This window comes from Diadema antillarum, unplaced genomic scaffold (assembly GCF_040938485.1).
Source record: "Diadema antillarum isolate AM-2024a unplaced genomic scaffold, OU_Dant_1.0 seq00000973_RagTag, whole genome shotgun sequence".
NCBI lineage: Eukaryota > Metazoa > Echinodermata > Echinoidea > Diadematoida > Diadematidae > Diadema > Diadema antillarum.
The window spans coordinates 605,001-710,684 of NW_027271815.1; the positions used below are offsets into that span (position 1 = coordinate 605,001).

Below are 105,684 nucleotides of genomic sequence, written 5' to 3' on the forward strand. Positions count from 1 at the left end.
TTTTGAGAGTATCGAGTTTTGGTGTTGTATTCATTACAAACGTTTCACTGAAACTGCAAAATAATAATAATGAAAATCCTATGTGATACTTTTCCTTCCACAAACTCATGTCTGTTATTGTATAATTACAGAGTGTCCAAGGAGTAAACCTGGACAAACCTTTAAATTACAACTGACAGCTATGTAGAGAGGCTGTTATTTCTTTGTAAGCACTGAAGCAATAAATTCATCTCCTTTCTATATTTTTTGTTCACATAAATTCAAGATACAACACCTCAGGTAAGGCAATATTCCATATCTTTTGACATATTCCATGAAACTAATGAAACAGTATAACAACAACAACTGTTTAACAACAAGAGACAGATTTATATACAAGACTTATCCCTGTGACTAACAATAGTGACGGGAAAAAAAAAACCAACAACAACAACAAAAATAAATAAATTTAAAAAAAAAAAAATATATATATATATATATATTTTTTTTTTTTTCTCTCTCTAGCAAATAGGCACCACTGGCTTTGAGTAAAAATAGTCCAATAAGATACTGGTAGAAGTTTACATCTTGACTGTATGTCAAAAAAAAAAGTATATATATATATATATATATATATACATAGAAAGGAGATGAATTCATCACTCCAGTGGTTAAAAAGAAATGACACTTTCTTCTCATCATGATAATACTGCAAATTTCTGCATAGTGGAAAGTTGTTACACTTCAGCACATTCACACATAGAAAATAACTATGGTCTAAAAACAAACCTGTTACACTGCTTCTGACACCTTTCCAGAATTTCAGTCAAAACGGCCTGTTGATGACAGAGAATAGCCGATTTAAAAAAGAAAATGAGGGCGGGGAGAATGATGGAAACCTTATCTTTCATGACACGCAGCATTGTTCTCTTGAATGATAATGAGCTATATGCTTTTGTTCCAGAAAACTTCATTCAGAAATGATTTTACAAGACTTTTTTCCCATTTCATTTTCTCAAGTGACCAGTTCTTCTACATATCTGACAAGTCGTGAACATCAAATGCAAGGGACAATAGATGGGAGAGGCAGTACAAAGCCAAATCAATATCAAAGGAAAAGACTGTCATATTTCATCAGAATATTCAGGCCATAGCCATTGCAAGTGAAAAAGTATATATAGCATGCTGCAATAGTTCACTCGTTAATTAAGCCGTGGTTAAGCCACCAACTAGAAGCTGGAGGAGTGCCAGTGCACAAATGTTTACCTATCTGATTTTGAACTTTGAGTCGGACAAGTAATCAACAGGTAGTACAACCACTTAATCAAACAAGCCAATTCAGCCGGGTCCATCGAACAGCACAACAGATAATTTTATGCTTCTCTCAGAAGGGCATGAAATTAGGCCTTCAGTGCAATGACAAGTATGCCAAGTTGTTTAGCTATTACAGTGAGGAGTGCACATACAATGTATATTTGCACAATCATTTCACCATTTAAATGTCCTACAGATTACAGGCTGTCTTGTATGTTTTGTGCACACAAGTAATCCACAGTGTAGAGTAGTGTGAGTGCACACAGTACATAGATGCACTCTTCATACTGCATTTTTGCCATGAAAGGGTGCATGTGACATTTGTCTACAAAAGGGGAAGCAAACAATTTGGCAACTATGTACTTTTAAGTGGTAATTACAATGTGAGTGTAGCCATACACCAAAAACAACACATGGGACTACTACCTTTGTCCAGTTCTGATGAAAGGGAAAACAAATCATGTGCTAATCATTCACTTTTTAAAAGTCATTTCAAAATGGATGTAGCCATAAATACACCACAGTGCCCAAATGAGACTAAACATTATGGCCCGAATTCATGAACATGGTCTAAATTTAGACCATGGTTTATGCAAATTTCTTCTGTGTAAATACATGTGACAGATTGCGTACCCCACCCTATAGACGTCCAGTAGCAAATGCACATTGATGCCTGCATGTCAAATGTACACCACTTAATGCTTATTCTAGTCCATGGACTTAATTTAACGATGGTCTAAATTTAAACCATCTTCGCGAATGCGGGCCAAAGTCTTTGTTCAGATTTCCAAAAGTTTTCACCTCAGAGGCATTATGTGCGATGCACTGTAGGATCCAGTCCAGGGCTGGGGAGTAGAGGGAGAGGTAACTAGCCATGTCCAGCCGCTGCACTGCCAGGATGTTTTGTACTGTGTCCCCTTGCAGCTGCAGTGTGAAAAGAGAAAACAGTGAGCTCTGAAGTCTTGCACAGCCAGCATTCTCATTGACTTTCTGTACATGCCGCATCAACCTGTGCAACGTCAAAAACTTTCTCTGATTACCACCAGTCCACACATATATCACACACAAAAGCCCAAAACATAACATACAATATGAAAACACCAATTTACAAATTGATATTGTGACTAAAATGTGAGTTTGAGAGAATAACTCTCAGTTACCAAATTACAAGACATGGGTCAATTTCATGCTTTACAATACCTGTGAGTATGTGTTCAGGAAGTCATAGAAATTGCTGATGAGATGTTCTTTCACATTGGGAGCCACAGCCATGCCGACCTGTGAGAGAAAATAACCACAGACAAACAGTAGATAAACATATATATGAATACCCTACTATATGAATCAAGTTCACACTGCAGGAGCTACGGGCACACAATGGTCAAGCCTCTTTGGACAAAACTGCAAATAAACGAATATGATGGAGTGCAAGCATTAACCAAGATAAAACTAAATGGTGAATGTGTGGATGTATGAGTCTCAATGCATGTCCCAATAGATTGAACAAAAGAATAATCAGCTTTTGAACACACAGTGAACCATTAAGTCACATCCATCAATTTGTAAATGTGCCACTCTTCTTGGCAGGACTTTTGTTTTGAAGATGAATATCACAATCAACCATCTAGAAAGCAGAAGTACAAATTTTCCATTTTCCTGCAAAGTGAGATAGAACTCTGTTCATTTACAAAGAATTGTATTCATGCATCAATTAAATGATCTATGGACATGGTGTAAGGGATTGAGGGCGATTTCACGGTTATCACTCTTATATATGAATGTGTGCTTGCAGCAGAAGTTAGACAATTATGAACATTGCAGCTCATTTGATATACGTATACGAGGAAGTGGATTGCTTTCCAAAACATTATCCCAACAACATGACCAAAGTGGCAGGAAAACGGATGTACACAGTCAAAAACACACTCTGCTGAGATATATTATCAGACAGGAGATTTACAAATTTGAAAGGCTAAACTATAACAAATGTTGATACATTTTTGACAAACAGAACACATCAAACAAGGTAAAGTAGAAATTACGCGGTGCGTAATATATGTCCCCGCCGGAAGTAGCATTTAGTAGCAAAATGTACAATATAGGTAAAAAGATCAAGGTCAAAGGTCAAAGAAGTCAAAGGTCAAAATTCTGTGTAGAAGTTTTGAAGCCCTCACCTAGTGCCATCACATAAAGCAAATGGAATCGAAATCGGGTTAGAAATGGCGAAGGAGTAGCATTTTGTAGCCAATGTACAATATAGGTAAAAAATCAAGGCCAAAGGTCAAAGAAGTCAAAGGTCAAAATTCTGTGTAGAAGTTTTGAAGCCCTCACCTAGTGCCATCACATAAAGCAAACGGAATCGAAATCGGGTTAGAAATGGCGAAGGAGTAGCATTTTGTAGCAAAATGTACAATACAGGTCAAAAATCAAGGTCAAAGGTCAAAGAAGTCAAAGGTCAAAATTCTGTGTAGCAGTTTTGAAGCCCTCACCTAGTGCCATCACATAAAGCAAACGGAATCAAAATCGGGTTAGAAATGGCGAAGGAGTAGCATTTTGTAGGCAATGTACAATATAGGTCAAAAATCAAGGTCAAAGGTCAAAGAAGTCACAGGTCAAAATTCTGTGTAGAAGTTTTGAAGCCCTCACCTAGTGCCATCACATAAAGCAAACGGAATCAAAATCGGGTTAGAAATGGCGAAGGAGTAGCATTTTGAAGCAAAATGTACAATATAGGTCAAAGGTCAAGGTCAAAGGTCAAAACTGAAATTCTGTATAGAAGTTTCAAAGCTCCCATGTAGTGCTATCATATAAAGCAAACAGAATCAAAATCAGGTTAGAAATGGCGAAGGAGTAGCATTTTGAACATTTTGATCACACACGGATGCACAGACGGACGGACAGACGGACAGACGGACAGACGGACACACGGACACACACACGTACGGAGCCCGTTTCATAGTCCCCTGCTCGAACTCGTTCGGCGGGGACAAAAAAATATATATTTCATTATCTCCCATCGTCAAAGCTGCAGTGACAGAAGGCACATACCCGACACAGATATGACCTGGCATAGATGGCCACCAGAGGATCTCCAATTCCTCTGATCTGATTGGTCAGTCGCAGCAGAGCCTGAGAGTACTCTCTGGATGGAAAGATGTACATCACATAGATGAAAATGATGATAAAACTCTAACTTTAGACTTAAAAATTGTGCAATTTGGAACACAGTACTGTTAGAGTACAATTCTACTTGCATGATTCTCATCTATTCATTATGGAAGATGGTCCTGCAAGACATTATTTTCTTGCGTTTTTTAGAAAATTTTGGTCAAGTTTGAGTATAGAATGTACGACTGACATGACTTAGTAGATGACAGAATTTCAGAGATCTCTTTGGATTATTTATGTAGAAAGGAAAATAGCTCTAAGATTTGATAGCTGTACCAGCCATGTAGGTACAAAGTATCCTCTAGCCAACAAAAAGAGTAAAAGAAAAAGTTTACCTTTCTCACTTCGGCATGTAAAGCGGGCCTGTCATACAATGTTTACCATTAATCTACCTGCCCTGTTTTTGTTTTCTTCTTTTCTTTTTCTTTCTCGGAAGGGTGAGAACAAGATTGCTCGACGGGTGAGCATCAGCTGGGTTGCTGGGGAGTGAGACTTGATAGATCTGGCAAGTACAATGTACCTACCACATGCTGCCTTTATTCTACAATCACAACCTACTTTTATGGAAGAGAACAGTGAAGTCAAATTGTGTGAGTGAAAGTGAAAGCCCAAGTTCTGAAGGAGCATTTTATGGCATCAAAGATGAAAATGGTACAAAAAATGCAAACATACTAATCTTAGTTATATTGTTATTTTACGGCAATGTAAGCAAATGAGCAAATAATCAAAGGTTAAACTTTAAACAGGCGATTCTAAATATGTCATGGAAGCGTTTAATCACATGATCCCAAATTTGATGTACTGTGCTATGTATTCACCCTGACATCTTTGGATATTAATCTCAAGAACTGCTGAATTTGGTCTTGGGTTTTTAATGAGGGATGGTAGTTGCCTGTCATGACAAATATTTCTGGAGAATACGGATGACCCTAAAAGTTGAATCTAAGACACCTTTCTTTCTCATCTCTTCATTTGACTTTCTAACTCTGATTTGTTTTTGACGTGGCTGCGCAGGAAGCAAGTAACCATGAGATCGAAATCTCGAAGTTCCCACTGAAGGACCAGGCATTGGGGCTAACGTGCAGTACCCAGGGGGCACAACATGCTATTGCAAGTGGGGTTTGAACCAGTGATTTCACGATTGACAGTCCCTGTTCGTATCTACTGAGCCACAACAGCTCCATGATAATGATATGAAAGCCTCTTACCCTTCTGTCAGAAAGCTGTAGCACTTGAGAATAGCTGTCTCAACATATCTGAGTGTCAGTTATTATTAAGGAAAGGTCACAGGTAAGCATGACCCTTACATTTTGCTCATCTTTTAGAAAGCAAGGGAAGGTTCACAAATGTGCTAGGAATGAGTTACACGTATTGTGTAAAATTCCTGAAAATGTTGTGCTCTATAGAGGGTCTCACCTGGGAGATTTTGGTGAAAGAAAGTACAAATATATATATGGTGGTCTTTCTCATCATTTGAAATACACTACATCATGTCATGTTGCATAACATTAGCAAGATATCACGATGCTGCTCTGTTTTTTTTCTCCTCTGTGCCAATAGATTTATCAACTCTGAAAGTGATGATCGCAGGAGATTTGTGTAACACCATTCAATGTGTACTGTAAAACATGATATTTTCGCAGCATGAAATTTTCGCAAATTGGAGCCGACGACCTTTTTCGCGGCACGAAATTTTCGCAAGTTGCCTTTATTATTCAATGCGTATGGTGTAAACAAGAACTTTAACATGCATTTTAATTTCGCGAATCTTGGCTCTCGCGAAATTTGCAAACTTAAAATGCACATGAACATTCCTCATTTTACAGTACTAGCTTCCACAACATTCCACAAGCTTAAGGACTGATAGCATCAAGGAAGGATACAGTCGGGGGATGAGCTCCCTGATGGACGCTATCTTGAAGAACCAGTTCCGGCAGGTCTCCTTGGCGGACTCGGGCACCTGGGACGGTGAGAACTTGGTGGGGAGGACCTGGGGAGTGCTGGACCCGGGTGGTAGGTAGGTGGACTTCTTGTGGATCCTGTCGTACACCAGACGTCCTGCAACGAGAACCAGAGTCAACCACATGAGAATAGAACCTTGACCTCTCATTGTTCATGATTTCCTCTTCCACGTTTTGTTGTTGTTGTGATTTTGTTTGTTTTTTCAATCATACGAAACATTCTTAACATGTTTGTGAACCTTTTTCATCTTTTTGATCTTGCTTTCTATCTTCAGTCTCCTGAGGGCAGCGAGGTGGATCAGACAGTAAGGCTATCTGCCATCATCAAAATCAAGTAGCTCGAGTTCGGGCGTGGGTTCAAATCCCAGTGAGTCTTACTGATTAATGTTGTGTGTTAACATGTTGTCCCCTCTAGGAGAGGCAAAAACACTCTAAAAAGCCCACTGTGACTACAGAGATACGTTCCCTACCATCAATATTACCCAAATATTGTGAGGTACCCAATTCTAATCCTACACCAGGGTTGAGAGGGACAGCATGAACTAGACACCGTATCAAAATATCTTCACATTGGGCAGGACTGAGATTCAATATTATCCGACTTGGGAGTCCCGAGTCTCATCCACTTTACCACAGTGCCCTCATATATCACATCTCTGTGCTAATCTACATTGCTGACTCACCAAAAGTGTCCAGAATGTCTGTGATCAGGACATACTTGCTGGGGTAGAACTGGATGACTGAGACGTCTGCCAGCAGCTTGGAGCACTACAACATTATAAAAAAAGATCAGAAACCATGGAACATGAAAGTGCGCACGCATCGGAGGCATAAATGATACTACATTCATTTTCATGATCAATTGCCTACAGAAACCCCATGTGCTGTGCACTAAATTTATGGCGAATAACTATACACCAAAGACATGCACTGACAGCATTGCCTGTTACAAACAGGTACACTAGTGGTCTGAGTGACATGCTATCAAGAGACCATGCTAGCCTGGTTAAATTATGAAACATATTAGGACACTCCATATAGAGAGCAGACTGCAATATAAAACACCTTCTTGATTCTTAACAGGGTATTCCAATTTTCAATCAGTAACTTTTCACAAGACAAAAACAGCTCTATCCACCATACAAATTGGCCGAACAATTCGTAAGACTTGAGTTTACACTGCTCTCAATCTAATTTTCAATTTGTGCAGACATAATAAGAATGTATGCAAGTTCTATCCAATCTTCCTCCAGTGTAAGATATGAAGTGAAATTCAGGGGTGCCAATTTGATGAGAATAAGATGATTTTGGCAACATATGATCCCCAGGACTTGATGGGTTAACCAAATGAAGATATGCTTGCAGAGTCTGCAGCATGTCTGACTGAGACATGGGAAAACCCCTCATTCAGATCCCAGACACAGCACTACTTCGAATGAGATCTGCTGCATCAAGGGGGCTTTCCCTCCAGTGAAGAGAAAAATGATTCCCCTCTTTCATGGTAGAAAATATAGTGCAAAGCAGGAGGGAGCGGCATTCAAGTCAATGCAAGTCGAACATTACACATCACAACATATAATCATTTGAACATCCACTCCAGCAACTAGCAGAGATACATAACCAGGGCCCTGTTGCATAAAAAGATGCATTCAAAGAGAAGTCAGAAAATCAAATGTAAGTCAGGTATAAGCCAATCGGAATTGAGTATTTAGTGGATTAGGTTTGACATTTCGACTTGAGTTCAATCTTAACTTTTCTCAACAGGGCCAAGGAAATGTGTGTGGTACAAGCTCTTGACTTTCACAGAATTTGACCTCTCTTATATTGTGATGGACCACCGACAGGGCATGGCATTTGTTACCTGGATGGCAATCTTGAGGGCCTTGACCTTCTGGTCCTGGTCCCAGGCGTTGATGAGGGCCTGATTGAGCTCCTCGATGCGGAAGACGTACTCCTGCTGGCTGAGGTTCAGCATCTCCTTCACTGAGCCCTGGTGTTGGGGAAACATGATCTGACTTTTGTTATACACCGTCCCCTCAGAGTTATAATGTCTATCACTGGGTCCTACGAGGGCAATTCGGTTTGGGAGTTAGCTCATCACACACGCCCTACAGGCGTAGCATCTCTGTTACAGGGTCTAGGGCAATTCCCCCTGGGCAATTACCCTGGACCCTTCCCCTTCCCCTAACCCTAATCCTAATCCTGAACATAATCCTATCCCCTACTCAAACCCAAACTCTAACCCTAAAACCTAACCCTTACCCTAATCTTTACTCCAACCTTATCACTAACCAGTATTTGGCCGGGGATAATCGCCCTGATACGCTGTTACTGAATACTGTGATGGTAACTTTGTCTGGTGTTAAACTCGACCATCATTGTGCAGTGTGATAGCATCCCTTACACTGAGTCCTATGATGGTATTACTTTGTCTGGTATTGGCTCATTACTCAGCCTAATCAAGCACAGCATCTCTTTCACACAGCCTCTGGACGGGAAAGTTATGTGGTGTTAAACTTTTGCAAACTCCCTAGAGCAGGTTTAGTATCCCCTTTCACTGGTGACGATGATCACATGGCGTTCACCTTCCACACTTTTTGATCTAAAACAGAAAGCTTGGTGTTAACCAATAACTGGGTCATATTAGGGTGAAAATGTACTTTTGTTGTTGGGGAAGGGATTTGGAAGGGATTGAAAAAGAGAGTTAATTCTCAGGAGATAAAGAATACCAGGTATCATTTCACTTCATAGTAAGTTCAGAAATTAACAAGAAGGAACCAAGATAATGCTGCATATCTATTATTGTGCTTAAGATTTCATTTATGTTTACAAAAGAGGGGGAAAAAAGAGGCTGTATCAAGCAGGGAATGTACCTGTTAACATACCTGTTAAGTTGACCCTTCCTTATCATAGACTTTAATATTACAGTGATTAAACCCTCAAGCCATGAGCATGAGTAGCAATGTGAATTCATATCACACTGAACAACCTTACTGTTCACTCACAGGCCCGAATTCACGAAGATGGTAAAATTGAAACCATGGTTTAAAACCACGGACAATTTGTATGGAGTACCAAGTGTCACATGGCCTATTTCGTTGACGAAATGTTCATTTCGTTAATGAAATGATCATTTTGTCGATGAAATGTTGTCATTTCGTCTGATAAAATGACTGATTTCGCAACAAAATAGGCCATGCAACACTTGGCGCTCCATACAAATTTTCCATGATTTCAATTGTACCACATTCGTGAATTCGGGCCATAAAGTCTGACGCAGCATATTTAATGAAAATGTAAACTGACCTCCTCAAAGTCATCTAGTTGTTCCAATCTGTTTTTCATCTTGTCTGAAACACTTCCCTGGGCTACTTGGGTCTTCACAGCCACTGGGGGAAAAAATGAACAAAGAAACATATACATATAAATACCTACAAATCTTTTGGTCCTGCAAGTAAAATATTGTACTTCAAGCAAAATGTTAACATACTTGGAAGGATGGGCAGCTGTTGTTGCAACACACTGTATACTTCATCACAACATAAGAGCATAAAAATCAATAAATTTTATAGTATATACAGATACAATGAGCAGGAATTGTACATACTGCACTACAGAAGAAAATATACATTGTACTTGCCTTTTTCTCTATCTGCTGGTGACAAAAAGCTCTGTAAAGAAATGAATAAAGGAAGAAACAAAAAGAATATATTCAAGCAAGTAAATGCCAAATTTTGTGTAACTGTGAAACATGGTGTCATTTAAATGCATTCCAATAAAATTTTGTAATTTGTATAAGAGATATATTTTCCCAGAAATTCAAGACTTCTGTCAAACAGCTACATTCCTGTGACTGAAGAATATTATGCCCCTGGAAAGAAAATTTGTCCTGCTTAGTGTCTTTCTTTTTCTTCTGAAATATATATTTCAAAGAAAGACTGCTTTCTCTCTGTCAACACCCTGATTTTGATAAACTGACAACATAATCAGAATTTCCACCTGTAAGACCCTCTTAAAACCCAAGTACTTTCTTTCATTTTAACCAGTTGAGAACAAGTCCCAAGTGCGTGTTATAGCAAAATCAGCCTATCCGCAAGGAGTCAACATACTGGTCAATATAGAGTTTGAAGACATAAGAATGCTACATGTATCAAGATATTGTGTAACAGTATACGTGTGAGATAAAAGAAAGATATGGTACACTTCTTCTTCTGCTTCAACTTGCAATAAGACCATCATTGCTACCAATCCAAGATACTTTTCAACTATTATCAGGGACGGATCCAGAAATTCAGTAAAGGGGAGGCGCCTTAATACAAAATTAAAGGGGGGAGGCGCATGCTCCCCTCCCCCATTTTTTCTTTTTATTTCTTTGGTTTGAACAAGAATTAAAGGGGGGCCCGCGCCTGGTGCACCCCCACCTAGATCTGCCACTGATTATTCACAAGCAGTAAGGACAGAGATAAGAAGTGCAGCACTCACCGTTGTGATAGAGAGCTTTTCTGAAGTGGTGTATTTTCCGAGGATTCCCGCCTTCTTGCTGGACCATGGTTCAAAGGAGTCATCAAGATCCTGTGGTACTGTCTTGGAAGTTGATTGTGCCTGAAGTGAAAAGCCATTACAGAGTATCAGTATTACATTGTCACTGCCCCAACTGCCTGAACAAAATGGAGACTCTATTAACAGAAATGACAGAGATCAGTCTACTTTGCCAGACATTAACTCCCTGCATCATAGTACATGGAATTTGGTGGAAAAACCAATGCTTCAATGTGGATTCCAGTGACCAATACGATATGGTATACAGATGTACATGTATGTATGTACTCTTAGTCTCAGTCAGCATGAGGGTTATAGCATATCATACCACATCTATATAGATCCTTGTCATTTGATTGGTTGTTTGATATTGATCATTTGTCCCATTTTACTATTATGTTATCATTCGTGCAATTGTGGAATCTGTCACTCATTATTTCTCAAATGTAAGAATATCTTCACAATTGTTTACACTGTTTAAAATTTGATGCTGCTAATATATTCCCTGTGTACACTATGCTTGACTGCTTTCCAATAATTTTGGAGGAAATTGAACGAAGTAGAACGGAGAGAACGTAATTTCGGAGGGAAAAGTACCAATTCAAGAATCAAGATTTCTAAATTCAAATGATTTTAATGCATGAATATAAAAAATTTAGGCCGAGTAAGTGTGTGAAAAAAAAAAGAGTGGACTGCCACTCACTGAATCCTTGGAAGAAGAGCCGAGTGAGGATGACAGTGGGTCCGACAAAGGGTCCGCCTTGGGCTTGGCCGCTGCGGCAGCAGCAAACATGGAGAGGGGGTCGGAGCCTTCCAGGGCGCTGCTCAGGGGGTCAGTGAGGGACGACGGCTTCTTGGCAGGCTCTTGCTGCTTTGGTCCTCCGCTGGTGCTGCCGCGGCCAGACTTGCGGAGCTTTGCGTCAGCCACATGCACCTGGGATTCAGGAGAGTGGCAATATAGTTGACTCTCAGCAAATGAATACTCCTTGACAGTATTTCAAGAGTGTAGTCAAACTGATGATCTATTAGGTCTGCATGATATATTGATGTTGCTACAGAGTTGCATTCATGGCCCTCAAAGCAAATTTTTACCATAATGACATCCAAGAGCATGGGGAAGACACTAAGGGAAAAGGGTGGAATCAAAAGGACCATGTAGAATGAAAAGGCCATGACTGACTCTAAATCAAAGTTTAACATCATGATATCTTGCTGTGTAGCATCACTGAAGGACAATCCACCAAAGGGAGATGATGGCAGTAAGAACCAGCAATTTATGCATACACATCAAAACAGTGTTTCATTAAAATCTGATTTTAGAGATAAGCTGTAAGAAAATATCAAATGCCAATCTGAATGTGAGTAAGTCATGCCATACAGTTTCTCATTGCCTACTCAAAAGGATAGCATACCTTAGAAAGCCCTTGCGCATCACCCATGATATATTTAGTTCACAAAAAACACAAAAGTACCACTGCATGCATTTTCCAGAAGGCAATTACTTTAACAATTTCAGGAAGTTTATCACATTGATGTCACAATAACAGTAATCTACTATTTTGTCTAGCTGGACTGATCAGGCAGCAATTTATATATGGGGTTATCTGGAATTAGCAAGATCTTGCTGGAAGTTTTCAGGTTGAATTGTGTATTTGTTAAGCTGCACTGCTATTTTTAAATGTCTTCTCTTTCGGGTACGCTATTCTCCTTGAATGATTTCAGCTGCTGGATCAGCAGTCGTGGGCATTCCTACCGTGATTGGTTTCAGGGGGTGATCTGTGGTGATCTCTCCCTTCAGGAGACGACCTCTCTTCTCCGCCTCATAGTCCCTCGGACGAGCTAGCCTGTGGAACGATGTAAGGGAAAAGAACTTTGTGAAAGCATGTTGCTCTCAATATGGCCTCATAGCTAGCTTGAGTCATCGTGCTACGCCTCATTAGGATGCTCTGATTTTCGGGCAAAAAGTACACCTCTATGATCTACTATTGTAGATCTACTACTAGGCACCTTCGAAAAAATATAATAAATCCATGATGATTTGAATCATGTTCTAGAATCTAAGTCATAAATTGTTAGACGTTCAGGCAAACATTTGACAGTAGATACGACATTGCTTCTCATTTTGAAAACCGACGCATTTTCATATATACACTAGATGAAAAAGTGATCTCAGTTTAATACATGTAGCTCAAAAAGTATACATCACCAAGGAAACGCGACATGCAGATGAAGATCTCCTTCAAGGTGACCTCCAGTGCCTTACCAACTGGGAAGACAGCTGGGACATGAAGTTCTATCCAGCTTAAAGCTCCTCCCTGCCAGTCACCAGGAGTAGACACCCATTACTGCCAGCATACCACCTACATTTGTACGGTACATGGCCACACTCTGGATAAGGTCACATGTGCATATCAAGGGGTGACCGTCCAGCAGAACATAAGCTGGGACAACCATATCAATGAAATCTACAATAAAGCAAGCAGAACACTGGGCTTCCTCAGAAGAAATCTAAAAATAAGTTCCAGTAAGATCAAGGAAAGAGTTCACGAGTATAAACAGGCGAGCCGCCGTAGTATTTGTACGGATACGCAGTGGTGGGGCCTATTTCACGAGTATGCCACGTATGTCAAGCCTCACAAGGGTTAGCAAATAAGTAAAACCCATCATGAGGCGTTTGTTTGTTTGTTTGTTTTTTTAAAGAAAAAAAGGAGAGTTAACGTTGATTGTTTAATGTTACTTTGTATTCTGGGTTCTGAAAATGAAATGTTACATTAATTTACAATACAGAGACACCACAGTCAGATGCAGACTCATTCAGAGTAGGATCTAGACCCGTCTAGACTATGTCTAGAGTCTAGAAAGTCTAGTCGTAGTACTCGTAGTAGTGTCTAGACAACCCAGGTACTCAGGTTGTTAAATAGCAATTTAAAAGGTCAATGCAGGATAGTGCAAGCTTTGTCTGCATCCCTAGTAGCATGATAATCAACTTATTGATTGTGAGCATCTTCATCTTCGGCAAAATAAGACAAGAGAAACGTAGGACTAGGTCAGGAAAAAGCACACAGCAACAGCACAGGCTAGGAACAAATTCTTGGTCCAGCACAAAACACAATAGCTGGGACTACAATAGTACCGCCCATCGTATCTTGACACGTTACCCTCGCGACCTCGGCATCACTCTGCCCCTTATTTCCACGAAAATTTGGGGAAAGGGAATGAAACTAGCAATATAATTTCGAAAAACACCACATAATGGTTTCAACTGCAAAGGCCACGAAAAAAAAGGAAGTTTAAAATGAAGGCTGTATTACGTACCACTCGTAGGTCGCCATCTTCACCGGCCGACTTTGGCGTCTTCGATCAGGTGATCGCGAGGACGGACTGTTGTTGTTTTTTTTTTTTTAATGGGGTGGAGGTGGAGCTGTAGCTCGCTCGGTTCGGCTCGTAGTCGGTGGATAGATCGGCGCGGCGGCGCGCGGCGCGGCGGAGGCCTGGGGCAATAGGATTCCGAGGGCGTGAATTTATTCTGGGTCTCAGTGAGCTAAGAATTAGCGTTTGGCGTGCGTGGTCACGATTGTGCAGAAGAGTCATGTCACGATCATGTCAGTGTTGCAAGGGTTTTTTGGAATATTTTATATAGCACCAGACGTCATTGTGTACAATTTTTTTCACTTCTTTTCTTCTTCTTTTTTTTTTTTTCAAACGAAGGAACAAATGCTTCTTTGACAATCACCGTTGGCGGACGGGAGGGACGGGAGGGGGGGGGGGAGAGGTTGGTGCCCCCCCCCCCCCCCCCACACGCACACTTTACAGGGATCGGATGTCCAACTCTTTTGCATGAAATATAAAGTGGAAGGAAAGTGGCAGCAAAAATATGAAGACGTTTTGTTCTTGTTGTTGCTTTTTTTTTTGCTTGTCAGATGACTTGCGGCGGAAAATCAGACCTTAAAAGTATGAAGACATTTTTTTTTTTGTTTTTGAAATATCTGTGAGAGGGAGCGGAGCGAGGAAGATTTTGCATTTTCAGACCTGAAATTCAGCGATCTGGTGCACACTTTTGGTGAAATTTTTGTTTTTTTTTTATAGAAAAAAACAATAGAAAATGAAATATTCACAGTATATTATTGAATGACTAAATCGTAGTATTTCAGCTCTTGCTCCGCCTGTGCGACATCACTGCGAAGGCCTACTAAATAGTGGGGCCTATCACCGGCGTAGACAGGATTTGATCTTAGGGGGAGCGGTTATGAGATCGTGAAGGAGCGAAGCAAGCGAGGGGAGGGGGAGGATATGGTAGGGGGGTTTCCCCCTCCCACGGTGAAATCTTTTTACATTGAAAATTTTGACATTTTACAGTCCAAAAACTGCCGTTTGTAGCTATATTTTTCGCTTTGGAAATTAAGGGGGGGGGGGCACACCGGGTGCAACTGCTGTCAATCACTGGCAGCAACATCAGGAGAATAGCATAGCGATTAAATGCGAGCGAGCGGAGCGAGCGAGCTTGAAAATTTTGACATAATACTTTTACAGTCTAAAAACTGCCGTTTGTATAGCTATACTTCTTCGCTTTGGAAATTAAGGGGGGCCGCACCGGGCGCAACTGCTGTCAATCACTGGCAGCAACATCAGGAGATATAGCGATTAAATGCGAGCGAGCGGAGCGAGCGAGCTTAAAAATTTTGACATTTTACAGTCCCAAAACTGCCGTTTGTGGCTGTATTTTTTTGCTTTGGAAATTAAGGGGGGGGGGCACCGGGTGCAACTGCTGGCAAATACTGGCAGCAACATCAGGAGAATGGCATAACAATTAAATGCGAGCGAGTGAAGCGAGTGAGCTTGAAAATTTTAACTTTTTTCAGTCCCAAAACTGTCGTTTGTAGCTATATTTTTCGCTTTGGAAATTGAGGGGGGGGGGGAGGGGCGCACCGGACACAACTGCTGGCAATTACTGGCAGCATGCAACATCAGGAGAATGGCATATCGATTGAATGCGAGCGAACGAAGCGAGCGAGTTTGAAAATTTGACATTTTACAGTCCCAAAACTGCCGTTTGTGGCTGTATTTTTTTGCTTTGGAAATTAAGGGGGGGGGCACCGGGTGCAACTGCTGGCAAATACTGGCAGCAACATCAGGAGAATGGCATAACAATTAAATGCGAGCGAGTGAATCGAGTGAGCTTGAAAATTTTAACATTTTACAGTCCCAAAACTGTCGTTTGTAGCTATATTTTTCGCTTTGGAAATTGAGGGGGGGGGGGCGCACCGGACACAACTGCTGGCAATTACTGGCAGCATGCAACATCAGGAGAATGGCATAACGATTGAATGCGAGCGAACGAAGCGAGCGAGTTTGAAAATTTGACATTTTACAGTCCCCAAACTGCCGTTTGTGGCTGTATTTTTTCGCTTTGGAAATTAAAGGGACTGTACAGTACTGGTTGAGGTAGGGATTCATGTTTTGAACATTCCTAAGTGAGATAATGAAAAGCCTCTTATGAAATATGGAAGAGCATGTAATTCTAAAAAGGATTCAACGTTTATTTTGATGAAAATTGGTTTTCAAATGGCTGAGATATCCAAAAAAGTGCTCATAATAAAAGGCGACATGCCCCAACTTTATTAGTATCTCTTTGTTTCACCTTGTTTTTGGATATCTCAGCCATTTCAAAACCGATTTTCATCGAATAAACTTTTTATTCCCCTTAGAACTGCATACTCTTTGACATCTCATAGAGTGGTTTCTGAATATCTCACAAAACGTTAAAAGCTAAATCTTCACCTCGACCAGAACTGTACACACCCTTTAAGGGGGGAGGGGGCACACCGGGCGCAACTGCCGGCAATTACTGGCAGCAACATCAGGAGAATGGCATAACGATTAAATGCGAGCGAGCGAAGCGAGTGAGCTTGAAAATTTTGATATTTTACAGTCCCAAAAACTGTCCTTTGTGGCTGTATTTTTTCGCTTTGGAAATTAAGGAGGCGCACCGGGCGAAAACTACTGGCAATTACTAGCAGCAACACCAGGAGAATGGCATAATGATTAAATGCGAGCGAGCATTTAATATAATATATATTATAGCTACAAACTGCCGTTTGTAGCTATTTTTTTCGCTTTGGAAATTAAGGGGGGCGCATCGGGCGAAAACTGCTGGCAATTACTGGCTGCAACATCAGGAGAATGGCATGCCTGATAAATGCGAGCGAGCGAAGCGAGCGAGCTTCAAAATTTTGACATTTTACAGTCCAAAAACTGCCGTTTGTAGCTATATTTTTCGCTTTGGAAATTAAGGGGGGCGCATCGGGCGAAAACTGCTGGCAATTACTGGCTGCAACATCAGGAGAATGGCATAATGATTAAATGCGAGCGAGCGAAGCGAGCGAGCGCTTGAGAAAATTATGTATACATTTTCCTACAAGATAGAATACTGTTCAGCTCTGTTACCTGTCTGAAGGCCGGCGTACAAACGTCATGCAATATGCCAAAATTGATACAATCACATTTCCGCTTCCTCCATTTTTTTTTTCAAAATTCAGGGGGGGGGGGGATGATTGTACAGGCCACCCCCCCCCTCCTTCATTTCAGGGGGGGATATATCCCCCCCCCCCCCCCCATCCCCCCCCCGGGATTTACGCCCATGCTTAGTGATGAGGTTGGAGGAAAGTACTATTTTTTTTTTAATTAGGTTTCGGGTATAGAGTTTGGTTTATGGTTAAGATTAGGGTCAGGGGAAGGAAAGGGGTAATTGCCCTAGACCCCCCCCCCCCCCTCCACCTCGTTGAAGTGCGTAGCGTTGAGGGAACGTGATTGTCTCGAGGTGAAAGTACACTGACTGTCAACGGACTCTCAAGTGTTATATATTATAACGATCGACGGAGCAATATTTCAGAGTGATTCGTTATATTGCATGGTCTATGTAAACATACATATTACTTCATTCTTAGCCCCGTCGGCTGTCAGTCAGATTTTGGACTCATATTACCCGGTGTAGTGACGTACTATACACTGCATGCAAGAAATATAACGATTTCTTCACCAAAAGTGATATTCATTATATTTGGTGAGAGAGCTTTTGGAAAAATGACACCGGCATTATGAAACATTCTCTCAGTGCTCCTTAACCAACAGTAGACATATTTGTTCATATTACAGATTCAAATCTGTGCTAAACTTTACTGACATCTTTTGGATAACAATTATTTTTGATGACGTTACTGTTAAGGTCCATATTATATGAACACTGAATTTCATTTTTTTTCTTTTCATCATATGGTGTTATGATGAGTTTATTTTGGAACTGATTATGATGATGATGATGATCATCATCATCATTATTATTATTGTTATTTCAATCCTCGCTGCATCCGTCACGTGATTGCATATATTGACCAATCACCGCCCAGTATTTATGTTGGCCGTAAAATCATAATGATATTCCATCCCCGAAGTTATTGCTACTAAGTCTTAATGACAGATTCTGTGGCACCGAATTCATACCAGTCGAATGAAATCTCACACTAATAATAGCGGTGGGCGTATATTGAATGTCAATCAATTTGTGGGCATATAGCTCATTTCATCAAACTCAATTCTCCTTGAAGAGAATACAAAATGATGCTCGGGTTAAAAAGATGGAATAATCACAAACCCATGTGTCACCATGATGGATTAGCACTAAATTTCCAACATGCAAGTTTCCCTTGTATTGTCCAGTGCTAAGCTTTTGTGGTTTCTGTCCGTATCAATGACACACACACTCTCTCCTTCGTCTATTGTTTCTATTTCTTGTTGTTATTCTTCTGAGAAATAAAGGTTGTCTCTGAAACATTTTATGTCTTCAATATACGATGTTTTGCACTTCTCTAATGCCCGCATCGGGCCGCAAAGACTGGGTCTGTCCCAAGGTTTCTACAAAATCAGGACTGAAATTGTTATGATAAGATAAGAATGACTGCTCCGTATGATGTCGTAATTAATCACTGCTGAAATGACTATTGATTCATTTATGCTGATTCGCACCGCTGCGGATAAGAGCTGAACGAAAACGGCACAGGGAAAATGAAAACAGTATATCAAATATTGACATTGCCACAAGTTTATTACTGACAAGTATTACAGACATCAATTCCATCGACGAGGAATACATTGGTGTATGGTGTCGAACAAATAAGTGCCAAAATATACGACGATGACAAAACTGACGTAACAAACGCATTCGTACACGGGTGTCGTTGTAATAACGGAGTACGTCATTTTATACGATCATAGGAAGTCTATATGAATTGTAGAGACTATTCAATAAATTCATATCAAAAAGGACTAAGCCAGATGAAGGACTCAGGCCTAAACTATCTGTATAAGACTAGCGTCATATCAATTACATGAATTAGATTTATACTATTTTGTCTTCAGTTAAGAAGTCCCGTTTTTATTTAGGGCCCAAATAATGATATGATATCAAATTCAATTTGGCAAGAAAAATCTGAATGATTGTAAGACGAGTGTGTAAGACTATAATCATGTTATCTTAGAGATAACAGGTATGCATCGTTTCATTAGACATTGACATTCAAAGTCGTGTCATCATTATTATCTTTATTCCATATCAACTATTGCTGATGGACAATGAAAGGACCTGCCGTAGTTTTTCTCCAATGACTGTCAATGTAAATAAAAGAAATAAGCTTCATTATATATTTCATGAAAAAAAGGATTGGACATACAAACTAGCAAAATAGAAAAAAAAAAGGTAATATGAAGTGAATCTGTAGACAATTTTGACATAACGGTATATATTTATGCTAATATCACTGCACATTTCTAAGTGGAAAAAAGAAAGTTTGCATTTCTTTGTCCACAGGGCTTGAACTAGTTTAGAATAATTATAACAACAGCGATGATAACGAGTTTATACATTATGTAATACAATTATCAGTATAATGGTCTATATGCCATAGTGGGTATCTGGAAAAATGATTATTGTCGTGTTCCTCTCATAAGAGGTTTTGCAACTATCATAAACGGAGCATTATCACAAGTAACCACTTAATTTTGTACCTGGGTTAACATGGTTAAGAGTAGTGTTAACAGTTCCAGGAGTCTATGAATTTTTTGTTTATATAAGCATACCGATAACGATAAAAGTATACTTACGTGTCTTTAAACACACTGATGTCATTTACTACAAGCCAAACTGTAAATGTAATATCTTTTCATAAATGAAAAATAAGAAATGATTAATACAGGCGAAACCGTTATAATGAAGTCCTCGGGATCGGCAGTTTTCTTTATTTTAAAGAAATTTCGTTGTAGTCGAACAGTGAAGTATATAAAGATAATTATTTAAGTGATGCTTTTGGGACCTGAATTTTAACTTCGTGTGTTGAGAATGTCGTTATAACCGTGTCCATTATTACGGAAGTACAAGGTATAAAAGTACGGGAACATTGATAAAAGTGGACCTGGACCTACTAAAAAATGCAATGTCTTGAGTTGGTTGATTTGCTTTCTTAATCAGGAAGGATTTTATTTCTGCGCTTTCTGCGTGTAATACTCAATAATGATATGTTGCAATGCGAAATATTGACAAATATGGAATGTCCTGCGATGACATGCTCTCATCGTTCTCACAGAATTCTTCCCGATAACACTGCCATTTATTGTCCCCCATATAGGTCATCTGCAGAGATATTAGCCAGATTACTAAATGCGGATCAGTGTGCTACATTCCATGTTGGGTTGTATCTGCATACAGGCCTGAAAACTAGGGGTGACTGGTTAATCTAAACTGACGACGCTAAAAACAAGGTCATGTATAATGTGTTGAGTTGTCGAGTGTATGTCTTAGTAGACCGGTGAAAAAGGTTAATTGGGGGTTAAGTTGGGGCGCTGTGGCATAGTGGATAAGAATCTCGACTCCCGATCGGAGGACCCGAGTTCGATTCCCGTCCACCAGTGCTTACGTCCTTGGACGTTTTTTTTTTTTACCTACAATGTCCCTCTTGACCCAGGTGTAAAAATGGGTACCTGGCAACACTGGGGTAATAATAATGGCAGGGTCCTCTGGCACAGCAGTGGCAACACTGAAGAGGCTACCCTGGATAGATAAGACCTTATATTTATATATATATTGGACAAGCACTTTGATTGGATATGCCGATTTGGTTGTTGTTGTTGTTGTTAATCCTGGACCACTTTTTCTGAATTTTCAAAGTCGTTTGTCATGTGTTTGAAGTCCTCAACAATGCAACTGGACGAAATATCGGATACACTGTCGAGGTCGTCTGCAATGGGAAAATTTTCAATTCCAGATGCATTCTCTTCGTTTTCGTAGCTAATCTCCTGGTCGTAGTGATTCTTTATGGGAATGTTCGTGTCATCAGGTATGTGAGCGTTTCCTTCATGTGTGTCTTGAACGCTGTTGTAATAGACATTGTCAGTGGGATGTGCTACCTCCTCTTCTTTAACATCATCATCCGCTTTCTCGGGCACAATGGTGGTGTCTTGCGCGACATGCGAGTGAGCAATGTCCCCTTGAATGTTGTCTGCTATGCTGATGCCGTGTTGCCCAGATGCCCTGCGGGTATCGTGTTCAGTGTCGTCTGCTTCGCTAGTTTGAGGGGTGTCTCTTTTATCGGTTTGAACGTCTTCTGTGGTCCATACAATGCCGTTCTCTGCGTCACCTGTTCCATGCACATCACATATACACGCTTCATCGGTGTCGTTTAGGTCGTTGCCTGTGTTCGGGTCAATGTCAACTTTTGTGACATTACTGCTTTGGCTACTGCACGGGAGTATGAGTGAAGGGGTTGATTCACTGATTGTCGAGACGCTTTGTAATTCATGCACGTCGTTTATTTGTGAAGTAACTGTTGGTGCTTCTAGGAGAATTTCCCTGTCACGTGATCCTTTTCCCTTTCTGCGATCCAGAAGTGTACGAAATAGCGATTTCCTCCTCCCGACGTCTCGATCCGATGTTGCCTGGACAACGACCATTTGCTCTGCGCTAGTATTATTGTTTATACCGGTAGGTGCCGGCGTGACTTTTGAAAGATCATGGTTTTCTCCGCACAAGACGATTATGCGATAGATGATCAACATAAACACCAACAAATTCTTACCCGCGAAGAATATCATTGAACGATTGATTGTGTGAGAACTGGTCAGAAGATAAAGACGCATACCCAAAAATGGTCCGTCCTGCATGACCAGCACGGCCAGGAGGGACCATATTTCAGAGCCACAGACCGAGGGACGCTTCACCACAGCTTCTCCACCATCTGCTGCACTATGCTGCGTGGCTCCGAGAGACGCCGCAACTGCCTGGCGCTTCTTCCTCTTCTTCTTGCCGCGAAAATTCCTGATCTTTGGGCCGGCGACCGACGTGAGTACCAGCGCGAACTGACACAGACTTATTCCCCAGATGATTTTGACAATAATAATCTTGAACTGGCTACACCAGACGAGCGGTTGATTCAGACTCTCGTCGGAGAACTCCAGGATGTCGGCAGCCATTCCCAGGTATACGAGGAGAAGCTGTGAGAGCTGATCTCGAGTCAGCGTTCCTTTGGGCAGCATCCAGCGACCAAATATGACCAGAAACATTGTGGTTTGTTCAAAGACCTCTGCCCAGTCCCTCAGTGACATTAATCCGAAGTTGATATCCAGCTGAATAAATAAAACCAAAACCAAAAAGATAACAATGGATTAGTCAGGAATGAGATTATATGTTCACAAATGATTATTCATTTCATTTCCTTCTTTAATTTTTTTCTTCATCATCATCATCATCATCTTCATCTTCTTTTGATCGTCTTCTCTAGCTATGTGGGCGCTGTGGCACAGTGAATATAGGACTCCCGACTCCCAATAGGATCGAGAACCCGGGTTCGATTCCCGCCCAGTGCTGGTCCTCGGAGAAACTGTTTTATCCACCACGTACGTCCCTCTCGACCAAAGCGTATAAATATGTACCTGGCAACGCTGGGGCAATAATAATGGCAGGGCGCTCTGGTAGAGCAGTGGCAACACTGAAGAGGCAATCCTGGATAAAGAAGATCTGATTATTCAGTATTATTGTTTCATTATCTTATTCGTCTTCGTAGAGTCGAGAGGTCAGCACTTTCTTACCGTTGGGCCGATCTTCTCTGCGATGTGCTGATCCCTCTCAAAAAAGCACACTCATCAATATTCTACTCTTATCACACAACGCATCCGAAAATTATAGTTAAACTTCCAATCACACATTATGACTATAGAAATGGGGTTTCGATTCGATTCTAGAAATGGGTCTATGTTAAAGTGAGTTGTATATTGCACTGCATTTTTATTTGATATTCATTACCTGTCTTGAGATCTCATCTGGTCTGTCCTAATATCTTTCAGTCGCTTTTTATTTTATTTTGTCTTTTTCCCCTTTATTTTTTCAGTAATAATAGTATCCTATCGCCCTTTGTCCATCCTGCTTCTATTATCTTTTTATCAGCTTGGTTCTGCTTCCCCCTTTTCCTTGTATGATAGAAATGTATTCTACAGGCTCTTTTTCGTGTATTAATTTCTAATACTTGTGGACTAGTGACTAGTGTCCATACTTTACCAGTTGACAGCTATATACAAGTGTACAAATATCATACTAGAATGTTCACCCATTTTGTTTTTCCTTACCTCAATTAATTAGGAAATCATATGAAGTTTTGCTTTGAATTATCACAATAAAAAATGTTGTTGTTTTATATATTTTCTTTGATGATGCCAGTTTGATTTTAGATGATTAGAAACTAAAACACACACAAAAAGCTTTCAATCCAAAAACGCTTAGATCATTTGAATTCCTTATTGATTTGGTATTTTTTAGAACAAAAAAAGACTTTACACACACACACACAAACACACACACACATCCATACAAACGCACGCTGTACAATGTAATGGAACCATACTTTTTCTTTTTGTTGATGTTCAAATGACCGCTTGTCATTTGGACAGGATCACTGACAGGAAAAAAAAAATGTATTTCATGATAATGAATAATACAGTATCACTAAACATTTCTTGTTTTACTTTGCAAATGTCTAACTCCCTCTCTTAATTCCTTTTTCTCTTTCTCATTTCCCCTGTCTTGATTGTCCAAACAGTGACGTCATGGTGTTTATGGCACGAATTATATCGTCACCTGTCACGCCGTTTTTGATTGGTTTCTGGTTGCAATAGTATTATTACTGCATGGCATCACCGCGGAGACGGAAAAGCGAGGCGGGAAGATCGATGGTCATGATGTAAGAATTAAAGTAAGCGCACGCACTTCATAGAGAGAGCGACTTGACACTAAGTAGTGGTAATGGTTTAATTTTCACGGGAGCAGCGCGATGATATTGACGGTTTTGTTTACCCTTTGCTATTGCCTTGGAAACGTATCCGTGACACAAACATTAAATCCCATAACCAGTTCTCTCGACTGTATAATGCAGGCGTGTTTTGATGCACTATATAGTCTATACCTATGGGTAGCAGCTAGGAAATTGCTCCCTACGTGTGGCCGTCGATGGCTTGATTGATTCCGGCGTTGGAATTGGAAATTATTCCATTCATTCATTATGTATAGTGTAACAATAGTAAGGCCCCCTTTTTAATGCAATGTTTTGTTTGCAGGCGGTGTTTAAAGTCGGTTGACTCCACTACGCCAGCCCACCAACTCCAAATGGCGATGATAATTTGAATCAAAGCGGAATTTTGTAATTGTAACCGTACTACACTGTAACACAGGGGCTTGAATTGCTGTGCTACCTCAATCGTAAATCGTAACCATGCAGTCAAAAAAAGAAAAAGGCTCACACACCACCTTACCACCCAATACCATCGCCTACACGCTCCTGTGAAAATTAAACCATTAGAATCAAAACGGCAAGGAATATTCATAGTATTTATATAATTCAAGTGGGGGCGTAAAATATTGTTGGGACTCGATTTGCACTAATACCTAACCATCCACCGTTGAAATGCAATGTGTAATTTTCAAAAATTTTGAAAATCACACTGAGGCACTGTTTGATTTTTTTTAACATTATCACGGGCAGACACTGCTTATGGGTTTTTCGTCTCATCACAGTTATTGCTCTACAGCACCTCTGTTTAAAGTACTTGTGATTCGTAGACTAACTATTCGTTATCGCTATTTTATTTTCTTAAGATATGTTATTTACTTTATTTCTTTCTCCTTTTTTTGCCGGTTTCGTAAACGTTAGTAATGGAAAATGTGGATACGATAAGTGTTCACAAATCGACCAGAGAAGGCTTATGGGCCAGTCACAAATCAGTTGCGATGCGTCGGCGATGGGTAAAACCCGGGAAATTTTAACAAAATCTTGAGACAGATCTCACGATTTTGCGCCCGTCGGAGGCGCTCTCCGGACGCCTGCGGCTTGTCGCAGATTTTTTAGGCATCGCCACACCCGTCGCGGTCCCTAACTTTGAACTTAAAATTGCAAGATATTGCTCGCAAGATTTTTCACCCATTTTTGGCATCCCAGACACAATATCCGATGACCTACGATGCCCTCCAATTAATCGGAGGCGTCCTCCGAATAATCTGAGACTAGTCGCAAGATTCTGTGTGGGATTGGAAATTCAGGTTGAGATTCAATGTCTGCGAGTAGTCTCCGGCGCCCTCTGACTGAATCGGAGGCGCCCTGCGACGATTCGTACGCTTTCTGTGATCGTCTCCGACGATTCGTACGGTGGAATCGTAGTAAATCGCCGTGTATATAAGGGCGCCTCCGACCGGATCGCTAAAAGTTTGAGACGCTCTTGCTGCAGGAGGCTGTGACAGAAGATTTTGAAAATTTTGAAGATGCCAAGGGGAGCACCAAGGGGATCGCCTCCGATGCAATCGGAGGCGATCGGAGGCTAATCCCACGATTTTTCGACAAAACCGGGTCAAAATCCTTGAAAAAATCTCAGACAATGTGACTGCTCCACTTTTATTAGGATTATTGCTAGGATTGTTCAAGGATTCTTTATTTTCTACGACGACCCCCGGCCAAAACTAATCCCCGACAGATCGCCGACATTGTGACTGCGCGATGGGCCATTATCTATAGAAATGGTGATTACTGTAACCATTTTTAAATGGTCAATGATAAATGATAAACAGCAATGAAAGAAGAGCTGAAACAATATATTTCATTTTGCTCGACAAAGAATTCTTTTCCAGCTGAACGTCTTAAATATGGTGGTTCACACAGAATGTTCCTTAGAATGTGTTGAGATCCAAATTTCTTTCTTGATAAATGGACCAATCGCAAAGAAAGATTGCGACAGACCGGATATTAGCAATGCCAATGATTCAAGTATCAGCAAATCAACGGGAAGTATCGCGGACATGTCGGACAGTCAGCAATATACAAAAAGCACTGCCGTTATCAAAGAAAGCAGCGTTATATGCTTAATTGATATTTTGAACATAACTACAAGTAGCATAGGAAATCTTAAATCATAAGTGGAAGATTGTACAGGATATGGAGTTAATGAACGCTCTGCTCGACAAAACTGAAACATTCTCTTTTCCTTTCACCCCTTCTCTTCTCTCTCTATAAATATATGCATATATATATGTATATATATATATATATATATATACATATATCTATATACCAAAATATGAAAGTTCTGCGTCGGTGTGTAATGAATAGATATCAAGAGTAGAAACAGTCGTATAAACACCGCACGTATGGCAAGAGCCAAAAAATTGGACTGACGTTTCGGTCAAAGACCCTTATCAAAGTAAGTCTGAACATAAACAATATGATGCGAGAAACTAAGAAGACCATGCGTCCAGCCAGCCTTTTGTTATCATTATTTGTATCTTGGCAACTTATGCGTCTTCTTAGTTTCTTGCATCATATTGTTTATGTTCAGACATATTTTGATAAAGGTCTTTGACCGAAACGTCAGACAAATTTTTTGGCTCCCGCGTTGTTTATACGACAGTTTCTACTCTCTCTCTCTCTCTCTCTCTCTCTCTCTCTATATATATATATATACAGTATATATATATATATATATATATATACAGTATATATATTCATATATATATATATATATATATATATGTACATGTATACATGTGCATTAGATTTTTGCTAACATGCATGTGTACGCATAATCATTATAATAGGCATGGAATGCTATTATACATACACATAAACACTCTCATGTTATAGTCATGATTATGATTAGAAGTTTGCGTGTAAATTTATGATTGCACGCAAATAAAGTCCAGTATGGGCGTGTATATAGTATTTGCATTCAAGCGTTACTAAACTCACCATGGTAGAATTTGAAGCACAGGGCTCTTCGAAGACTTTCATGCATTCTGAAACCGATGGCATTTCAAGCCGTGCCATATCTCGCCAGTGGACTTGTAACTGCAAGAGACTAATTCCCGGTATCACACAGAGAAGGTATAGGAAAAGCGCGGGAGAAAACCTGCCGGAATATGCCAATAATCATAGAAAAAAAAGAGGTATTAGAAACTGTTTTTCATCTACTTTTTTTTTCAAAATTATAACTTTGTGTTATATATACACACACACACACACACATATATATATATATATATATATATATATATATACATATATGTATATAAATATATATACAATATGTGTGTATGTGTGTGTGTGTGTGTGTGTGTGTGTGTTACTACTGAAGATAAGTAAAGACATGCAGATGGGAGGAAATGGTTCAACGATAATCTCCAAAAGGACATTGAGGACAAGGTCATTGTTTAGTGTGGAAATTATGTAACATAATATATGCATTCAATATCATTTGTATTATATACACAAATATAAAACGTGTAAAATAGCCACACATTCAAACAAACAAGCACACGTGTACACACTCCGTCATCCACTTAGGCCTACATGATAGGCCGGCATAATAATCGCACTGTTACCTTCTCACTGTTGTTACGTTAGATTTATTACAATCTGTAAGAACACCTTGAATTGGTCATTCGCCTCGTCACACGACCCATTTGTATACTACCTTGTTGCTTTTCTCTGTAAAGGTTTGTAATGTCTGTATCTACAGCCTGTGTGTGTGTGTGTGTGTGTCTGCGTCGGTGACGTGACATTTCATTCCGTTAATTGCTTTATTTAAATCCGTGTTATATACATGCATATACACTCAGCAAAAAAAGAAAGTAAACACTTTTCGAGGTCATATTTCTCATAGAAGATTTTTATAAAAATCAAAGTATTATATACCATATTAAAGGTAATTTAATTGGCTATTAAGCTAATAGGTTAATTAAAAAGAAAAATTTACGCATGAGTGAACACATTCGTTTTTGTCCTCCAAGGTACAAAATAAAACATTGCAAAAATTGACATGTTCGCTTTCATTTGCAAATGCCCTTCACGATGACATTGACAACAAAAGACCAGTTTAACACAATGACAGACATTAATGAAATAGGAAAAATAAGTTTTTGTTCTCTTTATCTCTTTATAACCTCTAAGAAAAACAAAGTGGGAAACCAAAGGGGAAAAATAAGAATTTTCTGTCAAGTCAAACTTCAAATGACATGGGGAATAATAAGCATAAAGATGATTAAATGAGCAGAATTTCTTTATCCATTTCTTTTAATCTAGTGATTTAAGAATCCATGTGACAATTTCAAGAACCAAACATTATTTACAATTTCCTAATTTGAAAAAAAAAGCTCCAATTTCTACCATTTTTGTTAATTATTACTTCTTCCCTTATTTAATTTAATTCAGATTTGGCATAAGATGCTTTATTTTCCTCCATTATTTTTAGCCTTCATTGATCTTTTGGGCTTTAAAGATATCATAGAGATCAAAGGTTTATTTTTGGAACTTAATTCATGTTTCTTTTAGTGTGAAATTTGCTGTTTGTTCTTATTGTTCTATGGAAGACCACATACGCATAAATGACAACTTGTTCAGTTTTGCAATTTTTACTTTTGTGCCCTGGAAGAGAAAAATAATAGTGTTCATTCATACATAAGGTTTCCCTTATTATTGACCTGCCAGGTTGATAGCCAATTAAATTACCTTCAATATGGTATATAGTACATTACCTTTCAGCCAAATATTCTAAGAGAAATCTAAAATTGAAAAAGCGTTTTCTTTCTTTTTTTGCTGAGTGTATTATATGGCTTATTCGACGTTTGCTTACTGTTTCGTATATCCTTCGTTGTATAAACGTTGATATACCTTTTCAACTGTTTGTGCAAATAACTAATATTGTTGCTTTGTAATATTGATAATTTTGTATGATTTGGATGCGAAAAAACATAATTATATGCATATATGTATGTATCTGTTATGTGACACTTAGTTTCCCGTAAAGGAAAATATAGAAATGCCAATGAGGCGCAATCTTGAATCATTCAACATCTTCAATAGATTTCTGTCTTTCATCATTGTGTGCAGATTGCTGTTTGTTTGTTTGTTTTTCCTATGATTTCTTTAATGATCTTTAGAATCTATACACGAAAAGAAATTAAATCTCTCGTCATATGCATATCTTTCGAAAGATACAGGCCTGGTGCAATTTACTCACAAAGTACAGAAAGTATTTACATGCGATGTACTCACCATTTCCATTCGCCATTCCTGCTGCAACATAATGTGATAACCATCTCGAAAGGTAGGAGAGCGAGCGGCACTCCAATCGCCCAGTAATAGATGGACCATGATCGAAACCACATGACCACTAACCCTCCGACAAGACCGCCATGTATCACAAAGAGCAAACGGCTACATGCCGCTTTCCCACACCTTGAAAACTTCCCCATGATCACAGTGTATCAGAAGTAATTCTGGCGCTTACAGGTGCGCGAAATGGTGAATGTTGGCGTCGGTTTAAGGACAGGTGCATAATTGGTGCCAAGTGCAATGATGAGCGCCCTTGGTGACGGTAATAGTGGGGACCACGTGATGAGTCGCCACTTATTGGAATGGATCTCGGTGACTTGTGAGAGCTACTCCCAATCACCCCGTGTTATTGTTTACCGTTGGGAGCAGTGATTTAAAAAATGCTTGAGTTATCACATTTGATCCCTATGTGAAGGTCAGATGTTAAGGAGATATACTGCTTTACTCAATAAACTATAACTGCAGACGGTTTATTCTAGAAGCAATTGTATTAATACTATTGTTCACATTTAGTATATTTAACAATATATAGCACTGATTACTATACTGATTAATATTTACATTGGTTGTTTCTGGCCCTAACTCACATTTTAGAACTATTTTGAAGCACTAAAGCTGGGTTTTTATTTCATCCGCAAATAGTAAATACATGTAATATCTTTAAGTGTAATTGCTGCACGTTTGAATAAAAAAAAGTTCTACAAACCTGACTATAAATTATGTAAATACTATTGGTGCAGGCAATAACAGAATCATGAAGAACCCTTTAGGATAGGAACCTATACGCAGACTCGGTGGCTATCTCGGTGATGATGTTAATAATAATTTGTTGTGATCATCAGAGGTGTACAGCTTACTCCTTTATCACTTCTCATTCCTGTTTCTATGGATACGAAAACATTGCGATGATCATAATGATGAAGACGATGATGATGAAAGCACTTAGATCATGCGTCATCACTCAAGTAAATTGTTCTCTGGTGCAGAGGGTGCATATTTTGGAATAAATCACATACCATTTGCACCACTGGTATAATTTTGGATGTATAAAATGTACAAATTACCACACCAGGAAGGAATATCTGTCGCTATCATTTGAAACGGTACCATGGTTATCATAACAAACGTCATGTGTGTAAGGACATACATTGCATTCTTGCATTGACATATCTTTCATACAGAGTCTCCATATTCTTCAATGCTCTCCAGGTGCCATTCTCTATGTTCAAGTTAGATTACTTTATAGAAATATAGCAGAGTATGATATCTATTAGTTCATAACCAACAGAATTGGAGAAGTTGCATTGAAAACAGAAAAAACAAATGCGGACAGAAAAATGGATGATGTTATGATATTGAAAAGTTCGGTACGTGTTTTCACCGAGCAGTGATAACGGACACCGCTGCATCATTTTGTGTTAAAATTAGACGGGAATGTGCAAAAACAATGTGATCGCCTCACAACTCGCTGTGATTGATTTGTTAATTACTTTGCTGTTTTTTTTTTTTGTAAAGCTGTATTCACGGCCTCTCTGAAAAACAGCCTTGCCAGGCTGATCGAGGACACTTCATCCCTTGATTAAATAAAAACAAAACAAACAAACAACTCTGCCATTTCGTTTGTGCACAAAGCACTGCAAAAAGTCATGTCTCTTGAAGCTGCCGATTTTGCAAAGTGTACATCCCCTGCACCTCTAAAAGTTGCCTCTTACTCGATGAACGAACCTCTCCGTCTGGTTCTCCATTATCTCGGGCGACATAAAAACGACTCCCTCTACTAATAATGCTACAATCGCAATCAAGCTAATCGAGGAAACAAGGCAAAGGTACCTCAGTATCAGCCAGCTCAATTACGCAAATGGCGCTGCAGTGTTATAGCCAGGACTAATTCATGTTTGTCTTAATTCTCAATTAGCGAGGAAGGATAATAGGCGTATTTGTCAAAATGGCTTCATAATGTCGAAGTGCCGCGCACTACCAACTGACAGGCGGGATTTCATTATTACCGTCGCTCTACCCCCCCCCCCCCTTTTCTCTCTCTCTCTCTCTCTCTCTCTCTCTCTTTCTCTCTCTCACGATATCTCTTTGTCCTTGTCCCTCTGTTAATCAGTTCTCACCGTTTCCTCCTTTCGCTCATTTTTCGTATAATTGTCTTTCTTGTCATCTTGTTCCAAGTAGATGTACAGCGTGTCCCAGAAAAAAAAAAAACGAAACCGAGTTTCATTGCGATTCTTTGCGATCATAATCATATATTTACTTTATGAGATGTACATGGATTGAAAGATACACTTCTCTTCTTTCATTTGATGTACAACATATTGTTCAATTTCGTGCATGACTTAGTTAGTACAATAGACAGTAGTGCTACTAGATTTTCATTTGCACGAGCAAATGGCGACTTTGAATGAGTTTTTCAGACTTTTTTAAGCAATCTTTTGCACAAAAAAATAAAATCATAGCCTTAATATCCATTCGTTTTCCTTTCATATGTCCCATGCGTAACAAATGATCAACGCCTGCTCGAGAACACTTAATTTGAAAATATGCTTCCATTTTACCCAGATAGATAGATAGTAAATAACGAGCAAATTAGCTTTCCCGACACCTTCCCAACTTGGCAGATAACAATGGCCTTCATGCTTCGATGAATTTACACAAACATGAAGGGAGGGGTAAAATGGATTGTTACAGACGGTACGGTTGTGAATAGGGTCGTAAATTAGCACATGATCATGAGCTTGCCTGACCATGCAGCTAACTACAGAGCAAAGGGTGTTCATCAGCGGAATGTTTGGGAAGGTGGGGTGGGAGTAACGGTCCGAAAACACCTTCCGAGCCTCTCCCCCCCCCCCCCCCCAAAAAAAGACGACTTTCTGCCCTGCACTTGCACCTTTGAAATGTTAGAAGCGCAAGTTCAGTGATAAATGAAGTGATGTACCGTCTCTTTCTGCTTCACCTCCCCCTTCAAAAACTTCAAATTATGTCAGCGATGAAGTACTAACCACGCGTGAGGGAAATGTAGAAAGGAATGAAAACAGTGAAATAAGTTTGAAGTACAAAATCATCAAAATGTGTATCATTGTTGTAATGTTGATTTCCCATAGCCATTGGACTGCGTGCAGCCTGAGAATACACACGATATTAGTCTTCAATTATTGGTTATGTCTTATAGCTTATTCTAAATAAATGACAACAAAGGGCTTTCCGTCTCATACAGCATTCTTTGTAAATACCCCCCCCCCCCCCCCCCCCAACAACATTCGCTGTAGCACTGCGGTTGTTTTGTGTGAATTCAGGTGCAGATGAGCCCATTGTCTAATGCTAACTCGGGAGAGCTGAATGCTTGTTTTTCGACTATCCGTAGAATCGGTAGAAATGAAGCATGTTTACATGCAAATTTTCATATGCGCCATTCATATAATGACGCGTAAGATCTCATACGAAAGAAGAAAATATGGATATTTAGGTTATGAACTTTGTTTCTCGAAAACGCAAGGTTAAAAGTCTGAAAAACTCATTTAAAGTCACCATTTGCGCATGCAAATGAAAATTTGGTAACACCACTGTTCATTGTTCTAACTCGTCATGCATCAACGATTAACATTAAGTTGTACATCAAATGAAAGGAGAAAAGTTTATCTTTCCATTGACGTATATCACATAAAGAAAATGTATGATTTCGATAGTAAAAAGTTGCATGGAAACCCGGTTTCGTTTTTTCTGGGACACGCTGTATAGCGTCTTTATATCATACAATATATCATACAAGAGCAATAGAGTTATAGACAGAAAAGAAGGAAATCGATCCGAACATGATGTAATTTGACAAAATTATGACATATTCAATGTCATTAAAAAAAGTATAATGTTGGACAATGACGTCATGCAAAAGTGCTTTCACCTCTACTTGATTCTGACATCCCTCTGTTATATATTCCAATCCTCATACTTGGAACAACACTAAATTTCTTTTTATCCCCTCGAGAAAGAGCAATGTATATCAAAAGAGCAATATGTTCTTTCATGTTATCCAAAAGGAAAAAAGATATAGCAAATTGGTGAATTATATGACACTATCACCACTGATAACATACTTTGGGGCAGTTGTAACTTTGAAATGGAAGTGCATTGAAGCATTCAGTTGGAAATAACACGGTAGTGCCAGAGCGAGCGAAACCGTTCCTAGGGGGCTGTAATGGGTGTGTCTTTATCGAGGTTCAACTTGAAGGGGTGTCCACTCTCAATCTCCTTGAACGGTTAATTAGATTCAGTTTAAATGAAATTCTATTTCCAATATAACACACATGTTTGTTGTTGCACAAATGTAATGAAAACAAAACGTACAATGTATTACAACAAAAAATGCATTTATTATGAAACTAATTGTTCAAAACATGGACCTAATATACGAGGACATTCATCGTATCGTTAATTCATGCACCTGTACATCTCAAAAGTGCCACAAAGACATTTTTAACATGCTTCACTGCTTTGATCCCATCATCGTCACCGCCAGCAAGCCGGAAGAAGAACAAGACGGAGATTCGAGAAATCTAAAACTATATGCGCAGAAGAAAATAACTCGCAAATATCAAGTAACGTGAATGTGCAGTTGTGGTGTATGTTAGGAAATCATGCCTCAAACAATTTCGCTTGGGAGAAGCAGGCAGTTTATAAAAGAAAGCTAACTTTTGGCAGAATAATTGTCGTTTCTGATCTCAATATTTCCCTTTTCCGCCGCTTATTCCAGAGCAAAAAGGGATGTTAATGGTAGAGAACAGGTATATCTTGCCATTAGGCAAGGTCTTATGCGTGTGCAAAAATGTGCGAATCAGCAATTACCCATCTTTTGACTCAAAATTTGTCATGGTCTCAGGTTTTGCTGCTCATCATAATCTGTATTTATTCAAAGACATTTCCGTCTGAAAAAAAGGCACATCTGCGAAACAGGACTGAAATGAGGGAAACGATGCTTTTGTTAGTGACGATAATCATGATCACACAATTGTTATTGTCCGGACACCTGAATGTACTCATTAAGATGCACATAATCAGGTGGCGGTGGTGATGATGGGATCAAAGAAAGACCAAAAATGAATAAGAAGTTCTTAATTCCAGAAGTTCGTTAATCCCACAATGAAATAAGGTTCGTTATTGCGAAGGTACATTGATGAAAGAAAAAGGAAGAAAAAAAAACAGTTTTGCTTCTTTTGTTCTTTGTTTTGTTTTTGTTTGTTTTCTTATTCCGGACATTTGTTAGTCCCAAAGTGAAATAAGGTTCGTAATCCCGAAAGTATACGTTACAACGCACCTGCGTTTAATGTTATAAGGTTAACAAACCTTCGGAATTACTAACCGTACCGGTACTTCGCTTTGGGATCAACGAACAAAATAACGCCACAAATTGGGCGGATTAACGAAACCTATTTAATTTCTGGATCAGTAACGTGTGTTTTGTAAAGGGAATTTGTGTGTCTCGAAATGACAAACCCTCTGGAATACCGAACCTTATTTCATTTTCGGATTAAGGAACATGTATATTGTGGTATTCCATACTTATTATTCATTCTTTTGTTTGCTAGTGAGTATTCAACTGAATTTATTAACTGGACCGCACTCTCGCATACCAGCAAAAGAATTTGGGCTTCCTGAACGTTTTTCAATAGGGTGTTTTGTTTTTGTTTTCATCTGCAAAATAGTAAATAGTGGCTCCCTTCGTCCAATCAGCCTGGGCATTTGCTGTTCTTTTTCTGACACAGGTTTTGGCCATGTTGTATCATCTTCAACGTCCATTTTTGATGCTGCAACTGTAGAAAAGTAGAAAGAACACCCGCATCAGTGAGACCTGGTTAGTCTAGATCAGATGTCGCGGAGACTTGAGTCGCAACAAGGTCGCCACCACTACTCTCGAGATAGCCACTTTAAGAGCGTATGTCACTGAAGGAGACATTGCCGCGACTAATGGGAGTCGAAAGACCAAAATATATCTTGAGAAGACAACTGCACTGCAATTTCAGGGACGTCTCCTAATACGATAATAATCTATTCGTCCAGAAGTTGCGGAGACGTCGCCGCAACGTCTCCGAGACGTCTCGGCGATAGGTTGTCAATGGGTTCTCTGCAAAGTCGCGGAGACGTCTCAGAGACCTCGCAAATATTTTTAAAATAGCCTTCGCGACTTTGCCGCGACTAGATAAAGACGTCGCGGAGACGTCGCGGAGACGTCTCCGTGAGCGACCAGCTGGAGACTGGAAAGAGTCTCCGAAAAAGTCGAACATGTTCGATTTTCTCGCGACTCCCCGGAGACTCGGCTACTTTCCAGGTTACGTCTTGGAGACATGTCCGCAACTTTAGGGAGATTCGAGTCGCCACCAGGTCACCAACTTACCGTCTCTAGTCCAATGAGATATTCACATGAGAACAATCCGTTTTTGCAATGTATTAGATTTCATGGATGTTTCTTGTCCTACGCTGGTAACAGACTGTTTTATTCACCTGTTCCCTCTGACACGTGTCTAAGGAATTCACCTTGCATTCATCAGTTTTGTTTGTTTGTGTGTGTGTGTGTGTGTGTGTGTGTGTGTTGTGTTTGCTTCTTTTTATTAAACAAGCCTCCGGTAAACCATGAGGATGTTAAGCTACTATTTTGAAATTCAATGTATTAATAAAACATGCATGGAATATGAGCACATTATACAAAAAGGGGTTATTATTATTACATGACCCCATGACTTACAAAAGCTTGTAATGAGTGTGAAGAAGAGTGTCAAAAATGAGAATGAAATACCACGAATACATTGCGTTTTCAATGTGCCAGATCTTCGAGATCTGAGTCATGTGTACTAGTATAAAGAAAGGAATTACGCGATCAAATACGTGTTGACTTGTCTTGATTCATCGTACCCTCAACAGCACTTATGTGGATAAACGAATATCTAAATATGTGCCAAAGTTTTCATGAGAATTTCTCTACCTTCAGATTACTGGCATACGCCCACAAAAACCTCAAACCAAGATTGTGTCAGTGACGTCATCGGTCTGTCACTGTTATTAAAAGTACTTATATGATTAACAAAAGACATATGGTATGCACCTCTTCTCCTAGCTGCCTAGGCTGAGCATAATATGACATGTCCATGTTATAATATGATTAACAAAACGTGCAGAAGTCTTCTCATCCAGGGATGGCTGCACCGAAACTTTATGAATTCATGAGTTTTCCGCAGATTCTCCGTTTTTTGTAAAACTTCGCTGATGCATTCTCTAATCGATTAACATCTCGTTAATATTAACATTTGATATCGTTGACTTATTATCGTGATATGCCATGTCTTTTTTTTTTTTCTAACCGCGGCATTTACATCCACGTGACATCTGCCTGGGATTCCCCAACTACCGGCGTTGTTAGAGCCACAGGTGACCTAATATGTAATAATGAGTGTTGGCAAATCACCAAAGAATTATGTTGCTTAATGTGCAGCTCACGCGGAAATTGTATTTCCGTCTAGCAGTTGGTTAAATTTGTCTGAGTCGTGTGCATTTTAATCGTTCATGTCTCTTGCATGAAATAGAAACAATTAGTAATGCACTTGTCAATGTAATGACGCACCCCACTACCCCCGGAAATGGGTGCGTCATGGTCATTTTTTGACTGACCACACGGGGTTTTTGACGGACACCACAGTCACCTTTTTGACGGACATAACGCTGCAAGTGACGAACACCACAGTCACTTTTTTGACGGACAACACGTTGAAAGTGACGCACACCTCGGTCACTTTTGTGACGGACATCCTCGGTACATGTGACGCACCCCCGTAAATACTGAAACGATTTTTGCATACGTTTTATTCAAGCAATTTCATTTTCTTTTGGTTCGTACACATAATTTGTAAAAGTTTCGGCAAGTTTCCCTTACCATGTAAGCAGCGTATTGTCATTCACCGTACATCATGCTGCTGCTACGATAATAGTATTCCGTATAGTACTCAACTAGTAGTATGTATTCTGTGCATGCAATCCATACATGACAATCACATGTGTGCAGAATTTGCGCTGTGTGTGCGCGGCCATTGCTAGTGCGGTGGATGCATCTGCAGCGCAGGTAGGTACACACCACGCCACGGCATTCATATTCCCGCTCGAGTACTGCGTAACTACAGCCTACTAGTCGCTGTACGTAGAGATTCGCACATCTAACGTCGCGCGCGCGTCTGGCCAGCTGGTCGGGCTATCCCGCAAGCAGAAAATGGCATGCAGCAGGCAGTTCTTCTGCTGCCGTCTCGACAGGAAAGATTGAACTAAGTTGTTACATCGCTGAACAGTCCCTGGTTTGAGATTGAGTATGCATGATTTCATGGGTTTGTTGGAGGGAAAATGTAAGGAGAAAGGGTGGCTTTTAAATTCTTTGCTTGCCAGATTCTGGCAAGCATTTTTTCCTCTTATTCCAAAACGCTTCCCGACTTTGATTTTCACTTGCCGCGGGAAAGCGCTCACTGTAATTTCACTCGCGGTACGTGTATCCGGGACGCGTTTTTTTTTTTTAAGACGGCACAGATTGGGGCATGGCGCGTGTAAACGCGGGGCCGGTAGCGTGCAAAAATGCGTGCAGTTTTCCACAGCCAAGTAACGTACCACGACGCACCCCTCGGTTCAAAATAATGCGTGTTATTTTCCATAGCCAAGTGACGTACCATGACGCACCCCTCGGTCAAAATTTTGACCGACAATGATGGGATTTTGACGCACCCCTCGGTCAAAAATTTGACGGACAAAGCTGGTAAAATGACGAACACCTGGGTCACAAATTTGACGGACCAAACGAGGAAATGACGCACCCATGTCCGGGGGTAGTGGGGTGAGTCATTACATTGACAAGTGCATAACCACAGAAACATGGGTAACAAACTTCACATGGGCCTGCATTGACGAGTTATAAACTCGTCACCGCGTATGGGAATTTAGGCTCTGTGTGCCACCGTTATAAGCATGAGGTGAACCAACAAAAGCGTAAGACCGCAGGATACAGACTGCTCATTTGCCAGCATGGATCAAATATCTCTTTGGTTGACAAGTCGAGAGATTTTCGAACGCCGCTCGCGAGAGCGTTACTACTTCGAGAGACTGTACCTTACCCTGAAGACCGGGCGCTGGTTCCGTCTCAGCACAGGCAGCCGTCAACAATTCGCGGCCTTAGCTGTAGACTTTGTGGGTCAATATAACAACCCAATTTGTACGTATGGGGGACGCTTCGCAGTGTGTCGAGATCAAGGGCTGCTTTCAGCGGAAGGGTTTGTCGCCGCCACTTACCAGGAGCGGCCTGGGACATTTCGTCTGCACGCAGAGATTCGCGTCTTTGATTACTATTTCAGAAATCTTGATTCCTTCACTGGCTCATTTCTGGACGGCTTCGAACACACTTTGTTGATTTTCTCGTACTTTTCACCATGTTCCGAGTGCATAGCCTACGTCGAGCGTTACGTTGAAGACACCATTGAACGCTTCCCAAACGTTCGTCTGGTCTTCTGCTACATCGAAGAGTACGTCGAGTATCCAGAGAGGGACTCGGATGCTGGAAGAAGAGAGCTTAGTAATGCAAATCTTCGGAGGTTCCTGGCACTGGAAAGGGCCTGGCCTAACTTTGCCGTCATCCGTTTGCCTCAGATCGAGACGTATGCGTACAAACTTCTCATTCTGTAGGACCCCGAGGACACATTTTTCGCACATTCGACCGGGAGGTGCATCACCATAACTATTTTGTAATAAGTCACATCTACTGCCTCTTGCTTTGTAATTTGATACTGTGATAGTCATTATGATTCATTAGGCCTTTCAGTCACGTGACACTTTTTTTCAACCGCTCCGCTGCCCCACACTGAGTCTATGGGGCGTGAAGGTCACTCCTTAGGGTTTGCGTGTGCAGCGCTGCCGAGAAGAGTTTTGGGTCGACGGCACCGTCTTTTCAGAAACTCTCCGAAATTGCTCGGAATACCTCGCTAACTTCCGAGGGTCGTAGCATCAATGTGATTGGTCGATGAATTTCCGAAAGTATCCGAACAGACAGAGTAAACATTGACGATTCCGATGATATGTGACATGGATCACCTATCGTGAAGCTTCATGACGTCTGAGCTAAAAGAAAAGTTTGCTCGAAGATTTCATTATCCAGATGCGCCAAGATCCGTCCATTTCACACGTAAGTAGATAATATCATGTTTCAAAAAACTTTATGTGAAGTGTCATGGTGAAAAATGATTTCATTTTGATGCTAGAGTGATTTTTAGGCAGCACTGTCCGTTCAATTTCCAAGCGAGTTTTTACTGCAATCACGCAGCTGTTGACAGCTGAGAGCATGTCGAGCAGTGATTTGTTTACGTGAACGATCCATTACGGACAGTCAGGTATCGTAGTGTTGCGATGTTTGTGTGTGTGGTCTTTTTATAGCTTTGTAAAAGACGATGCTGGCCTGCTGATCATTTTTATTAATAGTGAAGAGTAATCTTAATGCCAATCGATTAAATATCCGGTCATCATTGTGGCAAAGTTTGCATTTTCAGTTACCTCATTCTGTTGATTTACCTGCATGGCGAATGGATCGTTCCGTTTGGTATGTGTTGTAAACAAGTACGGTAAACAACAAATGCGATGTGTGATAACCCTTGCTGTTGGTTGGTATGGTACGTACGAAGGAATCGACGATGTTTTAATCAAAATCCCTTGTGGCACGACCCCCCAAGAGTGACTTAATTTGTTTCCATATTTAGTTTATACTATCCTTCACGAAAATTTCGGGTTTGAATGTCAGATTTATGATCAGGTTTTTGTTACCGACCGTATGTTTTGATCAATGTAGTGGTTACGATCGTGCACACTGACTTGCCAATACTACAGTACACGTTATGTATGTGAGCTACTGTACTGTGTACACCTGACCTGCAGAGCAGAGCAGGCTTTGTTCCACTTCGTACTTCGATCGAAATTCGATCGGATTATTTTGACAGCAACTTTCAAAATCCCTAGTTGTTATGAAGTGTCTCTCTCAAATATCCCCTCTGGACGACCTAAAAACTATGAACATTTGACAGATTGAGTATACAAGTCAGATTGGAGGCCGGAGTAACACCGATGATTTTTTTTTAGCGTCTGGTCGGGCTAGAGTTACTTACAGACAGTAGCAACTTGAAAAGACTTCTTTGCAACTTGCAAGAATTTTTGGAAAATTTCTTCAGTTTCTACAATTCAAACTTCAGTACAATAGTTTACTTGTAACCTGGTATTCCAAGTATAGTTATATTTTGTGAAATTACAGGAGTAAAATTACTGTGAAGTATTTTACGTAATTACAGAATTCATTCTCTGATTCTTCGTACTGAACACCACTGAGCTGGGAGGAAGGGAAAATTACCGTAATTTTTTAAGTGTATGACAAATATCAGCACTTAGTGCTGCTCATGCTAATAAAGAGGGCACTAGGCCTAGCTATGTCACTAACGTCAACCTACGTAAATATAAAAAGCAGAAATTACACCATTTACATTTAATTTTCTGTGACTGATAAATTGATATTTAGTGTTTTGTTTCAACTCAAGTTTTGAGCAGCTAAACATTCATGAGTCTTGGCTCGATATTTAGACAGTGTGCTTGAAGAAGAACCAAGATTGATCAGACTAGTGATGATGATTATATGAGACACTAAGCGCTTGACTGTCAATTCATTAGTATTTCCTACAGAGTAGCCTGAAGCCTTCAATCTTCATATTCTTAGAGTAATTCATGTCAGTTTGATTACGACTTTATTTTCAGGTGACTGGGCGGGTATGTGTGCCTTCTTATTGTCATGGATGTTGAAGGTGACTGCAGTGGTGTAGCCAGCAAACAAAATCCAAGTTCAGGTTAGAAAAATTTAAGTTCATGCCTTATGTTATATTTATCCATCTTTAACCCCCAAAATTGTGACTCATTTATTTTATTTTATTTTTATTATTATTTTTAGATTTCTGGTTTTTCATGTGAACATGTACGTACATGCATGCACACACAATCTGAGGCCAGTGAGGGCGAGACAAATAAGCAAGGTCTTATCCTAAAATTGTGACACTTCAAACTTGAACTTTACAGACTGCAGTTCTATATATGTTGTTGTTGTTTTTTTGTTTAAGAAATTTGTTAAAATTTTGCCTCAAGATTTTCACAGGCTTTATAAATTCATAATCTGGATAATGTTTTGCAAAACAGATTGTTAATCTGTGATTACTGTACATGTAGCCAGGACTCTGAACTATTTTTTTAATCTAATAAAATCAATGTAAAATAATCAAATATTAATCATACTTCTTTATAACAGAACATGACTCTGTGTTTCCCTCTGGCCAAGCTGGAAGTGGATCCTCTCAACGACATGTAACAGGCCCAACAAACCTTTCTGCCGTCCAGCCAAGTCAGCTGCTAGAAGAATCCTCTGCAGGCTCATCGCTGCCCCACTCACATTCAGCTCCCTGATAGAGGCCGATCATTGGTGTTTGATGTCATATATAACATATAAGTCACACATGTTCTTCACACTTAATGTGTGCTTCCACATGTGTTATGTAAGTGGAACTGTTATAATGTTTGGATAGTGCTGATTATCCATGTGTTCCCAGTACTGCATCAGTATGCATTTTTCAAACCCAAAATTTAAAACCTGACTGAGACTTGATATAGGTTTTTGCTCTGTATTTCTTTGAAGGCAACTCCAGTAGAGTGAACATAAAGTGAATTTGAAATCACATGGCAGAATACATCTATACATTTCTCAACGATTTATTGAACTTGCGTTTTGTAGTGCTTTGTTTCTATACCTGCGAACTGCAAAAGATGTATGTGTGCCATAAATTGTGTGATTGTGTGTATAGTATTGATATTCATATTTGTCAAAAAATGAAAAATATGAATTTGATACTATTGCAGAGTTGTGGCAGAAAGTGATATGAAGATGAAAGGCAACTTCCACCCAGATATTGCGAACATTTATGGCCAGAAATATATGGACCAATATGAATATTAATATTCATATCTTCATCTGAATATCAGTATTCATATTTGTATGAATGATATTAATGTGGCCTTCTGACAGGATTCTGGCAAAACATGTCATTTAGCAAATCTGCATTTTTTTCCTGGTATTGTTAACCATAACCAATTAACATACATTATATTTTACTTTTTAATATTGATATTAATATTTTTAATGTAATGTTCATGAAAAAATTATTGTAGACTTGTGGGAAAATATTCTACAAAGCTATCCTGCAAATTTTGTTGAGTTATTGTGATTCATCACTCTGTTACAAATATTTATATGCATTTTTATGAATATTAATATTCATAATTTTCAAAATATGAATCATATTTCTTTAGAAACAGTGCAAAATTGTGACACAATCTATCATCATCATATCCTGCAAGTTTCATTGTCATACTTCAAACAGTAAAGGAATTATAGGCAATTTAGTTGTCTGTGTACATGCTCAGGCGGTGCCATTGTTAAAACAAAGTAAAACAAAAGATTGACCTTTGACCCCGGGTTGAAAAATGGGCATGTCTTGTGACATTAAAACGCCTATTGACCGATTCGGGTTCGTTGAGGGCAGCAGACATTTTACGGCACAGGGGGCAGCCATAGTGGGTGTATCGGTGTGTATCAGCCGACCCCCCCTGCTCTCCCCCACCCCCGGGCAAAATGTTTATCACGCACTTGTAACAAAGGTTCGCGCACTAGCAAGCATTCGCGCACTCAGTACGAGACGCCCATTGGCTAAAGCAGTTTTTCATTCTGCGCGCGTGCTAATGTAGGGAGAGGGGTGGGGGAGTGCGGAGGGGGGGTCTGCTGATACACCCAGTATGGCTGCGCCTATGCTAAAAATACACATAGCGCGTCACAGAATCGGTCAATATCTTTGCAACCGCTTGACCGATTTGAAAAATTCAAAAAGATTTGTGAATGGGAAGAGTAGGGCTTTCATTCTACACTAATTTTCCTGGCCTTATATCATTTTGAAAAATCACCTAAAATGCCTATTATGATGTCATATATAGGCCTAACACAGAGCTCGGAAACAAGGGGAGGCAGATTATGTATCAAACTGGCCAGAATCGTCTCATATGGTCTAGATCTACGTACATTATGTTTTACGCCCGGCTTCTGTCAAGTTTATGCTTAAATAATGTACGGGTTTACAGGTATGTTGTATTATGTGCCGAAATAACCGACACTATATAGAAGGAGACTTCGCATTGGGCTATGAGATTCCAGACAAGGTCATCCGTATAACAGATAACTCAGATAAATAGATGAATCCGGCTTCAAAAGCACTGTAACTTATGGCGGCCATAACTGGGGGGTTTCCAAAGAAGAACAAAGGCATTTTTAATGAGTTTTACAATGAGCCAGGTGCGTTGCTATGTCAGTGCATGAATTATCTTTTGTTATGCATACTTGAAGCCCCCAGATAGAAATTACCATAATAAACAGTACCCAAACCGAATTGGTCTATACAGCGCACAGCGGATTTACAGTGTTCTGCCTATACTGTATAATGGTATATGCATTTATCACTGTGAGAAGCCTGGTGTACACGCATTTTTTATTGCATTGAGATTATGCCACAAAGAATTAGCCTAATGTACTGCAGACTGTATAGATTGTTCATCTGTTTATGAATACCACATTGGTCAGTTTAAAAAAAAACGGGAAAAAAAGGCAATTTCCAGTCGAAGAGCCTTGTCGATGACTCCGGTTGCTGCACACGTCAACACCGTCCCTCTGTCTCAATTCAAAACCTTTATGCACACTAACTTGCCACTGTTTTACAGAGTATATAGGAACAAGACACCCTTCGCGATTTACTGATAACACAATATGACAATAGCAAGTGTATGTGTTGCATGTTTGTGTGATCATATATTATAAAAATAACTGCTAATATTTCAGTGATCTTTGGAATATTGATGATAAAAATATTATGATATACAATGTATAAACCACGGCCGACGGAGCGTTTTCAAAAGTGTGGGAGGGGGCACTTCCGGGTTTCATGAGGTAACAAGCAAAAAAAAATTAATGAAAAGGTCCTCAGCTCATATCTCCCCTTCTTCCACTTCAGGGTTTCTTCAGCTGACAATCAAAAATAAAGATATTTAAAAAAAAAACTCAGCTCTTTTAAGTGCCACTTCAATACTTCAGTACTTCCCTTCCGGGTTAAAAATATGGGGGGGGGGGGCCCAAAGTGATGACACCTTATGTATTTCTTTGTATGGTGCACAAAAAGTGTGGGGGGGGGGCGAGTCCCCCTGGCCATCCCCCCCCCCCCCCCCCTCCCCCGTTCCGCCGGCCATGTAAACATACTTGGCATGATGATCATGCATGCCTTTATGGATCTGTTAATATCTTGACAGTTATTTAGAGGGAGACGATAATGAATGGATCATAGGCCCCGGCTCTGCGGCTCCTGCTAAATAGAAGAATGTATAGAAGACAATATACCGTATATCGTTCAAGCACGTGAAAGTGTCGCGGAAGTCGAAGCGAGGTATAGGACCTATACGTGCCTTACAGGTCGACCAAACGGCTTAACTACGTCAGTTTCCAGCAAATAATTAGTTCAAGATCATAGTTAGATTTAAGTATACATGCCTATAAAATACAGCATACAAAGAAGTCTGTCTCGAAGATACAATGTATTTTTAGAATTGAATTATAGTATTGAAGAGGAAAGCTGTAGCTCACTGGAAACAAAGTGATGTGATCTGCACAATGGTTAATCAACTTCAGGAACGATGTCTTTTGAATGCTATTCATTTTACCCAAATTAATGGTGCTAAATATGATGCCTCGTGACTTATAAGAACTTGATATGCTGACATAAAGCTCAGGTTTTGTGGAATATATTGTGTCTATTAAAACAACGAGGATTGCCGCATTTCCAAGCATGTTGTATTTTACATATACTGGTGGCATATAATAGATCACATAGATATTTTCTCTTTGTTCCAGAGAAAAGAGACCAACACCGAACGTCAGTTTTTCAGCTTTCCCTGAAATACCTTTTCAAAATCATTAGCACGCTTATTTCCTCATGAACTTGCCACCAAAACACCACAGAAATTTTGCCACTGTATCCAGTTGCAAAATAATGAATCATGGCAAAAGTTAACATGCTTTATAGTTTGACTAGCCATATCATTAATCAAACGTGATCATAGAAATATACATCGCTTTAAATAATTCTATGGACGATTTGTAGGTTATACTCTTGTTTTAAACATAATTACGCTGTATAGAATGTGTACTCGTTCATATGTTTCTTTCATGTGAAAACAATGAAGACAATAAAAAAGTTCAAAACAGACAATGGCGAAAGTTTCCTTGAAAGAGAGGAAAGGATGAGGAAGTCTGGCGTGTGACACATTTCTGTCAACACACACACACACACACACACACACACACAGTGGCGTATCTAGGGAAAACGGCGCCCGGGGCAAGCGCGAAAATTGCGCCACTAATTTCTAAAGTGTTCAACCCCAACCCCATCCCGGTAGGGACTTAAAAAAGTCCACATGATATGCTTTTTCAAGCACTTAAGAGGGGTCTTTTTGAGGGTGATTTAAAAATTATATGTAATAAATTTTGGCGAGCGAGCGCAGCGAGCGAGCAGAAAATTTTTGTATTTCAGCTTACAAAAACATGGAATTCTTGTCATTTTTTGTTTATTAAATCTTACAATATTCTAATCAAGATATAGTGACGGCCTTGAAGATAACGATTTAAACCAACAAACTGAGGACTTGGAAAAAATACTCTAAATTAGTACGCGCGAGTGAGCTGAAATTTGAATATTTCTGCGTCATCATCACGTTTTGTTCTTATCTTTCTTTCTGTTTTTGATAAATTTTGGGGAGCGAGCGCAGCGAGCGAGCCGAAAATTTTTGCATTTCAGCTTACAAAACATGGAATTCTTGTTATTTTTTGGCTTATTAAATCTTACATTTCTATAGTGACGGCCTTATAGATAACGATTTATACCAACAAACTGAGGACTTGAAAAAATACTCTAAATTAGTACGCGCGAGTGGGCCGAAATTTGTATATTTCCGCGTCGTCATTACTTTTTGCTCTTATCTTGTTTGATTTGGGTTTGTTTTTTTTTTGCGCCCCCCCCCCCCCCATGTTCGAAACCATTGGCGCCCTCTTTTGATCCAATCGGCGATCGCTTCAGAACGAAAGAAATTGCAGCCGCTGCTCCGTGTAACATTTTGCCTTCTAACGATGGCCTGTGTGAACACAATATGCATTGTCATTTTGTCCACGTCATCATCACGTTTTTGTTCTTATCTTCTTTTTTATATACATAAATTTTGGCGAGCGAGCGCAGCGAGCGAGCCGAAAAATTTTGTATTTCAGCTTACAAAACATGGAATTCTTGTGTGACCACAATAAACATTGTCATTTTGTCCGCGTCATCATCATGTTTTGTTTTCATCTTGTTTGATTTGGTTTTCTGCCCCCCCCCCCCCCACCCCCCATTCTTTTTTTTTCTTCTTTTTTCTTTTTTCCCTTCTCCTTGTTTTTTTTTTTTTCGTTTTTTTTCGTTTTTGGCGCCCCCAAGGAGTGGCGCCCGGGGCACGTGCCCCCCCCCCCCCCTATATACGCCACTACACACACACACACACACACACACAAACGTTTTTGTTTCTGTCAATCTTTTCTTTTCTTTCTTTTTCATAAACAATGATATACGAATTAGTTGATTGCAAAATACAAATTTAATTGTGACAACATAATGACATTATACACATGACAACACACACACACATACACATAAGTATTGATTCTAGTCACAACACAAACTAAAGTGAGCAGCTGTCGTCATTCTCTCAAAAGTCTCTCAAGCCAGTTCACATTACCATTTGCTCATTTACACAAGGAGAAAAAGGTCGCTCGTACAATCGGGCATTTTGGGTTTTAGATTCACTGAGATAATCATCCGTGAGGTATCATTCATGTAATTCTTATAAACGGTGCTTGCTATAGCACATCCACATGACAGCAAATCCCTGGTTTGGGCAATATTGATAGAAAAGGTTAATTCATGCATTCAATACAAAACAATGAAATGAGTGCCTGCTGAACTTTACGGACCATTTTGGTCATCTGGTCTGTACGCAAGTTTGTTTGAATATTTACGTTGTGAATTCACAGTTATAAAGCAATTGTCTCATCTAATGATTTGTAATTCGGATGGATCCGTGTGTTGGTCCTGAGCTTTCGATCCTATAGCAGAATCTTCGTCAGAGGTAAAATGACAGACATATTTTATATGATAGGGAAAGCAATCACACATAACAAGCACAGTCTGGAAAGGGCTATAGAGATATCTACAGGAGAGAACAAAGAAAACAAAAGGGTGGGTTGAAAGTCAAAGGTATATAGGGAGTCAAACAGGTAAGAGAGAGTGCTAAAGCAAGGGGTGAACAGACAAAAGGCAGAGGTAGCCAGTGATGATCCCGAGGATCATAGGGGCAACCTGTGAAGGATAAAGATGAATAGGGAGGGAGCATCAAGCAACATAAAGGAACAACAAAAGGATAATCTACGATAGGAAAAGAGTGAAATAGCAACAATGTGCGTGAAGGGGAGGGCCGGAGGACGTACTGAACAAGCAGCGAGCCCTAACCTGGTGTATAAAATGCGGCAACAATGCAAAGTACAAGACTTTAACGCATATAGACCTATAGGCAATACATACCATTACATGTATTAGTGGATCGTATAGCAAGCGAAATCCAAACGGGAGGAATATATGCAAATACATATCAGGTGTACATTAGGAAATTATGTTAGTCAGTTCCCTCCTGGACGTTGAGGCCATGGGGTTTGATTGTGTGAAGTTGTCTCACTAATACTATTATGCACCATAGTATACAAGTACATGTATGTAGGGTTGTTCTTGTTGGAGTGTGCATCAGGAAAGTAAAAGCCCTGAATACATCAACGTTATAACCACTGCAGTGTCTTGCTGGAATATGGGGCATTCGTCATGTCTTTACGGTCGTTTACGCATGTTTTGTATGTTTATTTGTGTGCATGTGTGTGTGTGTGTGTGTGTGTGTGTGTGTGTGTGTGTGTGTGTGTGTGTGTTTGTGGGGGGGGGGGGGGGGTGGGGGAGCGAAGGGGATCTTCCGCCGAAGGGAGATTTATAGAATTGAAATTCAACGACCTGAAGGTCCCTTCGCATGGCATATACTTGGAAAATTTCAATAAAAAAAAACTAAGAAAAAATATGTGCGGAAAAGTCAACGGTTATACGGTTAAATCTGTCACGTCTTGTTGCACGCATTCGTCTCTCAAGTCTATTAAATGTCTATGAAGGTGCCCGGACCAAGGGGGGGGGGGGGGGGTATACCTCCCTCTTCTCCTCCTCAAGAAAGCTTTTCGAATGCTTCACAGCATCCCTCAGCCTATTCTTTTTTTATCATTATCAGGCATAAAGAATCGACTAAAAAAATAGGCATAAAGCCTGTACTCATTTATCCAATATTTTCCTTCCAGGTAAAAACAAAAGAGAAGTTTACGAAGTTAAAAACAATCAACCAAACAAAAGCTCTGTAAAATACAAGGTGAATAAATTACAATTCGTCTACAGCATCGATACTTATTCTCATTCACCATCCTTTGCTTACATTGTATTTCTTCTTTTTTTCAGTGTCTACGAACAAGTAATGATGAAAAGACAATTCAATTACTAGAACCTATACTTCCGGGGTAATACTAATAGGCCTACTTTAATAATAAATTGTACAAGGAAACGCATTGTCAACGCATTGCCCTTCAGTACACTCCACTGTAATCGCTAACCAATTGTAGAGAGCAGCAGCCCTACCTCAATATGCCATGCCTTCATGTTCAGTCAAAAAGGGACTCAGTGGTATAGTATTGGTGGAAATGAGGATTGAGCTTCTACATTTTTGCGAGATACTAGGAAACCATCTATGAAGTGATACAGAACATGTTATAGAGCTAAGAGGAATTCAGTGATTCAGTTCTTTTGTTTTTGTTTTATCATTTTTTTGTGAGAGAATGAGAAAACTCTCTCATGAAATAATGAAAGAGCATGTTATTCTACGAGGAATTCAACATTTCATGAAAATTGGTTTTGAAATGGCCGAGATATCCAAAAACAAAGTACAACAAAGTGCTCCTAATTAAGCTTTTGAAATCTCAGCCATTTCAAAACCAGTTTTCATGATGAAATGTTGAATTCCTCGTAGAATAACGTACATGCTCTTTCATTATTTCATGAGAGAGTTTTCTCATTATCTCACCAAAACAGCACGAGATGGCAATTCTAAACATTATTGTGAGTAGTTTGCTACACATAAATAAGGTATGCTGTTTTTCTTGGGGCTTTGTGATGTTTCTTGTTTTTAATTTTCTTGTTTTTTTCTCTTTTGCAACCAATGCATGACGAATAGACACGCGCACGCTAACACGTTACTATTTTTAGGAAATTACATCAACCCGGAAGTGTTTCCTCGTCCCCGTATCTGGCAGGGTCATGGTTGGACAGTGCTGGTAGTGGTCACAGAACTCTTACACATAGAAGAATCACACCCATTCACAACCCGCTGAGCTCGGTGTCGCCACCGCGCACCCCGGATGTGACGCCTCAGTGCACACGCCGCCATGTTGCTTAGCGGTACCTCCGCAGCTCCTCGCGAGTACGGTACGGTCAACTCACTGATCGGACAGTATGACAGCCGCTATAGCCCTTGATATTTACTTGAACTTGTAAACTGTCAAACTGGTACTTCTCAATCCAGCGTTGACCACAGATTCACGTACTCATTTATGTTATTTATTTCACACTCTTCCCTGAAAGTTGTCTGTATTGAAACAGGTGTTTTTTCCCCTTTCGGATAGATCTATTTGACTTCGGAGACGTGATCTGCTTTGGTATAAAATAATCTAAGACGCGCGCCTGTCCTTGTCTGTGTCCTGCCATTTTTCTGATACCCCTCTCAACCCTATGTCTTGTATTTTCCCCCCTCCAGTGATATTGTAAGAAGATGTGTGTTCGTGCTTTTGATTTTTCTCCCATTAAACAGGTCAAATTAAATTTCCAGTCAGTCCAGTTGTAAAAATCAATGATTTGTGGATATGATCATGTAATACATCTTCCCCATCTGACACTCGTTCAACATATTAGAAATTTGGAAGACAACACCACCTTAATTATCTATATTCCTGCTGTTATCATTATCATTAGTAGTGTGCAGTACAATGTAGTTACCACTATTGCACATATTGGTATAGGAAGCAATATGCCTATAGGCATGTATACACTGTATATCTGTATACATGAAATAAAACAGAAATCGAGTTCATGCTAATCACCGACAATTTATTTCACCACACCAATTTTTGAGCGATTTGCAACAACACTTGAGAAAGAGCGAATCGCTCAAATATTTGTGTGCTGTAAATAAATTGTTGGTGATCAACATGAAATTGGTTTCTGTTTTACTTTCGATATCATGATATTGCTGCACCAACATGTAGACTACCTGGTACTCAATCAATATTATATATATATATATATATATATATATATACATATACAATTATCTGTATAATATATATATGAGATTAAAACCTAAAATGGCATTAAAACGCTATATCCTGGCGAGGAAATTAAGCGCATGTTTATATATATATATATATATATATATAAAATTATCTATGTATATATATATATATATAATTTTCTATGTATATATATATATATATATATATATATGTATTCACACACTCACACACACACACATTACAAGCATGAACTCCTTTCAAGATTGTCTTCCCACAAAAAACAGAAAGTTAAGTTGGACAGAGTTAATTTTCCTGATTTTTTACAATTTATTTGACATTTATCAAGGTCAAAGTTGATTGCTGAGAATCAACCACAGTACAGTGATATACCATTTGCTTGAAGTACACGTACCATTATCAAACCTAATACGGCGGCTATAATCACAGGCAGTACATGCGTCAGGAACATATTATGCAAATGATAGGCAAGACCACCAGTGTCGCAAATTTGTGACAACTATTGTAATCACAAAATCAAATGCATATACATCTATAATGGACATGCAATAGGGCGACAACATAAAATTCATGAATAATGTACACTGTCTGGCAAGATTATCAAATGCATTCTTGGCATAACAATATCAACTAAAGGCAATACATGAACATCTGTATAATGCAAGATTTCACACGCACCCGTTTGCTTCAAACGAAATTCAAAGTGAAATCTAAAGAGTGTGAAAACATACTACACTGTATCTCAAAGTATGTACATGTAGGCAAAACAAGTGTCACAAATAAGACAACTACATGTATTGTATATCATGAAAGCAAATGCATGTACAATCACTTAGCATACAATATGGCAGCAAAATAAAACCATGAATAATGGACACTGGCAAGAATATTAAAAAAAATATCAAAGGCAATACTGTATACAGTAATCCAAGATTTCACTTGCACTTGTTCGCTTCAAGCACAATTCAAAATGAAATCCTTATGAGTGTGAAAACATACTATATGGTATAGTACGAAATGTTAACGTGGCAACAATATGTAGGCAAGACAAGTCTCGCAAATACATGTATGACAAATATTGCATATTGCGAAAGCAATGTCCCGGGGTTACTTTAATACAGAGTACACAGTCAGTCTAGACAATCTAGTATCTAAACGACTGTAGTGTTGTCACTGACACTGACACTGGCCCACCACTGCACTGTACTGTGACTCTAACTAGCTAGACAAGAATAAATCTACGTGTAAAGTTTACACCCATAAGCTCAAATTTACATAAATTTACACTTTTTTCATGTACAAAGCTGTTTGCCCCAACACACAACGTATAGAGTGTAATATAGCCCCAGGGCCTAAATTAGGCCTACTTGATCTTTTTTAATTTTGCATAGTAGTTGGTGGTAAACAGATATGTCGACGGCAAACACAAAATCCAGTGTCTGGGACTACCTTTGCTACTGCGCTCACAAGAAAGCCAACATACGACCGATCCGCCTAATTAAACGTTACTTGGGGAATTAATTTACTTCTTATTCTCATCATGGCTTGGTGTCAAACTTACCTGTTTCCAAATCCTTTTGTCAAGTGATTTGTGCAGTTTACAGCCGCACAATATGGCATTCTAATGCCTCGCTCAGGGTCTCGGAACGTCAGAAAAACACGGTACAACATACAGTCACTGTACGTGGATAGCGTCTGCTGGGATTTGCACGCAAAAAAGTTCCGCTAAGCAAAATGGCGGACGTCACGTGACAATGAGTCGAGCGACGGCGACAAAACGGGTGGCGAGTGATTCTTCTATGTGTAAGAGTTCTGTGGTAGTGGTACTGTGCGGGTACCGGGTGCACACACGAATAACACATAGGAAGTACCAATGTACCTGTACACCGTTCATCAACAACGTACGCTAGCTGTATCGTATTGAATATACGTACAGGTACACACGGCCGACCACGGTGGCTCAAATGTTGATTCCAGCTGAAAACTGAGAGACAAAGCAAGCATAAACAAGCGTGATTTTGCTACCAAGAAAGGGGAATTCCATCGAAGAAGTCACAATGTTTGGGTCATCAGCTAAGAGCACTTACGACCGCAATGTCGGTAAGCAAAAGAACAATCAATGTTGATCACTGTTGTCAAGTGTTCAAGTGTGTTATTGATGTAATTGTAAAGTAGAAGTCTAACGTTAGAACTCTTGTAAATTATGTGACTATAGTGTAGACTATTAAACGTTAGAGGTAGAATGTAGTGCCTGTGCCTCTCAAACACTTACACTAGCTAAGAAACATGTTAAACAGTTAATTTTACTTGACTCTACAAGAGTTAGTCAAGTAATTTATTCAGTAATCATTGGCCATGCAATGGGAGCGTATACCTCCTAATAATTACGTAATCAGGAGCTGTAGTGTTTCACAAAAAAATAAAGAATTTAAATTCAAGTCAGACTTGAAATTTAAGATTGACTAAATTGTGTGTAAATTTAATTTACTAGTTTCTAGTCTATCATTCTAGTCTAGATTATCATTATGGTTACTTTGTGTGTCTTCATTCAATGCCTATGATTAGTAATACTAGTATGAATGGATTAGCGCGCTTGCCACACGCGGGCAAAACTATATAGAATCTACATCGCACTATGAGAGCGCGGTACTCCATGTACTCCACGCTGTGCGAGAGATTCAACGCATACACGTACATACACGTTGCGATCGAACCATGGCAATTCATACTGCAAATTCTGGCACAGAAATATTAATAACGATTATGCAAAATATTAATATTGCATAAACACTTGAAAGTATCTCACTCTCAGAAACAGCTGCCATCGTGGCTGTAGTTGTACACGCTGTACAGATTCAATGCAGATAAACGGACTAGTTACTTCGAAACTTGGAATGAAGCAAGTCCATATGTGTTGCTATGCAACTTTACTTACCCGTTACTTACCCGTTGAACTGCTCATGCGAGCTGACACGGGAGGGTCGTGACAATGATTTCGGGGGTCCACGGACGTGGCCCACTGTTGTGCTCTTCGGAACACGTGCGGAGGTAGTTGCATAGTTTGAATTTCGCACTTGATTTGCGCCATTTTTTATTCATGAATTTCAGGGAATTTTTATTTGTAAGAGTGGTCTATTTATGGAAACGGTCGAATCAAGGGTAACTTGCTTTACACACACTATCGCCGTATTGGCCTCCTGGATGTCCCGGAGGACATACACGGATGTCCAGGGATGTCCAAGGATGTCCAAGGTGTCAACACGGATCTCTCCCCGGATCACCCCGGATCAGATCCAGGGTGGTCCGGGATGATCCGGGATATGTGACTGGGGCATTAGATCTGAATTTAACAATACTCAATGAATCTACATCAGAATATTCTGTAATTTGAACATTAACAATTTGGAGTGTGTGGTGATTAGGCTAATGAAACTGAGCAGGAAAACCAGTGGCATACCATAATTTTTAGTCAATCTTGAATTAAGTTTGACTTTGTGAAACACCCCCCAGCTTGTTATCCCCGTACTTGTCCGAAATGTTCAATCTAGAAGTGGAACCTACCCACCTTTCGGTGCTCGACCTGTCTCGCGAGCACATGTTAGTGTCTGACATAGTACCAAATTCGAACACGTTTGTACCTTAAGCTCTTCACGCCCACACAGAGATTTTTCACTTTGGCTGAAGGATGTATTTTTCACTTCTCTCTCTTGTTGTAAAAAAGAGTCATACACATATAAAGCATGAGAGAGACAAACAGTGACAGGTGCATGAACAAGTGGCGTCTTCCCATAGTAATGGCAGTTTCATGGTTTGTAGGTGACATTAGAGGGAACTGTAATTAGACATACAGAGCAGAGCAGACGGTGTACAGTGTAAGATAGGGCCTAGGGGGTTCTTACATGTGTACATGTACAACCTACAAACACACTCTGTATCAATGCCTACATCATATTGTATACTAGCCCCTCATTGTGGACATTGATCATGCCTGGCACATCATAACATTGGCCACTAGTGCCACTTATCCACTGGATCTGACTGAACTTGTGATCAGATAGTGGCGCCTGTACATACATCCAATATTCACTAATTTAACCCATTTAGGATGAGTCTCGAGTTTACATACCCGGGTAAGCGTCTATGGGAAATGCGTGTTGTAGCAAAATCAAACCATCCTCAATAGGTTAAACAGGTTATGGAACGGGTCACTAGAATCCCACTATGTACATGTAAGGTAACTTTAAAAAGAGACCAGAGCTACACAGCTACAAGTGATCAGGTGTAGGCTAGTAGAAATCTGCATACACTGTACCCCTTGTCCAGCTTGCCCCTGCATACATGTACATAGGGGTGCTGGACAGTACCCAAGAAGAAGCTAGGAAGAAGAAATTGTAAGGAAGTCATTGCCTGATCAGACTAAGATTTCATGTTCATAAAATTCACACACCACATGGCTTGTGAGCAAATATCAAACTTCAAATTATCATTGATAGGTGTTCATCAAAAGAGTCAAGGCAGGAATTACTTACGGGTTATACTGTAAGCTTAGTCTCTATCTGACAGAAAAAAAAAATTGGGTACAATTTGTAGGTACTGAGATTTGTCAAACAATGAAATTTGTTCACAAGATTGTGAATCTGTTGAAAGCTTTCATCATGAAAGCAACAAATCATTAAGCAGAGGGGTGAACTCATACCTCATCTTTAATCATGTTGTAAATCATTATGATGTTCATCTATGTCCTATCCGAGGGACAGAGTGTTTTGCCTCTTGCTAGAGGGAACGGTATGTTTACAGACAACATTGCTCAATCCAGACTCGGGTTCGAACCCAGGTCCTTAGGATCATGAGGCAGATTTATGCACTACCAACTGAGCCAACTCACCGCATGTGGAATATCACCTGGATGATGTTAGTGAAATAAAAATTATTTCTGCCAAATACAGCAATGCTAGAGTTCTTTGCTTGTGCAACAAGTCAGCTTGATGCAATGCACAATTTTTAAATACAGTAGACTCTGAATGTCTGTTTGACTGAATATGTTCATTAAAGGTCTGATTTGTAGCTTTATTTTACCATCTACTCTATACATATTGTGTCTGATTGCAGAGAAGGCAACAAGTCATCTGCTTCTTGAACCGGACTGGGAGGCCACGCTGCAGATTTGTGATGCCATCAGACAGAAGGATGTCACGTAAGAAAAGGCCACAGAAAGCTTTGACTTGTATACAGTCGAAAATACAAAATTGTAGTATGGGCCATTGGTGAATCAGATTTGGTTGTAAGGAGAGACTTGCATTTGAGTTTGATTATCTCTGCTGCAATATGCTGCAATTACATGTTTTGCAACTGTCAGGTGATCATGTGTAAAGTGGTAATGCAGCTTCTCAATGAAACAGTGCGGTGAAAAACAAAAACAATCACACCCCCTTCCTCCCAAAAAGACAAAACAACAACAAAACAATGGCTTTAAAATATTTGCAATTCTGGCATGACAAGCTTGCTTGCATGGAATAGTTCAAATTTGTATCGATATGGTCCCAAAACATCAGTAGACAGTGTAAAATGCAATATTTATCTTCAAGTGACTACTGTATACGCCAAATATTTTTTCATAAACCCTGTTAAAAGAGATTAACATGAATGATTTTCAATTTCATTTTTTTTTCAATTTTCAAGGGAAATTATGTTTTGTGTCATTAGATGTTGATATTCCTCATTGTAAGGAAACAACATTCAAATAATTTCCATGTCAGTGTCTTAGTTTAAGCATCGTGGACTAAGTTTCACTGGTAAATAAGGCACGAACAGAGAAGACAGAATTCTGTAGTTACTAGTAGATGTATGTCATTGGACAGATGATTGCATAGTCGCTGATTTGTTCTGTTGTACTTGTTTGAAGAATTAATATTTCCATTTAATTGCTTTTGATATTCAACTGCATTCTCTCCCATTGCTCCTGAAACAGACCCAAGTATGCATTGGCTAACATGAGGAAGAAAATGTTTGACAAGAATCCAAGAGTGACTCTGTATGCTCTGCAGGTAAAATAACATAATTTTATGCAATATTTTACTGTGTAAGCTGTTATTTTCGTGTACAGATATTTTTACGAATGAGGTCGTAGACATTTTCGTAAGATGTTGTTTTCACGTATTGACGCCAACGCTAACGTAAATGCATTATGACACTACGGCATGGCGACATTTCCATGTGTTAACTTTGCGATCCAACTGTGATTTGCAAAATTTGCGAAAATTAAACCTTCGCGAAGATAACAGCTAATACAGTAGCCTCCTCATAGACAAAGAAGCCCTTCTGTCCCTCGGATAGGACATGAAATGGCGGTCTTGTGTGTGAGTTATCCACGGCTCACGCACGTAAAAGATCCCTCTTCATCCATTCATTGCGAAGAACAGGGTGCTAACTTGGTGAAGTGGTCCCCTCACCAACCCATACAAGAAAAAGGGCGAATAATGCCAACCCCTCGTGGTTCGCCCCAGGCGACTAGAAATAGTTGGCAAACGGCATCAACCAGGCACAGTGTGCCATAAGCTTGAATAAATGAATGAAATCTTTAAGCCAGTTAATTATCAGTGATTGTCCTTGATATGAGCAGAATGCCACTACCACAAAAACAGAAAGAATCATGATACTCATTCTTAAGTCTTGAATGATAGCCTGACACAAATTAAAGTACTGCTCAAATGATTCCTCACTGAACATAATATAACAGGCAGAAGGTTGCAGCCATTTGGCATATTTTGCTTTAGTGTGACCTATTAATGAAAGAACAATAGCTTGAGATACCAAAATGCAAGATTGCTTTTGTTCTGTCCTTTTTGTTCAGAAACCCAATTCAATAGCAAATTTGCAAATCAAATCACAAACACACCTGTGTCAGAATGATGCTCTCCTGTGCCTTTGGACATCCATGTTTTGAAAGTGATGTGAGATCCAGTCACGCCAGCATGGAGTAAATTCTCACACTCTTTGGACCTTGTTTATATCTGTCATCAGGTGCTGGAGTCTTGTGTGAAGAATTGCGGTACCGGTATCCACGAGGAGGTCGCCACGCCCCAGTTTATGGACGACATGAAGGAGCTGGCAAGTGTGAGTGATAGATGTTCGATGGTCATTTATTTTCAACTTTTGCTGATCTCTATCCAGGATCATACACTGTGTTTTCTGTGATTACCCTGAGGTTTGAAGTACTGCTTGGGTGCATATATTGTTGTTGTTTGTTTGTTTTTATTTAATTGAGTAAATAGCCACAATGCTTTTCCCCACCAAACTGTGTAATTGGGTATTCATGAGGAAGTTGAATATTGCAGTAGAGCTAGATTTACATGTGTTCATCAAAGCTAGAATGTTTCCAAGAAATGGTTGTGAAACATTGAGAGCACTGCATAAAGATGTAAAGATGCCCTGGCAGATGTCTTATTCTTGTTGTTATATTTTCCTTAAAATAATGAGTGTGGTTACAGTACCAAATATGATTATGATTATTATTTCTTTTATTATCTTTATTATTATTGTTATGATTATTGTTTTGATACTTACAGATATGTTTCTATATTTTTCTTCTTCTTCCAGTCTTCCAATGAAGCTGTGAAATCCAAGACCTTGGAGCTACTCCAGGCCTGGGCCCATGCCTTCAGGAACGAACCCAGTCTGAAGATAGTCTGTGATACCTTTAGTCAGCTGAAGGCAGAAGGTAGATAGTTGTTGGACAGCTAATATTGAAAGAACAGTGGCATGAATAGCAATTCTGTGTTCAATTTCGTCAGAGAAATGGAAAAATGCGTGCTACCGGTACCTTCAGCCAGGTGAAGGCAGAAGTGAAATGTTCTCAGATGGTCTTGAATGGCAGTGCCACTATGATCAGTCAGAGAAAAAACAGAAAATTTGTGAATTTCTCTTGCCGTTTATATTTTGCTTGCCTGTCATATAAAAGACAACTTTGTTTTTGAAAAGAAATTAGATATCAGCAGAAATATTCCTTTGATTGTCTCTTCGTTGATACTGAAAAGTATGATATTTGTGTTACCTATGTAAACAATCGATGATATACATGCAATGGATGTGGGAATTAGCAAGTTAGATATCAAATATAATGTTGATATTAACTGTTACTAATCTTTCTTTTTTTTTTGCTTTCTCCACATGCACTGAAGAGGGTCAGAATTTATGATTTTGGTTTATTCATGTCACCTGGAAAAGCAAAGTTGTCCAAACAAGATGTTATGAATACAGACCACAGTTCACTCACAAGGATCAAATGGTGGGAACAAATATTTAACTTAAGTCATTCTCTTGTATGGCTAATGGTCTGTCTCCTCACCAAATCTATGCCTTCTTGTTTTGCATTACAGGCCACTCATTCCCTCAGCTGAAAGAGAGTGATGCCATGTTTGTGGCCGAGAAGGTGAGGGCAATTCAGAAAATCTGCTTAGTGATATGATGCTATTTTTCCTTTATATTCATGTCTTGATTTTGATATGATTTGATTTACTCGTAAAGTGCATAATACATTTATACACATATGAATTGTACGTGGAATAATCATTCTTATGTCATATACATTTATGAGTGAATCATTTTAAGCTACTCAAAGCTTGACTGGGATGTCCAGTAGATATAACTTATACATCTATGTACACAAGCAGAATATCTTTTTTTTTTCTTTCTTTTTTAACTTGCGAACAATGGTCAGTTGAGGTATTTGCGGAGTTCTTCTAGAATGCTAATCAAACTCGCCATTTCTTAGATCATCAAGGACACTTTGAAGAAAGCCGTGTCTCTCTCGTCTTTCTTTCTTTCAAGTTTTTTATTTTTTATTTTGTATAAAGATTTTCTCCTTGGAAGGTGATGGAGCATACGTTAATGGCTGTTCCTTCCTGATGAATCTAGATTTAGTCGGCACCTATCACAGGTGACCCGTACACATAACCACCAAATTTTGAAACATACTGAATCAACTCTTTGTCATCTCGAGTTCTCTCAGAGTTTAATATAGAAATTCTCCAGTAGCACTTGTACACACTGGTAGGTATGTAGCAGCTAGCATATATCATAATTATTGAAGTCCATTTCTGAAAAATCTGTAATCACACTCTGCTCATCTCTGTTACAAAAAAAGCAGGATCTTCTTTTGAATAAATGATTATGTATGTATACACACTGTTGCTGTGCTCACAAGCTCAATATAAGAATACCGTCCTGGTAAAATGAGGTTTCCTTCAAATGAATTTCTCCTATATGGTGTTTTCTTTGGCTCATGCATTTCTCTACACCTGGCGTGTAGACCACAGACAATATGATGTTCATTGTGCTGAAGCTTTTCACTACACGTGGTTTGTAGGCCCCAGACAATATGACGTTCACTTTTGTTCATGCTTTTAATTTCTCTATTTTCAGACAATATGGTGTTCACTATTGCTCTTGCTTTTGATTTCTCTATTATCAAATGATTTGTTGTCAACCTTTGCTTGAGATCTTCTCTACACCTGGCATATAGGCCCCAGACAATATGTTGTTCACTTTTGCTTGTGCTTTTCTTTACCCTCCGGTGTAGTCCCCAGACAATAAGGTGTTTACTTTTGCCTATGCCTTTCTCTGCATCTCACCTATAGGCCCCAGACTGGGTGGAGGGGGAGCGTTGCTACACCTGCCGGACAGAGTTTGGACTGATGCAGAGACAGGTGAGTGCATGGTTGGCTGCATTTTATCTGCTCATTAATGAGCAAGGCCCAATAACCATGGCTCGACACTAACTTTTTTGTTTGGTGGCCCGATGGGGCCACCAAAATCCTAAATTTCAAATTTTTGGTGGCCCGAGAGAAAAATTTGGTGTCCCGAAAAAAAAACAATAAAAAACATTAAAAGTCCTGTTTTTTTAAATGAGTCAAATATTTAAGTTTTATGATAGTAAGAATTAAAAGTTGGACATATCTACTCATAAATTAAACTTGCAACACTCACTCTCAGGCACTCATTCAGTCCTTTTCATCCATCCTTTAAAGAAATTTAACTGCTAATTTCCGGCGCAAAAAGTTACGATTTTATTGACATACTTTTCAAAAAATTGTGGTGGCCCGAGGTGGGCCACCAAATTTACCCTTTATCAAAATTTGGTGGCCCGACTTTCATTTTTGGTGGCCCCGGGCCACCAGGCCACCGTTAGTGTCGAGCCCTGCCATAACCCTAGTTTTCAGGCTCAAAGCCTTGTTGGTTGTATAAAAGGGGTCTACGCCAAGACTACTACATGCACCAGGTGGCACTGTCCCATAGGCCATGTACTGTAGCTTCTCCCAACAAGAGGCTGCAGTGCCAGTGGTGCATATAGTAGTCTTGGTGCAGGCTCCTTGATGACCAACAAGGGTTTGTGCCTGCAAACTACCATAACCACATTGAAACCCAGCTAGTGGAGCTTAATATGGGCTATCCAGCCATCTTTTCAGATCGAAAATGAAAACAAATGACTGAAAGAGTAAACGAATAAACAGTTGAACCAGAATGTGTACTTTTTGATTTCCACAGAGAGAAATAAAGAGTTGCAGTTTCTTACCCTCTCTCTTTGTGTGAAATGCATGTAGAAAAACTGAAATGAAGCGAATTTAGCATATTTATGGTATATAAATTTTACTAACATGCTATAACATGAGGACATCAAAACTTAATAGCTTGTGGGAAATTTACCGTACAGTACAAGCAAATGTTTTGCCCATGATCAGCCATAACCAATTTCTGCGGTCTATTATATCACTCTCTTTTTGCATTGCTCCTGTCAGCATCACTGCCGTCACTGTGGCCAGGTGTTTTGCCAGAAATGTTCCTCCAAATCCTGCACCATTCCCAAGTTTGGCATCGAGAAGCCGGTGCGGGTCTGTGACACCTGCCACGACAAGCTCCAGGGGTATGACACGTGTCCTTGATCAACACTGTATTCAGATTAGTGTGTGGTCTGTTTTCTGGTGTGCGATAAGGGTGCTCTGGTGTACATTGATGTGTAGTGTATGTGTATGGTGTTAACTGAGATATGTGTAATTTGTTTGATATTGTGTAGAATGGTGCACTGTGGTGTATTTTGTAAGTACATGTATTGTGTCTTAGGGGTTTTTTTTTGTTTGTTTTTTTTAAATTCCAGAGTTGTGGTGTAGTAGTGTTGTACTGGTACATAGTGAAATGTGTTGAGTTATGCCATAATATATTGATAATTTTATGCAGTACGGGGAACAGACATGCATGTTTTGTGATATGAGAAAGGGAACGAGAAAGAGGTCCTAGATTGAATGGCTTTTTGTGACATTTGGAACAGAAGATGGGAGGAGAATGAATGGAGAGAGATGAAGAGAAGGATTGAAAAACATGATGTCCTGCAAAGATTTGCTTGATTTAACTCATGAATCAATGAGACACTAGGTTCTCATTTGTTGTTAAAGGTGATATACACGCATGTTTCATAGTGTTAGATGAATATACTTCAGTGATATTAATTTGTACCAACACTATTGTTCGTAAATGACTCATACACGTATGAATGAAGATTTGAAGGTTTCATTTTAGATTTTTATTAGGTTTTTTCATTTCATCATGGAGATTTTCCATTTTATGGACAATAGATGAAATGAAAAGAAATGTGTTTCTGTTACTTTTTCCTACTCATTTTGTAATGATAATTGCCAATAAATCAACATGACATGAAGACAGAAATTAGGGAAGACAAGAATTTCTTGTCGTGTCAATATGAGTATGAATCTGAAATATTTCTCTCTGGTGATCTCTTTTCCTGGTTTCAGGAAAGCTGGGAGCGGAGGGAGCGGAGGGGGCGGAGGAAGCAGTGGCGCCAAGCCAGGTAACAAGGAGAGTGACCTCCCTGACGAATACCTGAACAGCCCCCTCTCTCAGCAATCTCAGGTGAACTGACAATTTTGTGCGGAAGTTTTGTTTGTAGTCGTGGTTTATTGCCACTTGGTTTGATATCAGGGGCCAGTTTCATAAATCTTGTCATCAGTGACAAGTTGTCATAGATGTGACAAGCTACTGAAATCCTTGCATCTGATTGGCTGAGAGCAAATTTGTCATAGAAATGTGGCAGTTGTCGCTGATGACAAGTTTTATGAAACGGACCCCAGATGGTCTGCTTTCCAGTTCATCTAACTCCACTACAGCTAAATTCATTTGGTCTACTATCAATTTCATGTAAAGCCCATTTGGTCCAATCCTCACTTGGTCTAATGTCCAGTTTAGCTAATTATCATTTTGTCTAATAACGAGATGGTCTAACTGCAATTTTGTCTCCTTGGATTATTTTCCTATTTTGTCTAATAAACTGTATATTAGACAAAATGGGCATAGCCCATCTGGAAGTAGACCACCTGGTAATGAGGCCGAGTGTCAATTGGACTAAATGGTCATTAGACGAACTGGTTGTAGACGAAATGGAATTAGACCATATGGGTTGAGACTAGATGGCTATTGGACGAAGTGGGAGTAGACCAAGTGATAGATCACCGTTATCGTTTCATTTTGTTTTGTGATGTGTTTTGTTGTTGTTTTTGTTGTTGCTGTTGTTGCTTTGGTCAATTTATGTGGAATTCATTCAGAGCAGTCCAAGTATGGTTTGAGTGAACCACTTGTGAAATTACTGCCTCCCTCTTACGTTCCATGCTATTCTAATAAAAACAAACAAACAAAAGCATCCTGTTCTGAGAATGAGGCATTGACTACAATTGAATACCTGAATATAAAAACGACCCAAGTCCAAATTTGGCTATTGTCTTTGGAGACCCTTTATGAAGTTATGAAACGATAGATAATCAGTCAAGTGACTGTTTTACATGCAAGTTTGTATACACGTATATAACATTCCAATAACTGAAAGAAAAAAAAAAGAAAAACATTAAGAAGTTATCTATTTATTTCTATTTTTTCGAAATTTTCTCTAATGGACCTAGGTCGTTCTTATTTTCAGATATTCAGTTGCTTGAAAAACAGATTTTTCATGAGTAACTAACAAAGAGAAGAACAATAGAAAAAAAAGAACTATGTCCTTACATTTTACTCCTAATTCCTTTCAAAACTTTTAAAGCATTTTGAGGCTGCATTAAAACAGATGGGGGGGAAAAGTGTCAATTTCTGCACCGATGTTACGTAGACCAGTCACTGAATTGCTATGACCTGCTGACATTGATTGTGTCTTGACTTGAAATTTCAACTCATCAACTCCTGATTGACAGCTACAATGATACTTTTGTGCAGTTCACAATTGAGCAATTGAGTGCTGTTGCCCCTTAACCCTATCTTACCTTGGCAACTTTTGAGACCAAATTTGTCGTGCCCGGGCATACCGTTTCGAAGCCACGCCCCTTCAAAAAAAATTTTGTCAACTCCAAAATTGCTCAAAAATGTGATTTTGTGTACAAAGTCAATACAAATTGTGTTTTTTCAAGTAATTCATGTAAAGATTCATATTTCTTATTTTGATGGCTGAAATCAATTTATTTTAGTATATAAAACAGTATGTTTCAAAAAATGTGTATGACAAATTCTGCTGAAAAAACAACAAAAACAAAAGTTCAAAAAAACAAAGAACTACATGAAAAATTGATAAAACGATAAAAAACATAAGAAATTAATTTTGATACTGATTTGTACTGATTTTTACTGATACTGATTTGCATCTGGCTTTATGTTCATGCAAAATTTTGCGGCGTTCGCGCGGTCAACGGCCGAGATCTGAAGGGGGGCCATAATGGCCCCTCCAGGAATTCAAGCTCGCTAAATAGCCCAGGTAAGTTAGGGTTAAGGGATGGGGGAAAAAGCATCACACCACAACCTTTGACCTATGTGCCTTTTTCTCTCTCTCTCTTTCACCACAGCTCCCTCCCCAGCGCAATGATTTGGACCTGCAAGAGGAGGAGGAGCTCCAGTTAGCCATGGCCCTCTCTCTGGACGAGGCCCAGAACAAGCATCTGGTAAGCTCACTCTCTCCCCCCCCCCCCCCCCCCCCTCTCTCTCTCTCTTTGGTATATGCCATATATTTAGCAAGTCTAATTCTTTGCAACTTTATGTTGTTGTTTTTGTGTGTGTGTATGTGTTAATTAGGACTTCCCTACAATTTTGTGAGTGCTTGAAATAGAGATCGGGGAGTACAGTAATGAACGGAAAAATGTATATGTGTATGTTGAATGCACACTGAGATCAGAGTCAATATTTTCTTTTGGTGTTAAATTTGCGAATACATGATCTTGGTTTCGTCTTGGTTTTCAAAAATTTGACAGGTACAGCTGTAGGATATCCCTGAATATTCATACTTTCCGTCGTAAGAACTTCCCGGACACACAAAAGATTGAAACAACAATCTCCCCCCCCCCCCCCCATAATTAAAAGAAGCATACCATGTATGCATATATTATGGGTATAGTGCAACACCAGTCTAAAGAAGAAATTATGAAAGTTGTGATGCATTATGATAATCATTTTATTCCTTCGTTATGATTAATGTGACAATCACATCTAGTTCCCAAAATGAGATTTGTTGAATCTGTGCTTAACCAAAGCAGACTTCGTACGTTGTAGTTTGTCCTTTTTTTTTTTTTTAGTTTTTAAACTCTTCCATTGCATGTTCAGAAAGTGTACTTTGCCCACAGTATTGTTTGCTTTTGAAATATTTACTTCTGGCCGCGGCCTCTTAATGCAAATCGAAAGTCATTTCAGCGAAAGAGGTTTGACGTTGCAGACATGATTAAGCTCTCTGCAGTGCATATTTGGACAAACTTGTTTGATGAGAGCAATACAGCTATGAGTACATGGCTTGCGACTTGGCAAGAGAGTCAGTATCACATGCCGTTGTGTATAGTGTAAGGTGCACTCTTGAGCCTTGGACTTTGGATAGATGATGGTTGGTGGTTCATTGAATGTACACAGTTGTCTGCAGCATGCAGCAAATTGGAAGCCCAGGGTCACTACTTGAGGTAGAGCGATCCACAGTGATATGATTGTAGAGGTACATTGTACCAGTTTACATGCTTGTATGTGGATGGTTGCTACTAAATGTTGGGGAGGAAGGAAACCTTGGACAGTGTTAGTTATTTTCTTTCCCCATGCCCTCCAAGCTTCCATAGTTCAAAATGTTGCATGCTGAAAGCCTTATGCAAAAATCTGAAAGCAGGGCCTTCAGGACAGAAGTCAGAATTGTATACCAGTACCTATTTATGAGCACTCCCAAGTTTCCATGAAGCTTTAAAAACTGATAAGATTGTTGTCTGAGTAACATTTGTCAAGTTACATACAGTACATGCCTGATTTGCTTGCATTTTGCATCAAAATTCCCTCAAAGATATTCTCCATTTCTTGCTGATGTCAGGAAGTTCTTTCTTTGTCAGACGTGTTCCAAGTGGTCTTACATCATGACTGTGAATAGCTTTTTGTAACAAGGTACTACTGTGTCGATAATCATTTAATCTTTCCTGAACCATGTTGTATTAGACCCCCACAGGACACTGCAAATAGTTATTTACTTTGTACATGTGCAGTATGTATATGATGCTGACATTCTCTTGTTTCCCTGATACACCAAGTACTAGCACATGTTAACTTCAAAAGATCAAATGCTGTGAAGTATGAGATTAACTTGAATGTGCTGCGCAGTTGAATCCCTTGCATGTGACGAGATGTGGGTTGACTGAATGATGGTCTCTGTGATATTTATTTTAACTTGATTGGTTTTCATACTGTTATTGTTATTTTCTTTCATATGCATTTTTGTTTTTTAATAGATTAAAGGGAAGTCTGGTTCCGTTGTATCTTCTGCGCCCATGTCGAGCCCTACTCCAGCCTACAACTCTGGGGTATGTATTGCATGTACTGACGACTCTGTCATACTGTACGTACAAGGGAACCTTGTCATAATGAGATTTTAATAACCCTCACAAAATACCTTGTTATATCAGGTTTTTCACTATATCACGGTGTGAAAAGAGAAAACTATAAAAAGTTTGGAGCAGAAAATCACCTTGTTATGAAAGGGTTTTGTTATAACCAACTTCTTCTCACGAGATTCAACTGTATAACAAATGGAAGAATCTTGGTGGATTGATACTGATCGCCAAATGATGTAAAGTGTGTTGCCAATATAGGCGAGCACTGTTTGTTGGGAATAGATGCTGGATGAAAACCACTTATGTCATTCTTGTGAGAGAAAATTGATGCTAAAGTGAAAGTTATTGTGCTGGAATAGTCCTACGTGAAGTTCGCTCAAGCAAAGCACCTGGTCAGGAAAATTTTGAGTGAAAAGGCACAAGTACAATATCAGTTCCGACAAGTGCATTGTCCGTAAATCAATTGATGTGACATTCTACAGAGACCTCAACTACTGTTTGGGTCACGTGACCTCGACAACGCTTTCTCAGTATTTTGCATTATATGTGCAATATTTTGTTGTTAATTTCGTCTAGTGATATAAGCTTTTTGTTCCTCTTGATAAGTGTCATTATATTCCTTAACCCTAACCAGGCTGGGCTTTTTTGGGTGTTCTGTGGCCGGGGAGGGGTTGATTCAGTTATGCTGATATATGCATAAAATCATGCATTTTGCTCTAAATCACAAATTAAAGCTCCTAGAATCCTAATTTTTGGTGAAAACATTCTTTGTAGCATTCCTAACAATGTACTTGAAAAAAAAATTTGGTATCAAAATCAATTTCTTATGTATTTTATTGTTTTATGAATTTCTTATGTATTTCTCTGTTTTTTCGACCTTTTGTTTCGTCGTTTTTTTTCCGCAAAATTTATGACAGAACCTATTTCAAGCATAATTATGCTAAAATTAATAAGTTTCAGTCTATGAAAGTGTAAATAATAATATCTTTATGAATAAGAAGAGAAAACTCCATTTGCATAGACTTTATACACAAAATCATGTTTTTGAGCCATTTTCGGTCTGACAGGCATGTATAAAACGTCATGCAGCGTTGTAACGGTATGCGCGATTTTCGCGAAAATGGTGTCAAAAGATGCACGAGACTTGAAAGTAAAAAGTCGGCGAACGGCGCGGTCAAAAAATTTCGTGCGGCAAAGTAGTCGTGAAAAATGTCGAGGGGGGGGGTTGATTCAACACCCCCCCCCCCCCCCCCCCCCCCCCCCCCCCGGCCTTTTTAGGGTTAAATTTCTTGAGCAGAGGCATGGAAAAGCTGTGTCATTATCATTCCATGGGTTGAGGTTGATCTGAAACGTCTTTTTAAAAAACATGTCTTTCTGTCTTTTCTGTCTTCTTTTTCAGGTGTCTTCTGCTCCAGCCCCTGAGCCAGAGTTGGATCCTGAGGTATCTTTTTTATTTCTGTGATTTTTCAATCTGATAACAAAATATTTTTTTTGGTCATTTTTGTTAGTATCAGAGGCCATTAGAAACATCTCTACCAAGAAGTTCAGACCTGGCTTCTAATTTTCTTTCACTGCATCCATTTGAAAGCATCACAGAATACACCATCATCTGTAGTTTAAGGTTCTAAAGATGTGAACTTTTTCTGCTGTTCCTCTGTATGCTTGTAAGGAAATATTGATTTTGCTATGCACTACTTTTTTACTAGAGTTTGTCAACTCCTTTAGTGTTAAATGGTTTATTGAAGTTCCAGAATCTGAAGATTTGTAATGTTTATGATCATTCACAATGTATTGTCAAGATTTCAACAAACACTACAAGTCCTGTATATCCATTTTGATAGTTTCTGTAGTATAGTTTTTGTGTTGCAAATTTAGTATACCTCTATTTGTGACATTTGACTGATGGAGATGTGACCTTCTGCCTCTGCGCTTCCACAGCTGGCCCGCTACCTGAACCGATCCTACTGGGAGCAGAAGCAGGAGGAGAACCGCGGCACCATGCCCTCCGCCCCAACGGGAGGGGCTGATGTTGTCCCAGCAACAGCCCCACCCCTTTCTCAATCCACCTCGTCCCAGCCCATGTACGCGCAGGTCAAGACTTTTGAGGTAACGTTAGCACAGTCATTGAAATTAATTTGTGAAAAGACAAAGAAGAAATGAGCCATTTGGAAAGCGTCATATCTTGATAGTTCTTTCAAATGAATGTGATTCATGTCACATATGTCACTACTAGAAAATAAGTGTGAGTCATTTTTATCGTCCTTTCTAAGTGCAGTGAATTTCATTCTTGAGATTACATTTTGTGATATGTCATTGTGCAGAGGATGATGTGAAGAAAATATGTTGGCTGCTATATAGCTTGGACTATTCCTGTAGTAATGTTTAAATCATTTGCAATTTTACAAATATTGAGATTAAGAATAGGGCAAAATATTAATGTTCAAATGCTGTATCAGTATCATGCAGTACAAAGATAGCCAGGCATCTGTTTTCTTGAATCAAACTTCTGTACACTGTAGAAGCTGTTTTACTTAGCGATTAGGAATTCCCACATTTTGTTCTACCCAACCCCATGAAAAGTTGGACTCCAAAGCAAAGTGATGGCATTAAGTATGGGCCTTTCAGTTTAATATAGCTACTTGTGATTGTAATGTGAATTCCCAGTCCATAAAATTTGCAACTCTTTTTGAATTAGTACAACTACAATTATGATAATTTCAGAGTCGTATGATCGATATGTTTGTGTGTTCCTTGTCTTTACCTGTGACTGATGTCTGGTGTAAAATAACAGGAAACCCAGAATGGAGCTGTGGAACCGGAATACGAGGAGTTCATGCGCAACATGTCGAGCAGCATCGACGTCCTCGTCAACCGCATGAAGAGTGACTCCTCCCGTGGTCGCAGCATTGCCAGTGACACCACGGTGCAGGGCCTCTTCCAGGTTCTCTCCAGCATGCACCCCAGGCTCATCAAGATCCTCCAGGAGAAGGAGGAGAAAAGAGGTGAAGAGATGGTGATGACGACGATGATGATGATGATGTTGATGATGATGATGTTGATGTTGATGTTGATGTTGATGTTGATGATGAAGATGATGCTGATGAATAGTTATGCTAATGAACAAGAGAATGATAGTGACTGTAATAAAGCAATGATTATGATGGTGATGATGATTATGAGTATAATGATGGTGGTGATTATGGGTATGGGTATGTGATTGTTATGGTAGTGATCATGATGATAACAGTGATGATGACATTGAAGAAGAAATGGGGGTAAAGGCGGAGGATGCAGTCTTGACAGATGGCAGTGAGAAGTACAGGGATTAAATGGTGGAAATGAAATTAGAATGTGACAGTGGATGAAAGTTATCAAAGTTCAATTTCTGTGTGTTCATTAATGGTAATGAGCATCCATATTTCATTGTTTGGTTTTTTTTTCATAATGATATCAATTTGGCAGGTCACTAAATTATCCTAGTGTAGATGCTTATGGTAATTTAGTCATTCCCAAAAGAAAAAAAAAATCTGAAATTCTTTTTTTGGCATTACAATTGTACATCATCTGCAAGTCTTATTATGTTTTCAATTGGAGCACTTCTGCAAACCTTCGTGTACATTGATGTTTATACAAAAAAGCAAAACAGCAATATACTGTATCATCCTATTCTGGTTTGTGTCTTCCAGCTCAAATGGAGGGCCTCCAAGACAAGCTGGCCCAGATCCGAGATGCGCGAGAGGCCCTGGATGCACTGCGGGAGGAGCACCGGGAGAAGCTGCGTCGCGAGGCGGAGGAGGCGGAGCGCCAGCGCCAGATCCAGATGGCCCAGAAGCTGGAGATCATGAGACGCAAGAAGCAGGCAAGTCGTGGAGAGCAAGTTCAGGGGTTATGTAATATATTTCCCTAAGTGTGAAGTATAAGCTGGAGAGCTTTCAAATGCTTATTTAGCAGTACTCAGAGCCAGTAGATTCACATGACCCGAGTTGACCCAATTTTAATGTTTGGCAGTCATAGGTGATCTTTCCCTTTTATTCTTGTTGCCCAACCACAAAACCAAAATATGTACCATGCAGTTTGGCCAAAATCTGTGTTATGACAAGCTTTTTACACCTATGGTTTTCTGACATTAGTCTGCCTTTAAATTTGCTAGTATGCAATTACTGGACGAAAATGGAGAAAGTCTGAGAAATGAACAATGATTTCAGTTGTCAGTGTGATTACTTGTGTTGTAGACTAATATTTCGCTGTTTGTGGCACCACAATATATCTGTATGCCTCCAGATTTCTATATTTCCCCCACAGTAGCAGGCAATCCATAAATTTAGTTTTGTATGGGCTGGTAGTCAAGACAACAAAATTCTGTTAATTTTCAGCAGATGATGAGTTTTGAGATCAGATGGTTCTCATCAAATGCTGTTCCTTCTTCCCAATAGGAGATGCTTCAGTTCCAGCAGCAGCAAGCCTTGCTGCGGATGCAGGAGAAAGAGCGAGAGAGGCAGATGTGGCTGGAGCAGCAGAAACAGCAGCAGCAGATGAGGCAGATCCAGTACACCTATGGCATGCAGCAAGGTGCGTGATCCCCACTCTGGTGTCGAATGCAAGCATGTTCAAGTTTAAAGGACAAGTTCACCTTCATGTACATGTGGATTGAGTGAATGCAACAATATTAGTAGAACACATCAGTGAAAGTTTGAGGAAAATTCGACAATCCGTTCAAAAGTTATGAATTTTGTAAGTATCTGCGCAATTACTGCTGGATGAGAAGACTACTACAGTGTGTGATGTCACATGCATACAATGATATAATGAAAATGAAAAGAGAATTTCACAAAATTTTACTTTTTGAATAAAGTACACATTTCTTGGACTCGTTACTGATGTATGTTAAGAATAATATTATTCCCCTTGCCTTCTGAAATAGAGAAGTCGAGTGTTCTTTTGTTATGCGAGAAAAGTGAAAAAAAGGTGAATTTTCTTTATACTTTCCTTATACTACAGTGTGTGATGTCACATGCATACAATGATATAATGAAAATAAAAAGAGAATTTCACAAAATTTTACTTTTTGAATAAAGTACACATTTCTTGGACTCGTTACTGATGTATGTTAAGAATAATATTATTCCCCTTGCCTTCTGAAATAGAGAAGTCGAGTGTTCTTTTGTTATGCGAGAAAAGTGAAAAAAAGGTGAATTTTCTTTATACTTTCCTTATACTACAGTGTGTGATGTCACATGCATACAATGATATAATGAAAATAAAAAGAGAATTTCACAAAATTTTACTTTTTGAATAAAGTACACATTTCTTGGACTCGTTACTGATGTATGTTAAGAATAATATTATTCCCCTTGCCTTCTGAAATAGAGAAGTCGAGTGTTCTTTTGTTATGCGAGAAAAGTGAAAAAAAGGTGAATTTTCTTTATACTTTCTTTATACCGTTGTACTCATGTGACATCACAAGCTATAGTAGTCTTCTCATCCAGCCATGACTGAGCAGAAACTTTAAAAATTCATAACTTCTGAACGGATTGTCGGATTTTCCTCAAACTCTCACTGATATGTTCTACTAATATTGCTGCATTGACTCAACCCACGTTGTCTATGAAGGTGAACTTGTCCTTTAATCTACATGCTGAGGCACTTTCTTAGATTGCCAGCCTTGTCACCAGCATCCACACATCCATCCACACTCGACCTTGTAGTAAAGTTAGCAAACCCACTCAGGTGTAGTAGTGTGCCTAAGTCCAACATGAAGGCCATTGTAACACAATAGGGATTAGGGTGTAGGTAATCTATGGTCATTGACAATAAGTTTCCAGAGATCTGTGCCAACCAGTAAAGAAAGCACTCCAGGGTGTGTGACAATCAGCGGACAAAGCACAGTAAGAATTAATGCTGGTATTGTTCAGAGTCAGCTATTGCTTATTGTCCCCGCCGAACGAGTTCGAGCAGGGGACTATGAAACGGGCTCCGTACGTGTGTGTGTCCGTGTGTCCGTGTGTGTGTCCGTCTGTCCGTGTGTGCGTCCGTGTGTGATCAAAATGTTCAATTTGCTACTTCTCTGTCATTTATGAGCCAATTTTGATTCCGTTTGCTTTATATGATAGCACTACATGGGAGCTTTGAAACTTCTACACAGAATTGTGACCTTTGACCTTGACCTTTGACCTATATTGTACATTTTGCTACAAAATGCTACTCCTTCGCCATTTCTAACCCGATTTCGATTCCGTTTGCTTTATGTGATGGCACTAGGTGAGGGCTTCAAAACTTCTACACAGAATTTTGACCTTTGACTTCTTTGACCTTTGACCTTGATTTTTGACCTGTATTGTACATTTTGCTACAAAATGCTACTTCCGGCGGGGACATATATTATGCACCGCGTAATTTCTACTTTTCCATGTGTGCTTTCCATCCTGCACATTCAAGGTATCAACCTTTGTGTGGACTTGTGCTAATATATCAAAGGTGAAGAGAGAGAATGGTAGAGTTTGAGGGTTAGGCAAAAAAAAAAAAAAAGAGGAGAAAGAACAGATTTCACAATGTATGTGGCTCCTGCAAAGTCCTTGTGTTGGCATGCAATCTGGAAGTCCAGAGGGATCCCTTGTGCTGTAATGAAATTTAAATGTAAAGACTAAATCAAGCAGAGACATCCATGAGGTTTCTATTTCTCTGCTTTCAATGGTTCAGTTGAGGTATGTTAAGTGTTGCTTGTGCACTTTTAACCCTTTCAGGCTCGCCATCCCAAAATCTCCTAGGCACTCAATGACTGAATGTAGGTATGTAACCCATGGAACTGAAGGAGTTAAACTAGAGTTATGCTAAGGACTATATCCATGAAACATATTAACATATAGCAGCTGTACTGTTTTGAGTATTTCTGTCCCTTCTATTTTCAGTGTTTTTTCTCAGTGTTTGATAATTCTTCTCTTTTTGTGTGAGTTTTGCTGATGGGAGTAATGTGTTTTCTCCCTTCATGCTGTTAATAGGTATGGGCCAGCCTGGAATGATGCCACCTGGAGGCATGGTGCCAGGGACAGGTGGAGTTCAGCAGGGACCACCTGGCCAGTATGGGCAGCCACCACAGGTATGGCTCACAGGAGATTGTAAGACAACTGCCCCCCTGGTAGAACAACTACTCTCTGGACAAGTACCCAGACAACTTACCCCCCCCCCCCCCCCCCCCCCAAGACAATTGCCTCAAGGACAATCATTACTTGGAGGACAATTACTCCCCCCTCCCTCCCCTGACAACTACCCCCACAAGAACAATTACTCCCCAGGATAATTCCCCGCCCCCCCCCCCCCAAAAAAAAAACAAAACAAAACAAAACAAAACAAAACAAAACAAAACAAAACAAAACAAAAAACAAAAACAATACACACACAAGAACAATTACTGCCGTGTGGTTGGGGATGTAATTGTTCTCTTAAAAAGGGGGTAATTGTCCTAAGAGGGTAGTTGTCAAGATGCATAGTTGTCTGGGAAGAGATAGGGGGTATTTGGGGGTACTTGTCCTTGAGTTATTCAACTGTCCTGGGACCAATTTGATGAGGGTAATTGTCCCAGGGTTAGTTGTCAGGGGGTAATTTTGGTGGGAGGTATGCGGTTTTTGCTCAGGGGATAGTTGTCCAGATGCACTCACCCTGGGATTGGAAACCATGACTGCCTTTTGCCCATATTGAGACTGTAGGCGTGATGTCCAAAGTCACAAAGGTGTACTTTAGGTGGTTATCAGCATGCACGTCTAAGACTATCTGTCAGTAGGTAGATATCAGTTAGTCTCCCTAAACCTAGTTGTACTAGCTTGACCTTCATTTCTATTCTAGCTTTAATATGCTTTATAGGCTTTCCAGCAGTGGGAATAACCAAAACCTAATGAAAATGAACTTAGGAGAACATACATGATTAAATCAAATTCATGATTTATATTTAGTCTTGAACAAGCATGAAAGAGCATACAGTTGTACTTTGCGTGTAGGAATGTCAGCATGCATTCACTGTTATACATGTCTGTAATGCAATTGAAACTTGCACTGTCCATGGACTAGATTAATACTACTTTATGTGATATCTCTTTTGAATGTAATCAAATTTCCTTAGATAAATTGTGAAAACTTAGTGAAAAAGAGACAGAATATACCAAATGAAGAACTCTTTGTGTGGGGTATCAAATCCACCCTAGCAACTTTAACTTTTCCCCTTTCATAGTTTTGTTTGTTTGGTTGCTTGCTTGCGTGGTATATAAGCTAAGGCACTGTATTTACTGGTTTGTCAGTTTTAGCAGTTTAAAGGGAGCTACCACTGCAAGTAAATTGATGCAAGCTGTATGAGTCTTCATGTATTTCAGACAACTTAATCATTTGATGTAATGTAGTGAATGAGATGTCATTCTTCTGTGTGTTTTCAGTATGGGTCCCCTTCGCATGCCCCTTATGGTATGGCTCCTCCCCCTTCTGGCTACCCTGGGGGCCCTCCAACGGTAACTACGCAGATGGACGGCGGACAGCCCACAACGCAGGCACCACAACTTGGCTACAACCAGGTACCTGCTGGCTACCAGCTTCCACACCAGCAGCAACAACAGGTGCCACCCCAGCAGCAGCCGTACCAGCCCCCAATGGGTGGCGGTGGGTATCCCTCGGGGCAGTACGGCGCACCTCCCAGCATGCCACCGCAGCAACACGGGGCATCAATGCAGCAGCAACAGCAGGCCAGTATGCCCCCCAGCCAAGCCTACTCGCCACTGTCATCACTCGACTATCAACAGCAGCAACAGCCACCACATCCGCCACAACAGCAACAGCAGCAGCAGCCGCAGCAGCAGCCGCCTAGCAATCCATACAACATGCAAGCCATGACCGGTGCACTGCCCCCTGGTCAGATGCCACCACAGCAGCAACAGGGGCAGTATGCCCCACCACAGCAGCAACCGCAGCAGCAATATGCACCACAGGGGCAGCAGATGATGGGATCGCCCAGCATGCAGATGGTACCACCAGGCATGCAACCCCCGCCCCAGCAGCAGCAACAAGTCCAACAACCCCCACAACCAGACCAAGCGCAAGAAGCAACCCTCATTTCATTTGAGTAGATCTGTCTATTGTCGTATAATGTTTACGTGTCTGTATATCGCTAACTTTCTTTATTAAGTTGTCCCTTACCTTGTAGCATTATGATTGTCAACTCCAAGTAAAACAAATGATCACAACATTATCGTTCCTTGTAGACATAATCATGAATATGAGATGATTATTGGTATCAACCAATTGTTCATGAATAAACCTACTTAATGGTTTCTCATCAAGAATATTTCATTACCTGTAGTACCTATTGCAATGGAATTTACAGAGCAAAACCCTTTTAGTATAGCTAGTTTCAAAATACAGCTATTGTCTCTGTTGAATAACATGAACTTTGCAAAGACTGATTTGGTTGCTGCCTATTCTTGTTCCTGTGCATCCATGACTGCTAAATTTATGAGAGGTCATCAGCCATGTTCAGTGTAATGTTTTGATGACTTTAAGCCATGCAGTGCTACACTTTTGTTTTTTGATAACAGTATAGATGCCAAAAACTTAAAAGTTAGCTCTTACTGCCTTCCTCTTTTTATGCCTCCGCCAACGAAGTGGCCGGAGGCATTATGTTTTCGGGTCGTCCGTCCGTCCGTCCGTACGTCCGTACGAACGTCCGTCCCATTTTGTTTTTGTCGATATCTCAAGAACCGTGTGGTGGTTTTACATCAAACTTGGTATGAGGGTATATCCTGGGGGGATAATACTTTGTCTGGATTTTAGGGTCACGGGGTCAAAGGTCAAAGGTCACAGATTATTTTGTGAAAAAAAAAAGGTTGAAAATTCATGTTTTTCTCCATATCTCGCAAATGGTTCAAGGTATCTTCATGCAACTTAGTATATATGCTTGTTCCAATGGGCAGTGATTATCTAGGGAAGTTGGGGGTCATGGTTCAAAGGTCAGGGGTCAAAGGTCAAGGTCAACTCCTCAAAATATCACTACTTTCCTTATATTTATGCAATGCCTGAAGGTTTTTTTTTTTTTAACTTGATGTATACATGTATTACCCAATATATATTCTGTAGGAAGTTTCTTGCCAAAAGGTCAAAGGTCAATAGGTCAAAGGTCAAGTGAAAGTGCTGAATTGCACCTTTTCCTCCATATCTCATGTTTAGTAACTCTTAAAGGTATCATCATGAAACTTACATATTTATGCATGTTCAACCTAACAGTGATTCTCTTTGGAACTGTGAGGTCAAAGGTCAAAAGCCAGGTTTAGATAATGCTATTTTCCCATTTGATACTGAAATTATACTTTTTCTCAATACCTTGAAAATCACTCAATGCATAAACTTATAAAAGGGTCAAAAGTCAAGTAAAAATCATCAGTTCCCCAAATACCTGCACTCTGACATTTTAATCATTCATCCAATTGAACCTAGTTCTAGGAAAGTGAACATTCAGCACATTTGTGTCAAACCTGTCATTTTAATATTTTGCCAATTGTGTGAAACTGTCATCACACATTGTCAAGACATTGTACTATAGACCTATTAGGAGAACCATGCATTATGGCGGAGGCATATCAGTCGCCGTAGCGATATATCTAGTTTAAATCTATCGTGAAATCCAAACATGTGAGATCCATACATCTGTAGCTCCTGTGAGATTTACATGTGCCATTATTAAAGGTGTGGTATACTTATATACTTGATTATACTGTATCGACATGACATGTTATGAAGACAACATTTTCTTACAGACTTGGTGTCAGTCTATTTCTTGGTGTTAGATCTGGGGGGCAGAGATGTGAAAATGATGAAAGTATGCATTATGAAATAGTGAAAGGATTTATTGACAATATAAAATATCAGTTTTGTTGGAGATTATCTCTCTTTCCTTTTAGAATGAAAAATGTCAAAGTAACGCATATCCAGAAGCACGTACCACGATATGTGTGTATGGGCAGTAGAGCATATTGTTATAGTAGCTGCGCAATATAAATGTCCTTTACTATTCTTATTATTATGTTTGCTCTATTGTAGCAGTACAAACGTGGGTTGCCCAGACCTGAGGTGTATTAGTGTGGTGTGGGATTTCAATTTCTCAGAATCATGCATCTTGTATGAATGATGTCACAAACAGGAGACGGGATTTGCAATATTTACTCTTGGTCGTTGTGGACAAAAATAATATTAAAGCAAAGAGCTTATCATAATTAAGCAGTCTGGTGCCTGTCTTATTTATTCATTGTTATATGTGATGTGCACCCAAAGTCTATCAATGTGATATGAAAGACTCCTATTTTCTTCAAGTTCAAATACTGTGCAGTTCCATGGGAGCCATTGCTATATAACTTAAGTTCATAAAGCTGTGAATGACTGCAGCTTGAGGTGTTCTACTGTGGAGTTCAAGGTACTGGTTAAAACTGATTCCTTTTCTTTCATTTCATATATATCCAAATTCTCCTTAAAACATAAAGAACAAAGGTGAGGATATTGCATACATTTCATTGGATTACAAATATACAACAACAACAAAAAAGGGAGAGAGAGAGAGAGAGAAAAAATGAAATTAAAAGAGAGAATATGGAAGAGGCCGTTGGTCTTTGTATGGATGGGCTCCCACTTGAGATTTTTATTCTATTTTTCAATATACTTAAAACTGAGAAACATGCAAGCTATGGTGGAAGAATGAAACATATACTCTAGAGAATGAATAACAATTATGTTCAATTCTAGGGGATACTGATGCTGTTTTCTCTTGGTAAACCCATCAAGCTCTGGCTTAATTTGGGTGAATAAATTAACATAGTGACCTGTCTAACTGAGCACGCTATTTTTTACCAAAAGAAAAAAATTAGGTGAAACTGGTTTTTAGTCAGTGAATATGTGCAAATATCAGGGGTAAAAGTACACAATTTTTTTTTTTCATGCAGAGACATTATAGGTTTGATTTCTTCTAAAAATTTGAAATGTGTTGCCAGTTTTAAGGATTCTTTATAAATGTAGCAATTTGGAGGCTTTTGACAATCTGCAACCAAAAAATAAATACATACATAACAACATAAAACCACAGGGCATAACTATAATATGGGGTAAGAGAAAGAGAACATATCATTACTCCTGATGAACTACAACACACAAAAATATCAACTCTGATCCACACAGAATGCAACATGCCCAAGTAGAGGTACACTTCTCCATTCATTACTCTACTCCACATCCACGAATTAGTGAACCTCTAAGTAAGTAATTACTGTCGGGAAGTCCCAGTTTCCCCCCAAAATAGATTCCGGGGCTATTGAGAAGTATGTGGCATGTATAATGCTAAGTGCTGGTAACCTGCTTCATGTTTAGTGAGAAAATGGAGGTATGATGCTATTCAAGAGGAAGACTGGTCATCTGAATGCAGTGCCTGCTGGGATTTGTTGTGTGGTAGCTGTTGATGGTAAATAAGAGAGTATGATTGCACGTATGTATGTTTGGTTTGATGTAAATTCTCAAACGGCAGGCCACCATTCAAATACAAAATGTAGTATGATGACGCAGGGGTTCCCATTTCTGGACTATTGCTAGCCACCTGGGATGAACCCTTCTGTCCCCTCAGCATTTGTGTGTGTGTGTGTGTGTGTGTGTGTGTGTGTGTGTGTGTGTGGGCATGTGCGTCTATGTGTATGTGTGTAAGTGTGCATGTGTGTGGGTTGTTATTGCATGAACAATACAATTCATAGAAACACACAATGTATAATACCTATGGACGGGATACACTGGAAAAGAAGAGATAAGGCTTATGGCAAAATTAAAATTTAGGCTGCTTCTAGAGCACAAATCATACGAGGAACAGACAAAAAAAAGAGGTACATATATGTTTGTACATATGAATAATTTTGCAAATTTGATACATTTATACACAATAATTATACTCTCTCTCTACATACTTTGCATTTTCGCAAACTTCATTACATTTTTACCTTGATACAGACTGATGAATACATCATTAAAAATTCAAATAAATAAAAACAAAAAACAAACAAAACAAATGTACAGATACCCACAAACAAGTGTAATTGATATGTTATACGTTTTGGTATGTACATGCTGTATATATTTCGTTTTGTTTGATTTGTCAAAATACATGACAGATTAGAGGAATGAACAACCAACTGCACATACTAAATTATCCAAGTGGTAAATGTCTATACACATTTTCCAGGGATGAAAGATATCAGAGGCTGACATGCATTTGAGTTCAAAACACATTTAGAGATGGACAGGTTAGTAGATTGCCAGAGAAATTGCAAGAGATAGGTATATGTGTTGATAGGTCAGGCAATACACAGCAATCAGTAAAGAGATTATGTATGTGGATCGCTGACTTATGATAGATAAACAGATAGATTATGTGGAGTGATAGCTTTGAATATAAGGAAAAGAGGGCTAGATTTGATTGAAAAGATAGTGCATGATAAATGGGGAGTATAACTTGAATTCATAATCATATGAAAAGTTTAATTACAAAACAAGTTAACTCAATTCTTGTCAATTTGAGATGCAAAACTGTCTTTGCAGTTCTGTTAGAATAACAGAGAACAAGAAAATATGGGGCATTTTTAATCATAGCTACAAGAATATCCATGTTATGCACCAGTGAGGCATCACTGGAACTGGAAAGGTTTTATTTCAACTGCTTTATCTGATGATAGACTTACTTTAAAATGTTTTGAAAATAGTGATTTGTAAATGGTGATTCCTAAAATGGTGATTCATTTTTTTGCGATCAAACTCTTCATATTCAGAGATATATCGATGTACAAATGGAGATTTATCAGTTATTCTTCTTCAGCAGATTAAAACAGAGATTGCTAGCTAGGTTAAGTGCGTTTATTGCAAAGACAGCTAGATAGATAGAGAAGTGCCTAAACAATAAGAATAGGTTTTTTTTTTTTTTTTTTGGGGGGGGGGGGGGTGAGCAGAGGTGTGATTTTGAAAAAGGACGCTTGTGTTGATCTGTGATTCTACTTCACGAGTATCAAAAAGACATAACTATATTAAAGGCTATATTCTTATGGATCATGCATACGCCCTATACTCAAAGGATCCACGCATGGAGCCATCTAGTATATGCACGACTCTCACAGACATATATATATATATATATATATATATGTTGTAACGAAATTCGGTGGAACCGATTCGATTTAACTGCTCGATTAGTATTTGTTACGATCGATAGTGTCTATAACATAGAAAGGGGGCACGATATCGAAACGTTGCACAAACGTTTCAAGGTTGCAGTGCATCATTATGAGTTTAAACATTTATTATCTAATATATGGTTACTTGTTTGTCGTCGACAAGTTTGGATTATTTTAATACCAACTCCGGTTTAGACCGATGATACATGCCGAATTAAAGTAACCATGTACAAGAGATACTGCTAAAACGTATAATCATTGTACGTATTTTTGTAACCACGCCAACTAGACAGGGCAGAGCCAGGCAAAAACTGCCTTTTTTCCAGTCAAGATTTTGTCACTTGATTCTGGTACTTTAGACCATACTTAACAAAATAAGCTTCTGCGCCATGTTGAAATCTGTCCCAAATCCAAGATGGCCGCCAGAGGACCTAAAAAGTGCCTTCTGTGGTTTAGATTTGTCTGGGGATGGTTTTTTTTTACTCTATTTGATGATAAATGGTAAGAGAAATAAGATTCAGTGTATTAAAATTAGAATCAGTTTCTTTTTTATTGCAAAAATCCAACATGGCTGCCAGACGCAGCTTCCAAAATTAATAAATGTCATAATAACCGGAGGGCCAAACCCTAAAAACTTGCTTACTTAACAAGTGAGTTCCACTCTCTCTACAAACTAAGTAGACCATGCTTATTTTCAAATTTTTATTGTAACAAACAACATTCCAATGGTCTACCTCAAAAAATTTGTTGCGAAAGCCTCCAAATCCAAAATGGCGTCCAAGATGGCCGCCATATTTACTGAATTTGCTATTTGAAAGATAGAATTTGATAGAAACATCAGATTTCAACAAATGTGATATCATATGAAAGAGAATAAAATTTCCTACATGTTGATACCATTTTTGTGGGCGATTGTGATAACTGAATTGAGATATAAAGGAAAAACACTCATTTTTGATATTTTTCTGAAAAAAGGAAAATCATGAAAATGCTTGATTCAGCATAAATCAGAAAAAGACTGAAGGATTATCTTGAAACGTTTTTTAAGAATTTTGCTTAACATATAATTAATATTTGGAGAAAATTAGGGGTCAGTACCATTTGCGGTTCAGGAATTATAATGTCTCAAACTTGAAAACTCACTATGTAAAAATTTCCACTTTAGCTGTAACAAGACCTTGTTGGTCGTAAAGAGAGTTTGCACGCGCCAAGACTACTACACGCACCACTGGCACTGACGCTTGCAGCAGTGCCAGTGGTGCGTGTAGTAGTCTTGGTGCGCGCAGACTTTTTTTTTTACAAACAAGAGTTTGTGCCTGCAAACTAACTTTTCATACCAAGTGGTAGCTCAGGTGACACTGATCGTTATTATTTCAAAGTAGATTGTTCTGATATGTTTTTATGCCTCCTCCAACGAAGAGGCCGGAGGCATTATGTTTTCGGGTCGTCCGTCCGTCCGTCCGTCCGTACGTACGTCCGGACGTCCGTCCCGTTTTGTTTTTGTCGATATCTCAAGAACCGTGTGGTGGTTTTACATCAAACTTGGTATGAGGGTATATCTTGGGGGATAGCACTTTGTTTGGATTTTAGGGTCATGGGGTCAAAGGTCAAAGGTCACAGGTTATTTTGTGAAAAAAAGGTTGAAATTTCATGTTTTTCTCCATATCTCGCAAATGGTTAAAGGTATCTTCATGGAACTTAGTATATATATGCTTGTACCGATGGGCAGTGATTATCTAGGATAGTTGGGGGTCATGGGTCAAAGGTCAGGGGGGTCAAAGGACAAGGTCAACTCCTGAAAATATCACTACTTATATTTATGCAATGCCTGAAGGTTTGTTTTTTTAACTTGATGTATGCATGTATTACCAAATATATATTCTGTGGGAAGTTTTTGCCAAAAGGTCAAAAGTCAAAAGGTCAAAGGTCAAGTGAAAGTGCTTAATTGCACTTTTTCCTCCATATCTCGAAAGTAACTCAAGGTATCATCATGAATCTTAGATATTTATGCATGTTCAATGACAGTGATTCTCTTTGGAACTGTGAGTTCAAAGGTCAAAGGCCAAGTTTAGATAATGCTATTTTACCATTTGATACTGAAATTATACTTTTTCTCAATACCTTGAAAATTACTCAATGCATAAACTTATAAAAGGGTCAAAAGTCAAGTAAAAATCATCAGTTCCCCAAATACTTGCACTCTGACGTTTTAATCATTCATCCAATTGAACCTAGTTCTAGGAAAGTGAACATTCAGCACATTTGTGGCAAACCTGTCATTTCAATATCTTGCCAATTGTGTGACACTGTCATCACACATTGTCAAGACATTGATTTGTGTCATTTTAATATTTTGCCAATTGTGTGAAACTGTCATCACACATTGTCAAGACACTGTACTATAGACCTATTAGGAGAACCATGCATTATGGCGGAGGCATACCTGTCGCCGTAGCGACATTTCTAGTTTTTTATACTAAGCTGTCAACAGTTATCAATGTTATGGTTTCTTGAAAAGAAATGGTGATATCTCCGTATGTTTTAGGCCTCATTATATATATATATATATATATATATATATATATATACATGTTTTTTTGTTTTTTTTTTAACATGGTAGAATGTTTTGTGATACAACTAACCTGCACATATAAATCGAATGTGATATCTCTTCCAATGGTAAACGATACATTTAGTGTGTTGCGTTACCAGAGTCAAATGTTGATTAATAATTTGATATATTTTTAGAATTTCTTGTATTGCTCTCTATCATATATATTGTCCTTGTTTAAACCATATTGAGGGTTTATTTATTTATTTTTTTTTTTTGGGGGGGGGGGGAAATGGAGCTTATTTTAGTGTTTGGGTAAGGCCCGATCTTTGATTTAAAAAAAGAAATGCTTCTGTATCAAAGATATGCTTTTGTACTTGTATGTTACTCTGCTGTTGTAGAAACGTGAATGATGATGGCATATGTGTAATAATATCTGATCCGTACATGTCCTTGAAAGCCCTTCTGATCCGAGCACCCCCCCCCCCGAAAAATCCGACATGGCGGCAATTTCTCAAAGTTGCTTTTAAATGTGTTGTGCGAAATTACTTTTCAGTATATTGTTCAAATAACACTGTCCAAAATGATTATTCATGCTGTATATTCACATTTCTGAGGGGCCCACATTCTACAAGACTTGCCATTTTAATGGGTCCCTACATTTTTCGAATTATCCACAATGTTTACTTACTTCAAATCACTCGAGTTTTATGATAATCTGTAATGTTTGTAAGGTGCTACAATTATTGTATTCTTTTCATCCTACATAGTTTTGAGCACCTGATTTTCTACTACCAAAAAAGAAGAAGTGATGTTTATATGTTCTTGTCGAAAAATGAAATAAAACATTGAATTGAATTGAATTGAATTGAATTTACAAATAAGCATGCTGAAAGTGTATTCACTGTGAATAGATTTTTCTTACATCGTTTTAGGCTGATTTCATGTGGGTTATAGTGTCAAAATTGAATTGAACTAATGCCATTGGTAGATGCTTTCACATTTTAGATATCAGGATCACTCGAGAGTGGAAATGTTCATTTTCATTCCTTTTAGAGTGATCTCAGGGATCACTCAAAGAGTGACGAGTGATCCCTAAGGTCACTCTAAAATGAGTGAAAATGAAAATTTTCACTCAAAATTCACTCCAATTTTACTATAAATTTACTGATTTCCGTTATTAACTCCTTCAAAAATGAAACTTCCACTCGATTTTTTTTTCTTTTTCGGAGTAGAATATCACTGGTTTTAAAAATATCTTCATAAAAACCCATGACGGTTTGAAATAGCACTACAATGTTCAAAATATATAAAAACTATAAATAGATAGCACAACAGACAAAATTGTACCAAAATTGAAGTAATACATTAGTATTTAATTTGGCGCAATAAACTATGTCAGCTTTGATGGCCTGCAATCTTGAAGTTTTTGAGTGATTGATCCAAATTTTGTTTTAAACTTTCTATAGCATGGTTGTTTCAAGCTTCTACCTCTATTTGTAAGACATTTTTTTGCTTCATCTCATCTGCTCCGGAACAATCTACTTTGAAATGATAGCGATCGGCGTCACCTGAGCTACCACTTGGTATGAAAAGTTAGTTTTGCAGGCACAAACTCTTGTTTGCAAAAAAAAGTCTGCGCGCACCAAGACTACTAGATGCACCACTGGCACTGCTACAAGCGTCAGTGCCAGTGGTGCGTGTAGTAGTCTTGGCGCGCGCAGACTCTCTTTACGACCAACAAGGTCTTGTCACAGCTAAAGTGGAAATTTTTACATAGTGAGTTTTCAAGTTTGAGACATTATAACTCCTGAACCGCATATGGTACTGATACCTAATTTTCTCCAAATATTAATTATATGTTAAACAAAATTCTTAAAAATGTGTCAAAATAATCCTTCAGTCTTTTTCTGATTTATGCTGAATCAAGCATTTTCATGATTTTCCTTTTTCAGCAAAATATCAAAAAATGAGTATTTTTCCTAAAAATCTCAATCCAGTTATCACAATCTCCCACAAAAATGGTATCAACTTGTAGGAAATTTTATTCTCTTTCATATGATATCACATTTGTTGAAATCGGATGTTTCTATCAAATTCTATCTTTCAAATAGCAAATTCAGTAAATATGGCGGCCATCTTGGACGCCATTTTGGATTTGGAGGCTTTCGCAACAAATTTTTTGAGGTAGACCAGTGGTATGTTGTTTGTTACAATAGAAATTTGAAAATAAGCATGGTCTACATATTTTGTAGAGAGAGTGGAACTCACTCGTTAAGTAAGCGAGTTTTTAGGGTTTGGCCCTCCGGTTATTATGACATTTATTAATTTCGGGAGCTGCGTCTGGCAGCCATGTTGGATTTTCGCAATAAAAAAGAAACTGATTCTAATTTTAATCCACTGAATCTTATTTCTCTTACCATTTATCATCAAATAGAGTTTAAAAACCCATCCCCAGACAAATCTTAACCACGGAAGGCACTTTTTAGGTCCTCTGGCGGCCATTTTGGATTTTTGGCGGCCATCTTGGATTCGGGACAGATTTCAACATGGCGCAGAAGCTTATTTTGTTAAGTATAGTCTAAAGTACCAGAATCAAGTGAGAAAACCTTGACTGGAAAAAAAGGCAGTTTTTGCCTGGCTCTGCCCTGTCTAAACATTGTAAATAATTTGAATGAGTACTGCAGGTATTTTCTGTCGCTTACGGCCATGCGGGATTGCCTCCTCATTCCGCGATAGGAGGAGAGGCATATAAAGTGGCCGTTGTGTGACATAGTCCGCAACAAGTAGCCCGTGTATGATACATTTCCAATGTGTTGTTATTGTTTGCTTCTATATGTAATAAACTGTACATGTGTTCCTGTAATGCTGACTTCACTGTGTCTTCTTGAGTGTTCTACCACGATACTACAGCTTGGAGAGTGTGCACTGGTACATGTTCCTGAGAAGACCAACTAGCAAGTCATTGGATTTCGGGTATATTGGTAATGTGACTTGTCGCATAGTCCGTGCCCAATCCAAGTTCCAGTCGTCGTCATTGGATTTCGGGTATAATGGTAATGTGACTTGTCGCATAGTCCGTGCCCAATCCAAGTTCCAGTCGTCGCCTGAGGAAGTTGGTAACGGTGCGATACCAGCACTTTTCCCCGTGCCATCAACGACACCTGTGCCACCATATGGTTGTGAAAGGTGTTCCACGTTAGCGTGACTGAGTTGGTAGCAAAAGTTGGTAGCAGAGTTGGTAACAGAACTTGGTAGTAGAACTTGGTAGCAAGAGTTGGTAGCAAAAGTTGGTAACAAAATAAGTGTTACCAATTTAACATCCTCTACAAGTGACGCTTGGGAGTGACCTACTTAAGTGATGCTGAACTTGGTATGTGTGCCGCTTGTGTTGGTGAGCTGCTTCTGACACAACATAATACATGGTAGCGTACAGACTAGTAGTTTTAATAATTTAAAGGGATCGTTGTAAACTTCAACAAAACGAACCCCGCCTACTCGGCCATCCTGACACGGCTCGCGGAGACATTTGTACAAACAGTCAAATACACCCTCTTAATTCACGACGATCAAGGCGAGTTCGTCACAATATATATATATATATATATATATATATATATATATATATATATATATATATATATATATATATGTATATATATATATATATGTATATATATATATATGTATATATATATCACAAACTTAACATATATAAACACATATATAGCACAAACGTCACTCTTAACTCGACTATTATGTTGAAGCAGCGAGTCTCTGAGTCAGACGTGCTGCTGTTAATTATAGACTTTCATCGGTGAGAGAGAGCACTAGCAGACCGAAATACTGAGCCGCAGTTATCTCCACGTATGCATTACCTCAGATTCTTACATAACATACCAGTGTCTGTTGTTTGTCGTGTACAGTACATTTACTGACTATGATCTGGAACTATATAAACAGCAGCAGCCGCACAAACGTCACTTAAAAATAAACAGCGAGCCAGCCATGTAGGTAGACCTATACAATGACATGCTACTGAGCTATATCGCAACTCAGTCCACTTCATTCACATCACCCACCACCGGTCGTTGGCTGTCCGAGCAGGTACTAGGCACCTAGTACCTCCTTTGGCTGTCGTACTTCACGACGCGTTCGTAATACACCCATCTCCATATAGGGAATATCACCAGGGGCTCTTTAATTGCTTCGGATCGACAAAAAGTGAGTTGAAACGATACGTGACACTCGATTTTTAAAAACCCTCCTAATGTTTTCGTTTTAAACAGGCGATCGCATGTTTCGAGTAATCTTGTCACGTAGTAATTGTTCACATCAGCTGTAATCATTCATTATATTATCATAAGATTACGCGTGATGATAACAATGCGATGATATGTCTCGCGAGCTTGTTTGTACGCGTCTGCATGGCCCGGGTGACTATAAATTGTGTTTTGCGACTGAAGCAGAACAGACGTTCCTGCAGTAATTAGGTCTGTACCAATAGTAAACGCGATGTCATTTTCCAACCAAATCTAGAAAAGCTGCAGTTTTGAAGTACCGGCCCTAGAGATTATATAGGCCTACTTACATTTTCGCTGAACAGGCTAGTACCTACATCTGTTTTCTGCGTGCATAACACTTGGTTAAAATCTATTTTGATTATTAAAACGTGTCGATAAAAATCGATCGTATCCGCTACTAGTAGTACAGGTCAGCCATGGCTCAACCCGAGGGCTCTGTGACAGATGAATATGACGTGATTGTGATTGGAGCTGGGCTGGCGGGTCTGACGGCTGCCTACCACCTCACCAAGACTATTCCAGGGTGCAAGGTGGCTGTTCTGGAAGCTAAAGGTACACATATATTATGTACTTGTTATGACTCTTGACAGTTCTTTGATTTTCCTTTTATATCAGCTATCCATATTTTCATATTCATTCTCTTCATTTCCCCTATAAACTCTCTACTCCTTCCCATGCATTTTCATATGTTTCATAGGTATCCTTTTTTCTCTCTTTTCATTCTGTCAAAGAAACATAATCCTTTGTACCTTTTATTTTGTATGTCATTTTTCTTTTCTTGCTCTTTTCTTTCTTTCTGCCATCTTTCATGTGTACTCCTCATTTTCTAGCTTCCTCTGGGACATTTTTCTTCATAATTTCGTTTGTTTACGGTAGATTTTGTGGGATATAGTTCTGAAAAATAAAAGGCTGTTTAATTTTAGCAGTTCTGTTATCTGTGCACAATTTACAGATCATGTAACTACCCCCCAGAAAAAAAATGAAAGAAATACCTGGCTATAGCCCAAAGCCAACTAAAATCTTGCCCCCCCCCCCACACAAACTGTCTTCATTATTCATGTTTGTATGTAGTGACTTCTGAAATTAAGTGACAATTTACAAAGACGTATTAATTTTGGTTCGATTAAAATCAATGTCACACTCATCTTTCTGCATATTAGTAAAAAAAAAACGGTAGTTCAGTCATTCTATATATATGTCTTTAACATTTAATCATTTCTGGTACAATAATTTATGATGAGAAAAATAATCAGAAAGGGAAAGGATCATGTTAAAACAAGACAGTTGCCTCTATTCAGAACATTCCTTTTTAGAATCCTGTAATGAGTCACATATTTAACCTAGCTCTCTCTCTCTCTCTCTCTCTCTCTCTCTCTTTCTTTGTAAGCATTTCCTACTGTAAACCTCTTTGTAATTTTATCTATCTAATGATCTTGACATGTCATTTCTCCTTTTGCATCTGAAATGATATTATTTCAAATGATTAGAAATGTTGATACAGTTTGGCTTATATCTTGATGGAAGATTTTTTTTTTACATAATTGCCTAAGGTGTTACATTTCAAATACTTACCTGGATCTAGAGCACTTTACTTGGTTAATCTGAAATTGCATCGGAGACTCATTATATTGTACTGTTTGTCCTTGTGCAGACAGGGTCGGAGGTCGAACTCATACAGTCACCATGCAGGGAGCTAATGGGCCTGATACATGGGACCTCGGTGGACAGTGGGTCAGCAGGTGATAAGAACCCTCTCCTCTTCCCTGCACCCCCCCCCCCCCCTCATTCCTTGACCTGTGGTGTCTTACTGTACCTTAATTCTAAACTTTTAAAAAATCACTCTTATCATATATTTATGCACTCTGAGAAAAATGATGATGATGATGATGCATGATGCATGATGATGATGATGATGAATATATGAATATATAGTGATGATAATCATATGATAATGATGCATTATTGTCATCATTATTGCTCATTAACATATTTGAATTTTATTGTCATTATGACTTTCATGCTCTTCCAATTACCTCACTATAAACAGCCCATACCAACAACTGCCAAATAACTTTTGTCACTATGTGTGATTTTTCAAGCTGACTATTAGCTTGTGTTTGAGACCATGCAAGCCCTGCATGCCACATTATGTTTATAGCGAATGGCCAGCCACATACTTGCACCAGAACACAAAGGATATGCCAACTTCCCTCCCCTAGTACACAGCACCACATCCTCTGGCTCCTCAAGGAGCTTGGTATGGAGCACTACCCACAATTCACCAAGGGGCGCAAGCTGCAGCAGTACGGAGCCAACCACAGGGTCCAATCCTTCGAGGGAGAGGTTCCAGCCTTCTCCATCTTCGCCCTTCTGGACCTCATGAACTTTGAATGGAAGGTATACAAAAGTACCTATAATTTATAATGTGCTTACCAGGGGCACTCATATCCACGAATTCCGTAAAGGGATGGGAGGGGGGGGGGGGGGCTGGAGGGCAAAGCAGTTTAAATATATTTCTGGTGCCAGTACTATTGGCTGACAACGATCATTGTGCGATTTCATGCATGCATGCTTTTCTTTGAAAAAAAAGACAAAATCAAATTGGGGACATGCGCTGCCATTGCACCCCCTTTATTTTTCAATTTAAAAAAAATGGAAAACAAAATTAAAGGGGGACATGCACCCAGTGTGTCTCCCCCCCCCCCCCCCCCCCCCCCAATCCATCACTGAGCTTGCATTTCTCTGTTAACCCATTAGAGACTAGTCCAGGACCTGGCTGAGTAGGCGTGGGTAGGTTTCTATACTGGAATTACAAGTTACATCATAATCAGCTTGTCCTCAGTGGGTTATTACTGCAAAGTGATGAAGAAAATACTAAAAAAAAATGCACAAATAGCGACTTATAGTGTAGAATACTCTATGATGTGATTTGTTGTATCCAGCTGTTACCAGTACTTTGTTTTATATTTGCAGAACTGAGCCTTCTTGAAACAAGCCTTTAATTGCCTTAATATCATACTTATCCTGACACATCAATACTTTGACATAGCTACTATAATATATTAATATACATCATAATTTTTGCATTGGTTTTTCATTTTATTTTTTTTTAGTTGGGTGCTAATGGGAATTAAAAGACATGCAAAACTAATAATATGCTGATGAAACCCAGAAATGGCACAAGAAACAAAAAAAAAATTGTACCGCGAGCCTTTTTTTTTTTTTTTTTTGCTTGTCAGCTGATTTAACCCAGGAGTGAATGTAAAAAGGTCCACTTTTTCTAATTCTGAACCCTCCCATACAAATGCTAGTTATGGGTCTAATTTGATCAATGGCAAAATTGTTGGGAAGTCCAAATTCATGAAAAAGTAGACTTAATGAATCAAAAGGCATTACAGGGGAAGGCTAGTAACTGATCAGTGGGAATCAGTGGAAATGCTGGGAGATGATTGTTCCAATCCTTATGGGATTCATTCAAGAGTACAATGTTGTGTGAAAATTATTTGCTTCAGAATGGTCTCATATTCAAGTAATGTGCAGTTTAATGTTTCCAGGTAAGCGTCCCTGGTCAGTGACGGGGCATTAAACTGCACATTACTTGAATATGAGACCATTCTGAAGCAAATATTTTTCACACAACAATAGATATACAATGTACTCTTGAATGAATCCCATGAGGATTGGAACAATCATCTCCCAGCATTTCCACTGATTCCCACTGATCAGTTACTAGCCTTCGCCTTTAAGTACCATAGGCATTACATGGCTGAAATGGTTTTATGTTATATATTGCATTAAGAGGTGTACTGATGATTTAATTTCTCCACACTTTAGACAGATTCATTGGCCAAGACTGTGCCCTGCCATGCCCCTTGGAAAGCGCCTGATGCTGATCACTATGACAACATGACTTTTGAGACCTATGTTGCCCAAAATACTTGGACCAAATGTAAGTCCAACTTCCTTGTTTGCTGTAATTCTCTGAGTACTTTTATCCCTGTATGCCTATTTAGCCAGCCTGTTCATAGACACTGCCAATATGCATACAAATGCACGGGCACTTTTAAAGGACAAGTTCACCTTCATAAACATAAGGATTGAGAGAATGTAGCAATATTAGTAGAACACATCATTGAAAGTTTGAGGAAAATCAGACAATCCGTTCAAAAGTTATGAATTTTTGAAGTTTTTGTGCAGTACCCGCTGGATGAGAAGACTACTGCAGTGTATGAATAACTTAGATGTCACATGCGTACAACAATACAAGGAAAATATAAAGAGAATTTCACAAAATTCCATCTTTTGAAAAAAGTACACATTCCCCTGACTCGTTACCGATAAATGTTATGGGTAATATTATTCCCCCTGCCTTTAGAAAGAGGCAAGTCAATTGCTCTTTTATTATGCGAAAAAAGTCAAAATATGTTGAATTTTCTTTTATATTTTCTTTATACTGTTGTACGCATATGACTCACAAGCTGTAGTAGTCTCCTCATCCAGCGGTTCCAACACAAAAATTTAAAAAATTCATAACTTTTGCATCGATTGTCCAATTTTCCTCAAACTTTCACTGATGTGTTCTACTAATATTGTTGCATTTTCTCAATCCTTATGTTTATGAAGGTGAACTTGTCCTTTAATACGTTGACCCTACAGTGAGACATGATAGGCAATATCACATGCTCCTTATTAGCCTGCTCGTAGATACTCTCTTGTGTACATAATGTCTGCAAGTGCCGGTATATTTTACAGGCACTTAAATACCTGGATCCTATACTGTGATGCATATAGGCATCAGCTAATACACATTCAACAGTAGACCCAAACAACATACACAATATCAAACATATGTATTTCCCAAAGGCTGCGTGATTTTGTCTGCAGTTGGCATTTGCCATTAGAATATTCCATGAAAATATGGAACTGTTATGTTAAAACATTTTGTGATAATAATATGTTTATTTGTGATCTAGTTTGTGTAGGTGGTGTGTATATGATACTTTCTGTTAAATAACAACTTTGTCTTCTTGAAGGTACAGAAGAGAAGGGAAAATGATCGTATAATTTATTCCTGTATAAAATTACTTATTTTGTCCATGGAACAAAGAATCAAACTTCCTTGATGAGTTCTGTATAGATTTCAAAATAACTTCTTGTATTACTGAAATAATATCTGGCTTGTTTTGAGGGACCAGCAGTACAGGCAGCATCAATTACCTGGAACACAATACTGTTGTTAAACATGTTAAACATGAAAGGAAAATATTATATGCCTCTTGATGATAATTTCTCTTGGAAAAAAAATATATACATGTATATATATATATATATTAATATATATACATATATGTGTGTGTGGGGGGGTATGTGTGTGTGTTATAACAGGGGAACAAATCAGAGAAAATATTGACAAACTAAAATATTTGAATGTCATTATTTGTAATTTGTATGTTACCATCATTTGAAAATTGCCTAATTTTATGGGAATTAAAAACCCTGATAAGTCACATGAACTTGATAAAACATTCCTCATTGTCTCCACAAACAAAATGACAGAAAGATTGTTTTCTGTGATGAATGGCTTTGATAGAGTATAATTGCATTGGGTTTCTAAGAGGTGCAGCAATATACATGGCAGTTGATATATTATTTTCAACAAAATTGTAAAGTTATCCACAAACAAGCTCTTCTTCTTCTGAGAAAGTTTAAAACTTGTGACACTGCCCGGACAAACAGATTTAGTGGATTTCATGCAGGTGATATAACAGTAACGCATAACCTAAACATATTCTTGCAATTGTTCCTTGATTGCCTCACACAATATTAATTTATAGACATTTGTGACCGTGCATCACAAAACCAACAAAAAGTCGCACGCTTTGATTTCATGCGCGAGGACTCAAAAAAGGTGAAAAGGGTCAACCAAGTCAATTTTGAGTTTCCCATATTTTCTGAAAGAGCTATTTTTCTTCTAGATTATGCTTTATTAAGTTTGGGATCATAGAATAATGGGAAAGTGTGTTTTCAGCAGTTTTTCTACAATCCCTCTTTTTTGTAGAGTAGTGTGATCACGTATGTGTTAGAGGCCCCTTTTCATTTCTTGAAAATACCTTGCTCACTCTTACACTTTCAACTCTAATAACTTTTTGGAAAAAAATAATGCTAGTGATCTGAAAGTTGGCGTTCATCATGGGCAGAATGTGTTTAATGGAGCATGATCAATTTCAGCTTAATTTGATAATCCCTTCATTGTTGTTGCTCCAGTGGTTTACATCCTGTTTTTTGTTCCATTCATCTCACAGCCAGCATGGCTTGGTGAAGATTAGCGTTTGAATAGACCCTGTACTTCACAGCCTCTTCTCTCAGTTCACATTTTCCAGAGTGTGTGCTTTCTTTCCAATATTTAGATAGGTTAAGAGAGTCCATCTGAATTGAGTTATACATCATTTTAAAGCTTAGAGTCTGCTTTTTCAGAATCTGCCATGTCTGGCGACTTTTTGTTGGTTTTGTGATGTTGGGTCACATTTGAGCCAGTGGTATAAATTGTAGTAGACAATCCTTTTCACATCTGAAAAAACAAACCACACATCTTAGACACATTATTGTTTTCCCCCTCTCCCTTTATACAGTACCTCTCTTTCTGATTGAATTCAAAGTGAGGTTATGCAATATAAGGATGTAGGTTTCCAGTTAGTTGTGTAGAGGAAATAATTTTATCTTATCTACAGGAATTCACCCCTGGGAATGAGTGTGTTCTGAAGTGTTAACATAGAACACTATGATATACGTAGATATCTTAATCAGAGTCTGATGTCTGCTGTTATAAAAAGCACCTCTGCACTTTGATATGCATGTATCAGCATTATACAGGGTGGCCCAAAAAGAACGGAACACCTAAGATCTTTAATCTTAGCTATATTGTTGCTAGTATGTCTCTATTTTGCATACTATTGGAAAGGCCATTCCTTTTTCCATATAATGACACCAAGTTCTTTAATTTTGGTTAATGCGTTATGATTTTAGAACCATTTTTGTCAACTCTTGCAATTTTCAAAATTTGATCATTTTGCACTCTCAGAGACAACGAAACCAGCGAGAATTCGGCTTGCCATAGAACCAGTAGCATTCACAATGTGCGGAACATGGGGCGGACAGTGTTATTGTCGTCAGGTCGTCTCATTCACAATGGCAACGGACAATGACAACCACATTCTACACATTGTGAACGTAACTGGTTCTACGGTAAGCCAAATTCTCCCTGGTTTCGGTATCTCTGAGAGTGCAAAATGATCACATTGTGAAAATTGCAAGGGTTGACAAAAACGGTCCTAAAATCATAACGCATCCACCAAAATTAAAGAACTTGGTGTCATTGTATTGGAAAAAGAATGGCATTTCCAATAGCATGCAAATAATGACATATTTGCAAAAAATATTGCTGAAATTAAAGATCTTAGGCATTCCGTTCTTTCTGGGCCACCCTGTATATATACACATATGATGATTTATGGATTCGTTACTAGGCTTCGATCCCCTAATGAGAGACACTTTTGTGATGGACATTGGCCTCATTTATTCAAATGTACATGTTGGCAATGATCAGGATTCATTCACTGACATCAAAAAGTTTATGCAAATAAAAGTTCTTTAAAGAAATCAAGATAAAGGTAGCAAGAGATTGCAGTTTGTTATGGAATGAATTTTTTTGTGTGTGAATTGCTGTCTTTGTTTATTTCTTTTTAATATTCAAATATTTATTTTGTGCGGTGAACAAGCTGCCAGGGATCTAATAGGTAAAGTGTTCTACGCTGTTAATGGTTCAGAGGAAAGAGGTTACAGCGCCCTCAACTACCTGTTTTATCTCAACTCTGGCATCAGCAATAGAATGCTGTATTTCAATGAGGACGGAGCAGCACAAGAGAGTAGGATTAAGGTAAGTTTTCTGAATACAAGACCATGAGGTGTACGATAGTTGTTCACATTAGGTTTTTGCAAAATCGCTTTAAGTGGAACAGTTATTGGTTACTGAATATTTGCCAAAAAAGACATTTTTCAGCTGTACAACCTCACTTAGTATGTCAAAGTCCAGTAATAATGTCACTTGGCACATAGGACTGGTAAAAATAATATGTTTATATACTTGAAGTCAAAGTGGTAATAGATCATTAGCCAGAGGTCACTGTAATCAAATTTGCACAAAAATGCCATATTCAGCAATGGACTCATCAGCCAGGAAAATTCAATGATGATTAAAGTGGATGGACTGGAAAACAAAGTCATAATTATTTGTGTGAACATAGTGGTGGTATAGATAGTTAAAGATCAAAGGTCTTTTACCTTTCTTTCAGCTAGGAAGGAAGTAAGGTCAAAGGTCATGTTTAGAGGCCACACAAATGAAGTTGAAATGCCAAGTTGTCTATGATTTTTGTTAGGTCGATTAATGATAATGCTATTTTATGTAATAGATAGAAATGAATTGGAAATACATTTCCTTTACGCGAGAGGGGTAATGGTCAATACTTAGTGGTCAAGGTCAATTAACTTCATCATACTGTTTAGATAGTGAAGGACCATGTGAAAATAATGATACATGAGAAGCAGAGGAATCCAAGTCAAATTGCTTGGTAAATCAAATTTGTGTATTAGTCTCTGATGATTTCCACAAATTGCAATTAAGATCTACACTATGTTTTCAAGCAATACTGTTCTTTTTCATAATGTGTTAACACTAGCTTTCAAACCAGAATGATTGTCAATGGCACTCATCAAGTTCTCGATCACCCCAAAATGGTTAATGGTTTGAATCAAAGTGAATTGAATTTACCTTTTTAATGGACTTCAAGTTTTTGTTGTGGAAGAGGTGATATCTTTTATAGTTTCTGACTGAGATGATATTGATAGAACTGCATCTGCCCGGTGGTTGTTGGATTTGCTGCATAGTAATCAGCTGAAGATGCACTTGTGATTCATAGTCATTTTTGCATTAGATGGCTGGATTTCATTTTTCTTTCCCTGTCGTGTCCTATATCCATAAGGCACCACTCTTAAGATGTTTCAACGCTATAATTGAGCATACATGAATGACCCGACTTGTTAAAGAAAAGGAAGATATTCGCATCCACGTTCAAATCCCTGATCCCCCGATGTGTGTTATGTGTGAGGCTGGGTTTATTCACAATATTCTCTGTTGTGTGTGTTGTTTTTTTTGTAAAATCAAAGGGAGGAGCCCAAACCGTTAGCAAGAAGCTTGCAGAAAAAATTGGTTCGTCCAATCTCCACTTCACCGAACCGGTCCTCAGCATTGACCAGAGCGATGCCGAGGTTGATGGAAAGGTCAAGGTTCAAACTCTGTCTGGCAAGACGTTCTCCTGCAAATATGTCATTAGTGCCATGCCAACCAACTGTGCAGGTAAGTAACCTTCTTTGTTGTTGATGTCGGTATGTTTAGGAGGTGCATTATTTACATTTGAATATTTGCTCCTTTCCTCTACATAATAGCAATAATGTACATAAGATCAATCACTCAGAAAATGAATAAATAAATGAGATACTTTATAATTTCATTCATGCGCAGGGAGCAGTCTACTGCCAGGAAAGCAACTTTTAAGTAACAGTTATTAAGTCTTATTTCATATGCCATTCAGCACGCTTTGGCAAATAAGAGTGTCGCAGTCTACTTAAAAGCTTGAAAACCTGATGTGTATGTATTACTTTGTTATCAGTCAAAATATAGCCCTCACTGACATAATCAATTTTCAACAGAAGATGCGACACTTGGCCAAGGCATGTCCATTTATTGACCATGGTGTCGAATATATCTAGAAACTTTTTGTCATACAAAATTAACCATGATGGTTTGACAAGTTAAAGGACAAGTCCACCTTCATATACATGTGGATTGAGTGAAGGCAAGAATATTAGTAGAACACATCAGTGAAAGTTTGGGGGAAATCAGACAATCCGTTCAAAAGTTATGAATTCTTAAAGTATCTGCACAGTCACTGCTGGATGAGAAGACTACTACAGTGTGTGATGTCACATGCGTACAACAATACAAGGAAAATAAAAAGAGAATTTCACAAAACTTTACTTTTTGAATTGTGCACATTTCTTCGACTTGTTACTGACATATGTTAAGGGTAATATTATTTCCCCTGCCTTCGGAAAGAGAGAAGTCGAGTGTTCTTTCGTTATGTGAGAAAACTGGAAATATGTTGAATTTTCTTTATCTTCATGCAACTGAGAGAAATTTGTCTTTGTTTTTGTTGCATGGACACCCTCCACTCCCCCCCCCCCCCCCCCCCCCCCCCCCCCCCCCCCCCCCGGTGCAGTTTCGGTCCAGTACTCACCTGTTCCCATTAGGAGACAGACTATGGCATCTTACATGAGGATGGGCAACCTCTTCAAATTCATCATCACCTACAAGACAGTGAGTGGTAGGACTATCACAAACATGACAAAAAAAACTCTTCACATACTGCAAAGTACATGAATTGTAACCTTGTCATTACTGGTTACTCTACCACTTTGACTTTGATGGTGTTTCAGACTGAGGATCGATGTTAATCTCTCAACACATTGCAACCATGCAGCCATAGCTCTGGCTTTCTCTTTTTTCACACTGTCTGTCCGTCTGTCTGTCTGTCTGTCTGTTTGTTTCTAATTTTCTTGTGGCCCACTCACTGCACTTTGATAATAATAATTCACAATATTTATGTAGCACATCACCCCATGAAATATTTCTAAGTATTACAATTCATTCAATTGCTATTTATCTCCCTTTATTCCCATTCTCCACCTCACTTCATTGACATTGTTTGATTAAGACATAACCTATTGGTCTTTTGCAAAGTAAAAATTGTCAAAAATACACAAAACGACAGTCAATCCATAATCAAGTGTAATTCCATGTGGGTACACACTCTAATAACTATTCAAAAGATTTTTGAGCATGGAATAAAAATATTGAAGAATTATTGGAAAAAAAAAGTTGTAATGAGTAGTGTATAATCTGTACACAAAATGAGTAAATGTTGAAAAAACAAACACAGGCAAATGCAGATATTGGTGTGTGTTTTTTTTTCAGGCCTTTTGGAGAGAAAAGGGGTTTTCTGGGGAAATCATGAATTTCTGCAAGGAGAAGGTGGAAAGAGGAAGCTATGCCGGACCAGTGATGTATGTCGCTGACTGCACAACTTCCAATGAAAGCCCAGGTCTGGTTGGCTTCTACAACAATGCCGCTCACTGGGGCACGAAGAAGGTAATTGTCGCCTGGCAACTGATGCAAACCCCACCCACTGACCAACTCCTTGTTATGTCAGATCTTACTATGTAAATGATGCAGTATTGTTTTCTGTATGTTTTTCTTTGTTGTTTTTATTTTTTGAAGGAGAATGTGAATTTATAATCACATAGCATGGTAGCAAGGCTAGTTGAAGAAAAAATATGGATCAAAACAATGTTTGAAATTTGGGAGCTTTTATTTTGCTACGGATTTTCTGAAGTTTTCTACTCAGCACCCAAATTCTAAACACATTTACCTTCATGGCAAAACTGATTTGTTTAGGTAGGAGGTTTCATTCACTTCTGTTCAGTTCGATTTGATTTTGATGATAGAGTAGAGTTGCAGTATTCAAGGAGTAAAAAAAAAAGGAAATGATTGTACATCTTTTTACACTCTTAATGGAGGTAGGAAATTGGATAAAAATGTACCTGTAATTTTACCATCATGGATTCTCTATTTGTCATCTGAAATAGCAGTCTGCACAATGTGTTCTTGAATAATTGTATAGGTCACGTGGTTATACAGCATACAACATTCTTTATGTAATTTTTTGACACTTGAAATATTTTTGCCAAGACTTGAATCGCAGTGTTTTTATTTTTGTTTTTCAGTATGAGGAAAGGAAGGCAGCTGTCTTAGAACACGTAGCAGTATTCCTTGGACCGGAAGCTAAATCCCCAATTGAGTTCAGGGACAAGGTAAGAAACATTTTCCTTGTTTACTAATTGCTATTTTCCAGCATTTCGCTACAAGCAATACACATAACATATTGAGTGAAAGCAATATGGTTCACTGCATTCATGCTGCTAGTCTTGCTTCTAGACATTTTTCACACAAAGTTGGATTCAAACTTTGGGTTCTGTACTTAAAAAGAAAAAAAAAGAGTCAACTTCGTTTTCTTCATTTTATTGTTCCCATTGTCTTCTTTTAGGATCCAAGGATTCAAAACAGTATTATTCTGTGATAAATTTTGGATGGAATTTATGATTATTGCAAGACAAATAAAGAGGTAGTTCTTCAATAATTAGCTTGCATAGTGTAGTCCTTGGGCATACAACTGCTGTATTTTAGTAGTCTTGAAACATTAAAAAGAAAGAAAGTATTATTGAAAACATGCTTTTCTACATGCCCTAACCCCCATTACAAATGTGTGGTTTTTTTTTCTATGTCGGCTTTTGTATGTGTCGTAACTTCAATATTTCAGACAACCATATGAATTTTCCCTGAATATAACATACTTTACAAGAATTATGCAGGACCAAAGGGCATAGTTATACCTATTTCTTTCAACTAAAAGCTTGAATGCTTGAAGTCAGTAATCGGGTTATTACTCAATTAGGCCTTCACAAAGATATATAACAGTGATGGCACAAATGTTAGAGAAAATGAAATAATCTATTAACATGCAAAAAACCTCCCAAAGAGAAAATTGATTGATTGATTAACTGATAAAATGCTGATGATATAGATAATGGTAATAAAATGAATGGTAAACTTTCTGTAGAGTGTCCTGCAGAAGGCCTACCATAGTACATCGGACCAAAGTGTGCAGTGTGTATGACATACCATCTCTGCGTCATCTTTACATGTATTCTCTTCTCTCCCCTTTACCTCCCCCCCCCCCCCCCCCCCACACCCATTGGGTGTGGCTCACCCCTCCAGGACTGGATCACAGAGCCATACAATGGGGGGTGTCCTGTCAACCTGTGTATGACCGGAGCAGCGGAGTTCTGGGATGCGATCAGGGAACCTTTTGGAAGGTAAGCTTCTAGAGGGATGCATGACCTCCCTTCATATGAACAGAGGTGGCAAGGTCATACTGTAAAAGTGGTTTCTTTCGCGTACGGAAACTTTCGCGGTTTCCATCGGTGCCGACTTTTTCGCGTGTGTTTAAATTCGCGGTCGGTAACAATAGCATTGTAACAAGCTACGAGTTCAAAATATTTTCGCGTGATGTTAAATTCGCGGTTCAACCTCAAAGCGCGAAAAGCACGAAAATAAAACCATCGCGAAAGAAACCACTTATACATTTCTAGTAATCATCCTCATTTAGCTCCCTAAGCCTCTCATTCCTCATTATCTTAATCTTCTCAGAAATCTTGATCTTCACATCTACCCATAATAACCTCCAGAAAAGGCAAGAGCTCCTCCGTGGAAATCTCACTATAAGAGCACATAGTAATATATCAGTTAAATAAAAGCTGTCTTAATTAGATGTGGACATATGGCTCCAAGCAGCCCAATAGTGACACTACACTAATATTCAATATATATCAATATTCTATTTATTTCCATCATCAAAAAAAAAAGGGGGGAACATGGTCCAAAGTGGTACAATTTTTCAATTTGTCTTTCATTCGTTTGATAAAGGCATTTTTTTTTTTACAAATACAATACAAAGTATATGCACGAATGATGTCATAAAAAGAAACAATGCACTTTGCCATGGCAACAAAACTAGTAAATAATCATAACGATGGAAAACAGTGTTCCACTAAAAAAGCCAAGCTTGTAAGACGTGGAACACTGGAACAAAACAACAGCACCAATTTGTTATACCAATAAAACATATTCATTTTAAATTCGTCTATTTACTATTGTACATTTACTCATAGATATATGATGCTGATATTATAAACAATACTTATTATGCTTTTAGAATGCAAACATATGAACTATATAACATATCACAATTATGGCACAGACACTATAGGGCCAGGTATGCCAGGAAAATTGACCAGAAAGGAAGATATGGAAGCAGCATTGTCAGAAATATGATTACGTGAAAAAAAAAAGACTTGCAGAAGAATACAAAAATATTTCTAAAGTGATTTTCGTATATTAAGCATATTGTTGAATAAGATGATCACAGCTAGGGATTAGAAAATCTAATGTGCAAAGTTTTGAAAGTCAATGACATTATCTATTTTGAAAAGTTTTTAAAAAGTATGCATAGAATTCAAATCTGTAGCTGATTTCACAAGAGGGAGAAAAATGAGACTGGGCGAGAGAGATTTCAAACTCTTAATGATTATGTGAACATGGTGATTATCATTGAACACAGTTGGACAGGTCTGACTATTCTAGAACTTGACCTTCTACCTGTGTAGAATCCACTGGGCTGGTACCGAGACGGCCACTTACTGGAACGGCTACCTGAGCGGGGCTGTTCAATCAGGACTGCGGGCAGCGGATGAAGTGGCATCGAGACTCGACCCAAAACAGTGTCCAGGGGTCAGCGACGTTCTCAGGTCTTTGGACGACCTGTCCTCCAAGGACCGCAAACAGGGGAAGGGCAACTCCAGCTGGTGGATGCTGGGAATGATTGCAGTCGGGATGGTCATTCTTGCTTTGTTCATCGCTCAAGTTTGGAAATAGTTCTTTACAAATTAATTAAAAGATGGTCTAGTCAGTGTAGTTGCAATTTTCTTGTGGAGGGGAGAGGGGCTGGTACAACACTTTGTAGTTTTCTTTGGAGGCAATGATGACTTGTTTTCACAGGTTTTCTGTAATCAATGGAGTAAGGAACTCTGAGGGGTATGCTCTAGAGGTTAGTGGGAGAATACTCTCTTTCTTTTCACTGATGAGGATATGCAGTGCTGTTACAGAGGTGCACTCCCTCTCCCCACCCCTCCCCTTTTTCCGTAGATTTAGGATGCAGTTTGAATTCAGCAGTAGCACAGTACTCTAGGAACCATTAATACAGCTTCAGCACTTTGTGAACAGCTGACATAATGAAAAGGAAAGATAAGTGAAAAGATTTGAGCAAAATGCACTCCAAAAATTTATCAAGAAGCAACTGCAGGGCTAATATGTATCACATTGACTGTGCTCATCAAATACAACATTACCACCAAGTGCTGATATGATTTTTCTTCTCTTTCTGCAGCAGTTTGAATCGACTTTGAACAAGTCAACCATCACTTCGGACGATATAACAATTAGGCAAATATACGCATGGTTGATTCAGTTAAAATTAGCAAAAGGAATTATGATACTCCCTGGAATTGGATTTTTTTTACTTAACCAGTTCTCTTCCATCTTTTGTCCCATTGAAAGAGGAACTCTGTCTTTTTTTTCCACAATGGCGTTAACATTTGCAAGTTGAAGTTCAAGTAATGGTTTATTTCATTTAAAAAGAATAATATGAGCAGCCCAAGAACTGAAATTATTATGTTTTCAATGTAAAAATACCTAAAGATGTGATCATCGTATATGCAATAGTGAATGAGATTACAGTGAGAGTATCAAAAGTAGTAAAAACAAAATAAAAATACTATGTTGTATTGGGAATATCGAAAATGAACTGAAATTAAAGTGAAATGAAGACTATGACAATTATAATGCAAATCAGTGTAATCTAAAAAAAAAATACTGAGAATTAAGTACAGCAATGAAATATGGTATTGCACATTTTATGGATTTGCAAGTTTTGCATTCGAGTGCTGCAGCTGGGTGATAATGCTTGAGATAATCAACCCATGTGATGAACTCTCTGTTTTGGCACCTTTAGAGACTGATTGTTGTCAGGTATTTCACATAAAACAAAAAGTGTGTGACCTGCCTTGTTGGTGAGGTAATGATAAACAAAGTGGTTGGCGAGTTTCCAAGAATTGAGGGTATCAATGTTGTTATTGTTGCATCGCAGACATAGATTTGCGTTGAATGTGAAGGTCAACTACATGTACATGTATTTAGAAAATAAGGGATCAAAATATTGTGCCTTCCTATGTAGATTTATATTTGCTTTTCCAATTGAACACCGCAGTAGTTTGTTTCAAGTGAGGTATGTAAAATTGGATTTGCTAATTTTCATGCCAATCAATTTTGCTGCATTAATACCAAATAGAAAACATTTGTTTTATATCAGTTTCATCTCTTTTCGTGATCTCAAAGACCAAAGAATTGTTTGAATTGTAGATAACATGACTGTACGCTATTTGTAGACTCAGCGTAGTTGTGAATGTATAGCACAGATATAATAATCAGTCGTGGATTTTTTGATTTGTTGTCACTATGAAGGATCTTCAGGATAACACCACAAAAATTTTAATTCTTTGATGATTTTCCTGTAGTTGAATTTGTCGCTTACTCTGTTTTGAGTATGAAAACATTAAATTTCATAGTAGGTTTCCTCCACTATATAAATGTAGACAGATCGTCATTTTTCTCGATGTCATGGAAGTAACTGTAATTCATGTGTTTTAAGAATTTCACATCAGTTATGACATCTGCTGGCTTTTGGGTCTTGAGTTCTTTGTAATTAAAAAAAAAATCCATCAACATTACACACAACTTGCTCAGTTTCTGTAGGCAATAGGTAAAGCTTAAAAAAAAATGGATTTGTCATCATATCACCATCAAGAATGTTATACTCTGATTGTCTCTGCTTGTTGGGAATACCCCCCCCCCCCCAAAAAAAAAAAAAAAAAACCAAACAAACAAACAAACAAACAAAACACCAACAACAAACAAACAAACAAACAAACAAACAAACAAACAAACAACAACAACAACAAAACAAAACAAAACCCTGTTGGTCTGGCATTTAAGATTGAGTGTTCTTGTGAGAGATTTTCTATGCTTCATTTTTAATCATAATATAGGTTGTCAACCTCTATGGATTTCCATAAGTGTACAAGATGATAGTTCATCAGCCTTGTTCATGGAAAAAAAAAAACAGACAACATAGGTGCAGACAACTGCATTATTGATAATGATATGGATGCTAATGATGACATTTTATGTTTACAAAATCATTCCATCATCAAACAGATGTTGTTCTTTATGACAGGTCTATGAATTGTTTTGTTTGTTTATCTGCATATGACTCTTTTGTTGTTATCATTGCTCTGCAAGTGTTACTTTCAGTTAGCATGCCTATCAAAGACCGATTGTTTAATAGCGGAAGGACAAACTGCAAAACGTATGATGGAAACATTCACCCATGCACTCAAAATGTTTGAAATTATTGAACATGCATTGAGAAAAACCAAAGATATTCATTTGAAAATCTGTATTTTACTGATATGATTTTAATTTTCATGTTTGAAGTTTTTTCTTTGATATGTTGTTGGCATAATTTCATGGTGCCTCAAGCTATCCATTACATTTTGAATGTTGACTCCTTTAAAGTTGCCCTCAAGACTCAT

The 105,684-nt window shown here is 38.8% G+C and overlaps 3 protein-coding genes and 1 long non-coding RNA gene across 6 annotated transcripts in view; 3 read left to right on the top strand and 1 right to left on the bottom strand.

The window, feature by feature from the left end:
- The window catches only part of LOC139741997 (VPS35 endosomal protein-sorting factor-like), a 30,330-nt gene extending 16,037 nt beyond the window's left edge, over positions 1–14,293 (bottom strand). Inside the window, exons 1-14 of the mRNA XM_071652560.1 lie at positions 14,277–14,293; positions 12,715–12,805; positions 11,665–11,895; positions 10,905–11,024; positions 10,063–10,093; positions 9,729–9,811; positions 8,284–8,412; positions 7,106–7,190; positions 6,345–6,519; positions 5,670–5,717; positions 4,342–4,435; positions 2,494–2,571; positions 2,095–2,217; positions 769–815 (exon numbers count right to left, since the gene is read on the bottom strand). Coding sequence (XP_071508661.1) covers positions 769–815; positions 2,095–2,217; positions 2,494–2,571; positions 4,342–4,435; positions 5,670–5,717; positions 6,345–6,519; positions 7,106–7,190; positions 8,284–8,412; positions 9,729–9,811; positions 10,063–10,093; positions 10,905–11,024; positions 11,665–11,895; positions 12,715–12,805; positions 14,277–14,293 — 1,352 coding nt within the window. The remainder of the gene's footprint in view (positions 1–768; positions 816–2,094; positions 2,218–2,493; positions 2,572–4,341; positions 4,436–5,669; positions 5,718–6,344; positions 6,520–7,105; positions 7,191–8,283; positions 8,413–9,728; positions 9,812–10,062; positions 10,094–10,904; positions 11,025–11,664; positions 11,896–12,714; positions 12,806–14,276) is intronic.
- A 25,328-nt stretch (positions 14,294–39,621) lies between these two features.
- LOC139742021 (uncharacterized) lies at positions 39,622–42,508 on the top strand. Its single transcript, XR_011711657.1, has 3 exons — positions 39,622–39,842; positions 41,450–41,538; positions 41,991–42,508. It is a non-coding gene; the product is annotated as an uncharacterized lncRNA (long non-coding RNA).
- A 10,729-nt stretch (positions 42,509–53,237) lies between these two features.
- LOC139742009 (hepatocyte growth factor-regulated tyrosine kinase substrate-like) lies at positions 53,238–78,399 on the top strand. The gene is made up of 18 exons (XM_071652572.1): positions 53,238–53,390; positions 56,400–56,484; positions 57,259–57,334; positions 58,311–58,403; positions 58,887–59,007; positions 59,666–59,718; positions 60,926–60,994; positions 62,084–62,208; positions 63,092–63,209; positions 65,174–65,269; positions 67,073–67,144; positions 68,574–68,615; positions 69,113–69,280; positions 69,966–70,176; positions 70,861–71,033; positions 71,608–71,743; positions 74,170–74,267; positions 75,592–78,399. The coding sequence occupies exons 1-18, from the start codon at positions 53,348–53,350 to the stop codon at positions 76,273–76,275; spliced, it is 2,463 nt and encodes an 820-aa protein (XP_071508673.1). The 5' UTR covers positions 53,238–53,347; the 3' UTR covers positions 76,276–78,399.
- A 9,400-nt stretch (positions 78,400–87,799) lies between these two features.
- On the top strand, positions 87,800–104,852 carry LOC139742022 (probable flavin-containing monoamine oxidase A). 3 transcript variants are annotated; one of them, XM_071652582.1, is made up of 12 exons: positions 87,800–88,168; positions 88,650–88,800; positions 89,900–89,987; positions 90,468–90,645; positions 92,083–92,197; positions 96,024–96,181; positions 97,468–97,657; positions 98,580–98,677; positions 99,335–99,508; positions 100,144–100,230; positions 101,195–101,292; positions 102,643–104,852. In XM_071652582.1, exons 2-12 carry the CDS (start codon positions 88,665–88,667, stop codon positions 102,908–102,910), a joined length of 1,590 nt encoding a protein of 529 aa, XP_071508683.1. In that variant the 5' UTR covers positions 87,800–88,168; positions 88,650–88,664; the 3' UTR covers positions 102,911–104,852. The 3 variants fall into 3 exon arrangements, with proteins under 3 accessions (XP_071508683.1, XP_071508685.1, XP_071508684.1); XM_071652584.1 differs by having other exon boundaries at positions 88,653–88,800; XM_071652583.1 differs by lacking the exon at positions 87,800–88,168 and having other exon boundaries at positions 88,265–88,800.
- Positions 104,853–105,684: the final 832 nt, after the last annotated feature.

Coding starts and splice junctions, on each gene's coding strand:
- LOC139742022 (XM_071652582.1), top strand. CDS start 88,665: ATGGCTCAACCCGAGGGCTCTGTGACAGATGAATATGACGTGATTGTG. Junction 99,509..100,143: donor CTCACTGGGGCACGAAGAAG/GTAATTGTCGCC, acceptor TTTGTTTTTCAG/TATGAGGAAAGGAAGGCAGC. Junction 101,293..102,642: donor ATCAGGGAACCTTTTGGAAG/GTAAGCTTCTAG, acceptor CTACCTGTGTAG/AATCCACTGGGCTGGTACCG.
- LOC139742009 (XM_071652572.1), top strand. CDS start 53,348: ATGTTTGGGTCATCAGCTAAGAGCACTTACGACCGCAATGTCG. Junction 63,210..65,173: donor CCCTCTCTCAGCAATCTCAG/GTGAACTGACAA, acceptor CTTTCACCACAG/CTCCCTCCCCAGCGCAATGA. Junction 70,177..70,860: donor GGAGAAGGAGGAGAAAAGAG/GTGAAGAGATGG, acceptor TGTGTCTTCCAG/CTCAAATGGAGGGCCTCCAA.